This window comes from Aquarana catesbeiana, linkage group LG03 (genome assembly GCF_042186555.1).
Source record: "Aquarana catesbeiana isolate 2022-GZ linkage group LG03, ASM4218655v1, whole genome shotgun sequence".
Classification (NCBI taxonomy): Eukaryota; Metazoa; Chordata; class Amphibia; order Anura; family Ranidae; genus Aquarana; species Aquarana catesbeiana.
Window position 1 is genome coordinate 625525803 of NC_133326.1, and position 137650 is coordinate 625663452.

Here is a 137650-nt window from a genome sequence, read left to right on the forward strand (position 1 = left end):
ACATGCACTGTCGCTACTGGTTATCACTGTGTTTTATGCTATCTGATGTGGCTATATCTGCTCTGCCGGTCCTGGTCCAGCTGCGGTTCATCATATACACCCTTTTCCCGCCATGAGTTCTCTGAAGTTCCTCACATGGAATGTTAGAGGCTTGCGCAATAAGATTAAACGCACAGCCGCCCTGACATTCCTTAAGTCCCAACATGCCGACATCATCACGCTAGTTGAGACCCACGTCACGGGCCACCTACAATCCTCTCTCAAAAAACCTTGGATTGGTTGGGCATATCACGCCACCCACACCTCATACACCAGAGGTGTATCAGTCCTGAACGCCAAAAGGGTTCCGTTTGACCTAATACTGCTTCAGACGGACCGGCAGGGCAGATATGTGTTTATACAGGCCGCTATTAATGGATCCCCTATCCTGATACTAGCCTGCTATATACAACTCACTTGTAATTAAGGAGGGCCTTTCCTTTATGGCACAATACGCCTCTGTACCGGCGGTGTGGATGGGGGACTTTAATATGACCCTCATTCCCACTCTAGACCAAATGGGCGCACCAGACCTCCCCCTAGACCCGCCGGCGCATACCAGACTACACCGAATACTAACTGACTTTGCTGTTGTAGACACTTGGCGCCACAAGCACCCACACTCTAAAGTCTTTTCATGTTTCTCAGCCAGCCATAACACAATGTCACAAATCAATTTTATTATAATTTCACAGACCTTGACACCTAAACTGGGAGACGCGGGCTTTGCTCCGAGAATACTCTCGGATCACGACCCTTACTAGATTACGATTCAGCTCCTGAAGGCCTCCCCTGCTCCTCTTTGGCAGTTAAACCCATTTTGGCTGACTGCCCTTCAGGACCAGGATGACATCCCCACGGAATTGCAATACTATTTTACAGCCAACAGGGAGTCAGGCATGCATGACATAGTGTGGGAGATGTTTAAGCTCCACGCCTGCTCTCCACACGTATTAACAGACTTAAGCGATCATCGAAACTCATTGTCCAACAGGCTACAGAACACCTACAGGTGCTGGAAGAGGCGTTCCACCGGGACCCCTCGCCTAGCACTGCCAACAATCTCGATATTCAGACGCGACAGGTCTCCCAATTACATATTGAGAAGGCCAAGCAACGCATCTTTTTCTGTAGGCAAAGGGTATTTGAGTATGGAGAAAGATCGGGCAAACTCCTTGCATAACTTGTTCACTTAGATTCACGTCCCCCGGTGGTGTTGTTGACTGACCCCCAGGGGAACAACGTCACTGATCCGCAACATGTAGCGGAGGAATTTGCAAGATTCTATCGCGCACTTTACACCTCCCGGGTCACTCACACTCCCCAAGATACCAAAGACTACTTAGCGAGAATTAAATTCCCTAGATTGACTGATGCCCAACGTGAACTCCTAGAAGCTCCTATTACTAAGGAAGATATCTCTGAGGCTATCTCCTGTCTGGCTACATCTAAGGCTCCAGGGTCAGACGGCTTACCACTTGAATTTTACGCCACCTACTCTGAAATTTTAACCCCTAAACTCCATGATCTATAGAAATCCATATTTGATATGGGTATTCTACCCCCCTCTATGAGAGAAGCCCAAATTGTAGTAATCCCCAAGCCTGGTAAGGACCCCAAATACCCGGAATCATATAGACCCATCTCCTTACTACAGGTTGACATTAAAATACTCGCCAAGATTCTAGCCTCCCGCCTTAACCAGGTCATTCTTTCCCTGATCCATCCTTATCAGACAGGCTTTATGCCAGGGAAGAACACTGCTATAAATATTCGCTGTCTATTTATGAATATTCAGGGGTCCCTCGATGAAGTCGGCTCGAGGGTCGTGGTGGCTCTAGACGCCGCCAAGGCCTTTGATTCCGTAGAGTGGAACTACCTATGGGAGTGCCTCTCGAGATTTGGACTTGGCCCCAACTTTATTCGCTGGGTTCAGCTCCTGTATCAATCCCCCGAAGGCCAAGGTGTTTGTAAATGGCTGGCTCTCCGATCAATTCCCGCTGGAGAGAGGGACCCGACAAGGCTGCCCCCTTTCCCCCATGCTGTATGCATTGGCTGTGGAGCCGTTGGCCATCATGGTTCGTATGGACACCAATATTCGAGGCCTCAAGATAGGGAATCTGGAAGAAAAGATTGGGATGTACGCAGATGATAAGCTCCTCTACTTGGCCGACTCAGGTCCCTCCCTCGTTGCAGCCCTCCACTCCATAGAGCATATTGGTAGTCACTCGGGCCTAAGCATAAATTGGTCTAAATCCCAGATCCTTCCGCTTGACCATCCCCCCCCCCTCACACCCCCCCCCCGACGCTCCCCAGGGTCTCTGTAATTAAGTACCTCGGAGTGCAAGTTACTAGATCGCTTACAGACTACACACTCTTGAATATTGAACCCCTGTACACCCTGATCAAGACTAAGACACAAAATTGGGCTCGACTACCCCTGGGTGTCATGTGACGCATCAGTCTAGTCAAAATTATACTTCTCCCAAAAATACTCTATCTGGTGTGGCATGCTCCCCTGTATATACCACAAAAAAATTCAAAGCAATTGAGTCTATTCTTAATTCGTTTATATGGGGACACAGCAGGCACAAATTATCTTGGAGAATACTTAAGAACCCAGTGACATTGGGAGGAGTTGCTCTTCCAGATTTTCAGGATTATTATCTTGCCTCCCAGCTGTCCCACTTCTATCATTTTGACAAGAACGAGCTACCAAGATACCAGCTACTACTCTGTGAATACCCTGATAACCCAGCTCACACCCCACTTCAGTCAGTCCTAAGGGCCCCTTCGACAGGACATACCCCCCCAACACAAAGCAGACATGTTGACACATCATCGGAGGGTGTGGCGGTCGGCACTACAAAAACTCGGGACTCCACAGGTTCATTCCCACCCCCCCCCCCCCCCCTTTGGTTCAACACATGCCTGCCAGAGCTGTTGTCTATCCCAGACCCCACGGTTTGGATGCGTAACGGGATCTTGTATATACACCAGATCATGACCACTACGGGACTTAAAACATTCCAAATGTTAAAAGACGAATTCTCACTTCCCAATCACCTCCTTTTCAGGTACTTACAACTCTGCCATGTTATACAAACTTAGTTTGCTGGCTCTAACCCATCCCTTACTGTCCCCTCCAGAGTTGACATGATCACAGGTGCTGAGCCAGCCAAACTAATCTCCACTCTTTACTCCGCCATCCGTCTTCCCAACTCCATAGCCTTGGCCTATAGTGCGAAGACTAGATGGGAGGTGGACGCTGGAATGATTGAGGATGAGGATTGGGATGAGATCTTGGAAGACATGAAAAAAGTTTCCCCTAAACTATCGGACTGCCTAACACCGTTGTATATTATACATAGGACATATCTGACTCCTCAGAGGTTAGCGCGTTTCAAACCCATGTATAATCCAGGATGCCGACTATGCGACCACACCCTGGGCTCTTTCTATCACCTTATATGGTCCTGTCCAAGCATACTGGATACAAGTGATACGCTTCCAGCACGATCAGATGGGCTCTCCGGCTACCCTAGACCCTAAGATGTGTCTACTCGGTCTGCTACCTGACTTAGGCTGACAAACCCCTCCGTACCTTTTCACATGAAACACTATTCTTGGCGAGAAAAGCGATAATTGGATGCAGGCCCTACCCCCTACAAACCAGTGTTGGAAAAAATAAATCAATGACACTCTCCCATATAAGAAGCTGATTTATGTACATAGAGGATGCCCGCATAAATACAAGCAGTCTGGAACAGATGGTTGGAAGATGGTGAAACGTACTTGAAATGTTGTTATGTTCATCTCTTATTTTCTTCTCTCCTCTCCCCCCTTTTCCCCCTTCTTCTTTATTGTGTACTGGCTTCATGTCCAGAGGATATTTCACCCCATATCATGTAGATAACTTAATGTGCTCATGTATGTATTACTGTTCTGGCCATGTTGGCGTATATTATTTTACGTACCAAGCATATATTTTCTCAATAAAGTTGGTTTTCCAATTAAAAAAAAAAACAATCTCTTCAAAGCCTCCAGACTCTGATCTGGGAATTACTCTACTTTCTCCACTCAGAACACTATTCTGAAACCCCTCACATATGTGAGACCCCTATGTTATCTTGCATCCCACTATTACCATAGTAGGGCTAAAGATCAGTCCAAGTGGCAGGCAAAAAACAGGCAGAGGTCGGTGCAGGTGAGAGGCAGAAATGTGGTTTAGAAACAATCCAGACGGCAGGCAGAGGCATTGTCGGTAAACAGTCCAGGGTCAGTTTAGGTGGAATGCAGAAATGTAATTTAGAAACAATCCAGACAGCAGGCAGATACATCATCGGTAAACAGGCCAGGGTCAGTTAACGTAGAAGGTAGAGTTATGGTCAATCGAGGCAGCAGGCAACTGATCAGCACAGGTATTAGAAACAGGGAAATGGCAGGCTGTTAAAAATAAGGGGAGTTAATATTTTAGGGAGGTGTGATAATGTCTCTGATGCATAGGCCTGGCTGGGAGGGACATTGGGAACTCCCCCCTCTGCTGCATACCCAACATTTGTTTTGGTGTCTTCTTTCTGATTCTGTGGGTGGAATGTTTTCTGGAAAATGTTGCTTATGAAGTTGGCTCACACAATCAGCGAATGCTTTCTGGGGGGGGGGGGGGGGGTGGGATCCTTTCTGGTAGATCATGGCAGTGATGATTTCTTCTTCTTATTTGAGGACAGTGGTGGGTCTTTCTGTTGACTTTCGATAGATAACATACACATTATACATGGCCAAATGGAAAAGGTAAATTGCAACTTTTTCATACCAGTAGAGGAACTTTCTAGTTGTTAAATAGGGCTGTAGCATCTGATTGTTTAACTCTACCCCCTCCCATGAACTGATTACAATCTTGGACACTCTCTGGCTTTTGGATTGGACCGTAGATTTCCACTGAGGTGTCGTGGATGGTGGACAGGGGGTACACATCTCTCTTATCCCTCCACTTCACTCCACAGGCAACACTTCCTCCTTCCTCAGACTTGCTGATTACCCTCTTTGTAGCCTTGGGGTCACCAGGCTTTGTGGGAAGCCCTATTTTTTCGGGTGGTACCGCAGGCCAAGGTTTTTTCAGGGTACAGGTGTTGGAAAAGGGACAGACATGTACTGCAGATATTGTAACCTTTTTTGAACAGTGGGAATGCCAGGTCCCAGACAATTTTTACGCTTGTGCTGATGTAGGTTGGGCACTTGGGTCCTTTAAACACGCAGAAGGCATGCACATATGTCAATTGGACTGAAATCTGGAGAATTTGGAAGCCAAGTCAGTATCTCAAAGACACCTTCTTCCATTGCTCCGTGGTCCAGTTCTGATGCACACATGCCCATTGTAGGCTCTTTTGACTGTGGACATGGGTCCATTGAAACTTTTCATTGATATTTTTATTGCGTGCCCTTGTTAGCGCCATATTTTATGCTTTTTACTTACTTGAATAAACCTACGGAGTACACTTAGAGCGTTTTTTTCTTTTTTTGGGACCGTTGTGTCTCCATATTATTATTGCCGCTTTGGGAACCAATATTGCTGCATCTCACTGCTGGATCGGTGTTGCATGGTGTTAGATTGGGGATGCCCACAGCTGCATTGGAGTGTGCCTTCATCTCTCAGTGGATATATGCATTTCTGACCCCCCATAATAAGAGGTCCACCTGATCCGGTAAGCGCATCTGTTTGTCTGTGGTGGAGGATATTGTCACGACTTACCACTGGAGAATTTATTTCCTTTTCCATCACGAGGGAACTTGCCATTCTTCATTTTGGACACCTGAGTCCCTATATTTTGAAATTGACTTTTTTCCTCATATTGCGCTGCACTAACATTGTTTTATTGATTGTTTATAGGCTTTGTGATTACCTATAGTGTTCAGCTTGCATCCATTAATTTCACCTATTTATTTGCGCTGATTGCTTCCTGTTTATGCACATATCCTGTGGCTCTTTCACAAAGCTTGTTAAATTTCAATCCATACCTGGCCCTTTTACTGGGAATGTATTGCTTGAATAGTGGGAGGGAGTTTAAAAAGACACACGGTCATTCATTGCAACTGGAAGAGAAGCTGTTGAACCTTATACGGCGTAGAGGGTCATTTACTGTCAGCAGTAAAGATGTGGAATTCCCTTCCACAAGCAGTCGCACACACACACATACATACCTCCTGGAGCGCACTCTGAGTTGTTATTGAAATGCAGGAAGCGCATAATCATGTCATAGCACCGTGACCTGGACATTACAGCAGAATATATTGGCATGGGGTGGGTGGACCAGTAGGCATGTCTTTTTTTTTCCCTTGTGAGCCCCATGTAAGGCCTAAAAACAATTTACACTCCTCCACTGCGAGACGTCTCCAATGAAGCAGACCGGTATAGGACGAATTGGGGTTTGTATTGTAGTAAATCAGCAGAGAAAAAAGCAAAAAAAAAATTTTGCAAAAATTGTCAGTGTTGGCCTGCACACCTGGCTGTGCGGTGAAAGGGGGGATTGTAGCTGAGCCTGAGCTGGAAGACAGCCATAATGGGTTTGCCAGGACGTGTGGTGCACATTAGTGTAGATTCTCCTCACGCAGGATCAGTGCGTGAGGTGAAGAAGCTGGGAACAGCGAGTAAACACTGTCTGTTTACATTTGTGACCGGCTGTGATTGGACACAGCCGATCACCTGGTAAAAAGCCAATTTCATTGGTTCTTTACCCTAATCAGGGATGCACTGTGTCCAAGGGACACAGCTCTTTAACAACTGCCGTGCTGCGCGATGTGAAGGAGGTCCTATGACATCCAATCAGAATAGTAAAGCCACCGCCCAGCCATCAATTTGCTATAGGCTGGGCGGGAAGGTGTTAACCACTTGTCGACCAAGCCTTTTTTGGCACTTTTTTGTTTACAAGTTTAAATCAATATTTTTTGCTTGAAAATTACTCCCTCAAACAATATATATTTTTTAGCAGAGACCCCAGAGAATAAAATGGGGATCATTGCAATATTTTGAGCATGGTATTTATGCAATGTTTTTTCAAATGCAATTTTTTGGGAAACGATACAAACATAAACCCCAATTTTTTTAAAATATGAAGATGATGTTACACGAAGTAAATAGATAGCTAACATGCCACATTTTTAAATTTTGCATGCTCGTGGAATGGTGACAAGCTACGATACTTGATAAAAAAAAATCTCCATAAGCGACGCCTTAAACATTTTTTTAGGTTATGTGTTTAGAGCTACAGAAAAAAAAAATCCTAGGATTATGGATAATAGCTTCAGCCATAATGCCGGTATAACACCTGCAAACCGCAACGTAGTTATACGTATTGCGGTCGGCAAGTGGTTAATCTGGTCTGACTTATAGCGCTCCAATAGAAGAAGCCAACAACCTCCCAGCAAAGGCTGGACCATGTAGTACTATCCAATAGAATAGCTACTGTAATACAGATTGCTAGAAAAGTTAATGCTGGTTCTGATTGAAAGGTGCCAGAACACAAAGTGCATTGCAGTTAGTTGTGTATGGGGCTGTGTAGCTGCAGACCGGTCAGGGTGCCCATGCTGACCTGTTCACAGCCAAAAGCACCTACAATGGGCACGTGAGCTTCAGAACGGGACCACAGGGCAATGGCAGAAGGTTACCTCATCTGATGAATCATGTGGATGGCTGGATGTGTGTGCACCTCTTACCTGGGGAAGAGATGGCACCATGATGTACTATGGGAAGAAGGCAAGCTGGCGGGGGTAGTGATCTACTACTGATGGCCTGGTGCCAAGTACCACAGCATATCTTCAGAGGTCTGGGGGGGACAATGCCTCAATTTGGTGGCAAAAGGGGGACCTACTCAATACTTCCTGGGTGGTCATAATTTTCTGGTACAATGTTTTTATTGGGATATGAAAAAGGGAAAACCAGATAAATTCCCACGCAGGGGTTATGGACATAAAACATAAGAAAGAAGTTCATGTCAAAGTATATAATAAGACATATATTAGGAGGGTGTAGATTATAAACTGACACCGACCCGCCAGCAAGTGCTGGGGGTCAGCTCGCTGTGCCCGAGCCTTATGACCCAGGGGCTAAGGCAGACAAGGGGGAGCGGAGTTGTTCGCAGGACTGGGGACAAAAATAAATAAAAAAAAAAAAACACAAAAATGAAACAAAAACAAACACAAAGAAAAAAACAAAAACACACATAATAGTGTGGGGGGAGGGGGGTGGTAGGTGTAGAACAGAGCGGCGGGCAAGAGGCCCGGAAACAGAGAGGAAGTGGGAAAGAGAAAGGGGGTGTCCCCCAGGCTAGAGACAAGGTCAAATTGAATTTAGAGTCCTAGACTAGTCGGATGTAGATTAGGGAATAGGACCACCACGGGGCCCACACCTTAAGGAATTTTGCATGGGAGTCGTGGAGGACGCTGGACATTTTTCCGTGGATCATAAGGGTTGTCAAGGTATTCTTTACCTCTGTGAATGAGATAGAAGGTTTTTTCCAAACCCACTATTGTTTGTTTGGCACCAATAAATAGGTAAGTAGCTAGTTTCTGCTGGTGAGAGAAAAGGCCCGGGAGCGGGCAATGGAGTAATGCAAATTTGGGGTCTTTGTGGAAGGAGACATGAAATAGGGAGGATAGTAGGCCAAAGACCCTTGACCAGAGTCCTACAAGACGGGGGCAAGATCACCATGCGTGCAGTTCATCTCCTCGTTAACCACAACCCCGAAAGCATCTGTCATTGCATGATGAGTTTGACTTGGAGATACGGGCTGGGACCCAGTTCCAGCGCAGGAGGACCTTATAGGCCTCCTCCAATGTGGCAGTGTTAAAGGAGCATTTTGCTATGCTGGACCAGGCCTTACTCCAGTCTGCAATATCTATGGAGACAGGTCACGTTCCAATTTAAGCACATAGGAAAGGGTAGTGGAAGTGCTGCCGGCAGTAAGGAGTAGATTATAGAGATGGTGCCGCGAGCACCTGGACAATGCTGGCAGGTGTGCTCAAAGGCAGTCATTTGATATGGAAAGGAGTCAAGGCGCCGGAGGGAAGGTATCCAGTGTCGCAGCTGGATGTAACGGAAGAGTTCGGCATGTGAAGCTTGGGTGGTCATAATTTTATGGCTGATCAGTGTATAGCCAAAAAAAATCATGAAGATCAGCACTCACCAAATCAATGTTCATGTGATGCAGAGCAGAATATACCCAAACTTCCATATATAGTCAACAGACAAAATCAATCAACCTGCAGCACCTTGTAAACGTTTTAGAATTTCATGGTGGTTTAACCACTTGCCGACCGCGCTATAGCCGAGCATACTCATCCATACTCAGCATACTCATCCATCCATACTCAGCATACCCATCCATGCTCATCCATCCATCCTCAGCAATACTCATCCATCCATCCATGCTCAGCCATCCCATCCATAATTACCCATCCATACCCAGTTGTACTCAGCCGTACCCAGCCATCCCATCTATACCCAACCATACCCATCCATACTCAGCCGTACCCGGCCATACTCAGCCATACTCATTCATGCTCAGTTATCCCCATCCACGGCTCATCCATCCCCATTCATGCTCATCCATCCCCATTCATGCTCATCCATGCCACATCAGTTATCATCCATGCCACTACAGTGCCTCACAAAAGTGAAATAGGTAGTCAAATTAGATTTGAAACTTATGCCCCTAGAACACCTGATGGTGCTCCCTGCATGTTGGTCCTCTGTAGGTGGCCACGCTGTGGAAAAGTATCACACATGTGGTATCACCATACTCAGGAGGAGTAGGAAAATCTATTTTGGGGTGTAATTTTTGCTATGTGTTAGAAACATTGTGTAAATGGACAACGTTGTGTAAAAAAAAAAAATGCGTTTTCATTTTCTTTACACATTTTCCAAAAATTTGTAGAAAAAAATGACATGTTCAAAAGATTCATTATGCCTCATAGATTATACATTGGGTTGTTTTCTTTCCAAAATGGGGTCATTTTTGGGGCGTTTCCATTGTCCTGGTTCTCCAGGGCCTTGAAAAGTGTAAGAGGTAGTCAAGAAATGATATGTGTAATTTATGCTCCAAGAACACCTGACGGTGCTCCCTGTATGTTGGGCCTCTGTATGTGGCCACGGTGTTTTATAGTCTCACACATGTGGTATTGCCATACTCAGGAGGAATAGTAGAATGTGTTTTGGGGTGTAATTTGTGCTATTCATATGCTGTGTGTGAGAAATAACCTGCTAATATAACAATTTTGTGAAAAAAAAATCTTGATTTTGCAAAGAATTGTGGGAAAAAAATACAACTTCAAAAAACTCACCATGCCTCTTACTAAATACCTTGGAATGTCTACTTTCCAAAAAGGGGTCATTTGGGGGGTATTTGTACTTTCCTGGCTTGTTAGGGTCTCAAGAAATGAGATAGGCCCATCACTACTTCAGGTGTGATCAATTTTTAGAGATTGGCACCATAGATTGTGGACTCTATAACTTTCACAAAGACCAAATAAAATACACCAATTTGGGTTATTTTTACCAAAGATATGTAGCGGTATACATTTTGGCCAAAATATATGAAGAAAAATTACTAATTTGCAAAATTTTATAACAGAAACAAAGAAAAATGCATTTTTTACAGAATTTTTTCTTTTATATCGCAAAAAATAAAAAACCCAGTGGTGATTAAATTCCACCAAAAGAAAGCTCTATTTGTGTGAAAAAAAAATTTCATATAGGTACAGTGTTGCACGACTGAGTAATTGTCATTCAAAGAGTGAGAGCACCGAAAGCTGAAAATTGGTCTGGTTAGGAAGGGGGTTTAAGTGCCCAGTGGGTAACCACCCCAATACCTTCCTGCCCAGGCCAATTTTCAGCTTTCAGCCCTGTCACACTGTGAATGACAATAATTGCGCAGTCATGCAACATTGTACCCAAATGACATTTTTATCTTTTTTTTTTATTTATTTTTTTTCACACAAATAGAGCTTTCTTCTGGTGGTATTTAAAGTGGAAGTCCAGCCAAAAATGTTTTTTTTTTCCTATTAATAATGTTAAATATCTTTATTTTGATATTATTCATTTTCTGGCTAGCTGATTGACTTAGATGAGACTTTCTAATCTAAACAGACTGCCTGTTGTTCACAACGTTATCTCCCTTTATCTGAATTTGCTAAGCTCTTTCACTTCCTGAAAAGGTTGTCAGTCTTTCTTAGACAGGCATGCCTATTCCTGCCCAGCCCCACCCCACCCCCATCCCTATCCCTATCCCTATCCCTCCTATCCTTCACAGATCTCCTGTCTTCATAGCCTTGTTTTGGCTAGCAGCTTCTCCGACCTAGAGAGAGAGAGAGACACACACACACATTGTTAGAAACTGTAAGATAGATTAGTTGGATCAAAGTCACACTCTAAATCGCACTTTAGAGTCGCACTAGTGGAAATGTAGCCTAAGGCTAGAGTGCGATTTTGAGCCAGAGAGTGTAAAGTTGGGTCAAAGCTCCACTCAAAGTCACATCAAAGGATTTACCCACTTCCTGACCAGGCCATTTTTTGCAATACGGCACTGCGTTACTTTAACTGACAGTTATGCGGCCGTGCGACACTGTACCCAAACAAAATTGATGTCCTTTTTCCCCACAAATAGAGATTTCTTTTGGTGGTATTTGATCACCTATGCAATTTTTATTTTTTGTGCTAAGAACAAAAAAATACCGACAATTTTGGAAAAAAAAAAAAAATTACAATAATAACAATATATAAAAAAACTAATTTATTCAGCAGTTTAGGCCAATATGTATTCTGCTACATATTTTTGGTAAAAAAAAAAAAAAAAAAAAAAAAAGCAATAAGCGTATATTGATTGGTTTGCGCAAAAGCTATAGCATCTACAAAATAGGGGAAAGATTTAGTGACTTTTTAATTATTTTTTTACTAGTAATGGCGGCAATCTGCAATTTTTAGCCTTATTGCAGCGGACAAATCTGACCCTAAGTGACACTTTTTGGTGACCAGTAACACCAATACAGTGATCAGTGCTATAAAAATTCACTGATCAATGTATAAATGGCACTGGCAGGGAAGGGGTTAACACTAGGGGGTGATCAAAGGGTTAAGTGTTCCCTAGGAAGGTGCTTACTAACTGTCAGGGGGACTGACTTGATCACTAGGAACAGCTGATCTCTCTCTCTCCTCCCCTGTCAGAATGGGGATCCACCTTGTTTACAAAGGCAGATCTCCATTCTGCCTCGCTTTCCCACGATTGCGAGCAGCCAGACGGACATCGAGTCCGCCAGACTCAGGGGCGTGCGTCTGCAAAAGCCAGTGCACGAACCAGCGTACCGGTACTGCGATTCACGCAGCCGAGCCAACTTGCCGCAGTATAACTGCGGCAGCTGGTCAGCAACTGGTTAATGTATAGTGATTATTGTAGACTGTGAGCGGAGACCCCAGAGCATTTCCAGCTACACTGACAGTTCCCCCCGTCCGTGACCAGCTCCCTTCTCCTGTGCTAGTCTTCACTCAAAGCCCTGCACAGCTATACTGTCCTGTGTGGATGGGTCTTTTTTTATTTCTTCATTTTCCCATGAATTAAGATGTACAATGCATCCTAACTGATGAGAGAACATTGGGCAGGAACCTATGATCAGCTCCTCCCATCCTGTATACGCCCACTGGCTACACAGGAACATCATCCCTCCCTTGAAGTGACGTCACTAGCTTTCAGTAACCACGCCTACTTGCTTCTCTTGGACTCAGAAGGAAGAGGAATTGAAGTCGTGACAGCGTTACGTCAGATTTTGTAATGGCAGTGACATTCTGGCATGGCCATCTTGGAACACCCCGCACTCAGCCGCAGTAAGGATACAGTGGGAAGGCAGCAAGCAGACATCTTTTTACACCCACCAGAGTTTTGCATTTCACACCTATTTTTACCAGTACACTCAACTTATATAGTGAAATAGAGTATTTTGAAATCCATCCGACTGTTTTGATGTTGAATTTTAAAATGATGGTGGGTGTAAAAAGATGTCCGCTTGCCGCCTTCTCACTGTATCCTTACTGTGGCCAAGTGCAGGGTGTACCAAGATGGCCGTGCCAGAACATCACTTCTATTACAAAATCTGATGGGTCACCTAATCTGATGGAACACTGACACTGCAAAATAAAAGGTAGAAAAACTGGGATTTTTTAATTTTGAGACACAAGACTGAACTTAGCTCACATTAATGATTGAAGGGGAGAATTTAAGTATTAGGCTTTACTTCTACTTTAATCACCACTGGGGTTTTTATTTATTGCTAAACAAAAAAGACCAAAAAGAGCAGTACTATTTAAGTATCTCAAATTACACTCCCCCCACATGATACTGCTTCAGGAGATGCACCTTATGGGCAGCAAACTGTTGGCACTAAAGAAGCCGTGGATCCAGAGAGCCTTTCATGCCTCCTATTCCACTTATGCCAGGGGGGTCTTGGTGCTGGTCAGCAAATCCTTTCCATACGTAGTGGAACAGATTTACACCAACCCCCCAGGGCAAATACATGATAGTGGTTTTCACAGTTTGGGGCACAAGATATATTGTGGTAAATATATACATTCCTCCTCCGCTCTCAACATCCACCTTATACACTATCCTGGAACGGGTTACTCCATACTGCCCCACCAGGTTGTTACTTATGGGTGATTTTAACGCCATCCTAGCTCCGGACTTAGACAGAAGGCCTTCGCTAGGGGTCAATACATCTCCTCAATAGCTTTGATCCGTAGAGAACAAGCCGCTTCCACAACTGAGCTACAGAACAAGGTAGATACCCAGAATGAGGCCTACGCGGCCCGATCCCACCGACTCGGGCTTTGATGTAGTTAACGCAGCAAAACGGGAACTACACCTCCATCTAACAGAACTTACCAGACTAGATCTCTACCATAACAAGCATTTTCGAACAGGGGGACCAAAACGGTCGCCGCTTGGCAATCTTAGCACAACATGACCTGCCCCTGACGGTGATACCCAGCATAGTGTCTCCTTCGGGTGAATTGGTCTCTTCTCTCTCGGACATATTAGACGTATTTCGGCAATACTATAGCTCCCTTTACACCTCCGTGTTGCCCTCGGATTTCAAGCCACAGGACCTGGCGCCTTGGCTGGACCCCCTGGCACTCGGCTGGCTTTCGGATGCTGAGAGAGAGAACTTGGTGAAACCCATTACCCCGGAGGAGGTTTTGAAGGCCATCGGATCCTTTCCTGACGGAAAATCCCCAGGCCCAGATGGTCTCCCTATAGAGTTCTACAAAACCCACAGGGACCTGCTTGCCCCCAGCTCTATGAGTCATGCACATATAATACTAATCCACAAGCCCCCAAGGACCCCACATCCTGCGCCTCATATAAGCTTATCGCCCTACTTAACACAGACTTCAAAATTCTTACCAAATTGCTGACTATGAGACTACAACCCCATCTGCCGTCTGTGATAGAGACTGACCAAACTGGTTTTATGGCTAACAGAGCCACTGATGTCAACCTATGATGCTTATTATACCAACATACATGCACAACACCTTAATGAGGGTTCCTGGGTGGTGGCCTCCTTAGACATGGAAAAGGCCTTCGACACTGTGGAATGGGCTTTTCTGTGGGAGGTCCTCCATAGAATGAGGTTCTCCTTGTTATTTATTACGTGGTTACAGACACTCTACAAGTACCCCATGTCAGCTATCAAGTTGGGGGGGGGGGGTCTGTCACAGCCCTTCTCTCTGTCCAGAGGCATACGACAGGGCTGCCCTCTCTCTTCGGCCCTTTTCGCCATCGCGGTGGAAACGATGGCGGAGGCCCTGCACACCAAGGGCCTTCGCGTTGGCTGGTTGGAGGAGAGGGTCGCCCTGTATGTGGACAACCTCCTTCTTTTCCTCAAGGATGCAGACTCCTTGCTCAAAGGGGCACTGCAGATTCTGAACTCATTCTCCACTGTCACAGGCCTCAAGGTTAACTGGTCAAAGTCTCTTTTGTTCCCCTGCCCCTCCGATATACCCCTACAATGGGTGGAGAGCTTCAAGTACCTTGGGGTGGTAATCTCAAGGCAGGCTTCAGATTTCTTGCCCCTGAGTCTATCCCCAGTGGTTCAGGAGACACGGCTGAGACTGAAGGCATGGGAGTCACTACCCTTATCATTGCTAGGTCAGATAAATCTGATAAAAATGAAAAGCCTACCAAAATTTACCGACCTACTTCGTCAATCTCCGCCATGGATTCCCAAATACTTTTTCACCTGGCCACATAGCCTCTTCACCTCCTTTATGTGGGGAACCCAGTCCCCCAGATAAAGATGGTGAACACTTACACGCCCATCCTCCCAGGGAGGACTGGCGTGCCCTGACCTATATAAATATTTCCTGGCCACCCAGCTAGTTACAGCGGCTTGGTGGCTCACACCTGATACGACAAACCCCACCACCTTGGTTGAGGTGGCGGTGGTGAAATCGTTAGAAGCGCTGAAATTCTTACTTTTCCGTGGCCCAAAGGCCCCATACCCACTGACCCCCTCCATGCGCACCACGCTGCGTGCATGGGGGGTGGGACTTAAAATTGAAGGATACCCTAAAAATGCATTTCCTCCAGCTGCCCCCTTGTGGTTGAACCCCACCCTGGAGCATATTTACAAATTACCCGAACCCCATGCTTGGACTAAATTCAACATTAAAACAGTGAACCAAGTAATCTCCAATCCATCTCTGGCCCCACTCCCCAAATTGGTCTCTGATTTCAACATCCCACAAAGCTATTTTTTTTTAGATATCTACAACTCTCCAATTCTCCCCTCCAGATTGTCCAATCTACATTAGAGGACCTCCTCAGGTCCGGATGTGCAAATAAGCCCACCTCGCGAGTTTACTCTCATTTGAGAATGACCTCCCTCGCTACTCTGGAAAAACTCAGAAACAAATGGCTGCACGACATTCCCGACTTTGACAATGATGATTGGGATGACATATGGGACTTCCCTTTCAGATCCCTGGTCTTCCTTAGAGATCGATTAATACAGTTCAAGATGGTCCATCGCGCATACTTTACCCCACACAGATTACACAAAATTAACCCCGCCTCCTCCCAGGACGCTGGCGTTGTGGAACAATTTCTGGTGACTTTACTCATATTTTTTGGACCTACCCAGCCATTGTCGAATATTGGAAGGAGATATTAAAGGTTATAATACAGGTCACCACCATATCGCTCCAAACCTCTATAGCAACATGTATATTGGGCGTGATAGAACAAATAACTCCCACTGTGGCAAGCCGCTCCCTGGTCGGGCTACTTATCTTTTATGCCCGCAAAGCCATAGCCCTCAGCTGGCGTAAGCCTACTCCTCCTCCTATCTCCCTGTAGAAACAATTGGTCAACAACAGCCTGCCTCTTTACAAAGAATGTTATGTTAATAGGGGTTGCCCGCAAAAATATGACAAGGTTTGGTCCAAATGGCTGGCAGATTCCTACACAGCCTTAGACTTACACCCTACTTAACCTGTTATCTTCTGCTAATGAATAGGAATCTGCAATTGTGAATGTAACATTGAATGTATATTTCTGAGATGCACGTTTTAGCTCCACGCTGTCCTCCTAACCTTGGAGCCAGCCTGCTGCGACCACCGTGATGCCTTAAGTTCCCTACAGTGGTTCAGGTAACGTACCAAAATTAACACTCGTCATGACCAGTGTATGTTGTTTTTCTGTTAAATGTTTTAAAACTCAATAAACAGATTTGCAAAAAAAAAAAAAAAGACCAAACGTTCTGGGGGGAAAAAAACAAAAACCTTTTTGATTCGTTTCTGTTATAAAATTTTGCAAATAAGTAATTTTTCTTCTTCATTGATGTGCTGCACTGATGGGCATTGATGATCCATGTCATTGGCTCTTTCACCTGATGCTCTGTGCGCAGGGACACAGCTCACCACTGTCCATATTCCCATCACACACGTTCCTGGAATGAGCTCTTAAAAGGTACTGGGTGCTGTAGGGACCGTCAGCTGGATACTGGAACCTGTGCAATAAGTAGATATTCACCAGCACACCAAAGATCCTTGTCCAAGCGGTTTTTATTTGAGAAAGATCACATCACAGGAAAGTATAGTGCAACATTTCAGAACCACACAGGACCCTTTCATCAGGCATGTGATAAGTGTATATACTGTTGTGCAAGAGCATTCATGTGAACATCCACCAATCAGACCCAGAGAATGAATGGCCCCTCCTACCCCATAGCATCATATGACATGATCAGTCTCGCCAAAAAAGTCACACACATATTTTATTTATATATATATATATATATATATATATATATATATATATATATATATATATATATATATATATATATAAAAAACATTTTTTGGGCCCTGTATATGATGAGTATTGTCAGCTAAAGTTGGGAAACATTGCAATCAAGTACTGCTAAGACAGATAATGTGAATGTACATACACCTTTTGTATTGAACAGGAACGTCTGCCAAATTGGCAGATGCGCCTGATCGGGAGAGACATGTCGGCGTTGCTGGTTGCCAAGCAACCAGCCGGTTAAGCCGATCTGTAGCTAGATGCTCAGATGTGTCCTGTACTCGGCAATGGTCATCATGTGCGCAGCCCAACCAGTCAATCCACATCAGGGCTGGCTTTGCATGCTCTGCTGCAACACACTTGGAGAGAGGAAAGAGAAGCAAAGAACATACATCTTTTGTATTGATCAGGAACGTCTGCCAAATTGGCAGATGCGCCTGATCGGGAGAGACATGTCGGCGTTGCTGGTTGCCAAGCAACCAGCCGGTTAAGCCGATCTGTAGCTAGATGCTCAGATGTGTCCTGAACTCGGCAATGGTCATCATGTGCGCAGCCCAACCAGTCAATCCACATCAGGGCTGGCTTTGCATGCTCTGCTGCAACACACTTGGAGAGAGGAAAGAGAAGCAAAGAACATACACCTTTTGTATTGATCAGGAACGTCTGCCAAATTGGCAGATGCGCCTGATCGGGAGAGACATGTCGGCGTTGCTGGTTGCCAAGCAACCAGCCGGTTAAGCCGATCTGTAGCTAGATGCTCAGATGTGTCCTGAACTCGGCAATGGTCATCATGTGCGCAGCCCAACCAGTCAATCCACATCAGGGCTGGCTTTGCATGCTCTGCTGCAACACACTTGGAGAGAGGAAAGAGAAGCAAAGAAAGAAATGTGCAAATGTGTAGCAAGAAGTTAAAGCAGAGTTCCACCCAAAAGAGGAAATGCCAATCATTTGTGTCTCTCTCTCTCTCTTCTCCCCCCCCCCCCCCCCTCCGGTGCCACATTTGGCACCTTCTGGGGGGGAGCGGATACTTGTCTCTGACAAGTATCCCATACCCTCTTTCGGGAGTCCGGGCTGCTGTAAATTATGGCAGCAGCTCAGCTCCCCCCCCCCCCCCCCGCCGGGCCAGTACGAGAGCGCAGCAGAGCCTCACGCATGCACAGTAGGGACCCGGCGTGAAGCCATAATGCTACACTGCCGGGCTACCTTACCTGCAATGGCAGCGGCAGCACCCGACAGCTGATTTAAACATCAGTTGCGGTGCCGACATCACTGGACTCCAGGACAGGTAAGTGTCCTACTATTAAAAGTCAGCAGCTGCAGTACGTTTAGCTGCTGGCTTTTAATTTTTGCAGCGGTGGGTGGACATCTGCTTTATGGAGGGGAAATAAGGAGAGAAAAAAGATAAAAAGAAAAAGGGAGGAAAAAAAAATGGGAAAACCAGGAAAATAAAGCAGAAATAGAAATAAAGGGGAAGAATAAAAACAAATGAAAATGAAAAATAAACATAATGAAAATAAATATTGAATCAAATCTAGATGTAAAGATAAAAATTAGTTGAGGAGAGAAAAAAAAGAAAGACAGAAAAAAAGAAAAGAACCAAGAAAAAAGATAAAAGAAAAATATATAAAAAATAAATAGATTTTTTTCTACAGAAAAAATAGGATTTGTTTCGTCATACTTACCTGTAAAATCCTTTTCTTTGAGTACATCATGGGACACAGAGTCAGGCTAATATTTATTACCTACTGGGATGTCCCAGAATAATAGCCTTGAGGGGAGGGAGACACCCTGCCAAACAATAGCCATCAGAACTTATACGGTAGCCTGCAGTACACTGCGTCTGAAAGCCGAATCCTCGGCTGCTCGAACATCCACTTGATAACATTTTGTGAACGTATGCACTAAAGACCAGGTGGCAGCCTTACAAATCTGAGCCACAGATACCTGATGGCGAAAAGCCCAGAAGGTTCCTACACCCCTGGTAAAATGGGCTCTCACCTTAAAGGGAGAAGTATTATGTTTCAGACCGTAGGCCTGATTGATCAATTGACGGACCCAATTGGCAATGGAAGCCTTGGAAGCTGCCTGCCCCTTCTTGGGTCCCTTTGGAAAAACAAAGAAGGAGTCTGATCCTCGGATTACCGCAGATCTAGACAAATAAACCTTGACTGCCCAGACAACGTTCAAGGAATACAGTCGTCTCTCTTCCTCTGAACGAGGCTGAAAGAAAAAAGGCAGCAAAATAATGTCCTGATTTAAATGAAAGGCTGACACCACTTTTGGCAAAAAGAATGGAACAGGCCATAACATGACCCTGTCGTGGTGAAGGATCAAGTACGGTTCCCTGCATGAAAGGGCCACCAACTCCGACACCCTTCTAGCTAAGGTAATAGCCATCAGGAAGGCTAGCTTGCGTGACAGCAAGTCTAATGGAATTTCCTTGATAGGTTCAAATGGTTGTTTCTGTAACATAGACAGCACCAAGTTCAAGTCCTAAGGACACATAGGTGACCTAATGGGGGAAGAAAGCGAGTTGCCCCCTGTATAAAGGTTCGGACCAGTGAATGGGAGGCTAAAGGACTTTGGAAGAATACTGATAGGGCTGAAACTTAACCTCTGATTGTACTCAAAGCCAATTTGATTTCCACAGCTGACTGTAGAAAAGAGAGAATTCTCCCAATAACGTATTTCCGAGTGCATGTACAAAATGATTTTGCGCAAAACCATAAATAAGCAATCAGTGAGATGACCACTGTGTGATCATAAATAAACACATCAAAAAATTAAAAAATTAAAAGGTTAAGTCACAGTGCTGAATGACTAAATGTTGATCTTGACAGAATTGTCAGTATACAATCAAAAAAGAAATTATTAAAGTAATTTTATCTATTCTATGGTTAAAACATTTTTTATATATTTTTTACTTGACCGCCACGTAAGAACACATCTATTAGCCTTCGGTCTCCATCAAAATGGCTTCTCTATCACTTCCTGTTCAACTAGTATAAATGAACTGATTGCCCATCCAGATTCCTTGAAGAAGTCATGAGGGACGTGACGTAACGCGTAGGACTGACGTACTAGACGCAACCGGAAGCTATCATCTTTTGACCCGGTTGTTTTTGTTGCGGACCGGAAGTGATGTATTAGGTGACGGTGGTACGCCGTTTTGCTTGCTGTGCTTTTACACTGCCCTGTACAGCGTTTTATACAATAAACTTTGGTCCATGCTACTATACGGTTGGAAGCCCCCCTTTTTTTCCTTTCTTTCTGCATGCCCATCCGGACCTGGATGCAAGCCTGATCCGGCCCCACATCTGTCATCTACTTCCTGGATGAAACCGTCGGTCTCAAACTGCTACCCACCTATCATGAGCACTAAGGCATTTACCCATGCCTTTTAAGGTGGAGTTCCACCCACTTTTACAACTCTTCAGCATCCCTCACTAAACTGTGCACTGTAAACAAATTGGATATTTTAAATTTTTTTCTCAGCACCTACTGTATATCTGCTGTATTCATTTTTCACTTCCTCCTCCCTGGCCGCGGCCCATGGCATCATTTCCTGTTTGCAATGCCTTCTGGGAAGGGGCGGCAACTTCCTCTGAAACTGCCATTGGTATGGAAACCCTACCACTGTACACATGTTCTAATTTGTTGCATCTATTGAGAAGATCCATGAACTGTTCTTCACCATTTTTTGTGGACTTATATATATATAATCCTTTTCCCTACCACCTATCACCATCTATTCACGATTGTACACCAACATTTTCACTTTATTTATTTTTTATACACATTATTATCATTTCTTTTTTGATTGTATACTGACAATTCTGTCAAGAGTCAACATTTAGTTATTCAGCACTGTGACTTAATTTTTTAACCACTAGACATCCACGCTATGGCCGCAGGGTGCGCGCCCGGTGCGCTGTGATCACCGAGTCACTGAGACTCGGCTGATCACCGATCCGAGTAAGGGGCCGGTCCCGGCCCCTTACCATGTGATCAGCTGTCAGCCAATGACAGCTGATCACATGATGTAAACAAAAGATCGGTAATCCTTTTTTTTTTACTCACGCTGACAGCGGGAGTAGAAAAAAAAGCCGATCACCGGCTCGGTTGTGAGGGACATCGGTCCCCAAGTGGAAGAGGCACATCTGCCTCATCAGTGCCACCTTATAGTGCCACCTAACACTGCCCACAGTGCTACCTAACAGTGCCCACAGTGCCACCTAACAGTGCCACCTATCAATGCCAACAAGTGCCACCTATCAATGCCCGCCTGTAGTGCCAATCAGTGCCACCTGGCAGTGCTGCCCATCACTGCCACCCATCAGTGCCCATCACTGCCACCCATCAGTGCCCATCACTGCCGCCTATCAGTGCCCATCACTGCCACCTCATCAGCGTACATCAATGAAGGAGAAAAATTACCCGTTTTAAATTTTTTATAACAAAATATAAAAAAATTTTAAAAATTTCTTTTTTTAAATTCAATTTTTTACATTTTTTTTACAAAAAGTAAAAACTGCAGAGGTGATCAAATACCACCAAAAGAAAGCTCTATTTGTGGTGAAAAAATGATAAAAATTTCATTTGGGTACAGTGTTGTATGACCGCGCAATTGTCATTCAAAGTGCGTCAGCGCTGAAAGCTGGTCTGGATAGGAGGGGGGTTTAAGTGCCCTGTAAGCAAGTGGTAAATGTGTTTATTTATGATCACACAGTGGTCATCTCACTGATTGCTTATTTATGGTTTTGCGTGAAATCATTTTGTACATGCACTTTATTTACTGGTTGATTTGTGAACACCATTAGATTTTGCAGCACTCCCTTATTTTTGTCACTTTTTAGTAGCGCAGAGGTCCTTTTCACTGTATTATTTCTAGTTTATCATTATTTCACCTTTGCAGCTATTATGGAAGTATTCACTTTTATGGAACAAAGAAAGATTAATCTGGATGAAATTTTCTCCACCCAAACTAAAGCTAATAGTGATTTAGAAAGCTTGGTGCGGAAACTGGGACACACCATAGAGAAAAAAAATCAGCTTATGGTGGGACACCAATACTTTTGAACGTTACCTTAGAGAAAATATAGTACCCAGAAGGCTTAGATGGGAACTGCCACCCAACGATGGACTTATGGACAAAGAGTCCATCGATGAGTGGTATGAGTTTTTCATTAGTAAAAGTATAGAAGGGCTATAATTTCTCTTGAAAAGAAAACGGAGAAAAATGCAGTATATAGACCAGCAGATAGAAGACTTAAACTAGAACCTCATAAGTCCTCCACCGAGTTTAGCCAATCAAATGAGCAAAGACTTGATGGCCAAAGACCTAGAAGTTCAACAAAGAAAAATGAAAAAGTACCAAAGAGATACTTCAGACTACAAGGCGGATCAAGTTTTCAAATGGCAGAGTAAGTTAGAGGAACCAGTGGTAACCTCAGCCTACTCCACTCCTGAACGGGAAGTAAGAATTAAGGAACCGGTAGCTAGCACCTCTCAAGATTACTATACACCGAGAAGAAATCAAGAACACCAGGGACATCAAAATAATTGGTATCAGACCCCGAGGAATAATCGAAAGAAACCTTTCAAAAAACCATTTACGAAAACCTTATTCTAATGATGGTCATTATTCCATACCTCAACAAGACAGACCATACAATGATGATCATTACTATGAAAGACCTCAATTAGACCTCAGAAAGACAATAGAGAATTTACTTACTCTCACCCACAAACAAGATGGGAGAGAAGCCCGATTCATACCTATAATAGGTTTGAACCACTGAGATATCATACAGATTATAACCCCTACTATCGCCAACCCTATTACCAACAAGATAGACAGAAGGGGGATTTTTTTAGATCGAGGTCGGAGGGATCAATCCCTGAGAAGGAGGCAAGAGAAAACTCACCAGTCCCCAAGAAGACATCAACAGGAACCAAAATATTCACCAAAGAGACGCCAACAAGAAGACCACTGAAGAAGAATGCCAGAACCAAGAGAGGAAGCAGACCGGGAAAGAGAATCCAAAAGAAAGCGCGAATAGTTGGCGAAGGCATCTTCAACTTGAGTGGACAAGAGTTGAATATTGATGAGTTAGCTGTCCTAGACAAGGGCCTTAAATATGCCCCAATACAAAATTTAAATAAATTTGACACCTACATCGGAATACGGAAGTATATAAGGAAAATTAATATTAAGAAAGCCATCTTGAGCAATCCTCCAACTAGGGATACTATCATAGCATCAGATAAAAGGATGATACAACATAGTTCCCTACGTAACAAATCCTTGTTCAACCCTCAGGTTCACGACAATCAACATATCGAAGTCTTCAAGAATTTGGTTTTAAAAGACCTAGATGCACTGAAAATCAAGAAAATTAAGGACCCCATCCACATCAAAAAAGGTATATGATCATTAGTCGCTAGAAAAGATATAGTAATCAGATCGGCTGACAAAGGGGGAGGAGTGGTGCTTCAAACTAAATCAAACTATTTAAAGGAAATTGAACGACAACTCCAAGACTCCACTACATATACCAAACTATTAAGAAACCCTACAACACAAGTTAAACGAGGACTGGAGCAAATTGTTCACTTAGGAGTGAAGAAATCGATTTTGAACAGTAAAGAAGCTTGATATCTGTCTCTCTACCGGATTCATGTAGAATCCCAGTGATTTATAACATCCCAAAAATACATAAGAATAGAGAGAATCCACCAGGGAGACCCATTGTCAATGGCAACTCATTAACATCAAGGTTAGGTCAGTATATTGACAGCTTTATTCAACCTGCTGTCCAATGCACATCATCATATCTTAAAAGATACGAAACATGTCTTACAATCATTGGAATCGCCAACTGTCCTGGAAGGAAGAACTCTACTGGCAGCAGCTGATGTGTCCTCCCTGTACACAATCATTAAACATCATCAAGCATGCGAGGCCACTAAGTGGGTGTTGAGAAAATTCAGTAAATTAAAAATGCATGAAGAGGAAGTTCCTCATCAAATGCATAGAATTCTCTCTTAAAAATAATTATTTCTGGCACAACCAAGATTTTTATAAACAGACCACAGGAATCGCCATGGGATCTAAATTTGCCCCAAGTGTTGCCAATGCATTCATGGCCCAATGGCAACAAGAAGCAGTATATAAAAACACACCTTGTGAACTAGACGTTTTTAAAAGATTCATTGATATTTTAATTATATGGAATGGTAATAAAGACTCACTGGAAAAATTCTTGTCTAAATTGAATCAGAATGACAGAAATATAGTTTTGACCTGGAAAATTGAGCATAAACAAATACAATTTCTCGACCTAGAAATCAGCATTTGAAAATCAGCAATTGAAAATGACAAACTAATTACTAAAACACATTTTAAAGAGGTTGCGAGAAATAGTTATTTACCTATTACCTGTTGTCACCATAAGCCATGGTTGTTTAACATTCCAAAGGGCCAGTTAGTCAGAATAAGACGGAACTGCACCAAGGACTCCGACTTTAAAATGCAGGCTGATTTAATTGGCAAAAGATTTATTGTGAAAGGATACACCTCAGAATTTGTTAATAAACAAATTCAATTGGTACAATCTCTAGATAGGTGTCAAATGATCCATGGTGACAAGAAATTACAACTACTATCTGAAACACCAGCCCTGGTCCTTCATTTTAACGTCCAGCATAAAGACATAGAAAAAATACTCAAGAAACACTGGCAGATTTTGAAAGGTGATAAACACTTTCAAAGTGTCTTATCAGATAAACCAGTGATCATATACAAACGTGCCACCACACTACGGGATCTGATTGTGAAAAATGTAGTGGACCCTCCCTCAAGAACCCCCCTTTTTTCCTTTTTCAATGGAAAAGGCTTCTTTCCATGCAAATATTGTTTTGCATGTCAACATTCAAAAAAATTCCAAGGAAAAAAGAATGAATTTCTAGCAACAAGTACAGGACACACATACCCAATTGAAGACTTCATCAGCTGCCACACAGAAGGGGTGGTATACGTCCTACAATGTTCCTGTAAATTACAATATGTAGGAAGAACAAAAAGAGCATTGAAAGTCAGAATTAAAGAACATGTTCAAAACATTATGAAAGCATTTCCAAAGCATAATGCATCGAGGCATTTCGCCACAGTCCATAATAGTAATCCGGTTGAAATGACCTTTTGGGGTAAAGACAGATACCACAAATCTTGGAGGGGTGACCATAAAGTTAGGAGTATCAGTCAGAAAGAATCCCAATGGATCCATAAAATGAATACACTTGTACCTAACGGATTAAATATAGACTTCGATTTAAATTGTTTCATAAGTGATTATTAATAATTTTTTATTGGTATTGTGAACCTCTTATTGAACTTCTGGCGCGCTTGCCTTTTTTAACCTTAGTTCGTTTATAATCTTCCTTCCCCTTTTTGGCTTTTTAATTAATCTCTCTGTTAACCATACTTAGTCATTTTGACATGTATGGCCAACTATTTTTATAATCTACCACAAGAAGTCATCAGTGATTTTATCACTGGTTCCATCATGTAGACGCATTCACCTAAATTGCCACAAGATGTCAACAGTGAGACAGTCCCTTCATTCTGTCCCGATGCGATAACATTTGTATTGTATTGTAGACACATTTACCTAAATGGCCACAAGATGTCAACAGTGAGACAGTCTCTTCATTCTGTCCCGATGCGTTAACATTTCTATTGTTACTTGTTTAATGAGCCATCCCCCATTTTTATATTTTATTTTTATAAATATTTTTATTAAAGTAATTTTATCTATTCTATGGTTAAAACTTTTTTTATATATTTTTTTACTTGACCGCCACGTAAGAACACATCTATTAGCCTTTGGTCTCCATCAAAATGGCTTCTCTATCACTTGCTGTTCAACTAGTATAAATGAACTGATTGCCCATCCAATCAGATTCCCTGAAGAAGTCACAAGGGACGTGACGTAACGCGCAGGACTAACGTACTAGATGCAACCGGAAGCTATCATCTTTTGACCCCGTTGTTTTTGTTGCAGACCGGAAGTGATGTATTAGGTGATGGCGGTACGCCATTTTGCTTGCTGTGCTGTGCTTTTACACTGCCCTGTACAGCGTTTTATACAATAAACTTTGGTCTATGCTACTACACGATTGGAGGCCTCCCTTTTTTTCCCTTTCTTTCTGTATGCCCATCCAGACCTGGATGCGAGCCTGATCCGGCCCTACATCTGTCATCTACTTCCTGGATGAAACCGTCGGTCTCAAACTGCTACCCACCTATCATGAGCACTAAGGCATTTACCCATGCCTTTTAAGGTCAGGGCTCTGTGAGCACATTCTACAGATGTCATCCTACCACTGTACACATGTTCTAATTTGTTGCATCTATTGAGAAGATCCATGAACTGTTCTTCACCATTTTTGTGGACTTATTATATATATAATCCTTTTCCCTACCACCTATCACCATCTATTCACGATTGTACACCAACATTTTCACTTTATTTATTTTTTATACACATTATTATCATTTCTTTTTTGATTGTATACTGACAATTCTGTCAAGAGTCAACATTTAGTCATTCAGCACTGTGACTTAACTTTTTAATTTTTTAATGTGTTTATTTATGATCACATAGTGGTCATCTCACTGATTGCTTATTTATGGTTTTGCACGAAATCATTTTGTACATGCACTTTATTTACTGGTTGATTTGTGAACACCATTAGATTTTGCAGCACTCCCTTATTTTTGTCACTTTTTAGTAGTGCAGAGGTCCTTTTCACTGTAGAACGTATTTCCGAGGATGCCATTTTCTGGCTTCACACCAAGCAATAGAAGTCTTCCAGACCTTATGATAAATGTTCCTAGTGACAGCTTTTCTAGCATTCACTAGGGTAGGCATTACTGATCCTGAGATGCCACGGTCCTTTAACAGCCTGGCTTGAATAGCCATGCCATCAAATGTAGAGACTGTAAATTGGGGTGGAATATAGGACCTTGAGACAGTAGTTCGGGGCGACGTGGAAGCGTCCATGGCCCGTCTATTGTCAGTCTCACAATCTCTGGGAACCAGGGCCTTCTGGGCCAGGCTGGTGCCACCAGAATGACTGGAACCCCCTCTTTCCGAATCCTGCGCAACAAATGTGGATGGAGAGGGATCGGAGGGAAAGCATAAACCAGGAAGTACTGTCTCCATGGAACTATCAGAGCATCTGCTCCGATTGCCAGAGGATCCCTTGTTCGGGACACAAATTGCTGTAGCTTGTTGTTGAACCTGGATGCCAATAGGTCGACCCCTGGCCATCCCCAAGGCTGTAAAATTTCCTGGAACACCCCTGGGTGTAGGGACCATTCCCCTGGGCAGATCTGCTGGTGGCTGAGAATATGACTTGCAGTTCTCTACTCCCAGAATATGGACTGCCGATATAATCGGCACATGTCCCTCTGCCCAGGCTAGTATGTGGTTCACCTCCTTCAGAGTCGAACGACTTCTGGTACCACCTTGGTTTATATATGCCACTGCAGTAGCATTGTCGGTATGAACACTGATTGGGCATTCCTGAAGCTCCACCGTCCAGGAACATAGGGCCAGACATACTGCCCGTACTTCCAGGACATTGATGGGCAAGATCTGTTCTGTCCCTGACCATTTTCCCTGAGCTGTGAGCCCTTCTAGGGTCGCTCCCCAGTCTGAGACTGGCATCTGTAGTCAGTACTCCCCAAGTTACCGGGAGAAAGGATTTTCCCTTTCGCAGGTTCTGATCCTGCAACCACCAGTTTAGGCTTAAGAGTGCACGAGGAGATAAGCACATTGGATAATTCAGGGCTTGTCCTCTTCTGTTCCAGGCCAACAAGAAGTCTTGTTGTAAAGGCCTGGAATGGAACTGGGCATAGGGCACTGCCTTGAAGGAGGATACCATCCTCCCTAGAAGACGCATACAGAGCCGAATGGAGGGTTGTCTGGTGCCCCTTATCGGACACACCTGGACCTTCAGGGCACAGATCCTTACAGGTGGCAAGAATACTCTTGCTTGAACCGTATCCAGGATCAGATCTAAATACTTTAGACTTTGAGCTGGTTTTAAGGCTGACTTTTCGGTATTTATGATCCAGGCTAAGCTTTTCAAATACCGCACTGTGCATATTATGCTCTGTTCTAGAGCCTGTAATGAGTGATTTCTGAGTAGGAGGTTGTCCAGATACCCGAGCACTAGGATCCCTTGGGCTCTTAAAAGACCCAGTATGGTGCTAGGACCTTTGTAAACACCCGCGGAGCTGTAGCCAGCCCGAAGGTTAGAGCCACAAACTGAAAATGACGTTCCTCTACTGCAAAACGTAGGAACATCTGATGAGGCTGAAAGATAGGAATGTGTAAATACGCGTCTTTTATATCGACGGAGGCTAGAAAGTCTCCCCTCTGGTGTGAGACTACAACTAAGCGGACAGGCTCCATCCAAAAGGACTGTATCAGTAAATACTTGTTCAGGGATCTTAGGTCCAAAATAGGCCTTGTGTCTCCGTTTGGTTTCTGAACCATAAACAGGTTTGAGTAAAACCCTGTGCCCTTTTCGGATACCGGAACCTCTACAATCACTCCTTGATGCACTAGATGATGTAATGCCTGAAGCAATAAGTTTCTTTTTGGAGGATCCGAGGGAACACTGGATCTTAAAAACCTCTGAGGGAAAAACCCCCGCAACTCCAGCTTGTAACCGCGAGATATAACTGAGGTGACCCATTCGTCCTGAATTATTGTTCTCCAAATTTCCACAAAGGGCAGCAGCCTTCCTCCCACTCGATGGAGTGGGGGCGTCCCCTCAAAAAGAGGGCTTGGTGCTGGGTTTAGAAGAATCTTGGACCCAGGGCTTCTTCTGGCCCTGGCCCTGCGGCTTGCCCCTGGCCCTAGCGCCAGGGGCAGTCTAGTGCTTTTCTTCACAGGAATTAGAGAACTGTTCCCTCCGGAAATCTTTTGGATATATTTGTCCAAATGATCACCAAATAAACGTTCCCCATGAAAAGAGAAACCTGCCAATAACTTTTTACAAGGAAGCACGGCTGACCAGTTCTTAAGCCAGAAGAGTCTGCACATATGTACAGACGAGAGAGCCAAATGAGAAACCTGCTGTATTGAAGGCGTCAATAGCAAAACACATCGCTCGAGAAATATCTGTCTTACTTTCAGGCAGATCATCCTCCTGGTTAGGCCTATCAGGCCGTTTGACCCTATCCTTTACGGACTGGCAGATACCAATTGCTGCAACAGCTGGCTCAATAGCTGAACTGGCCAAAGAAAAAGAATAATAATGACTCCAATTTCTTGTCAACAGGGTCTTTCAAGCCCTGTGCGTTATCTATCGGACAAGTTAAGTTCTTGTTTAAGGAAGAGACTGCTGCATCTACTGCTGGCATGCTCCATTTTTTAACAAATTTTTCATCCATGGGATATAGAAGGGAAAACCTTTTAGGAGGAATAAAAATCCTGTCAGGATGTTCCCAATCAGCATACACTGCCTATTCCAACAGGGGGTGTAGGGGGAAAGCCGAAGAGGCCTCAGGTATCCCATAGAGGACCAGGGGGGCTCAGTCACCTCTGCAAGAAGCAACTTAAAGGCAGAACTAACCATTTCGGTCAGAGTATGGATCAAAAGCCTCTGCGGCTGAGAGGCAGACATCAACTGGATATCTTCTTGTCCAGATTGCTCGGAAGCAGACTCATCTGCCGGGCCCTCCACAGAGACCTGAGCTTTTAGCTCTTCCCCATCCTCAACCTATTCCTGCTCCAGATGAGGAGGCTCCGGGAAGGAGGGTCTGTCACGCTTCCTGCTACCCTGTGGGATGGAGGCAATCATGCCAACAATCCTGTGCCCTAACCCGGCTAGGGCCGAGGACAGTTCATCCTTAGTGATAAAGGGTGAAGCAGCAGCATTGACTGTAGGCACAATACTAGATAGGCGCAGTGGCTCAGATTGCCTGGAAGCCTCTGGTCTTTCAGGGGATACAACTAGGTTCATCAGGAACTGACGACATTGGTGTGCCCTTCCCTGTAGTGTTAGTCCCGCTCCTCTTTTTTTAAGGCATTTACTAGCCACAAAGAGAGTACTTGGGTGTAGTATTAAAACACCTCAGAAGGGACACCCTTTAATAGGGCTCATCAAGCCCCTATGCAACAATTCTGCTAAGCAGCTTTAGCCTGCCAAGCAACACTTGGTGACTCGTGTGACCCAGGTAAGGAATAAATGAACCTCTGCAAGTGTCTGTTCAGAGCCTGCTCTGTGTCCCACAATGCCTTCTGGAAGCACCGCATGCTTGGCCTACACAGCTTAAATAAACTAAGTGTGCACCGGAACGTTCTGTGCGTGCATGCATGCGCATGCACGTGCGTGGTCCCGGCCTGGCTGTATTCGTGTATGACGTGAGTCCTCGTGCGCCCAGATAAAAGGTTACTGCGCATGTGTGGCGAAGCTGCATGCACCATGGCCGCCAAACTGCTAACTGAGCATAGCGGCACTCTTGCAAATGCACGTGCGCCCTGGTGAACCAAACACCCACAGCTAGCCCAAAACTCCCCCGTATAGTCACCACACTCAGGTGTCCAGCTTCTAGCTACCTTGACTGATTATTGCAATCACCCCACAATAATAAGTAAAGTGGTTTCACTTGCCTGTCCAGGTGCAGGGCAGCTTAGAAACTAAGAGCCCAATCTTCACCCTTCACAGCGGGTTCCTGTCACTTGAGGACCTTCAAGGACTGGGTACCCTTTTCATGTTTAGGGTCCACTCCCTTGGACCTGCACAGCACCCTGCAGGATTGCCTTAGCACTGTAGTGTCCAGAATTCCACTTCGCAAGGTCCAGCGCCTGGAGGCCGCATTACAGACAAAACCTTGCAGGATCTTGAGTCTTCTTTGCGAGGCTCGGGTATCTAAGCATATAAAGCCTGTGTCAAATGGATCCGATCGGTCAATCCCTTGATTCATTTAAGAACTTGTGTTTGTGGGACTAGAGACCTGAAACTCAGAGCACTTTAACAAACCGTGCCATCCACCTTGCAGACACTGGTAAAAAAAACTGAAGTGCTTCCTGTGTGGGAGGGGTTATATAGGGTATCACCTCCTGTCTGAAGACCTTTGGTCTACCAGTGTCCACTCACCTGGAGATGGAGTATAACCCAGTAGGTAATGAATATTAGCCTGACTCTGTGTCCCCTGATATATAAAAAAGAAACAGAAAATGGTAGTATAGGATCAGAAAGATGAAGAAAATTGCATAGTGGAATGGGTGACGAGGACCGAGCCTCAATTCCAAAAAAAAGCCCTTATGTACCAAAGAATACATAAAGATATACATAAAGCAGTCACATGTCAAGCCCTCAGCATAAAGTCCCCAGTATGGGGGGGGGATGAAAGGGAAAGGAGGGGAGGGGAAGGGGGTGCAAAATGTCACAAGCTAAATATAAAGCACTTAATCATCCCTGTCAGTTAAGCAAAAAAATAAATAAAATAAAGAATCAGAAAGCGAGTCCTAATTATACTACCAATCTTATATCAGGTCTAAAGTTGCCAGTTCGTTCACCTCTCGTCAAGGAGACACGAAAAAGATTGGTATTTGGTCCCCCGGGGGTGTACCGTACCGAGGGTATGGATCCAGAAAGCCTCACATTGCAAGAGGAGGCAGTTACGATCTCTGGCTCTTTTTAGTTGTTGAACATGTTCAATAGCCATGCCTCTTAGTTCGTGTGTCTGATGTTTGCGGTCCACAAAGTGCACAGAGACTGGTTTATTCATACAATCTGTTGGCTTTTGTAAGTGCCACCCTGATGTCGCTTCTGTGTTTTTGAAATAGCCTTCTGAAGGGGCCCATGGTTTTGCCCACATAAGTGAGTGCACAGGGACATTTGAGAATATAAACACAATACTCAGTGTTGCAATTTAGATATTCTTGTATACAGTATTGTTTACCCTTGTGTGGGTGTGTGAAGTGTTCACCACAGATAAGTGAATTGCAAATGTTGCAGTTATGACATTTATGGCAACCTGTTCTTGAAGATATTCTGGGTGGAGTTTGTAAATACTTGTGTCTAGGATCAGCCTGGACCAGAGAATCATGTAGCATCTTATTACATTTATGCGCAAACAGGGGCGTCTTTTTGAGATTAGGTGTTAAGAGTGCTGTCAGCTTGTAGTACGGTATGTGCAGATTATGTGTCACGACCTTCTTTATTTGTTCAGACTTACGATTGAATGTGTGTATAAATATTGGTTGATCAGTGGCTCTAGTGTGACCGGCTATGGACTTAACACCTGATTGAGTATCTTGACATTTCCTCGTTCCAAAAATGTATTGTACATTCTATTCAACTGTTGTCTATCGTTCGAATCTGAACAGAACAGTGAAACTATCATGCATTGAGAAATGGGCAAGCTATTGAGAAGGTGCTTCGGATACACACTTTGGTAATGTAGTAGCATGTTCCTGTCAGTATGTTTAATGTATAGAGATGTAGTCAATAAACCTTGAGATTTGGTAACCATTACATCGAGAAATGGAAAACTGCAAGGTGAGATTTCTGGATTAAACACAACCCCATGAAAGATGCAATTCAAGACATAGTCCAAAAAAAGTCCAAAAAACTAGCCTCGTCACCAAACCAGAGCAAGAAAATGTCATCTATAAACCTATGCCATTTGATGTGGTCAGAAAAAAATAGAATAATAAATATGACATTCCTCAAGATAACAAAGAGATTGGAAAATGAGGGGGCCGCGGACCTCCCCATGACGGTGCCACAGATCTACGTGTATCTAGCCCCCTCAGATGCAAAATGATTGCTTGTTGAAACAAATTCCAAACATTCAACCAAGAATTCGCTTGGCATATTAGGTCATTCTGAAACTGCCAAAAAACGTCTAACCGCTTGTAGTACAGCTTAATTTGGCATACACGTGTATAAAGAAGCAATGTCCATTGTTGCAAGTTTCCAGCCGTCGTTAATCGGTCCTGTCCTTTATGTATGCTAGTTTCCATACCAGCGGCTGTAGGTAAAAGTCAATGAATTGGGCTAAAGGTTGGGTAATCGACCCTGTGCTCGATAGTATCAGTCTGAATTTTAGAGGAGACGTTCCTTTGTGGATCTAAGGAATGCCGTAAATCACAGGGAAGCGTGGATGTTCATTTTTTTTTTAGAAACATTGCGGTGTCATGGGTTAGCCAACCATTGGATTCCCCTACGTCTATCAGGGAGATCAGTCCTTTTTTAGTACTTTGAGAAGGGTCTTTTTTTTTTTAGCTTACTGTAGCTTGTTGTGTCAGACGATATAGTGAGCATACCTTCTCTATAATCTGTGTAGTTCATAATCACAATAGCCCCGCCTTTATCGGTGGGTTTGATAATATTTTTGTCATCTCTGAGTGACTTTAGTGCTGTAAATTCATCTGGGCTAAGGTTTATGTATGTATTCTTGGGGACACCACACATCATGTCTGATAGTCTTTATGAAGCTGTCAACAGAGAGGCAATGGCTAGGTGGAATAAATATACTCTTAAGCTTAAACGGGATCGCCTTCATTGTTGGCATGTTATTAGGTGTTGTGTGGAAATGTTGCTTGATTTTAAGTGTTCTCTTGAACTTAACCACTTCAATACAGGGCACTTAGACACCCTCCTGCCCAGACCAATTTTCAGCTTTCAGTGCTGTCACAGCTTGAATGACAATTCAGCGGTCATGCTACACTGTACCCAAACTAAATTTTTATCATTTTGTTCCCACAAATAGAGCTTTCTTTTGGTGGTATTTGATCACCTCTGCGATTTTTATTTTTTACTAAACAAATAAAAAAAGATCGAAAATTTTGAAAAAAATAAAAGTTTTGCTTTTGTTTCTGTTAAAAAAATTTGGAAATAAGTAAGTTTTCTCTTTCACTGAAGGGCACTGATACAGCAGCACCAATGAGTGGGCACTGACGATAGGCACTGATGGGCATTCATGGGTGGCACTGATAAATGGCACTGATGGGCATCCCTGGTGGCACTGGCAGGCATTGGAGTGGGCACTGATTGGCAGCTGCCTGGGCACAGATTGGCAGCTGCCTGGGCACATATTTGGTATTTTCCTGGGGGTCTAGGGGGCATACCTGGTGGTCCAGTGTGGTGGCCATCCTGGTGGTCCTGGGCGGCTTCCCTGGTGGTCCTAGGTAGGATTCCAGGGGGGGCTGTGCTGATAAACAATCAGCACAGACCCCCCCTGTCAGGAGAGCAGCCGATTGGCTCTCCTCTACTCGCGTCTGTCAGGCGCGAGTGAGGAAAATCCGATCCCCGGCTCTTCCTATTTACATCGTGATCAGCCATGATTGGACAGATGGAGACTCTTTACCTAGATCGGTGTTGCAGGGTGTCAGACTGACACCCCGCAACAACGATCGCCGCGATGCGCACCCCCAGGGGCACGCAGCGGCTCGATAGCCTAATCACGTCATATAACGTCCAGTCAGGAATATCAAACCATTTTGCCGCCATCATTTTGTAATAGGGCAGGCGGCAAGTGGTTAAACATCTCAATCTCAAAATTTAAGTTGTGAAATCTAGCAGTAGGGCAGAAGGACAGACCTTTAGATAAGAGTTTTGACTTCAAGACCGATGACGTCATATAATGCTATGGGGTGGGGGGGGCATTCACTCTCTGGGTCTGATTGGTGGATGTTCACTTAAATGCTCTTGCACAACAGTATGCACTTATCACATGCCTGACCAAGGGGTCCTGCATAGCTCTGAAACGTTGCACTATACTTTCTTGTGATGTGGTCTTTCTCGAATAAAAACAGTTTAGACAAGATTGACGATCCTTGGTGTGCTGGCGAATATCTACTTACAGCTCACCACTGATTGCACGCATGCATGGCAAGAATGGTAGGATGCCATAAGACGTCCTCCCAGAACAAAAGCAGGCCTGCGCAGCCGTCATTGTACAACCACAACACGGTGTGCAAAAGGCACGTTCTATTTGCGTTTCCTGTACCATGTTCAAAGCTCCTCTCCTTTGTATTGGCTGCAGATGCCAATACGTTGTTAACGGCACCCAAACTGCAAATTGTGAACGCAGTGCATTTGCCTGCATCAGATCACATTACTGCAATCCACACTGCAGTGGAGGGGAGAAGCCGCCCCTACAGTGTTGCCAACATGTGTACTCCAGGAGTGGCAGGAAAAAGGCAGGGCAGATGCTCAAATTCAAAATGTCAGCCACAGGACTGCTACACATCTACCTAAGGCCGCAGGAAGAAGATGCAGTTGTGTGGCCCAGTGTGCCTTTCAAGCAGTGCTCCCTCAGTACGCCCATGCTGCTTCAGCAGGACCAGCCACCCTCTGGCCCAGGACTAACCCTGGTAGGCAGGAAAAAAACAATGAAACAGTAAAATGGTTGCCACATTCACCCACACAGTAGTGAATGCTGAAGCTAGGGAGAGAAACTCGCAGCCTGCTCCTGAGCTTTCTCATACAGTGAAACAGTGCATAAAAACATAGCACACATATGTCCTCTTAGCTAAAAAAAAAAACCCTAAGGAGGTACATGAGTAATACATAAGGGTAAACATGCTCATGGTGCGGGGTAGTTACCTGGAACACAGGGATACAAATGGCATGTAACGTGGTGCCGCAGCAGAAGTGCCAGGTAGGATAGTTGTACGTGTCTGCAGAAGGTTTGAGCACCTGCAGCCCACTTCGTAAAAGCAGAGATGTCCGATCTCCCCCCCCCCATTGTGCGAAACAGCATGCACTCGATGGCAGTGTTTGGGATTACCCAAATCTATCATATCCAGCCTGTCACTCAGCACCGCAGCTGGATGGAGAACAAAAAAATACATCAAATGGAACAAAAAACTACATCTGTTAGAAAGAAAAATCCATTAAATAAAAGAAAAGATGAAAACAAAGAAAGGAAAAAAAAAAAAAAAGCATCTTGTGTCCTTACTCCTGAGTGCTAGGCAGATACTGATCTGTGTGTTGCAGATGGGGTATTTGGCAACCAGCAAGGGTCCGACCCTCAGGTATTTTTAATTTTAATTGCACCTAGCCTCCTGGACCCGTCCTAAGGCAAAAACTTACAGCTCATTCGTCAATTTTTTTTTTTAGAAATAAAAGTAAAATTGTTTCCCAAGAAAACGTCACCTTAGCAGCTACATTAACTAAATTGATAGTTTACACTTTGGTGAAATTTTGTTGTGGAATTAGTTTAGAAGATAACACTCAGTTCAGTGCTTTGCTCTAAAGGAAGGGGGTGTGCCCCCGAAACACATTAGCCTGCCAGCACGGGGGGGGGGGGGGGGGGGGTGTTTGTTGGAGCACACATATCTTGCATTGCAGGGCATCCTTTGGTTTACATGCTTTTACTTGTTGTACTTGTGTGAGTATTCATTTTTTATCAGTTTTACATCCTCCCACAAATTTTGGTAATGCACTAGGTGCTTGCACCTTCCGGTTTGTTCTTTTTGTAGTTTCACCTTGGATTTCCCCATATGAGGAGGGCTGCATCCACCTAGCATTTCAGGTGTTTATGGAATTGTTGTTAGATAATACTATCTCACAGTGGAGGACCTCTGAGTGCTGGGAGTGACTGCTTTTCTTCTGAAAATGTTACATACAGTGGGGCAAAAAAGTATTTAGTCAACCACCAATTGTGCAAGTTCTCCCACTTGAGATGAGAGAGGCCTGTAATTGTCATCATAGGTATACCTCAACTATGAGAGACAAAATGTGGAAACAAATCCAGACAATCACATTGTCTGATTTTTGAAAGAATTTATTTGCAAATTATGGTGGAAAATAAGTATTTGGTCAATATCAAAATTTCATCTCAATACTTTGTTATATATCCTTTGTTAGCAATGACAGAGGTCAAATGTTTTCTGTAAGTCTTCACAAGGTTGTCACACACTGTTGCTGGTATGTTGGCCCATTTCTCCATGCAGATCTCCTCTAGAGCAGTGATGTTTTGGGGCTGTTGTTGGGCAACACAGACTTTCAACTCTTCCAAAGGTTTTCTATGAGGTTGAGATCTGGAGACTGGCTAGGCCACTCCAGGACCTTGAAATGCTTCTTACGAAGCCACTCCTTTGTTGCCCGGGCGGTGTGTTTGGGATCATTGTCATGCTGAAAGACCCAGCCACGTTTCATCTTCAATGCCCTTGCTGATAGGAAAATCTCATGATACATGGCCCCATTTATTCTTTCATGTACACGGATCAGTCGTCCTGTTCCCTTTGCAGAGAAACGGCCCCAAAGCATGATGTTGCCACCCCCATGCTTCACAGTAGGTATGGTGTTCTTTGATTGCAACTCAGCATTCTCCTCCAAACACAACGAGTTGTGTTTCTACCAAACAGTTGTACTTTGGTTTCATCTGAACATATAACATTCTCCCAATTCTCTTCTGGATCATCCAAATGCTCTCTAGCAAACCTCAGACGGGCCCGGACATGTACTGGCTTAAGCAGGAGGACACATCTGGCACTGCAGGATCAGAGTCCCTGGCGGCGTAGTGTGTTACTGATGGTAGCCTTTGTTACGTTGGTCCCAGCTCTTTGTAGGTCATTCACTAGGTCCCCCCTTGTGATTCTGGGATTTTTGCTCACTGTTCTTGTAATCATTTTGACCCCACGGGGTGAGATCTTGCGTGGAGCCCCAGATCGAGGGAGATTATCATTGGTCTTGTATGTCTTCCATTTTCTAATTATTGCTTCCACAGTTGATTTCTTCACACCAAGCTGCTTGCCTATTGCAGATTCAGTCTTCCCAGCCTGGTGCAGGTCTACAATTTTGTTTCTGGTGTCCTTCGACAGCTTTTTTGGTCTTCACCGTAGTGGAGTTTGGAGTGTGACTGAGGTTGTGGACAAGTGTCTTTTATACTGATAACAAGTTCAAACAGGTGCCATTAATACAGGTAATAAGTGGAGGACAGAGGATCCTCTTAAAGAAGAAGATACAGGCCTGTGAGAGCCAGAAATCCTGCTGGTTTGTAGGCAACCAAATACTTATTTTCCACCATAATTTGCAAATAAATTCTTTAAAAAAATCAGACAATGTGATTGTCTGGATTTGTTTCCACATTTTGTCTCTCATAGTTGAGGTATACCTATGATGACAATTACAGGCCTCTCATCTTTTTAAGTGGGAGAACTTGCACAATTGGTGGCTGACTAAATATTTTTTTGCCCCACTGTACACATGTCTTGAGGCAAGATCTATTTCCAAAGCAACAAGATCCTGTTCCATCCGCGCTAACTTCTAATAATTATATACCTACATACATGTTTTTCTCCACTTCCATTCTTACCTGTTCAATTGCTGTGGATCCAAAGTCAGATATACATTTTCATGTTTAGTGTATTGGCGCAGTGCATTACTGGGATGCAAAGATCCAACTTACAGTGGATATAAAAAGTCTACACACCCCTGTTAAAATGTCAGGTTTCTGTGATGTAAAAAAATGAGACAAAGATAAATAAATAATTTCAGCACTTTTTCTACCTTTAACTAGTTCCGGACCGCCCACCGCATATATACCTGCTGCAGGGCGGCCCCGCTGCACAAAATCACATACAGGTACGCCGATTATGTGCATGCGGTTTTGGGCTCGCGCTGTGATTGGGCACAGCGGAAGCCAATCAGCAGGTCCGGCGGCCGCCACGACCCACTGAACGTTCACAGGAGAGACGAATCAGCCGGCTGCCTGTGTAAACAAGGCAAATGGCGGATCTGTCAGGAAGGGAAAGAGATCTTGTGATTCAGCTAAGCTGAATCATGGATCTCTTTTCCTTCAGTGTGACACTGCGCCACACAGTTAGTAAGCACCTCCCTAGGTTGTTAATCCCTTTCCTGCCAGTGTCATTTATACAGTAATCACTGCATTTTTATCCCCAAAAAGAGTCACTCAGTGTCAGATTTGTCCGCTGCAATGTCGCAGTCCCACTAAAAATCGCAGATCGCTGCCATTACTAATAAAAACAATAATAAAAAAAGTCCCTAAATCTATTTAGTAGAAGCTTTAACTTTTGCGCAAACCAATCAATATACGCTTATTGGGATTTTTTTTACAAAATATGTAGCAGAATACATATTGGCCTACATTTATGAAGAAATTAGATTTTTTTAATATTTTTTTTTATTAGGAATGTTTTATAGCAGAAAGTAAAAAAAATATTGTTTTTAATTTAAAATTGTCAGTCTTTTTTTGTTTATAGCGCAAAAAATAAAAAGCGCAGAGGCGATCAAATACCTCCAAAAGAAAGCTCCATTTGTGGGGAAAAAAGGACATCAATTTTATTTGGGTACAGCATCGCACGTCTGAGCAATTCTCAGTAAAGCGACGCAGTTCTATATCGCAAAAAATGGCCTTGTGAGGAAGTGGGTAAAACCTTCTGGAGCTGAAGTGGTTAATGTGACTTATAAACTGCACAACTCAATTGAAAAACAAACTGAAATCTTTTAGGGAAGGGGGAAGTAAAAATAAAAAACTAAAATAATGTGGTTGCATAAGTGTGCACACTCTCCTATAACTGGGGATGTAGCTGTGTTCAGAATTAAGCAATCACATTCAAACTGATGTTAAATAGGAGTCAGTATACACCTGCCATCATTTAACCTGCCTCTGATTAACCTTAAATAAAGTTCAGCTGTTCTAGTAGGTCTTTCCTGACATTTTCTTTGTTGCATCCTACAGCATAAGCCATGGTCCGCAGAGAGCTTCCAAAGCATCAGTATCAAGTATCAAGTCAGGAGAAGGGTACACAAAAATTTCCAAGGCATTAGATATACCATGGAACACAGTGAAGACAGTCATCATCAAATGGAAAATATGTCACAACAGTGACATTTACCAAGAACTGGACGTCCCTCCAAATTTGATGAAAAGACGAGAGAAGAAAACTGGTCAGGGAGGCTGCCAAGAGGCCTACAGCAACATAAAAGGAGCTGCAGGAATATCTGGCAGGCAAGTACTGGCTGTGTGGTACATGTGACAACAATCTCCCGTATTCTTCATATTTCTGGGCTATGGGGTAGAGTGGCAAGGTGGAAGCCTTTTCTTACAAAGAAAAACATCCAAGCCCGGTTACATTTTGGAAAAACACATCTGAAGTCTCCCAAAAGCATGTGGGAAAATGTGTTATGGTCTGATGAAACCGAGGGTGAACTTTTTTGCCATAATTGCAAAAGATATGTTTGGCACAAAAACGACACTGCACATCACCAAAAGAACACCATACCCACAGTAAAGCATGGTGGTGGCAGCATCATGATTTGAGGCCGTTTTTCTTAAGCTGGAACAGGGGCCTTAGTCAAGGTAGAGGGAATTATGAACAGTTCCAAATACCAGTCAATATTGGCACAAAACCTTCAGGCTTCTGCTAGAAAGCTGAACATGAAGAGGAAACTTCTATCTTTAGACATGACAACGACCCAAAGCATACATCCAAATCAACAAAGGAATGGCTTCACCAGAAGAAGATTAAAGTTTTGGAATGGCCCAGCCAGAGCCCAGATCTGAATCTGATTGAAAATCTGTGAGGTGATCTGAAGAGGGCTGTGCACAGGAGATGTCCTCGCTATCTGACAGATTTGGAGTGTTTTTGCAAAGAAGAGCGGGCAAATATTGTCAAGTTAAGATGTGCCATGCTGATAGACTCATACCCAAAAAGACTGTGCTGTAATAAAATCAAAAGGTGCTTCAACAAAGTATTAGTTTACAGGTGTGCACACTTATGCAACCAGATTATTTTAGTTTTTTATTTTTACTTCCCTCCACCTAAAAGATTTCAGTTTGTTGTTTAACTGAGTTGTTCAGTTTATAGGTCACATTAAAAAGGTGGAAAAAGTTCTGAAATTATTTTTCTTTGTCTCATTTTTTTTTTATATCGCAGAAACCTTACGTTTTAACAGGGGTGTGTAACTTTGTATATCCACTGTATGTTAACCCCTTCCCGACCAGCCTCCGCAGTTGTACTGCGGCAGGTTGGCTCCCCTGGGCGAACTGACGTAACTGTACGTCTGTTCGCCTTTTGACCACTAGGGGGTGTGCATGCACCCACAGCACCACGCCGGCGCGAGTGCCCGGCAGGCGCGATGACTGCCGAGCACCCCCGATTGCTCGTGACAGAGAGAGAACCGGGAGCTGTGTGTAAACACACAGCTCCCGGTTCTCTCAAGGGAGAGGAGAGAGATCATGTACTCATACCAAGTGTGAACACTGATCGGTCTCCTCCCCTAGTCAGTCCCAACCCTCCCCCAGTTAGAACACACACTAGGGAACACAGTTAACCCCTTGATCGCCCCCTAGTGTTAACCTCTTTCCTGCCAGTGACATTTATACAGTAATCAGTGCATTTTATAGCACTAATCACTGTATAATTGTCAATGGTCCAAAAAATGTGTCAAAAGTGTCCAATTTTGCAGTCCCCATAAAAATCGCAGATCACCGCCATTATTAGTAAAAAAAAAAAAAAAAATAATAATAAAAATGCCATAAATTATCCCCTATTTTGTAGATGCTATAACTTTTGCGCAATCCAATCAATATACGCTTATTGCGATTTTTTTTACCAAAAATATATAGAAGAATACGTATCGGCCTAAACTAAGGAAAAAAATGTGTTTTTTTTTAAATTTGGGATATTTATTATAGCAAAAAGTAAAAGATAGTGTTTTTTTCAAAGTTGTTGCTCTTCGTTTTTAGTGCAAAAAATAAAAACAGCAAAGGTGATCAAATACCACCAAAAGAAAGCTGTATTTGTGGGAAAAAAGGCCAATTTTGTTTGGGTACAGCATCGCACGACTGCGCAATTGACAGTTAAGGCGACGCAGTGCCGTATCGCAAAAAATGGCCTGGTCATTGAGCAGCCAAATCTTCTAGGGCTGAAGTGGTTCAACATGTTACCTTTGATGTGATGTTCTTCTATAGTCAGGTAAATCTTAACAAAATGTCTTAAATATGAAATATAAAGACCACATAATGCATGTTTATATGATTCCCTAGCTTTTTTTATACTTAAAAAAAAAAAAAAAAAGTGACGCATCAAAAAAATGTAAAAGGCTGCCAGGAAAGTTAAGAAAAAAGTCCATGTAAATGTTCTTTTCCACCAAAAACTGCAATCCTTTCAATGCGTGCCAATTCTTAAAAAATCTTCACACCCTGTGCAACCACAACCACTGGTCGTTCTTCTCGTATTTTGACATATGGACATATGGGTATGAAGTCTAAAAACGCTTGTCCCTCTTGGGAAAAATCTGGGTTGTATTTTCCTCTATCTTCTTCCCAGTCCGTATTCACCATTTGACACTTGCCAATTGTTTATCTTTCTTTGGATTGTTCATGAAATGGTTTGATTATACATTGAACTTATACACTGAATGGATTTGACGATTTAATTTGTAAATGTATGTTTTTATGCACAGGTGTAGAGCTGAATCACTATTGTTCGTGGGAGTGAATGGTACTCTCCTAGATTCTAGCAGCAGAACTTTATTGGTTTATTTTGTTATATTGGTGGGCACAGGGGAAATTTGTTTGTTTTGACAGGAAAGTTATTAGTTATGGAACTCACACAGGGTTAAAGCAGAAGTCCAGCCTGAGCTTGTTTGGATGGGCTTCTCCTATGGGTCACAGGAGTGCAATTTGTTTTGCACTCCTGTGACCCGTTTTCAGCAGAGAGTGGTTTGAAGTCCGCTCTCTGCTGACGTCACCAAGTTCAGTCCAGGCACCGCGTCATCCTGACTTCAGAAGTCTGGATCCGCCAGGTACCTGGACTGATGGCAGTCTCAGCCTCTCATCTCAGTGAGCCACTCCTCCCCCTCCACAGCTCAGCGCTCCATGGAGCGAGGAGGAGCAGAGAAGGAGAGCTGCTGATTGACAGTCAGCAGCTCTCTGCTCAGAGAGTTGAGAGACCCGAGCCAACGGCGGTGTTCGGTGGCTCGGTTCTCAGTGCAGAGATGCAGCATCGGTCCGATGCCACATCCACCTAGGTAAGCGTGATTAGGGAAAAAAAGGCAAACCCATACTTCTCCTTAAGAGCCCTTTCACACTGCCAGCGCGGGTGTGCAGTTTTTGTGCCACTTTTCGGGCGCTTTTAAGCCCCGCTAGCAGCCAAAAAGGGTTAAAAGCACCCACAAAGGGCCGTCACAGAGACGCATTGCAGGCGCTGCTCATTGATTTCAATGGGCAGGGGCGCTTTAGGAGCGGTGTATACACCGCTCCTAAAGCGCCTCAAAAAAGCTGCTTGCAGGATTTTTTTTTGACGTCCTGCCAGCGTGAAAGCTCTCTGGCTCTCACACTGGGATTGCAGATTAGGCTTTTTTCAGGCGCTATTTTTAGCGCTAAATCGCCTGAGAAACGCCTCCAGTGTGAAAGGGGTCTTAAGTAATCTGTCTCTGCCTCCAAGTGACAGTGCTGGGTGTCTAAGTGGCTAATCACTAGTGCTGTTCCATCGATAGAAGGGGAAAAATTCATGTTCTCCCATAACTGGAAGTACAGGGTAGTTTTCTTTGCCCCTTATAGCCAAAATGGTGGAGAGCAAAACAAAGGGGCGTATGTGCTGTTTGTTGGTCCTCTATTAGCAAATCACAGGTTCCCTTTGCCATATTTTAACCACCAGAGGGTTTTACCCCCTTCATAATCAGGGCAGTTTTTGCTATTCAGCACTGTGCTACCTTAACGGACTATTGCTCGGTCATGCAACACTGTACCCAATTTACATTTTTATTATTTTTTTTCATTTTGGTGGTATCACCACGTTTTTTTTTTGCTATATAAAACAAAAAAGACTAAAAATGTTGAAAAAAAAAAAAACAGGTTTTTCTTAGTTTCTTTTATAAAATAGTACAAACAAATCTTTCCTCATAAATGTAGGCCAAAATGTATTCTGCTACATTTCTTTGGTAAAAATAATCCAAATCAGTCTATATTATTTAATCTGTGTGAAAGTTATTACAATCTACAAAATGTGGTATACAGTTGTGTGAAAAAGTATTCGCCCCCTTTCTGATTTTTTTTGCATATTTCTCACACTTAAATGATTCAGATCATCAAACTAATTTTAATATTACACAAAGATAAGTAAGCAAATCCAAGATGCAGTTTTTAAAATTATTATTTCATTTATTGAGGGGAAAAAAGCTGTTCAAACCTGCCTGGCCATATTTGAAAAAGTAATTGCCCCCTCCCATGCTGAATCATGAATGAAAGGTGATTAACCACAATTTTTTGGAAAGCGGAGTTAAATTTCGCTTGCAATACCCAGGCCTGATTACTGCCAGACCTGTTGAATCAATATATCACATAAATAGAAGCTGTGTTAATTTCGTCAACTATAACATTTTAGTCAACTAAATGAATACTATTTTAGTCAACTAAAATACAACTAAAACAACTGAGATGACTGAAACTGAAATGGAATTTTAGTAAAAAAACTAAGAATAAAACTAAACTGATTTTTTTACTTCAAAATTAACAATGGTCTTTAGTGCATGTTCATATCTCAACACCATAAATAATTAATAACATATTAGATTTTACACTCCAGCAGTATATAATGAGATTGGAAACTGTAGAGAAATGTTAACTAATGCATTACAATTTAATTACACCCATTAGATTTTAGACGACTAAAATGAGTTTTAGTCAACTAAAATGTACTGGAGATTTTAGTCGACTAAAACGTAGGACATTTTAGTCGATTAAAATTACTGGTGATTTAGTCGACTAAATCTAAAACAATTGCAGAAAACTAAAATGGGACTAAAACTAAAATGGGACTAAAACTAAAATGCCATTTTAGTCCTAAGACTAAAACTAAAACGAAATAATTAACACTGCTGTCTGACAAAGTGAAGCACTCTAACAGATCACAAAAAGCCACACATCATGCCACAATCTAAAAAAAATTCAAAAACAGATTGGAAACAAAATAATGTACATGTATCAGTCTAGGAAGGGTTTCAAAGCCATTTCTAAGGCTTTGGAACTCCAGTGAACCATGGGGAGAGCCATTATCCACAAATGGAGATAACTTGGAACAGTGGTGAACCTTCCCAGGAGTGGCCGGCCTACAAAAATGACTCCAAGAGCATACCGATGGCTCATCCAGGAGGTCATAAAAGAGATCCAGATCAACATCTAAAGAACTGCAGGCCTCAGGTAAGATCAGTGTTCATGATTCAATAATAAGAGACTGGGCAAAAAATGGCATCCTTGGGAGAGTTCCAAGGCTAAAGCCACTGCTGACCAAAAAGAACACAAAGGCTTATCTCACATTTACCAAAAAACATCTTGATTATCCCCAAGACTTTTAGGCAAATATTCTGTGGACTGATGAGACAAAAATTTAACTTTTTGGAAGGTGTGCGTCCAGTTACATCTGGCATAAAACGAATACAGCATTTCATAACAAGATCATACCAACAGTCAGACATGGTGGTGGTAGCGTGATAGTCTGGGGCTGCTTTGCAGCTTCAGGACCTGGACAACTTACCATAATTGATGGAACCATGAATTCTAAACTCGACCAGAAAATCCTAAAAGGAGAATGTCCGGCCATCAGTTTGTGACCTCAAGCTCAAGTGCACTTGGGTTATGCAGCAGGACAATGATCCAAAACACAACAGCAAGTCCACATCCAAATGGTTCAAACAAAGCAAAATTTAGGTTTTGGAGTGGCCTAGTCAAAGCCCGGACTCAAATCCAATTGAGATGCTGTATCATGACCTTACACAGGCCGTTCATGCTGGAAAACCCTCCAATGTGGGTGAATTAAAACCATTCTGCAAAGAAGAGTAGGCCGAAATTGCTCCACAGCAATGTGAAAGACTCATTGCCAGTTATCGCAAACGCATGATTGCAGTTGTTGCCGCCAAGGGTGGCACAACCAGTTATTAGGTTTAGGGGGCAATTACTTTTTCACATAAAGCCAGGCAGGTTTGGACAGCTTTTTTGTCTTAATAAATGAAACCATCATTTAAAAACTGCATTTTTGTATCAGGCAGTGTCATTTAAACATTGATTAGGGCATTTTTTTTTTTAGCACTGATCACTGTAGTAATGTCACTGGTCCCCAAAAAGTGTCACTTGGGGTCAGATTTGTCCGCCGCAATGTTGCAGTCCTGCTAAAAATCACAGATTGCCATTACCAGTAAAAACATAAAAAAAAATAAAGTCCATAAATCAACCCACTATTTTGTAGACGCAAACCAATCAATATACGCTTATTGTGATTTTTTTTTTAATCAAAAATATGTAGCAGAATACATATTAGCCTAAATTGATGAATACATTTGTTTTTTTATAATTTTTTTTGGCTATTATAGCAGAAAGTTACAAAATATAGTTTTTTTTCAAAATTGTCTTTTTTTGTTTATAGCGCAAAAATCTAAAAACTGCATAGGTTAATAAAATACCCCAAAAGAAAGCTCTATTTGTGGGAGAAAAAGGACAGCAATTTTGTTTGGGTAGAACGCTGCACGACCGCGCAATTGTAAGGTAAAGCAACGCAGTGCCATATCGCAGAAAATAGCCTGGTCATTACGAGGGTAAATCCTTCCGGGGCTGAAGTGGTTAACATACTGTCACCAGTACAGTGTCATTATATGACTGGTCGTGATCAGGGATACTGGATGGTGAAAGTATATTAAAAAAAAAAAAAAGTATTAAATTTTTAACATCTCAGCAGCCGGTTACCAAATGGTGGTCACAACGGTCACTGGATTGCACCACAGTGTACAGTGCAGACATGCTGTATGTAAAACAAAGCAATGTTTACACAGACTTGGGCCAGGTAAATAAGGGCACAAGAGCAAGAGAATATATCTAGAAGTCTTCGTGTAACTGGATATGTTAAAAATGATCATGCCCTACATTTAGTTTTCTTGCTCTCTAGTGGCTCCTGTATAGTCAACGACATCAGAGAAGACAAAGTCCAAATCACTAAAGACCAAACATCATCCCTTACACATTTATTTACAAGGTAATTCAATTGAAAAAAAAAAAAAAAAAAAACACTAAAGAAAACATTTTAAAATGCTCAGCTGAAATGTTAGATGTTCTGGAACACAGGAAGGCTAGACATCACTGAAATACATTTTTTTTTTAAACGCCCTGTCACAGATCTCTTTGCTGAACAGATAATGAATGACCTTTAGTGATTATCAGGTTTACGCTGAAAAAAAAAAAAAAGGTTTTTGAATAATAGCAAAGATTTTTGTACTCTCCCTAAAATCCTTTCCTTGGAGTCCATTAAGGTTAAGACATCAAGTCTTAACCTTTTGGGTTATACTACCACCTACAGGAGGATTAGACAAAGGCAAAAAAAAAAATGTAGGCCTTCTACTACTCCTATTATCTTTCCCATCCATTGAGGGACACAGGAAATCTTAAGCCTTCAGGATGTCCAACAGCAGGCAAACTCAGGGGTGGACAACACAACAGCCAACATATGACCAAAAAACAACAGGAAACTGAGGACTGGCTGCTGCTCAAAGAGCCATCAGAAGGACCTTAAAGTGGTTGTAAACCCTTACATACACCCAGTGAAGGGACACACAGAGATGAAACAAATCCTCCTGCATAAGTTGTACCTGTTTATCTGCAGTCTTCTCTACTCCACATCTGTTCAAAGTCGACAACTTATAAAGTTTGTCTGAGCTGTCAGAAAAAAGGGGGCAGAGCGCTGAAGTTACACACTGAAGAGCTCAGGGAGGAGAGCTCTGACAGCTGGTTGGAGGGAAGGGACACACACCCCCTTCACACAGCACACAGGAACAAAGCTGACTGAGGCTGTGACCCAATGGCGGTGTGCTGGGGATCCCTCCCTTCACCTTTTTTTTTTCTTGGTGTCAGGAAAACTTTTTAGAAGAAGTGACTCATGCTGATAGCAGAGGAATGAAGCAGCAGACAGAAATGACACTTCGTGTTCTTGAGAAAAGTACACACTATAGAGGGATATGTTTGTTCATATTTCATGTCTGAAGTTTACTACCACTTTAACACCTGAAGTTGGCATCAGATGAGCCTGTAACATCTACCTTGAATTTGGAGAATGTGTGAATAAAAGACCAGATGGCAGCCTTGCAAATCTGTGTTAACAGTTACTTGATGTTGAAAAGCACAAGAATCACTAGTAGATCTAGTAGAGTAAACCTGGACAGGAAGTGGTGCAACCTGATCCTTGAAACCATAGGATATGGTATGTCTAAGCCACCTAAAGATGATGGATCAAGAAACCAGTGCACCCTTACGAGGACAAACAGAGAACCGGTCTTCTGAAAGAAGCAGCAGCTTTGAGATACTCCCACAGCTGGAACCACATCCAGACAATGGAGGAAAATTTTCTTTTCGGTGAACTGAACAGAAAGACAGAAGAATGAAATCCTGATTGAGGTGAAAGGCAGAAACTAATTGAGACAGATAGGAAGTTCTAAGCCACCCTCAACACCATCTTGTTTCCTTTGCAAAACCAGAATAGGTTCCTTACAGGATAAGCTGCCAGTTCAGACACTCGCCTCGCAGAATAACAAAGAGGGTGATTGTAGAGAGAGGAAGGTCTCAAAAATGGGTTCAAATACTGTTTTTTGAAGCACAGACAGAAGCAGATTCTGATCCCACTGACTCACGAGAAACAAACAGGGGAAGATGCATGAAAGACTTCCTTTTACAATAGTCTTAACTAAGGAGTGAGAGGCCAACAATCTCCGAAACATGATAGAAAGAGCAGAAACATTTTTAATAACACTGCTGAGAGCTAGCTGTAGGAAGCACAGGATTCATTCCCAAAGAGAAATTCACAGGGTTTGGCATAGATCACAGCCAAGATGGGGTAAAGAGCACGGGCTGTCAGAGAAAACAAGAGCTCTAGAGGGCAAGTTTAACAAGTTGAGTGCTTAAAGACAGGTGCATCCTCCACTGGTATGGTGATTGCTTTGTTAAAGCGGGACACCAATGATCCACGGTGGGGGCAGGCTACTTTATTTTGACAATGTCCTCTTCAAATTGGTGTAAGGATAATAAGCATTTTAGGGGAGAACACATCTTGTCAGGATGTCCAATTTCTATATAGGAAGACTTAGAACAAGTGATTTGGGCTAGAAAGTCTTGAATGACTGTAGGAAAAGCCTCAGTTGAGAAAGGAGCCAGCCACACCTGATAGAGTAATATCCTAGAGGTTGGACAGACCCCAGAAGCAGAGGGTTTAAGGTTGCAGAGATCAGCAGCATCAGTAGGCATTCTGCAGGCAGCACGAGAGTCATTAGTAGAGTGTGAACTGGGGGCACATGATATAGTGGGACTATATCATGAGGCAAGGACTCGGGGTATGAGACAAAGACTCAGATATTTAGGAAATCCAGAGAGCTGGTAGCAGGCGAGGGTTGGATATCTGGGAGGTGACTAAACTCACTGTAGGCAGGCAGGAGGAATAGATCAAAGCTCCTTGTGGTAAAACAGAAGCATCAATGATTCATATACTGGGTCTTAGTTAACTCACAAACTGCTTCTAGCCAACAGATAATCTGGGGGCTCCTCCACACACGCTGCGGAGTCTGAAATTGGGCATCAATACCGTAGTACCGTATGATCTACTTGGCCTTGCAGGGAACTGAATGAAGTTAACATTTGACCCCTTGACTTTTCTCTCTTACCTTGATGTATCTGAGTGCGAGTAGTTCTTGGAAACGTTGTACTAGTTACAAGTTTTCAAGTTTTCTTTTGTGGTTTGTATATTTCACCGGGCCTGGGTGTGCCCAAAATGCCCTGTTTTGTAACCTACCCCTTTCATATCTCAATAAAAAGAAGTTTAAGAGAAAAAAGAAGAAAAGGACCACCACCTAGCAGCAATGTGGGGAAAAGTCTTGAATGAAAAAAAAAAAAGATGCTAGTAAACATAGGTTATCCTTTTGCAAAGCAGAGCTGAGGAGAAGACATCCATCCTCCTAGGACACAAAAAAACAGGAATACTGGTAGTAGGAAAGGTCATCCTGGGCTGACCAACAGTTTTTGTTTTTTTTGTTCGTAAGGGTCCAATCCTCCTTTAAGTGGCAGTATATCCTGAAGGTAAAAGACTTCAAAAAATAGGAAAAAAATAACCATTGTCACAAACTCTGCTTCTTTTACAGTTAAAGTAATTGAAAAAAATATAATTCTCGACGGCAGATTATTTTCTGATCGTAATTTTATTTGACAAATGTTCTTTGCCTTACTTACTCCTTTCCCAAAGGATTAAAAAAAACATAAAAAATGAACAGCTCATTTGAAGCTGACATTGAAACACATACTGTGTCAGACCTTCAGGTCACGCATTATTTGCCAGTTAAAACACTTTGTGTTGTACAGTTTAACAAGCATCAGTGAACACAACAAACAAGGCCACTGTGATTACTACTTTCAGGTTCAGGTAAGCCTAATAAATTATGATTGAAATAATCACTTCTATATGACAATGGGGCAGATGTTTAAAAGCAAGAGACACTATGTGGTCAAAACGTTCTAGACACCAGACAATCATACATATAATGAGCTTGTTGGACACCCTGTTACAAAACCATGGGCAGTAAAGTGGAACTGAACTCTGAATGTTCTGTGCCAAAAGGCTGGCAAGGACAAGTCAATATTTGCTGTGGTCTCTCTGCAAAGTTTTTTTTTTTCTCAATTGCTGACATACTATGCCTTGTTCCACACAGTGGGGTTGATTTGCTAAAACTGGAGAGTGCAAAATCTGGTGAAGCTCTGCGTAGAAAGCTTCCAGGTTTTTTTTTGTAGAAGCTTAATTGAACAAGCTGACGTTAGAAACTGATGGGTTTCTGTCCACAGCTGCACCAGATTTTGCACTCTCCAGTTTTGGTAAATCAACCTGTGTGTCTGTGTGGAGGCGGCCATCCTGATAGAGGCAGGGTTTTCCTTTCCTTTCAGAGCCTCCAGCAACGAGAGCAGTGAACAGCATGTCAGTAAAATCATAAATTCTAATACCTAAAAAAGCCTTATAGATATACAGCTATGAGGCTATAGGGAGGAATTCAAAACAAAAAAGGTAAATCTTTCAGACTACTACTTCTGTACAATCAACATTTGTAAATGTTCCGTTTAATATAGAAAATCTTAACTTTTTGAGTTCAAGTCCACTTTAGTTGGCTATATAATAGCCTTCCACTCCTCTGGGGAGGCTTGCCAGAACAATTTGGAATGTGTCCGTGGGACATCGTACCCATTCAACCAGGTACTGATTTTAGAAAAAAAAAAAAAAAAAAAAAAAAAAAAAAGACCTGGCTTGCAATCAGCAATCCTGTTGATCCCAATGGTGCTCAATAGGGCTAGGGTCAGGTTGTTCCTCCACACCAAACTGCTGAAATCATATATTTACGGACCTGGGTCATGCTAGAGTAGAGAAGGGCCTTCCCCAAAGTGGTGGCACAAAGCTGCAAGCATACAGTTTTCCCATTATGGTGTAGCATTAACTGTACCCTTCACTAGAAACCACAGAACTCACTTATTTAGAGGAATGTTAATATACATACTTTAGCTCTATAGGGTGCATGTAATGGTCAGGTGTTCACAATTTTTGTCACATAGTGTACTTTATACATGTGCCCTAAATATAAGCTGTAGCGGGCCAGGTGTTTTGCGTTAAATCATAAGGGTTGTGCAATTTCCCACTGACACAGTTCTAAAAGACTGACTGGAGTGACTCCAGTGGGAGTTTTTAAAGTGGTTGTAAATCCATTACAACCACTTTAACCTACAGGTAAGCCTAGATTAAGGCTTACCTGTAGGTGCAAGAAATATCTCCCAAACCTAAAAGGTTTAGGAGATATTTGCAGAAATAGCAGCACCGATGTCTACGGCATTGGGTGCAGGCACGCTGAGCATGCCGTTTCTAACGGCGATCATGCCGTTAGTGGCGGCACCAGAGCGCATGCACGGGAGTGACGTCCTCGCGGATCCGGCCAGTCACAGTGCCGGAGCCGCGATACCCGGAAGTCACTCTGGTATAGATGGCGGCATCAGAGGAGGCGAACGAGGGCCGATGCGGGGGCTTCGATCTCAGGTAAGTAATTCATAATGAGCTAGTATGCTATGCATACTAGCTCATTATGCCTTTGTCTTGCAGGGTGTTTTTTTTTTTTTTTTTTTTTTCAGAGGCTTTACTTCCTCTTTAACTGCCAGGATTGAGATGTATAGTGACATTAACATATACGGTTATGCAATATGATATGTTGGAAGGGTGGTCAGTATTGAAAAGCAGGTCATCAGGTTCAACAGGTTGCTGTTGCTTTTGTTTTACCCAGAGTTGTAAGGAAAAAAAATATAGCCAGCTCAGTTCCGGGACAGTTCAACAACACCTCACTGTGTCTTTTCCTCCAGCACGTTTTTGTCACAAGTTTTGCGGTTTTCATTTAGAGCACATGTCATGCTCACTGTGACTTGTAACCAAAACACATGTTTACTAGTCATCTATTTCACATTCAAGGATAAGAAGGGATTATTCAAAGATGAATGTGATTTGGGGATAAGCTCAGGATCACGGAGCTTCAGCAGCCTCCTCATCGTTATCATCATCATCCGTTTCGTCATCATCAGGAGTTATGAAAACTTTCTCATTGTTTGAGTCGTTGCTTTCCATCACTTCTGACTGACTGAGAGGTAAAGAGTTCAAGGAAGAATCTTCCTTATTCCGAGTAAAGTCTATATTTTTATCGATGTCATCATCACCTACATCTTCAACAGGGGATACATAGTCGTCATCCTCCTCAGCAACTAGGACTTCATGATTGCTTGCTATGCGCTCTGTGGCTTGCCCGCTGTTCTCAAAGGGATTCCTTCCCTGGAGACCAATAAGAAAAAAAACACACATAGGAATGCTTTAAAGAGACAGTATAATTCAAGCTATAAAAATGTCTGAAATGTAAGGCCGCCCAAAAATTGAGTGATTTTCTTTCCTGCAACTGCAGGACAGTCAGTGTTGACAGAGGAATCCCTCTCGCAGAGCCATTGTGTTCTCCCGGCAGGGGGAGTCGTCCCCGCTGAGAGAACATAGCGATTACTGCTAGCGGTTAAAACAGCCGATAGCAATAATTGCATGTAAACTCTGTAAGGCTGGTTGTACCCAAATTTATGTAATTTAATTTGGTTTTCACCTGGTGACCTGGCTAGTAACACACCTCCTGTATTAGAGTGCCTTTACTATGGATGAAGGATCACAGGGGCACCTTTGAACAGTAGCATTGTTAATATAGAGGGATGGGAGTGTTAGATGTTCTAGCAGATTTAGATACACTAACAAACTAAGGCTGAATTCCAGCTAACATTTTATAAGCAGTTATAGCAAACAGTTTTTTCCTTTTGGGATAAAGGGTTTACATAAATAAAAGCTGATCATTTTAAAGACGCCTATCAGTGGTAAATGGTTTGTCTCAACCCTGTAACTACTACATCTGCAGAACAGCTTGTTCTGTTAAAAAACAACAAACTTTCTGGCCAGATCACCAGGCGAAATTAAAGGATGCAGCCATCACATCTAAATCTAAGAATTGGTAAGCTGCAATGTAATAAATGTTTGCTTTTGGGTTTAATGCCACTGTAACAACTCGTGCCACAGCCTGGAAAGACAAAGGTCCCGCCCCCAGCTTTCATTTGACAATAGGCTGGGTGAGACCTTTGGTGTTTTGGGCTGCGGCGTGACCTGTCAATGCACCGGCCCGCTTCCAGTACCATGTGATCACTGTGACCAATCACAGCAGATCACATGACATGTAAACAATGAATGGCTTTGATTCATGCATTCATTCATTCAATGTGTACAATTGTACTGCTAGCAGTGATTGGTTACAGTGATCACAGTCCATCTGTACCATGTGATTAGCTGTGGCTGACCACAATACACACTGAATTAATTTCATTCAGTAAAATGGTTGCTTATACCAGTGAAATTCATCTGTATAAGCAATCATAATGTGTAAAAAAAACAAAATCCTGATCACTTCCACAGAGTAGTACAAGGTTACGATGATAGCACTGTTTTGCCCATCGGTCTGTCATCAGTCAGTGTCCAGGGATGTTCCTTCATTGAAGCATATGATTATACCCAATGTTATGGACAACCTATCCCCCCCCCACCCCCACCCCGTTGAGACCTGTTTTTTCCAGGAAGAGCTTTTATCTGTGTAAGAATAATAAGTTAGGTAACAAGAAAGTTACGACTTTTCAGTCTAATGCTATCTAATGTCGTATTCGATTGAGCCCGGGTTCACACCACAACGGGCTGCAGATCGCACAGGAGCGCTGTGCGTCCCTGTTCACCGTTTCAGGGACGAATCAGGGCCGATTCTATGCCTGAATTCGGCCCTGAAACGCAGCCAAAGACGCACAGCGTTTTTGTGCAGTGCGCACCGCAGCCGCCCCGGAGATATGTGAACTGGCTCCATAGGGAGCCAGACACATTCTCCTGCTATGCGAATTAGAGGTGCGGAAACGCACCTCTAATTCGCATAGGTGTGAACCCGGGCTAAATCTTTTGTCACCTGATTCACACAAATAGTGGTCTTACTGCAGTGCCCCTATGGCCTGCAGTATGTGGGGCGTATAAATGAGAACCCTTCAAGGTGCACTTAGGGAAACGTGGGGAATATAAAGAGGAGCTTCAAGGACGATAGCTTATCCAAACATTACGTACGGGTACACAATAAGGACCCTTCTTGCACCCTCTTATTAGCTACTGATTAATTTGTCCCACATTGGAGTGGCCGTTCCAATAAAAGGGGGTATATATTCTTGTAAGGGAAGATTACAAGAATTATACACCTTTATGATATATGAAAACAATTTTTCTATATGATACACCTTTTTACAAATTTTTATTGTGTTTTTAGTTTTTTATTGGTTTATCCGGAAAGTGATCTTTTGGGCTTTACAAGCTTATTTAATTATGCATTTTTTGCACAATTTATAACACTTCCACTAGGTGGCACATGGTTGTGTTAATTCCCTCTATGTGTATAAGGGTTTTGGACTTTATGTAGTTTGTAACGTTACCTCTAGATGGCACTGTGATACGCATATGCCTAGTGCATTTTATTCCTGTGCTCCTCCTAGTGCCTGTGTCAAACACAAGGCCTGCGGGCCAAATTCGGCCTGCCAGGCCATTTAATGTGGCCCTCGCACCTCCCTCGTCTCCACCCCCACCTTGTCTCAGCAGTCGTAAGCAGAGAGGAGGACAGAACTCCTTGCCAGATCCTGCAGCTGACTCCAACCCTCCGCTGGTCCTCCTCCAGACCCTGCACTTTCTGTTTCACAGCTCCGAACCATCTTCTTCTTGGCAGAAGTGCAAAGTAATGGGGGTGCACTGTGATGTAAGGGAGGATGGGGGGGGCTCTTGACATCTAGCCTTACAGAAACAACTGGTCCTTTGAGGGCAAAAATAATTGTAATGTGGCCATCGCTGAAATAGATTTTGACATCCCTGTCCTGGTGTGACTGTATATAAGGGTCTGTGGTGACTCACGTTTCTTCCGTGCCCCGATATCAATTCTGATGAAACATGTAGGGTGTGACTAGGAGTCATGACTTCACCACCTATTTTTTAACTTGAATAAAGTGTTTGAGATTTTACACTATGGGAGCGTGGTGCTTTTTATTTTCTCTCTCATGAGAATATTGCTGCCTGTACAAGCTGGGACCTGTGAAAAGTTTGGAGAGATCCAATGTCCGATGTGCAGAGATCCCCTTATATACACAAATGCCTTCAATTTCTTTCTCATATTAAGAGTCACATGCTATCTGGTAAGCCTTCAGTGTTCTCATCTATGTGAAGCACAAGGGGTGTTTCTGACCATCTGATATTAGCACAAGATCTTTCCCTAAAGTGGAGAATTTTCTATTGCATTTGGACTGCTTTGATACGCTGGACTTTTTTTGATTTTGAGAAATTTCCTTGGGAAATTTTTGCTATTTGTACATTTATTATAATTGTGGTTCATTTAATTTATGGGTTTGGAATACTGATGTACAATTCTAATTTCACTGTACAAGTGTAGTATAATTTTGTAAAGCATAACATGTGCCTTATACCATATCACATTATTATTTTTTTTAGATTGGTGGCACTTTTCGGTATTATGTATGCTAATTTTGATTTATTGCTAGCGCAGCGTAGTTTTGTATAACCTCTGGTTTGTTTCAAGGTCAATGTCTCATGCTCCTCATTCTTTTTCCTGGCCATTGACAGCCCCAATCTGCCAATCGGACCGGATTTCTGTTTTATGCAGGTGGGGGCTAGAGGAAAGTTTGTGCATATTTGCTGATGACACATTGCTGTTTCTATTAGATACCTATCTCTCCTTAACCACTTCAATACCAGGCACTTTGCCCCCTTCCTGCCCAAGCAGATTTTCAGCTTTCAGTGCTGTCGCTGTTTAAATGACAATTGCGCGGTCATGCTGCACTGTACCCAAACAAAATTTTTATCATTTTGTTCCCACAAATAGAGCTTTCTTTTGGTGATTTGATCACCTCTGGGGTTTTTTTTTGTTTTTGTTAAACAAATAAAAAAAGACAGCAAATTTTGAAAAATAAAAGTTTTTCTTTGTTTCGGTTATAAAATGTAGTAAATAACTAAGTTTACTTCTTCACTGATGGGCACTGATGAGGCGGCACTGGTGAGGTGGCACCAATAGGCAGCACTGATGGGCACGCATAGGCAGCACAGATGGGCACTCACTGAAGGCTCCACTGCCGGTTTCCCTTAGTTACAATGGCAGTGCCTGCACCCGAGCCGATGGACAGGTAAGTGTCCCTATTAAAAGTCAGCAGCTACAGGGTTTGTAGCTGCTGACTTTTAAAAAATACTTTTTTGAGGGTGGAATTCCACTTTAAAGCTATGGTTTTGTTAAGAGCATTTTGCTTGGTGCCCTGGTCTTGTTATTAATTGGAAGAGACCCGCTCTTTTGCCAGCCAACCTCTGACCCATATTCCAGTAGTTTCAGTATTTAAGTACTCAGGTGTTCATTACTTGTAGTTTGTTAGTAAATACATTTCCTATAACTTTAATACACATACCGTATTTATTGGCGTATAACACGCACTTTTTTCGACTTAATATGAAGGGGAAACCGTGGGTGCGTGTTATACGCTGATCCCCGCTGATTGTAAGCGGAGCGGAGCGAGCGCCGCCGACATACACAAAGGCGTGTGTATTTGGCTAGTCTTGGCTCCGCTCACAGCCTCGCCCAGTCCCGCCATTGGACCTGTGTTATGTCCATCATAGGGGCAGGACGGTGAGAGGAGCTGAGACTAGCCGAGTACACTCGGCTTTGTGTATGTCGGCGCCGGCTCACGATCAGCTGTTGGTGTTTGGAGATTTTCGGAGTCTCCTCAGCGTCTGCGCACTACAGGGTGGACACTATCCGATGGGGGACTATTTTTGATAGGACACCGGCGGCGCTTGCTCCTCTCGCAATCAGCGGAGATCGGCGCCAATTTTAAATACCTGTAGCTGCAATGACACAAGGCTGCAAAGACACAAGGCTGCAAAGACACTGGGCAAGGCTGCAGATGGACACTGATAAGGCTGCATTGATGGGCATTTAAAATGCAAGTTTTTTTTCCGTAAACTTCCCCCCTAAAAGTTTTTTTCCTTAATTCCCTCCTAAACTTGGGGTGCGTGTTATACGCTGATAAAAACGGTATTTAAAAAAAAAAAAAAGGTTCAGTTTTGTTTAAGCTTCCTCCCTTAGTAATGGGCAGAACGAATTTACTTAAAGCAAGAAGAAAGAAACCCAAAAGCAAACATTTAGTATACTGCAGATTACCAATTCTTAGATGTGAGATGGCTGCATTAGTTATATGCTGGGTACACACATGGGAACTTTTTTTGTTCAACCCATTCGATGTTCACGCGGAGAGATCTCCCCAATGAGCTATTGGGTCCCCCCACCCCCCATAACACATTGGTCAGCGATCGCAGCCATTGGCTGACAGCGCTGATCAGATGCTGGTTTTCTCAGAATGTTTGTTTGACAGAAGCCGGTCTTCCCGAACCAACAGACAGATCATTGTGTGCCCCAATCTACTACATGTTTCTATCAGACATTGATCATTCAAAAGAGGTCCTCCTTACCATATTGTACACTTTGAGCAGTCTTAAGATATGTTCATCTTGTAGCATTGCCTTTGCCATCGCCAGGCAATTGTTTTTGATTTCTTTGAAAGATGTCTGTAAAAGTCATATAAAGATCACAAACTGTTATCTTAAAAACAGGAAGACTTAAAATTTAATTGACCAAAGAGGGATAACCGTGATATTAAAATAACCTGCATGTGCAGAATATGCATGTATTAATATTGTAGAACAGAAGATTCATTTTAATGAACAGTACTGTTCTCACCTTGCATTTTTGCTCATGACTCTCTGACTTTGTATGTTCGATTAGAAGTTCTGGGACATCAGGGATAAAGGTATCACATGCCAAACAGTGAGCTAGTTCAACTCGGTGGAAAAAATGTTCCTGCCCAATGCCTAGAAAAACAAATAGGCGCAATCCTCAGAATGTCTGAAAATCCTTTTCTATGTTTGGAGCTCATAAATGAAAATAAAAAAGACACAATTATTTAGTGAAATTTAGAGTGTATTTAAACCAAAAAACAAAAATAATTTATTGCAACTTACCAGTCTTTAGATGTGGTGACTATTTAATAACTTCCTGGTGATCCTGCCAGTAACTCAGTTCCCATCTTAGGGGGGCCCTACGTCCCCCTAAGGACACAGGATGTTTTTACAGCTGCTGTTAGGGGCGTCTGATGTTTGTTTTTTTACGATCTCTAAAGCCCCTCAATGTTAGCCCTTTGTGTCCATGCACACAAACTTTCAGAGGCATTTGGGAGGCATAAGCATTTAGGGGCAGTATAAAAATAATGACAGCCTGTGCATCCAGGAGCAGGGGCTTTTGAGCACCAAAAAACACGCTGCTAAACACTGTAACAAGCTTTTAACTGCGTTTAGCTTTTGGCATTTTTACATTATAGGGAGTGTTTTTGCTGTAAAAATGCCCAAAACCGATATTGCCAAAAAAGGAGCATAAACGCCCATAAAAGGCTAGTCAAAAACGCGACTAAAAACATTTTTTTACAGCTGCTTTTTCCTGGCAGCAGCGCTGGTGTTTTTAAAACATCCTTTGTGCATGAGCCTTAAGCTGCTCTCCTCCTGATTTTGACTGTAAAAGTCCCCTCCCAAACCCCAACTCCTCATCTCCATTACAAAGGGGGAGAGGTTCTGTTCACAGAAAAAAAAAGCTGTAAAAGCTAATAAAATTGTTTTGAGATTTTAGTTCATGGCGCACACAAAAAAAAAAAAAAAAAAAAAAAAAAAAAAAACACACTACAAAAAGGATACTGGCTATCAGGATTTTCTATCTAGGTTAACAGGTATTTTTCTTACCTGCAGGAAACATTTTTTAACATTTAAATTTAGCCCAAGTGTCATGCTGAAGTTCTAGCTCCAGTGTGTTCTGAGTCAATAAGCTGGAACAAGTATGCAAATGAGGAAAGTTGGATGGAAAGTCACACAATTTATGCAGCAGGAAGAAGATTCCTGGTCTGCTGTCACAGCAGTGCCACCTGTCAAACTCTGCAACCCAAGTCAAAATTCGGGGGGGTTCAAAATCGGGGCTCAGCTGCTGAGCAAACGGAAGCCAGTGGATAGATTGGCAAACAGGGATGGTGGATACTGAACGGATAGTAAGGTGGATGTGTCTGCCAGCAGCATTCATGATAGACTGAAGTTGGGATAGCCTGTGTAAAAAGGTAGCCGTGCTGCCATCTTGCTTTCAGAAGCCAGTTGTCAGTTACTGATTCACAACATTGTGGGCTATTGCCACATGTTATGCGTTAGGAGAGCACTTTAAAAATGAATGGGCTGTCAACAAAACCAAAAGACAAAATGACGTAACCAGCACAAAGGCTAACAGTGTAGTACGCTTAACCATTTGGCGCCCACGCTATAGCCTAGATGGCTACAGCGCGGGCTTAAGATGCCAGGAGGGCATCCACGGATGTCCTCCCATGCTCAGGCTGCCCTTGGGACTCGGCTGGTCACAGATCCGAGTAAAGGGCCGATTACGATGCATAATAGCACATTATGACATTTCCTTGCAGGTTGCAAAAAACAAACAAAAAATAATACTGCTTGAATAAAACACGGCACCAAAGCAACCATCAAAAAAGAAGTAAACATTAAAAGTGAGGAGAGTGCTTTTTGGAGGGAGGAGGATGTGAGAGCGTGAGGACTTTGCGAGTCAGAGCTCTAATCCCGTGAGAATTCCAGCGAGAGTTAGGGGAGCTTGCTGACTCTCTCCGCATGGTAATTAGGTGGCGGGGGTGAGAGCGAGTCTGACGGCGGACTATCGCAGGCTCTCTTCCCTACCCTACCACAGGCTTTCTTCCGGATGCGCTCTAGAGACTTTATATGGTTTGGACTGTCTATGATATGTTCCCCGGAGCTGATGCTCGTGCCCTCTGGGCGCGATGTTAGCGGGGCACCCGCGATTGCTCCTGACAGAATGAGAACCGGGATCTGTGTGTGTGTAAACATACAAATCCCTGTTCTGTCAGGAGAGTAGAGACAGATCGTGTGTTCCTACAAACAAAGGAGGAACAACGATATGTCTCCTCCCCCAGTCACTCCCATCCCCCCACAGTTAGAAACACACATAGGGAACACAGTTAACACCTTGATCGCCCCTAGTGTTAACCCCTTCCCTGTCAATGACATTTATATAGTAATCATTGGCTATTTTTAGCTCTGATCACTGTATATATGTCAATGGTCCCAAAAAAGTGTCAGATTTGTCGACCGCATTGTCACAGTTACAATAAAAATCACAGATCGCCGCCATTACTAGTAAAAAAAAAAAATAATAAAAATGACAAATCTTTACCCTGTTTTGTAGACGCTATAACTTTTGCGCAAACCAATCAATATACGCTTATTGCGTTTTTTACCAAAAATATGTAGAAGAATATACATCGGCCTAAACTGATGAAGAAATTAATTTTTATATTTTTGGGGGGATATTTATTATAGCAAAAAGTACAAAATAGTGTTTTTTTTTCAAAATTGTCGCCTTTTTTTTTGTTTTTATCGCAAAAAAAATGCCATTAACGATAGCTGAATATTGGGAAAATAATGTGGGATCATCTTCTCCAGATATAATATGGGATGCCTTTAAAGCATTTGTGCGGGGGCAATACATTTCAGCTATAACAGCGTTTCGGAAGGGACAGAAGACCAATACCCGGGGTCATTACAAATTCAGCTTGAATGTCATAAAGAAATTTATGGTTCTGATTCTAACACAAAAAAATGTTGATTTATTAATGATTGCTCAAAGAGATCTGTGCACTTACACATGACCGAAACAACTAGATTAGACCTATATAAAAATAGACAGAGTTTTCGAACAAGGAGACAGAAGTGGAAGATTTATGGCAATGCTGGCACAACATAACCATCCAGCTACACTTATACCTGAAGTCAGAACTTCTGAAGGGAAAACCGTTTCCAATCCAGAATACATTTTGGAGACCTTCAAGCAGTATTATAGTTCTCTGTATTCCTCTGGCTTCCATCCGGGGGAGCTGTCCGTCCTTCTGGATCGGATAGCTCTAAGGTGGTTGTCAGAAAGGGAGAGAGAGGCTTTAGCTGGTCCTATTACTAGTGAGGAGATCCAGATGGCAATAAGTACCTTTCCGAATTGAAAGGCTCCAGGTCCTGACGGACTCCCTATTGAATTTTATAAAATGTATGGAGATACTTTAACTCCAAAACTGGCAGTAGTATATACAAGGGGGTTATCAGAAGGGTTTCTCCTAGACTCAATGAGAAATGCTCATATAGTTCTTAGACATAAAGGAGGATAGTGATTCAAAACTATGTGCCTCTTATAGGCCAATAGCCTTATTAAATACCGATTTTAAAATATTGACAAAATTACCTACCTTAAGAATACAAATCTATCATTGCCTCTGATCAAACGCGATTTATGCCCCAAAGAATGACAGATATTAATTTACGTACACTACACACTAATTTACATGCTCCACACCAAAGGACTTCATGGTGCAGTATGTACTAAATTTATTAAAATCATAAACAAATCCCGCAATGGGTACTCACAGTAACAAGGCGCTTAAGGGCGCCACACTAAAACAGCAGAGACGAACGGGCAACAGCGGCCGATATGGGGTGGCGTGCTAATCTGTCCCAACAGGTTGTATGTATAACGTTCCGTCCAGTCCCCTTGCCCTACGCGTGTTCGATACAAGGGGTATTTCGTATCTTCATCAGGGGGTGTCCTGATGAAGATACGAAATACCCCTTGTATCGAACACGCGTAGGGGAAGGGGACAGGACGGAACGTTATACATACAACCTGTGGGGACAGATTAGCACGCCACCCCATATCGGCCGCTGTTGCCCGTTCGTCTCTGCTGTTTTAGTGTGGCGCCCTTAAGCGCCTTGTTACTGTGAGTACCCATTGCGGGATTTGTTTATGATTTTAATAAATTTAGTACATACTGCACCATGAAGTCCTTTTTATGTTGATATATTGAGGTACAAACGGGACTGCTGTGAGGAACAGAGGCACCAGTGCAAATCTATCTAGGACCCTGCATATATCATCGAACCCAGAGAGGTTCTAAGGCGCATTCTGACCAAGCTTAATTGCAAGGTCGCACGCCCTAAGGTGAGGGGCTATCACCTGGGGGGGAGCACTTGTATGAGCGCACAGCACTTTAGTTTGTGTTCACCATAACACATGAATGGATTGTGGAAGATCTGTGGACTGTTAATTTGATCATTGCACAGCAACACAGCACTGAATTGCATAGAATCACATGGATGCAACACCAAATCGCATGGATGCCTTTTTTGTATTTTTTAAACTTTTTATTGTTTGAACATTGCACTAACACCATATTGCATAGATTCAGCACTGAAATGCATGGATGCAACACTAAATCGGACTGTTAATTTAATCATTGCACAGCAACACAGCACTGAATTACATAGAATCACATGGAGGTAGCACCAAATCGCATGGATGCATTTTTTGTATTTTTTAATTTTGTATTGTTCTAACATTGCACTAACACCATATTGCACAGATGCAGTACTGATATGCTTGGATGCAACACTAAATCGCATGGATGTTTGTGTTGAATTATCTATTAATGTTTGAAAAATTGCACAAGCTTTGTGGAATATTTGCAATACACAGGCTTATTGGAGCACTTTTACCTATTTATTCATTCATTGAAATTTATTGCACATTAACGTATAGTATAGTATTAATAGATTTTGTATATGTTAAGCACAATATCACTTTATTAATATTTTAGTGGAGATTTCTTATTTTTTATTTTGATAAGCGCAGCGTGTGTACAATTTGGTTTAACTATTTTGCATGGTTATGAGACATGCGTAACGTTAGCAGCTGATCATTTGCAAAGATATACTATTTTGGAGACCAGATTTGGTCAATTACCTGGAAGCTCACAGGACTACAAATTAGCATTCTAAGCCTTATTATAGGCTTACCTGTAGGTAAAAATTACCAAGTGGGGTTTACAACTGCTTTAACGTTGTAATGCTTTACCTTCAAAGAAGTCTCTCCTAGCTTGTAGATTCTGCCTTTTCCTCTCTTGGGACACTCTGTTTTTCTCAAAATTAATATATCTCTAGAATTGAGGAAAAAAAAAAAAAGACTTTAATACCACACACTTTGACCATAGATATATAGCTGGGTTCCACTCAAATTTTTTACTTAAACCTATCCCCTTCAGTTAATTGCATAGATGTTCAAATGCCGCACAAAATTTTTTTTTATCGCTGTAATTACCTTTATATTGTACTTTATTGTGGCACTTCCTGTCTCTCCTCCCATGGGAGTAGGCGTGTTTATTGCCTTTACCTGGCGCCGCACTGTCTCCTGGGAGCTTAGTGTCAAGCTGTGAATGAACAGCATTCACCGCATCCAGGAAATCAATGCTTGTGGGCTTCACATGCCCACAAGCAAGATGGAAACAGCCAGCATCACATTTTTTAAGTTATTCTTCAGTACGAAAACAGACAGAGGCGGAAATATTACACCCAAACTGTGAGTATTATTTTGGGCTTAGCAAAGTGTCTCAATGACCTAAAAAAAAAAAAAAAAAAAAAAAGGATTGGTCGCCGGACTCCCGCTTTATTATCTGCTCTTCAGAAAAAAAATCAACCACATCCACTATTCTTCCAAGTGCTGACTCTAAAAAAGGGTTTATCTCCCAATTGTATGCTGTCCTACATGCCAAGTTTCAAGATAAAATGAAACTACCGGCCCGAGAACAGTGGTCCAAAGATTTGGGTCACTTTTCGGATGAACAATGGGAATTAGCATTGGCTGCAGGGCGTCACTGCCCTCAACCCATAGGCTTACACAACTGTTTCTCTTACATAGAACTTACCATACTATAGAAAAATTGTATGCTTGGTGACGATGAGACACCCTGCTCCACCCTAAGTGTGGCGGTGGCTCTGCTAATCTTATTCACAAGCTCTGGAGGTGTCCAAAACTACACTGATACTGGAAAGAAGTACTAGCAACTATAAACAACGTGTTTCAAGTATCCCTAATGGAAGATCCAAGTATTTGCCTGCTAACTGCTATATATGAATCTACCTGGCCAGATACTACCTACAAACATACAGTTAGGGTGCTTTTTCAAGCATGTAAGCTAATTGCCCAAAAGTGGCTATCCCCCACCCCCCTACCTGGGCAGAATGGAAAACTCAAATTAACACCACTATTTAGAGGGAAATTTATCTTTCAACATAGGAACTGCCCAACACAATTTCAAAAGATTTGGGACCTGTGGCTAGCCACCACAGGCCTAGCCCTGACCTCACTTATTTTGACTAGGCTATGGTCATGTAAATTTGCTTATGGGATGACATGTCTTGTACACCTTCTTTTATGGTCGGCCTTTTTCTCTTAAGTGTCTCTAGAATTGACTCTGGATCCACTGGCACTACACATAATAACCTCACAAGATATAAGGCATATATGATGTTTTATTGATATCAGCAGTTACAGAGGGGCGCTGTCTTATTAGTTTGTGTTATTGAAAGGTCTGTGAGGTCATGATAATGTATAATTTCTCTTGTTACTCCCATTAATGTGAAAGCTAACCCTATGACTGTACTGTCAATTTCTATGCTGTGAACATAGATCTTGTGCAGAAGAAGTTTGCTGTTACGAAAGGTTGTTTTGTTCCTGTAAAAACCTGAAAACTCAATAAAAGTTATCTGATTTTTAAAAAAAAAATACACAACTTCCATTAACACACTGTAACAGACAGTGATATCCCGGGGCAGAGCTAGTTGCTTACCTGTATAAAGTCCACTCTCTGTTTTGGCAGGAAGATGTAGAGGTGCTTAATGACCTCCAAATGCTGTTTGGAAGTAAAGTGTTTCTGAATTGCATTCTCATCTTGGGTTTCATATTTGCACAGCTTGCATGTAAAAGTTGTGCCTGGATTATGGCTCAGTGACTGCCCATCTGTAGGCTCTAACTTTCCTGGAGCGCTGGGAAAACAATAAAATGCCTTTATAATAGAACCGGACAGATCATAAGACACACTGCCATTCTAGTTATTGTCTTCTTCAGAAGCAAGTAAAAAGGAGTATAAAAAAAGGACAGAAATTTAAAGAAAAAACTTTGTATAGCACTGTAAAAATGTTTTTTTTTTTTTGTAAACATATATACATTTACAGGCCACTTTATTAGGTACACCTGTTCAATTGCTTGGTAACACAAATTGCTAATCAGCCAATCACATGGCAGAAACGCAATGCATTAGGCATCTAGATGTGGTGAAGACGACTTGCTTAAGTTCAAACCGGGCAACAGAATGGGGAAGAAAGGGGATGTAAGTGACTTTGAATGTGGCATATTTGTTGGTGTCAGATGGGCTGGTCTGAGTATTTCAAAAACTGCTGATCTACTGGGATTTCCACGCACACCCATCTCAAGGTTTTACAGAGAATGGTCCGAAAAAGAGAAAATATCCAGTAAGTGGTAGTTGTTGGGACAAAAATGCCTTGTTGATGTCAAAGGTCAGAGGAGAACGGGCAGACTGGTTTGAGATGAGAGAAAGGCAACAGTAACTCAAATAGAAAATATGAAACTAAATATAATCAGCGCAGTATTAAAAAAAACTTACTGCAAATTATATATACTCAGTGCAAAACAATACTATGCAAATTAGATGTCAACAGCCTTCAGCTGGGCTTATTGTGATTGCTGCCAACACCTCTCAGAGTGTATCCACATGTGACTCTCAAATAAATACAAATAAACAAAACTGGTGTAGCGCAACCAATGTAAAACACAATCAAAAAATAAAGTCCCCGAGTCCTTCTTTACTCTTATTCTTTTTGTTTGGTTTTAATGTTTCAGGTTGTCTTTATCTGTCTGCCCTCTGGGCTCTGTTTTTCTGCCCAAATCAGTGGTGTTTGCTCATTACTACCTCTAAGTTTGGTAGCAGGGCCAGAGACTAATGGTGATATGACTCATATGTTTTCATGACGACTAAGTAGATGCCTCCGTCTCTAACACCCTCTATGTTGGATGGCCTTACGTTATGTACTTTGAACAAATACCCACTCGGATTGCTTTGTTTTCTCTTTTTCATGTCTGTTACTTGATTGTTATCATCTTTTTGACTGTTTTGTCAGAATTGTGAACATAACTAAAGATTATATAAAAAAATAAAAATAAAGTCCTTCTACTGAACTGAAATTCTAAGTAGTGCTGACAGCCTGCCCAGGTCCCCTCTGTTAGATTACAGATTAACTCCTCAGTTCTATGAGATAATTTGGAGGTGTTAAGACAATATTAAAAAAGACGGTTAAATAAAAAAAATTACTCTTACACTTTTGTGTTAGGATTCTTGATTGGCTGCTTTGTCTTGTCATCTGGGAATTGATAATTTCATAGTCATTATTGAAGGTTCAAATCCAACAATGTGAATTATCAAATTATTTATCTATTACCTTTGGTCTCTTGCATAGACTCCAGTTTTGTGTTTTCCCCTTTTTTTGGATTTCCATTCTGTTGCTTTGTCTGCATACAAAAAAAAAAAAAAAAAAAAAAAAACACAAGATAAAAAAAAAAACGCACAAATACTTTGTTTTCTTCACCACCTTAAAGCGGGGGTCCACCTATCTATGTTTTTTTTTTTTTTTTTGAGTTCATTCACAAAGTTTTCTTCTCAGCATTACATACTCACATATTGTGTGTAATATGTCCGCCAGTGTCAGATTTCGTCGGAAAGAATAACTTATATTATTCACTGCAGTGCATTCATCTTCATTGTGGGCATTTGAAGCCCACAAGCATTTATTTCCTGGATGTGGTGAATGCTGTGCTCCCAGCATTCACCGCTCGTTCCCGCACATGCTCAGTGGCATCCTGGGAAGCCTGAGACTAGCTCTCAGGAGTCTGGGAGATGCTAGAAACACGCCTACTCCCACGGGAGGAGAACCAGGAAGTGCAAAGAAGAATAGAAAAATAAAAGGTAATTACGGCGATTTAAATTTTTTTAAACGGCATGTCAGCATCTAGGCAAGGAAGAGAATACATACAGATATTGTTCAAAATTTGGGTGGAACTCCGCTTTAATATCACTGTATTATTAAAAACAGCAAAGAGGTGTACTCAATATTTGGAACACAATTCATAAATTGCACTGCAAAAAAAACACACATGGGTGCACGTGCACCCTTTGAAAGCCTGTGATCAAGCTGTCATTAGCCTCTTCACATCAGCGCAACGAATATATGCGGTGGTGGGGCAGGCCTTATACATATGCATCCAAGGGGGCCTGAAGAGCACACCCACAGCACAATGACCAAGCTGTCACTGTTTGAGATCGGGAGTCAGTAGGACAGGCTTCCAATCGTGGGACCACTGTAATAGTCAACCACAGCAATCACTTAATCGTAAAGCCTCCAACACCATTACAACCACTTAAAGGGCCACTTGGAGATGGCAGTGGCAAGGAGTTTACAGCCCAGATAACAGGCAAAATGCACAGAGGAAATCAGAGTGGCTCTGTGCCTTGTGATAGCTGCAATGACCAATTCCAGCAATCCCCAATGTAAACCCTATCCATGTTTACATTAAAGTGCATTCTTTTTCTCCTCTCTTGGTGCTTCTAACGTAAGTAGTAAAGTTCCCACTGATCACAATTTTAGGTCCTTAAGAAATGTGGTAGGCAGTCAGAACATCAGTTTTCATTTCAACTTTTTGACTTTATAAAGTAAAAAATGGAGAGCCATCGAAAATTATTTGATTCATAATTTACAAAGATTTCATAATGAATTGATCAGAAAAAGGATATGTGCTCTCTAAAAGCTCTGGTTGTTGGTGTGTCACAATCTATCACTGAAAATGCCAAAATGATTAATAAAGCTGGCCATACATGGATCGAAATTTAGCTGGTTCAGCAGGTACTGGCCGAATTTATATCCATATATAGGCACAGAGGTAGTATAGAAGTTGATCCACAGATTGACCTCTGTACAGCTGACCTGTCTGATTTTCCCCAATGAGCGCTGCAGGCTAAAGACTGTGGTCAGCACACACAAGGCGGCACAGGAACAAGCGGGATCAACCAGGTATTTTACATCATACAATGGGACAAATTACACAGCACAACTCTGTGCTGAGTAACATGCTTTAAAAGGAACAGGATTTTTTTTTAGGCTTACAAATGCTTTAAAGTCCAGAGAGAGAGAGACAGCTGACTTTATTTGAATACCTTGACTTATCCTGTATAAGTTCAACTACCTCCTGCATCCTCCTGTTGCTTGGAAGCAGCCCATCACAAAAAAAAAAAAAAAAAAAAAAAAACAGCTTAAGCTCAAGTTATTTTTTTTTTCGTGAACAAAAAAAAAAACAAAAAACTGAGGCGCTCGCTGTACTATGTGATGTACAACGATCTACCCATTGAGCTATTGTGTTCTGACAGGGTGACTGCGAGCACTGATCGGATGCTGGTCGGCTGCTGGTTTTTCAGCATGCCCGTTTGACAGAAGCCGAACGTTAGGCTGGCATCTGTTGGACAGGCTGCTGTACACACTGTAATAATCTCAGTGTCTAAAAGGCCTAATTGCACCACTCAACGCTCAGGAAAAATGAAGTTCCCAAAAAAAAAAAAAAAAAAAAAAAAAAAACACACACACACATATATATGCACACACACACAGTTGTACTCATAAGTTTACATACACTAGCAGAATTTATGATTTCTTGGCCATTTTTCAGAGAATATGAATGATAACACAAAAACTTATCTTTCACCCATGGTTAGTGTTGGGCATTTATTATCAATCAACTGTGTTTACTCTTTTTGAATCATTATGGAAACTACCCAAATGACCCTGATCAAAAGTTCACATACCCCCCAGTTCTTAATACCATGTATTGCCCCCTTTAACATCAAGCTTGAAGTCTTTTGTGGTATTTGTGCATGAGGCTCTTTATCTTCTCAGATGGTAAAGCTGCCCATTCCTCTTGGCAAAAAGCCTCCAGTTCCTGTAAATTCTTGGGCTGTCTTGCATAAACTGCACATTTGAGATCTCCCCAGAGTGGCTCAATGATATTGAGGTCAGGAGACTGACATGGCCACTCCAGAACCTTCACTTTATTCTGCTGTAGCCAATGACAGGTCGACTTGGCCTTGTGTTTTGGATCATTGTCATGTTGGAATGTCCAAGTACGTCCCATGGCAGCTTCCTGGCTAATTAATGCAAATGTTCCTCCTATATTTTTTGATAATGTACTGCATTCATCTTGCCATCAATTTTGACAAAATTTCCTGTGCCTTTGTAGCTCACACATCCCCAAAACATCAGCGATCCACCTCTGTGTTTCACAGTAGGAATCGTATGACCTTTCATCATAGGCCTTGTTGACTCCTCTCCAAATGTAGCATTTAAAGTCGTGCCCAAAAAGCAAAATGTTGGTCTCATCACTCCAAATGACTTTGTGCCAGAAGGTTTGAGGCTTGTCTCTGTGCTATTTGGCGTACTGTAAGCGGGATGCTTTGTGGCATTTGCATAGTAATGGCTTTCTTCTGGCAACTCGACCATGCAGCCCATCTTTCTTCAAGTGCCTCCTTATTGTGCATCTTGAAACAGCCACACCACATGTTTTCAGAGAGTACTGTATTTCACCTGAAGTTATTTGTAGGTTTTTCTTTGCATCCCGAACAATTTTTCTGGCAGTTTTGGCTGAAATTTTAGTTGGTTTACCTGACCGTGGTTTGGTTTCAACAGAACCCCTCATTTTCCACTTCTTGATTAGAGTTTGAACACTGCTGATTGGTATTCTCAATTCCTTGGATTTTTTTTATATCCCTTTCCTGTTTTATACAGTTCAACTACCTTTTCCCACAGATTCTTTGAAAATTATTTTGCTTTCCCCATGACTCAGAATCTAGAAATGTCAGTGCAGCACTGGATGAAAGATACAAGGGTCTGTCAGGAGTCCAGAAACTCGTTGACCTTTTATACACACCAATTACAAGCAAACAGATCAGAGGTGAGGATAGTTACCTTTAATAGCCATTCAGAGCCCTTTGTTTCAACTTGTGCGCATGTTATCAGGCCAAAATCACCAGGGTATGTAAAATTTTGATAGGGTCATTTGGCTAGTTTCTGTTGCCATTATGGTTTAAAAAGGGTAAACACAGTTGATTGATAATAAATGGATTTAGCCAAACACTAACCATGAGTAAAAAGAAATGTTTTTGTGTTATCATTCATATTCTCTGAAAAATGGCCAAGAAATCATAAATTCTGGCAGGGTAAACCTTTGAGCACAACTGTATATATAATGTATATTATACAAGTCTATGTACATAAAAGCATCCGCTAAATTAAACAGAAATATACACCTAAGTAACAAAAGTCCTTAGTCCACATAGACAAAGTTCCAATACTCAAAGCAGTGCTCCAATCAAATAAAGGAAGTATGACCAGCATTCACATGTAAAAACATATGAGAAATCAGTAGTATGTTGATAGGTGAAGAGACAGTTCAATTGATAGTTGAAGGATTCTACTTAATGATAGGCATATACCATCCACCAATCAATCATTAAGTAGAATCCTTCACCTATCAATTGAACTGTCTCACCACCTATCAACATACTACTGATTTCTCATATGTTTTTACATGTGAATGCTGGTCATACTTAATTTATTTGATTGGAGAGCTGCTTTGAGCATTGGAACTTTGTCTATATGGACTTTTTTTGCTGTACACACTGGTCGAATGTTAGACTAATTCTGTTGAACCGCACAATATTCGGCCCGTGTGTACCAGCCTTTAAACTCAGAAGGGGTTGGGTCAAAACTTGAGCATATAAAACTTCAGCTGCCAATATCTTTGTATCTATTGACTGTTTTGACATGCATTTACATGCAGAAAGTAACCTCCCAATTGCATTTCGTAATTTTTATGCTACGTTTTAGTTTTTTCAGGTTTGTGCCAGGCTCAGTAGCTTGAAAAAAAAACAAAACACATATACAAAAGTCTCTTTTGGCAAAGTCAGTAAGCAATATACTCACGCCTTTAACCTGTCCTGCGGATTGTTGGCTCCCTTGTATGCGTTTTTGTTGTGTCTTTGAAGGTTCTGGAAGAAATATGTGAACAATCTATTGATCAGACATATGAAATATACATGAAAAGGGATCCGAGTTCTTATTTCAAATGAAAAGTTTAAAACGCAGGTTTATTCAAGTTAAGAAAACAGACCTCCTTGAAGAAATGTATTTTCAGGGAGTTTATGATGGACCCAAGATCAGGGTGACAAGCTGAGAGAGGAAGAGGTTTTCAAGAGCACAGGAGAATTTAAGACATGTAAAAACGTTTAATAGACTCTCAGAGCTACCGTACCATTACTTTTCTTGTCAAACTTTACTGGGGCCGGCTGGACTGGAGAAAAGATCCTCTTTCTTTTCTTTTTCTGAAAGCGATCATCCATCTGTGGAGTTCGCAAAGATGGTCATGCAAGTTAAAGAGGCATTTTGCATGTTTAGCAGAAAAAGTTTCATAGGTTGGTGGGAAAAAAATAGGATTTTTTCATCATACTTACATCTAAAATCCTTTTCTTGAAGTACATCACGGGACACAGAGCAACCATAATGACTATATGGGTTATAACGCCACCTACTGGTGGATGGACACTGGCAGATAGTCAAACAGGAAGTCCAACCCGATATAACCCCTCTGACATTGGGGGATGTCTAGCTCAGTGATAGATGCATTTTAAGGGAGTTCACAGCCAACAGGAACTAAGGTTTAAGGGCGTGGTAGCCCACTTTTATTGAAAGTAACAAGAACATGAAAGTTCACACACGCATTTGGTTTCCCACACAGGGGTTCTTCTCCCAAAACAACAACTGAAAAATGCCAAATCCACCTGGCTCTTAAGGCTCGCTCAGCCTTCAGCGCAGTTCCTTGCTGCACAGGCCCCTCCTGGCCTCTAGGAAGGGGCTCTCCTGACACTCCAGGCTTCCACACTCCTCCAAGACTCACGGTCCCCTCTGGTCCCCAAGACTCTCTCCAGTTGTCTCAGCTATGGTCTCCCCGACTCTCCCAGCTGGCCCAACTCTCTCAGTCCACTGACCTGGAACCTCTCCCACATGGAGTGCCCTCTCAAGGATGTTGCCTGGGTTCTTAAACGGTAGCACACCTCCTTCCTGTCTGCAGCAACTGCTCCAACACCAACTCCTTTCCCACACACACTGAGCTATGCTCAGCTCTGCCTTATAACGGGTGTGCGCACCTGGACACACACAACCTTAAGATCTTCTGGAAAACCTGGACACATGACTGGAGACTCCATTCCTCCCAATGCTCTTTGAAGTCTTCAAGTTTCCAGCCCCAATCCAGACTTACAAAATCCAGAGAAAACTGAAAGCATAGTTTTCTCTGCTCACCGATTTTTTACTGGAACTTCTCAAATTGCTTCTTTGAGAGTCCTGTGTCCATTTTACACACATTTTCACTAAGACAGGGGCTCTCACTCTCACATATCCCCCCCCCCTTTGTTTCGATCTGGAGGGAGGAACACCAGTACCCATCATCAGGGTTGGGACACCTCTGTGCCGGCTGTCAGCCGCGTAGGCCCAACCCTTTTTTCGGGTGCGCTTCCATGTAAGTCCTACTCTGATTCTCCATGAGATCACACACTTTTTCCCCACTTCTGGGGTTCCTGGGCTTAGTTGCTTTAATCGGGGGAACGCTGCCTTCCCTGTTCCTAATACTTTGCCTGATGGGGAACCACCTTTTCCCTCACTGACACCAGTTTTTCCCATTACAACAGGTTTTTTTGGTTTAACAACTTGTCTGAGGTTACTAGCAGTACCAACCAGTGACAGACCACAAATTCTGATGTCGCCACTTCCAATACCATCAATGCTTCCCCACACAGTGTCTCCGGGTACCTTAATTTGTACCTCTTTGCGAATGATAGGAAAAATCTCTGCTACTGCCACATCTATTTCGGGCCCTTCCTTCACATGAGGTCTAGTGGGTGAGGCAGTGTCCATGCCCTCTACTGACGACTGCTCAGCCGCAACTCGGACCGCACCAGCAGAAGTTTTCTTAGTCACCGCATCAGGCGAAGAGACCTCTGATGTTTTCAAACGTTCTCCTGAGCGCCTTCCATCCAAACTGGTATCTAGAAGCACCCTCTCAGAGAATCGAGACCATTTGCCACACTGCTAATAAATATGGTACCAACCAGTTCCTCTCATGATTAACATCATCAAGCATAGCTTGTACTACTTGGCCCCACCTACTGGTACTACGCAGTACCACCTTGTCTGGCCACGGTGGACACACCCAAGTGTACAGCAAATGTGCTTTTTGGACTTCAAGCATTTTCAACAATACATTAGTCATCTTAATGCGATCCACATCTACATACAAGACCTTTCTAGGGACTTTTCCATTATCATAATAATAAATAATGACGTGGAGGGGCTCATCCACTGAAGCTGGAAAGGTAGAGACATTTACAGCGACCTCTACTCACTGGCGGTATCGGTGTGTCACAGCCTGGTGCTCAACTGGAGTACTGTCCGATGTATGTCTCACATTTATCCCTTCTGCCACAGCATCAGGGACCCGCCCCAGGTCATAAGTCACATTGCCATTCTTGCACTCACTATTTTCCCGTGGTTGGGCTGCAGATTACACAACTGCCATGCATGCGCCCTTAACCGGTCCTTCTGACTGAAGGGGACCAATCTCTGCCGGGGCTAACACGCCCTTGGCCACTGGCCACCCTGCAATCCCTCTGTTAGGCATAGCAGGTGTTATGTCCACATCTGTGTCACCCATCATAGCTTTGTAACTCATGGTCACTTTGTTTAGTGTTGCGACGGTTTCCTTGCACCACGCTTCCCAGTCAGTGGTACTTCCCTGACAGGCATTCTACAGCGCTGCATCACCTGTTCCAAGAGGCACCAAAGGAACCTGGGACTCATTACCCAATATTGTACATTTATCATCCCTATACGCGTCACACTGTACAAGCACAATTTCACTTATGTCTCATTGGGACGATGCTTCATCACACAAGGCAGGGTGCAATACACTATTTTGACCAGTTTGTTCTGGTGGGGCTACCATCACACCCAGCTTTAACAGGCTGAATAAATTGTTCACCAATCTGGTCACATAACAGGCGGGTGGTCTGCATCCACACACTCACACTGTGTGGTGCAGTCCCTCCTTGCTCCCCCAAAGTACTGCCAGAGCGGTCCTGAACAACCTCCAGTTCCAACACAGGGAGATTCCTGGAGATTTCCACGGACAACCCTGCAGCTCTGTCTCTGGTGGTCACGGAAGACATCCTACTCGTATCCTTTTTGGTAAACATATTAACGACATTATTCTCATTATTCTCAAATATGACATTTCCAGAAATAAATTTCTCAACCTTTAGAGGATCATCATGACACTTAGACGTAGCTGTAGCTATTGTGGGTAGCCTCTTACCCACTTGAGTAGCTCCACAGCTGACCTGGTAAACCCTCCGCTCCAACACTGTGGGCTCCTGGGAGGTTTCCCTGGGCAACCCTGCAGCGCCTGTCTCTGTCACTAGGTAACATGGTATACGGATTTCTTTGGTCACCCCTAGTACAGCTCTTCCAGCACTCTGCTGGATTCCACCAGGTACATACAGAATTTCCATGTCCTTTTTAGTCTTTAGTCCTGCTGCCAGTTGGTCTTTACCTTGTGCCTCCCCACTACCCCGGGTAGCACACTGCAGCAAGTCCACCTGTATTGCGGATTTCCCCACTGGACACACTTCCACTTCATTGGGTTCTGTCCCATAAACTGCAACAGTCTTACCAATTCCTGTAGACTGTGTCATAGCCTTCATTTGTGTGCGTTGTCTCTCATCTGTGGTGTTTCCATAGGCTGACTCTTCCATGTGGTCATGGACCAACACTGCAGCCTTTCCGAACCCACCGACACCCCCTGCATGTAACACAGGATCCCTGTTTCTAGGGATAACAGCAGACCAGCACGCCAAAGATGGTTGGCTACACCTCATGGAGGTTTCCGACTGTTGTGCCCTTTCTGGGCTGACCACTTCAGACAAGAGGCCATAACAGAAAACCTTGCGTTTCTCTGGATTTCTAAAACCTAGGTCTTCCGGTGACACGTCTCCCATCCTGAAGCATTGCTGGCGGCCCATGATACGATGGAACTCTCCTCTAAGAAGGATTTCCTCTTTAAACTTGCGGTAGTCATCCTGGTCCCCGTCCATCAAATGGTAAACCGACCGGAACTCTATCCGTAATAAGGTTTGCAGCAATTTTGGCCACCAGTCCCTAGGCCATTTTCTCTTTACAGCAACTTTTTCAAATCTTACAAGGAAGTCCCCAACCTCCTCTGTAGGCAGCATGGGTTGCATATAGTCAGAGGCCAATATCTGAGCCCCTTGCACTGTGCCCCACTCTTTATTCTGGTTCTGCCTGAACCACACATTCACGGTCATACACCACTGGCCCCTTTTGACTGGCCCTCCTAGGTAGAGGCATCTTCTCAGGCCACGCTGAGCTCACTTCCCCTTTAACTTGATTTAACATGAACTTCTTGTGTTTTGACTGCCTCATCCTTGCAGTCACATGTACAGCAGCTTGTTAACACAGTTCACAGCAGTAATATAAAAAAAAAAAAAAAAAAAAAAAAAAAAGTGCTCATTGCCTGGCTGCACTTCCATACACAGCCACTGACAGTTCCTTGACAAACTCACTTCTGGTGCAGAGACCCGGATTTCACCGTCTGTATGCCCGCATTCTACAACACTTGTGACATTAGGGGATGTCTAGCTCAGTGATAGATGCATATTAAGTGAGTTCACAGCCAACAGGAACTAAAGTTTAAGGGCGTGGTAGCCCACTTTTATTGAAAGTAACAAAAAGATGAAAGTGCACACACGCATTTGGTTTCCCACACAGGGGTTTTTCTCCCAAAACAACTGAAAAATGCCAATCCACCTGGGTCTTAAGGCACGCTCAGCCTTGGGCGCAGTTCCTTGCTGCACAGGCCCACTCCTGGCCTCTAGGAAGGGGCTCTCCTGACACTCCAGGCTTCCACACTCCTCCAAGACTCACGGTTCCCTCTGGTCCCCAAGACTCTCTCTTCCAGTTGTCTCAGCTATGGTCTCCCCAACTCTCCCAGCTGGCCCAACTCTCTGTCCACTGACCTGGAACCTCTCCCACATGGAGTGCCCTCTCAAGGATGTTGCCTGGGTTCTTAAACGGTAGCACACCTCCTTCCTGTCTGCAGCAACTGCTCCAACACCAACCCCTTTCCCACACACACTGAGCTATGCTCAGCTCTGCCTAATAATGGGTGTGTGCACCTGGACACACACACACACACAACCTGAAGAGCTTCTGGAAAACCTGGACACATGACTGAAGACTCCATTCCTCCCAATGCTCTTTGAAGTCTTCAAGTTTCCAGCCCCAATCCAGACTTACAAAATCCAGAGAAAACTGAAAGCATAGTTTTCTCTGCTCACCGATTTTTTACTGGAACTTCTCAAATTGCTTCTTTGAGAGTCCCGTGTCCATTTTACACACATTTTCACTAAGACAGGGGCTCTCACTCTCACACCTCCTACACAGGAAGGACCTCAGTTTTGTAGCAAAGCAATAAATATCCCAAAAAAGATTGAAGGGACCTCTGTGTCCCGTGATGTACTCCAAGAAAAGGATTTTACAGGTAAGTATGATGAAAAAAAAAAATCTTATTTTCTTTATCGTACATCACGGGACACAGAACAACCATAATGACTATACAGGATGTCCTAAAGCAATGCACTTGAGGGGAGGGAGAATCACAGAAAATGCCACCTGAGAAGGACTCCTGCCACCCAAAACATACTGAGGCCAAAAGCAGTATGCTCTGTGGCTATATCTATCTGGTAAAATTCTGTGTATAAACAAAAGACAATGTAATGGCCTTAAATCCTGAGCCACTGACACCTGATGGCCCAAGATGCCCCACACAACTGGTAGCGAGCACTTTTACCAAAAAAAGGGGGTGGGGGCGCTTGCCTTTTCAAGCCATAGGCTCGAATAATTAACTGGCAGATCCAATGAAAACAGTTAACTTGGATGCCTCCTGCCCACCCTGGGCTCTACTGGCAGCACAAACCAGAATTCCTGACCTGTACAGACAAATCAAGTAATTCTGACCGCCAGAACTACCTCCGGAGTATGCAGTTATCTAACTCCTGCCAACTGAGGATCAAAAAAGAAGGCAAGACATTGTCTTGATTCAGGTGAAAACTAGACACCATTCTAGGCAAAAAATGGAAGAGGACGCAACATCAACTTATCATGATGCTAGACCAAGAACGGCTCCTTGCATGAAAGAGCTGCCAACTCTGACACTCCACTTGAAGTGATAGCCACCAAAGAAGCCACTTTCTGAGATAAAAGGACCAACAGAATCCCCTGATTGGTTCAAAAAGTGGCCTCTGCAAGGACAGTCAAGATCAAATTCAAGTTCCAAGGACACAAGAATGGCCTGACAGGCGGGAATGTCTACGTTACACGTCGTATGAAGTATGAATCAAGGAGTGGGAAACAACGGCCTCTGGAAAAAAAATGTATAGGGACGAACTCTGACCCTTAATGGTACTTAAGGCCAATCTCCTTTCCACTACCGATTGGAGAAAGAAAAATAAAATTTCCCACTCACATATTTCTGCGGGTGCCACTTCCTGGCTTCACCCCAGGCAAAAAATATTTCCAAGTCCTGTAATTGAAGTTCCCCAAAGCTGGCTTCCAGGGGCTCAACAGTGCTGAGATTCAGGACTCAAGACCATTAGGTCCCGCTGGATTGGGAGTGTCCATGGAGCGACCCCCTCAAGACTCACTATGTCACTGTACCAACCAAGCCCTCTTGGGCTAATTCGGCTAACATTATTATCAGTGTTAAAATCTTCCAGATTCTTCGCAAAAGATGCAGCAGAAGTCGAAACAGGGGGAAAGTGTCAAATAAGGGTGAACTGGTTCCTAAGGCGTTACCAGTGCATCTACCCCTATTGCCAGTGGGACCCTCGTCCCGGACACAACCTGTCCCAACTTGATGTAGAACTTGGAATCTAGTAGATTCACCTGCAGAGTTTCCCCTGCCACTATTCTATACCTGGAATATGCACTGACGACAGAGGCCGCACTTTTCCTGCCCCAGACAGAACGCGGTTCACCTTCCTGAGCCGCATGACTCTGGTGCCGCCCTGGTGGTTGATATATATGCTCCTGCAGAGGCTTTTCCGGATAGAACCTACAACTGGTTTGTACCATAATCTAGAGCAAGGCGTACTGGCCAAAAGCTCCAAGATATTTATGGGCAGTATTCTCTCCTGTGGAGACCAAGTCCACTGAACTGTAGCCACCCTCAAACCAAAATGGAGAAACTGGCATCAGTGGTTAACCATCAACCACCAATCTTTAGCTGTGCAACACCCCAGGAACAGAGCCCTCTGGCAATCCAATTCCTGGATCTTAAAGTTCCAGACAGAGAGAGAATGATCCTCTCCAAGACCTGGAGTAGGACTGTACATAAGGAATGTGCTTCGACCTAGATACAGCTTCCTACTGAAAAATGTATCGAAGGAAAATCTGGACCAACTGCTTCCTGAGCAAAGGTTAGTGAGGTATACTGAGATTGTCAGCCCCTGCGTCTTTAGCAAGTCCAACACCGGAGCTAAGAGCTTTGTGAACCTCAGAAGCTGTGGCCAGTCCGAAGGTTGGTCACAAAAAAGAAAATAGACAACTTTCCACTGCAATTACAGAAATCTTTGATGAGGCTGGAAACAACCGGCACATGAAGCTGTGTGTTTCCTGATGATTATGGGCCCCCACAATCTACCTCTTGCAGAGAAGTCATCACTGAACAGACCGAGCCTATCTGAAACAGAAGGATGTCCAGCGGATTGAGATCTAAAAAGATAGACCTCATGTCCCTATTCAGTTTTGAAGCTACCATTTAATTGTTTTACAATAATGAGCCCATAACTTTTTCTCCAAGACCCAAACGCAAGGCAAAGACTGACCCGACTAAGGAAGGAGCGAACCACCTCAGAGACTGCTCTAAAATCTTATGGTCTGAGATACTCTCAAACACAGCAACCTCAGATGCCTCCCTCCCTTAGGAGGGAAACCTGGGCAGTCTCCCATCCAAGTACTAACCAGGCTTGATCCGAGATCAGGCGTCACAGTCGCTCAGATCACCCTGATGCTATTGGTCCAACAGGAGACATGAACATTGCCAGACCAGTGAACCTGAGGGCAGTGCACCTGCCTCACCCTTCTAAGTCATTTAGCTAGTCTAAGAGATACATAATAAATTGACTGTATTAGACAAACCAATACGCAGTTCCCACAAGGATGCAGGCCTAGACAATGTTGGTCTACCACTATACAACCCCGTAGGTATGCAAGTATCCAGGGATGCAAACATGCAGGTATACAAGTATTCTTGCCATTCCTGCATCTATGTATGCAGCTCAAGGCAATAAGCACATATGTATGTAGTCCTAGGCAAATAAGCACATATTTGTTTACAGTTTAATGTAAATAAGCCCATATATATGCAGTTTAATGCAACCAAGCACATATGTATGCAGTTCATATGAATACTTGGCAGCCTGCGTTTAAGCAATATGCATTTATGGAGGCATGCGTTTATGGAAGAATGTAGGTATGTGCTTATGCAAATATGCGTTTAGGCAAAACACAAAAGCACGTGTCCATGCAAACACGCATTTACGCAATACGTGCCCTTGGAGACATGCATTTACGGAATAAGCAAGCATGCGTTTATGAAACGTCTTTATGCAACATATATTACGCAACACGTATCTATGCACCATGTGTTTATGCAAACATGTATATCTATGCAACATGCATACAATTATGCCACAGGTCTATACAAACACAGGCTTATAAAAACCAGCGTCTACGCAACACACGTCCATGCAAACGTGCCGTTGTGGCCAGCCCTGGGGGGCTGCATGCTGGGCGGATGGCTGCCGGCTTTTTGGGTGCTGGGGCCATGGGGCGGGCGGGCCCTTTGCAAGCTTGTGTTTATGCAAGCAAACACGTGTCTATTCAAACATGTGCCTATGTAAGTAAGCAAGCATTGTGAAACATGTATACTATGCTGCACCTGCTCAACAGCACCTGGTCCATACTAGTTATAGTCAGGATTAGCCAAGTACATAGGCATACAATGCAGCCTCTATGCTGCTTCAACAGCCTAAGGCGTCTTTCCACACCTGTGCGACCCGTCACATCTGTGCGTCTTCAAGACTCAGCGACTTCAAAGCAGCCCCTGCATTACCCTGGTCCGACCTTGGCAGGACTTGAGGTCCCAAGAACCATAAGACTACATAGGCACTGCTTCACATTTCTAAAATATCACAACAAAATCGCGGCAAAATTGTGTGACTTTAAAGTCACACAAGTGTGAAAAGGAGCCCAAAACTAAGTTCCTGCAGAACCAATTCCTTCAAGTGCACCGATGCCCATGTTCTTCCAAACATGTACTTATGCCACATGAATGTATGCAACATCTATGCAAAACGTGTTTATTAAAGCATGCGTTTAGGCAACAAGCTTGCAAGCATGTATACTATGCTGCACCTGCCCAACTGCACTTGGCCCCATACTAGTTTTTACTAGTTTAGCACATATGCATGTCATGCAGCCCTTTTCTGCTTCAGATCAGCCTAAAAGTAAGCTCCTGCAGACCAAATGCACATTATTCTGACGTTTGCACCTGTTCAACTGCACCAGACCTCATACTATTTTTGTGCCAAATGCACAGTATTCTGGAGACACAACACTTTAAAGTGCACTGCTAGGTTTGTATCGACTTACAGTTGTACAGGCCCCCCAGATTAAGCAGTAAGAATGCAGTATAAAATCATGACTTGTCTGGCCACATAGTTCTCCCATAGTAAGTAGTCACACTTCACTAGTATCCATGGGCTGCTGTTATGTCTGAAGAGGCAAGCTGAATCTGCCGAGCACATGGCCAATATGGCTGCCCCTCCACTTCCTGTCTATATAGAAATAGGCCCCTGCGCCCTCTAGTGGCTGGAGGAGAAACGGCAGCCCATACTCCTAAGAAGTACACAGAGCATGTTTTAAACAGCACACTGCCCATAGGGCTACTGAAAGAACACCAGTCAGATCTTTATAAAGAGAAACTGCAAACAAATGCAGACTTACCATTCCTGCTGCAGGACTCTGAACATAACAGGAGTCCAATATTTACCCATCACGGTGGGCTTTGTCATAAAAGACTTTCAGGGACTGGGTCCACTCCCCTGGACCTGTATAGCACCCTGCAGGAAAGCACCTTGGTCAGAACAAACACTGCACAGGGTTCCAATACGCAGGGTCCAGCGCTATAAGGCAGCATTACAGGTAAAACCTTGATGAATCTTCTCTCCTTCCAATGAGGCTTGGGTACCATCTACCATCTGAATGAAGATCATGATTCTAAATAGAACCATCCAGACTTCCAAGAGCACATGTATCACATCAGTGATCATTCCACCTTACAGACACTGGAGAAAAAACTGAGGGGTTATATAGGGGAGGACTTCCTGTGTGACTATCTGCCAGTGTCCATCCACCAATAGGTGGCGTATAACCCATATAGTCATTATTATGGTTGCTCTGTGTCCTGGGATGTACGATAAAGAAAAGGAGGTCATAAAATCCAATGTGCTAATAATAATATAAAAAATAAATTCTAATATCGTCAAAAACCCTAATTAGTGCAGCGGTAGGTGCAAAGAAATAAATTCTTACAAAAGGTATGGACCATAATGCCTTCAACCAAACACCAGGCAGAACACTACAGAACAAACAGAAATGGCACCAGCACTGTGTGATATACAGTGTTGGATGACACTTTATTGCAGATTAATATCTTATGCTCACAAAAGGTACTTTAAAAATAGAATATTTAATACAATTCATCCAAGGACCTGCTTTACCAACTTGATAAGGAAATTGTAAACTGTTGATCCCATTCGGCAGCATGCAGCCCCTGCCTTAGACCTATATCCTTCCTCATGAGCATTAAGTATGTACCCTCTTCCTTAGAGCTACCTGACCCACTGCTTTTTTTCCTTTAAAATAGTCCCCCCTTAAATAGAAATCACCATTAGATAACCTTCCCACTAGTAAAATCAACTTAGGCACATGTACACTAATATCCATTTCAAAACACAAAAAATTAGCAGACAATCCCCTTACGGGAATATATCTATGAATTACTATACACTATAATAAAATTCCACAATATGCCCATGTCTCCAACGTGCATCACGGTTTATAAATTACCTCTCTACATTATGCTCATTGAGAACCAGAAGTGTGACAATAAATAGCACCAATCACAGTATCAAATTGGTTACCAAATCTGGTGTCTGTCAAAGTGTATGCCATTCACAACATGACCGGAGGCATGGTAACCTGGACCAATAGGCTCAGCTCACACAAACTGGCAGACACATGGGTATATCTACAAGATAACCCACATTCAGTTGTCCACCTCTGGCAGATGCACTGGACCAAATAGGCTCTGCCCCAATTGCTGGCTGACTTTACAAAACTACAACCCCTGTCAAAAAGTATGGAATCACAACTCTTGGAAAATGTTCATTCAATTGTTTAACCACTTCAATACCAGGCACTTAGACACCTTCCTGCCCAAGCCAATTTTCAGCTTTCAGCGCTGTCGCAATTTGAATGACAATTGCGCGGTCATGCTACACTGTACCCAAACAAATTTTTTTAATCATTTTGTTCCCACAAATAGAGCTTTCTTTTGGTGGTATTTGATCACCTCTGCAATTTTTATTTTTTGAGCAACAAATAAAAAAAGACCGAAAATTTTGAAAAAAAAACACAACACAAGTTTTTCTTTGTTTTTTTGTAAATAAGTACGTTTTCTTCTTCAATGACGGGCACCGATATGGCTGCACTGACGGGCACTGATGAGGTGGCACCAATAAGGTGGCACTGATGGGCACTGATAGGCGGCACATCGGCACTGATAGGTGGCACTGGTATGCGACACTGATGGGTACTTATGGATGGGCACTGATAGGTGGGCACGGATGGACAATGATGGGTGGCATTGCTGGGCATCCCTGTTACGTAGAGTGCCACAGAGGTGCCAGTGCCCATTTGTGGGCACTGATTGGCATATTTTGGGCATTTTTTCTCACATGTGGATGGCCATGGGGGATGTACCTGGCCATCCACATGCTGGGGGCTTCCCTGGTGGTCTAGTGTAGGCATCTGAGGGTGGGCTGCGCTGATAAACAATCAGCACAGACCCCCGTCAGGAGAGCCGGTGATCGGCTCTCCTCTACTCGCGTCTTTCTCGGCTCGTCGTACGTCACCGCGTTCTTGACTATCGGAATTTCCAACCAACTTTGTGTGACTGTGTGTACGCAAGACAAGTTTGAGCCAACATCCGTCGGAAATAATCCATGGATTTTGTTGTCGGAATATCCGATCAATGTCCGATCGTGTGTACGGGCATTAGAGTTCGGTCAGAGACATTGACTCCAGTTTCTTACCATTTGTTCCTCAGTTGTTTTGTTGTGCATTTTCTGTTTTCAAGGCTTATTGCCTTAGTTTTTCAATCTTGGCACTTTGAGGTCTTCCTTGGTCTACCAGTACGCTCCTCTTTAACAACCTTCCCATTTAATTTGTACTTGGTCCAGATTTTAGACACAGTTGACTGGGAACAACCAACATCTTTTGCAACATTCCATGACGATTTACCTTCTTGAAGAAGTTTTATAATCCTCTCCTTTGTTTCAACTGACATCTCTCGTGTTGTAGGCAGGATTCAGGTCAATCAGGTTGGTGCAACAGCTCACTAAGGTGTGCAAACACTCTTTTTTAACTGCAGACTAAATTAGGAGATGTAATCTGATGCAGTTTGTTTTAGAACTGCAAAAGTACATGGGGATTCCATAATATTTTCCCCAGAATTGAGTGATTACATTTTTTTCCTCTGCTTGATCTGCAAAAACAGTTGCAATTGACTACAGTTTTATTTCTTTGTTTTAAGTTGTTTCTTAAAGCCAGAATTTTGCAATGTTAAACGAAAATAGTTTTTGAGGCATGTCAGGGATTAGTTTTTTTTCTACACAATTACATGAACATTTTCAATTGGTGATTCCATACTTTTTGCCAGGGTTGTATGTATCCACCAGGGAGAATATGCACTAGCAGATTTAGATAGCCAACACCTTTTAAGCAGTTACAGCAATAGTTTTTTTTTTCTTTTTAGCACAAAGGTTTTACATAAATAAATAAAAGGTGATCATTGTAAGCAACCCTGTTCATTTTGAAGTATAACTAAAGTCTATTTTTTAAAATTTTGGATAGAGTGGAGAGGGATTAGAACATTTGCAAGTTTTTTCTATTGCTGTCTGCGCCCTCATTGGGGATACTCGCCCTCTGTCATGTTTATCATCATCTTCAAAAAATGAAAGTAAAAGAAAATCACAAATGTCTAGAACAGAAATAGAGGGTAAATCTTCCAATGCTGACACTAGTTCTAGTGACAATCACAGATTCCCACACTTTGGAGGGATATCCATTCACTTCCTGCTTTGGCTATGGAAAAGAAAAGGGAAATCTCCTCAAATGACTCACATATGGCAAAAAAAAAAAAAAAAAAAAAAAAAACTTGACACAGGTTATAACCCTCCCTTAAGGCCCCTACACACGATACGAAAATCGAAAGTAAAATTTAGTCCGATGAACGATCTGCTGATTTTCGGATCGTTAGTATGGTGCTTTCGACAGCCGATTCTGGTTTTTCGTCCGACAAAAACTGGATGTGCAGACTAAATTTTTTGTCGGATGTTAACACAACGCTCCATTTTCGTATAATTAGTACGTTTTTCGGACGAAAACAATTGTAAGAGCAAGACTACGCATGCTCAGAAACGAAAGAATACATACAAAACTATTCAACACATTACGTCACTTCTGAAGTTGTATTCTGTCGTACGAGAATTTTCGTATCATGAGTAACCACTTCACTTTCGACATGAGACTAGCATGCAACAAAAAACGGACGAACGGTCATCTGAAAATTTGATTGTGTGTACGAGGCTTTACTCTATCTAAAGTGAAAAAAAGTTTTGCCTTTAGTTCTACTTTAAATAGTAAAAGAAAAAAAGTCTTGTAATAAAGAAAACTGATGCACCTACCACATCTGGGGTGGGAAGGTGCAATACATTTGGGTTTAATGGTGTATGCTGCATACACATACAAGATTTTTGGTTCTGTCTGTCATTCGCTACTTCCAACCAGTTCTCACTCAGCCTATAGACAAATGACGGGCGGGCGGGGGAATTTTGGCATTCCAGGTGGACGTCCTCCCAGAAAGCGCCGCACTGCTTCCGGATGACTGCCTATTGTAGTGGCCGCTGCTGGTACCACGTGACAAATCGCATGACAATTGTACACAATGGTTGGCTTTCATGCCATCCCTTGTGTACTATTTTGCTGATCTTTCTGGTTTATTTTTTTTTAACAATCTTCCACTGACACTAGTGGAGAAAAAAAAAAAAAAAAACTTGTTTCACTGATGTATGTATGTATGTATGTATGTAGGAATGAAGCAGGGCACTGTTTACTGTAAGTATTCAATTATGATTTGTATGTACGTGGGTTCATTTTAAACGGTTTTCATTGGCTAGGGTGTACCATTTGTTTTTTTAATACACTCACATTTTTTGTAATTGTAAACTTTTAATAAGTGCTGTGCAGCAGCTTGTTTTGGAAGTGATTTATCTCTTAAGTGGCTGTATATAATTGTTTGCACCCATTGCTGGCATGCCATAATGGCGCAACCCCAATGACATAATTGCATGCTACACTGGCATTCAGGCTGCAGATGCCAGTGTAGCCCAAAGCCTAGTACACACAGCCTGAATCCCCCTGTCAGAACACAAAAGCACAGCAGGAAAGATCGCTGTACTAACATTGGATTGTTAGTACAGCAGCTCTGACCGGAGCGTTGAGTTTTTTTTCCGGGTTGAACGAAAACAAAATTGTGGTGTGTACTAGGCTTTAAGATGTAACTCTCAAAAACATAAGACAAAAAACTAGAGGGAGAAAGGTTTTATCCACAAGTAATAAGGGTTAAGTAAGAATAGGTTACATTTTAATGTTTGCATAGAAATTCTGGTGATGTCCACATTATGTAATAGGACAACCCTTTGTCAGTAGTACAGATGCTGAACACTATGGAGATGACCCAATAAAACTGCCATGATAAAATACATACAGATAAACAGCCTGACAAGAAAAGACTGGAGGGTCAACACATTTTCCACCATTTTTTTTTTTAATTCCTGGACAATTCTCCCATAAAGTTATGCACATCCAAACATAATATCATACATTTGATTGTAATTGTTGTACCTGACTTACTCCTCTAGCATTGCTGCGGTCAAAAGGCCATGGAAAGCCTTCATAGGTCCCACCAGTTCTGTCCCAGGATGTATTTCCCATTTCATTGTGCCATCCCGCATTGTTGTCAAATCCGGAATTTCTACCATCAGAGTACTCAAACACAGGGTGGAAAGGGGGTCTAAAAACATCAAAAATGCAAGATTACCCTGATGGACATTGAAAGCAGTGTTCTACACATCAAATTAATGTAGCTTTGCACAGAGAGAAAACTAAAAACGCCAAAAGCAGATATATATCAGGTTTCTAGGATATGAAGGGAATGGTAATGGTGGATTACATGCAAAGGGGCTAAACAATCACCATACCATACTATGCCAGCCTGCTAGGAAATTATCTATTGAATTTAACCACTTTAGGACCAGGTCTTTGCTGAAACAAGTAAAATTCTGTATATTTTGCTAGAAAAACTACCTAGAACCCCCAAAACACACACATTATAATTTTTTTAATTTTCTTTTTGTAGAGACCCTAGAGAATAAAATGGCAATAATAAAACCGTTGCAACTTTTTTTTTTTTTTAGTCTTTATTTTGCAGTCTGGGAAATGAGCATAGGCAAGTGAATATATCACAACAGGAGTAAACCTTGTCAAAAATATAACAGTACATCATAGCTAAGCTAGTACAGAAACGGTTGCTAGGTCAGCTGTCTCATGGACCATCGGCAACCGCTTACATGAAAGCTTGGAGTAGGATGCTACTCCAAATCAACCCGCACATTTCCAAAACATTTTTATATTTTCACAATAGGAAGGTAGTAAGGAGTAGGACTGCGGTTTTTATGACCGCACCAGAAAAAATAAAATACAGAAGATGAATATAAAGGTCAGGTGAAAAGAAAAGAAAAGAAAAAAAAAAAAAAAAGGAGGGGGAGGGGCAGTGAGTGTGAGGCTAAAGGTGTCTGATCCCTAGAGTAGAAATAGGGAGTCCTGATCTTCCAGTACCTTTCCTCCTGTTCTTTCAAGGTCATGGTAAGATTTTCCATCATCTGAATATCTGCTATTCTAGTACACCAATGGGCAATTGTTGGAGCGCAGAGATTCTTCCACAGAGCTGGAATACATGCTTTGGCTGCTGTGAGTAAATGTCGGAGTAAGGAATTTTTAAATTTTTTGTTAGAGGAGTGTCGTTCAGCAGAAAAGCGGCCGGATTTTTATTGAGCGAGACCCCAGTCAGCGTTTTAATCATAGATTCTACCTCGGACCTGAAGCTGTTTAATTTTGGGCATTCCCAGATGATGTGCAAAAGGGTTCCCACAGATTCTCCACAGCGCCAACACATCTCAGAAACTTGGGGACAGATCCTATGTAACTTCACAGGGGATCTATACCAGCGTGTGAGACGCTTATAGCCTCCCTCCTGATATCTGCTTGCAAGAGAAGCTTTATGCGCAAATAGTAAAATTTTGTCGTTCTGGGTTTGATAGAAGGTCTGCCGGTCGCTTTCCCATTGTTGCAAAAAAGTCAAGTCGTCAATGTCACCTTGGTTTGTCAGGAGAGTGTGAAAAGTGAAAGAGAGTGATGAAGCTGGGACCCATCTAAAACAGATCTGTTCAAGTGGAGTAAGTTGCCGTAGGTTTTGATGTCCCTTGGGTAATGAACGTAGGTACGCACTCAATTGTGCTCTCCTGAAGAAGGCCAAGTCCATTTGAAAGCGTGCCCCCAGTTCTTGCTTGGACATAAGCTTATTAGCAACCGCAAAATGTAGACGGCTGAAAACTTTCTGCCGACGTAGCATAGTAAATTTCAGGTCAGTCAGGCCTGCCAGGAATATATGGGATCCCAACACCAGGGCGAGGGGACTCAGGGATGGAGATAGCGTAGGCAGCATTTGAAACAGCAGATTGGCTACCCATAAAGTTTCCCCAATTGTAGGGTGCGTAGTAATCGCCATAGGGCAAGTTTGCCTAGGTGACCAGGGTAAGCCAACTAATACAGAATCCACTGTCGCTTGTTCTAGGTCTACCCATAGTTTAGGGTCGGCCATTACACACCACTTCATTATTCTGTTAAGGTTGGAAGCCTCATAGTATCTTACAGGATCTGGAAAGCCCATTCCCCCCCTGCACTTTTGGAAGGGATAGTATAGCTCTCCGAAGCCTCGGAGGAGGTCTGCCTGCCCAAACGAATCGGGTGAACCTTGTCCGTAATTCTGCCAAAATGTTCAGAGGGAGCCTAACCGGCAGCGTTTAAAAGAGGTACAGGAGTCTTGGCATCACATTCATTTTTAAAATATTTGAGTGTTCAAACCAGGTAAAAGTGTCCTTATCCCAGCGCTGAAGATCCATTTTAAGCTTACTGAGCAAAGGTGCAAAGTTGCGTTCGAAAACCCTATTAGGTTTGCAGGGAATATTCGTTCACAGATGTTGAATATGGGAGTCCGTCCATTTAACATTGAACGCTTGACTTAATTGCAGTTGAGCGTGGGCCGGGAGCTCAATCCCCACGGCTTCTGACTTAGCATAATTGATTTTACAGTTAGAGAGCTGACTGTATTTACTAAGCTCTGCCGTGAGCGACGGAAGAGACACAGATGGATATGTAACGAAGAAGATTAAATCATCTGCATAAGCTGCCAGTTTATGTTCGTGGCCTCTAGTCTTGATACCCTTGATGTCTGGATGAGCCTTAACAGTTCTCAATAATGGTTCCAGAGTGAGTATGAATATTAAAGGGGAGAGAGGGCAGCCCTGACGCGTCCCATTGCGTATTTGGAAGGTATCTGAGAGGACCTCGTTGACTTTCACCTTAGCAGAGAGTGTCGAATACAGCGCATTTACCCACCTTTTGCATACTCGATCTAAGTCCAATATGTTCTAGCATGGCATAGAGAAATTTCCAATCCACCCTATTAAAAGCCTTCTCCGCGTCCCTGGAGAAGAGCACTAATGGTGAATGAGAAAATTGTGCGTAATGAATCGCATTCACAACCCTTTGAGTGTTATCTCGCCCTTCCCTACCTGGGACAAACCCTGACTGATCCATGTACACTAAGGAAGGAATACGGGGAAGCAACCTTATTCGCTATAATTTTGGTAAATATTTTTAGGTCTACATTTAAAAGCGAAATTGGCCTATAACTTGCACAATGTGCCGGATCTTTGCCCTCCTTTGGAATAACTGTCACATGGGCCAATAAGCTAGTATCAGAAATACTGCAGCCATCTCTCAGGGAGTTGTAGGCTGATACAAAACGTGGGGCTAATAGCACTGCAAATGTCAGTTAGAGAATTTAGATTCTTATTTTATAATCATTTATGTTTGTTTGCAAAAGATTGCTTAAAAGTAGTAGAATTTCATATTAACCAATATATGTTATTTCGTAGATATAGAAAACGTTAAACTTTAGATGACCTCTCTGCTTCTTTCTCATACTTCTATAGTTTACTGGGTGAAAATTCCTTAGAATAGATTCAAGTTATATAGAATTATCACAAGTCCTTGAAATGCACATAGATAAGATAAGAAAACAGGTGGTTAAAATAAGGGAAAGTTATGTGCAGAACATTAAGTTTCACAGGGTCAAACAAAGGTTTGTTTGTGCCCTCATTAAAACTGTTAAAATACATATAGTGAGACATAACACACATCTGGTGGGGTTATTGAAAGTTCATTCTCTAAAAGTCGTAAATCTGTTATTCTTGAAGATAGTTAAACCTTATCAAGATGAGAAGGGTTTGATCTAACACAGCTGGGTGCCAGACGGTCTCTACACAGGTGTTCTTAACCACTTCAGCCCCGGAAGGATTTACCCCCTTCCTGACCAGAGCACTTTTTACAATTTGGCACTGCGTCGCTTTAACTGCTAATTGCGCGGTCATGCAATGCTGTAACCAAACGAAATTTGCGTCCTTTTCTTCCCACAAATAGAGCTTTCTTTTGATGGTATTTGATCACCTCTGCTGTTTTTATTTTTTGCGCTATAAACGGAAAAAGACCGAAAATTTTGAAAAAAAATGATATTTTCTACTTTTTGTTATAAAAAAAATCCAATAAACTCAATTTTAGTCATACATTTAGGCCAAAATGTATTCGGCCACATGTCTTTGGTAAAAAAAATGTCAATAAGCGTATATTTATTGATTTGCGCAAAAGTTATACCGTCTACAAACTAGGGTACATTTTCTGGAATTTACACAGCTTTTAGTTTATGACTGCCTATGTCATTTCATGAGGTGCTAAAATGGCAGGGCAGTACAAAACCCCCCCAAATGACCCCATTTTGGAAAGTAGACACCCCAAGGAAATTGCTGAGAGGCATGTTGAACTCATTGAATATTTATTTTTTTTGTCCCAAGTGATTGAATAATGACAAAAAAATAAAAAATAAATAAAAAAAAAAAAAATTACAAAAAGTTGTCACTAAATGATATATTGCTCACACAAGCCATGGGCATATGTGGAATTGCACCCCAAAATACATTCAGCTGCTTCTCCTGAGTATGGGGATACCACATGTGTGGGACTTTTTGGGAGCCTAGCCGCGTACGGGGCCCCGAAAACCAAGCACCGCCTTCAGGATTTCAAAGGGCATAAATTTTTGATTTCACTCCTCACAACCTATCACAGTTTTGAAGGCCATAAAATGCCAAGATGGCACAAAACCCCCCCAAATGACCCCATTTTGGAAAGTAGACACCCCAAGCTATTTGCTGAGAGGCATGTTGAGTCCATGGAATAGTTTATTTTTTGACACAAGTTGCGGGAATGTGACAATTTTTTTTTTTTTTGCACAAAGTTGTCACTAAATGATATATTGCTCACACAGGCCATGGGCATATATGGAATTGCACCCCAAAATACATTTAGCTGCTTCTCCTGAGTATGGGGATACCACATGTGTGGGACTTTTTGGGAGCCTAGCCGCGTACGGGGCCCCGAAAACCAAGCACCGCCTTCAGGATTTCTAAGGGCATAAATTTTTGATTTCACTCCTCACTACCTATCACAGTTTTGAAGGCCATAAAATGCCAAGATGGCACAAAACCCCCCCAAATGACCCCATTTTGGAAAGTAGACACCCCAAGCTATTTGCTGAGAGGCATGTTGAGTCCATGGAATATTTTATTTTTTGACACAAGTTGCGGGAAAGTGACAATTTTTTTTTTTTTTTGCACAAAGTTGTCACTAAATGATATATTGCTCAAACATGCCATGGGCATATGTGGAATTACACCCCAAAATACATTCTGCTGCTTCTCCTGAGTACGGGGATACCACATGTGTGGGACTTTTTGGGAGCCTAGCCGCGTACGGGGCCCCGAAAACCAAGCACCGCCTTCAGGATTTCTAAGGGCATACATTTTTGATTTCACTCCTCACTACCTATCACAGTTTTGAAGGCCATAAAATGCCAAGATGGCACAAAACCCCCCCAAATGACCCCATTTTGGAAAGTAGACACCCCAAGCTATTTGCTGAGAGGCATGGTGAGTCCATGGAATATTTTATATTTTGACACAAGTTGCGGGAAAGTGACAATTTTTTTTTTTTTTTTTTTTGCACAAAGTTGTCACTAAATGATATATTGCTCAAACATGCCATGGGCATATGTGGAATTACACCCCAAAATACATTCTGCTGCTTCTCCTGAGTACGGGGATACCACATGTGTGGGACTTTTTGGGAGCCTAGCCGCGTACGGTGCCCCGAAAACCAAGCACCGCCTTCAGGATTTCTAAGGGCATAAATTTTTGATTTCACTCCTCACTACCTATCACAGTTTTGAAGGCCATAAAATGCCAAGATGGCACAAACCCCCCCCAAATGACCCCATTTTGGAAAGTAGACACCCCAAGCTATTTGCTGAGAGGCATGTTGAGTCCATGGAATATTTTATATTTTGACACAAGTTGCGGGAAAGTGACAATTTTTTTTTTTTTTTTTTTGCACAAAGTTGTCACTAAATGATATATTGCTCACACAGGCCATGGGCATATGTGGAATTACACCCCAAAATACATTCTGCTGCTTCTCCTGAGTATGGGGATACCACATGAGTAGCACTTTTTGGGAGCCTAGCTTCATACGGGGCCCCGAAATCCAATCACCGCCTTCAGGATTTCTAAGGGCGTTAATTTTTGATTTCACTCCTCACTACCCATCACAGTTTCGAAGGCCATAAAATGCCAAGATAGCACAAAACCCCCCAAAATGACCCCATTTTGGAAAGTAGACACCCCAAGCTATTTGCTGAGAGGCATGGCGAGTATTTTGCAGCTCTCGTTTGTTTTTGAAAATGAAGAAAGACAAGAAAAACGTATTTTTTTTTTCTTTTTTCAAAAGTTTGTGACAAAAAGTGAGGTCTGCAAAATACTCACTATACCTCTCAGCAAATAGCTTTGGGTGTCTATTTTCCAAAATGGGGTCATTTGGGGGGGGTTTATGCCATCTGGGCATTCCATGGCCTCCGAAACTGTGATAGGCAGTGAAGAGTGAAATCAAAAATTTACGCCCTTAGAAAGCCTGAAGGCGGTGCTTGGTTTTCGGGGTCCCGTACGCGGCTAGGCTCCCAAAAAGTCCCACACATGGGGTATCCCCGTATTCAGGAGAAGCAACAGAATGTATTTTGGGGTGTAATTTCACATATTCCCATGGCATGTTTGAGCAATATATCATTTAGTGACAACTTTGTGCAAAAAAAAAAAAAAAAAAATTTGTCTTTTTCCCGCAACTTGTGTCACAATATAAAATATTCCATGGACTCGACATGCCTCTCAGCAAATAGCTTGGGGTGTCTACTTTCCAAAATGGGGTCATTTGGGGGGGTTTTGAACTGTCCTGGCATTTTATGCACAACATTTAGAAGCTTATGTCACACATCACCCACTCTTCTAACCACTTGAAGACAAAGCCCTTTCTGACACTTTTTGTTTACATGAAAAAATTATTTTTTTTTGCAAGAAAATTACTTTGAACCCCCAAACATTATATATTTTTTTAAAGCAAATGCCCTACAGATTAAAATGGTGGGTGTTTCATTTTTTTTTTTCACACAGTATTTGCGCAGCGATTTTTCAAACGCATTTTTTGGGGAAAAAAACACACTTTTTAACATTTTAATGCACTAAAACACACTATATTGCCCAAATGTTTGATGAAATAAAAAAGATGATCTTAGGCCGAGTACATGGATACCAAACATGACATGCTTTAAAATTGCGCACAAACGTGCAGTGGCGACAAACTAAATACATTTTTAAAAGTCTTTAAAAGCCTTTACAGGTTACCACTTTAGATTTACAGAGGAGGTCTACTGCTAAAATTACTGCCCTCGATCTGACCTTCGCGGTGATACCTCACATGCATGGTGCAATTGCTGTTTACATTTGACGCCAGACTGACGCTTGCGTTCGCCTTTGTGCGAGAGCAGGGGGGGACAGGGGTGCTTTTTTTTTTTTTTTTTCCTTATTATTTTTTTGCTTTTTTATCTTATTTTTAAACTGTTCCTTTCATTTTTTTTTTTTTTAATCATTTTTATTGTTATCTCAGGGAATGTAAATATCCCCTATGATAGCAATAGGTAGTGACAGGTACTCTTATTTGAAAAAATTGGGGTCTATTAGACCCTAGATCTCTCCTCTGCCCTCAAAGCATCTGACCACACCAAGATCGGTGTGATAAAATGCTTTCCCAATTTCCCAATGGCGCTGTTTACATCCGGCGAAATCTAAGTCATGAAATGCTCGTAGCTTCCGGTTTCTTAGGCCATAGAGATGTTTGGAGCCATTCTGGTCTCTGATCAGCTCTATGGTCAGCTGGCTGAATCACCGGCTGCATTCTCAGGTTCCCTGTTGGGACAGGAGAGCCAGAGAAAAACATGGAAGACGGTGGGGGGGGGGGGCATTCCCTCCCACTGCTTGTAAAAGCAGTCTAGAGGCTAATTAGCCGCTAGGATTGCTTTTACATGAAAGCCGACCGCTGGCTGAAAAGAATGATACCAAGATGATACCTAAACCTGCAGGCATCATTCTGGTATAACCACTCAAAGTCCAGCAACATACCAGTACATTGCTGGTCCTTGTTGGGCATACATTGTAAACTTTTTTTTCAGGCAGCCTGTGGGTTGAACGAAAAAAAGATCTTGATCGGTGGGTATGCCCACCATTAGAATACCTCCCTTCATCCACCCACTTCTAATGATGGGCATACATGCACCGTTTTATATATGCCGAAGCATGGGGGCATCCTCCCGCAAAAGGCAGGAGCAAATCGCTCCTCCACCCACTGCTGCCCCCACGCTTCGGCATATATGCTGAAGTATGTAACTGTGGTGGTGAAATCACCTCCGACAGCGCTGGAGTCACGGCTTTATGTATCGTGGGAGCAAACGCTGTTGCTGTCAAGATAAATAAATCCGCGCTGCAACTGAATGGCGTACCTGCTAAGCAAATGATGGTTAACAAAAAACAAAGTAACATTACAGTATAACAGTAATACTTACCATACCTGCAAAGCAAATACAAAAAAAAAAAAAACATAGTAAAAAATAAAACATTTAACGCAACCTGTGCCTACCTAAAATATATATATGCCGAAGCATGGGGGCATCCTCCCACAAAAGGCAGGAGCAAATCGCTCCTCCACCCACTGCTGCCCCCACACTTCGGCATATATGCTGAAGTATGTAACTGTGGTGGTGAAATCACCTCCGACAGCGCTGGAGTCACGGCTTTATGTATCGTGGGAGCAAACACTGTTGCTGTCAAGATAAATAAATCCGCGCTGCAGCTGAATGGCGTACCTGAAAACAAAAAAATGGTTAAAACACATTAAACTATAAAAAAATTACATACCTGAAAAGCAAACATGATAAAACATAACAATAAAACATTGCAGAATAGAATACAGTAAAAAAGAGAAGAACAATAGAGAGAAAATAGAGAGAGAGAGAACAATAAAAACGACAACTATTTTTGGTTTTTTTATTTTATATTTTTTTTGTGTATTTTTTTTTTTTTTTTACATTTTTTTTTTTATAACTGTAACTTTTAAAACTGTAACGGTTCCAGGTTTGGGTCTCTCAAAATGCGATGGCATCTTGGGAGACCCTGTGAAAGTGTGTCCTAGTCTGTGCAGTGCTGTACCCTACGCTAAAACTCAACTAGTGTATGGTAGCGTTCAAAACATTCACCAATGCAAAGACCAGGATTGCCAGGACAGGAGGGACAATAATACCGGGTGTCACGCCTAAATCCGCGCTTGCTGCAGACACGACATTTTCTTTGGGGGGCTCGTTGGGTAGTGGTACTCTCGAGGACATAAGGAAAATGCCTCTCATGCAGCCGGCCTACTGCATTTGGTTGGGGAAGGTGAGGTGGAGCACCGTCTGGAAACAGAAGGGCTCTGACGATCTCTTCCTGGAATTTAAGGAAGGATCCAGTCCGTCCTGAAGCTCTGTATAGCACATGAGCGTTCAGCAAAGCCAATTGAAATAAGTATACAGACACTTTTTTGTACCAGCGTCTGGCCTTACGGGCAATTAGGTACGGCGCCAACAACTGGTCGTTGAGGTCCACCCCTCCCATATTTTGGTTATATTCGTGGACACAGAGGGGTTTCTCCACAACACCAGTCGCCGAAGTAATTTGGGTCGTCGTGTCTGCATGAAGGGAGGTAAGAACGAAAACATTCTTATTGTCCCTCCACTTCATAGCGAGCAAATTATTACACTGCAAGCAGGCTCTCTCCCCCAGCCTAAGACGGGAATCTACAAGCCGCTGAGGAAAGCCCCGGCGATTAGGTCGCACGGTGCCACATGCTCCAATTTGATGATCAAAAAGGTGACTAAAAAGTGGCACGCTCGTGTAATAATTGTCCACGTACAAGTGGTACCCCTTTCCGAATAAGGGTGACACCAAGTCCCACACTATCTTGCCAGCGCTTCCTATGTAGTCAGGGCAGTTGATCGGCTCTACGTGACTATCTTTGCCCTCGTAAACCATAAATCTACATGTATAGCCTGTGGCCCTGTCACAGAGCTTATACATCTTGACCCCGTATCTGGCACGCTTGCTGGGAAGGTACTGTTTGAATGACAAGCGGCCAGAAAATTTAATCAGGGACTCATCAACGCAGACAACTTGATGGGGGGTAAACAAGTCTGCAAAACGTTGGTTGAAGTGGTTTACGAGGGGCCGAATTTTGTAGAGCCGATCGTATCCAGGGTCTCCACGAGGACGACAGAGTTCATTGTCGTTGAAGTGCATGAACCGCAAAATCTGCTCGTATCGTGCCCTGGCCATGGAGGCAGAGAACACGGGCATATGGTGAATTGGGTCAGTGGACCAATATGACCGCAACTCACTCTTTTTGGTTATGCCCATGTTGAGGGAAAGGCCCAGAAAGACCTTAAATTCGGAGACCGTAATTGGTCTCCAATCTCTGGCAAGGGAGGACTGGGGAATAGTGGCGATGTGTTGACCAGCGTACAAATTGCTTTGGTCCACAATAGATCTATAGAGATCTTCGGTGAAAAACAGTGAATAAAAATCCAGTGGCGTAAAATCAACTGTTTCCACCTGAATTCCGGGTTGGCCAGTGAATGGGGGCAATACGGGTGCTGCAGAAGTGGTGGGTACCCAATTCGGATTGGCCAATGCAGCAGGAAGGGCACTATGGGCACGACGGGCCTGTCTTTGTCTTCTTGGTGGCAGCGGGACATTACTTGTGCTTGCCACCTCACCAGCTTGAACTGCACTTATGGTACTCGCCACGTCACCACGTGATACTGCAGTGCTGGATGTACGACCAGGGTGTACTAGGCCGCTGGTGCTTGCCAGTTCACCAGAAGGAGTAGCGGCACTAGTACTGCTCTGCTCCATACGAGGGACCTGCGGTTCTTGCACTTCAAGGACAGAAGAAGAAGTTCGGGGTCTGGTACGCCTGACCCTAGCAGGGACCACAACTCCGTCGTCAGAGCTATCTGTCATGGAGCCGCTGTCCTCTACAGGTTCGTATTCTGAGCCTGAACTTGACAGATGAGTGACTTCCTCTTCACTATCTGTCATACTCAGAAACGTGTAGGCCTCTTCACTAGTGTACCTTCGATTTGCCATTTTGGCCTCTAAATTTAGGGGTACACTAGTGAGACTCACAGGCAAAAAAGCTCCTGACTGTCAGCGACTGATTCAAAAAGCTACCAAAAAACTGTTAGCGATCGCAGGGATCAGGCCTGACTCTGCGAACGCTGCAGTTATGTGTGCTTAGTGTTTTGTGACAGTTATCGATTGATACTGCACTTGGGTGGGGTGGGCTGGGCTGGGCCGAGGAGCAAAACGCAGGTGCTAGCAGGTATCTGGGCTGATCCCGCTAACACTGCGTTTTTTTGGGGGACCCTAAACTGCTGGGGAGTATAGATCTGATCGGATCAGATATCGATCCGCTCAGATACTATAGCACTAAGGGAGGTGTATGCTGCGTGCGTGGGTGTTAGCGGTACTGGCGCTAACCTGACGCTGCCTGGGGCGACGCAGACCTAAGCTGACCCTAAAAACTTAAGTTATATCACCGCCGGGCAATTAGGGGGTTAAACCTTTATAAGGTAATAAACGGCGGGTGCCCTAAAACTATAATAAACTGTAATAAACTATAATAAACTACAAAAAACAAACCAACTAACCAGCGTCACCCGTAACAATTATATGGTGATCACTGGTGAAAGGGTTAACTAGGGGGCAATCAAGGGGTTAAAACCTTTAGAAGGTAGTATATGGGGGTCCCTGTCGCTATAAAACACTGACAGCGAACCTATATACTTACCTCCCTAACTAGCGTCACCTGTGTCACTAATACAGCGATCAGAAAAACGATCGCTTAGTGACACTGGCGACGGGGGGTGATCACGGGGTTAAAACTTTATTAGGGGGGGTTAGGGGGGTACCCTGGACCTAAGGGGAGTACCCTAGACCTAAAGGGGGCTAACCTAACTGCCCTAACACTTATAACTGACACAAACTGACACCAATGCAATAATCAGAAAAAAAAAAAAACCTGCTATTGGTGTCAGTATGTGTGGGGGTACAGGGGGGTGATCGGGGGGTGACAGGGGGGTGACAAGTGTGCCTGCGTGTTCTACTGAATGTGTAGTGTTGGTGCACTTACTTGGATGTCTTCTCTCCTCGGCGCCGGACGAAAAGACCGTCTTGAGGAGAGATGACATCACTTCCTCGGCTTCTGTTTACATTCACAGAAGCCGAGGAAGCACATCATTGGCCAGGAGCGATCGCGAGGGGGGAGCCACGAATGAGTGGCCTCCCCCTCACCTCCGATCGACCCTGACCTCGATCCGACCGCCGCTGGCACCGGGGGGGGGGGTCCGATCGGACCCCCCACCCGCGGGCAGGCAAGGACGTACCTGTAAGTCCTTTTGCCTGCCCGTGCCATTCTGCCGACGTATATAGTCGTGCGGCGGTCGGCAAGTGGTTAATTATTATGATTATTATTAATTGGACAAAACCAGTTATAAATCACTTTAATGAACATATAGGAATTATGGGAATAATTAAGTTTATCTGGTTGTAGAACAGGTGTCAGATTTATGGTTGGTTACATTGACGTAGATCTTAGCGACCAATCACATCTAGGACAGATAGCCGAGATAGGCTTGTAAAAGGGTATATTAATGCAAGCTCTACAATTGTTAGACAGACAAGTCAGATAGGAGCTCATAAGGCTGAACTATGTATGCTGCCCTATTGCATGGGTCATAGAGGTCAAAACCAATAGGCAAATATCTATCCTTTTGTTGTAACTTGTTTCCTCGTACAAGTCAAATAAAGAAGACTTTTTAACTTGTTCCAGAGTGTGGTCTCAGGTGAATTTCGCTCACAACGTCTTGTAATAAGAGAGAGTAAAACCATCCGGAACCGGTGCTTTGCCCGTTTTCATTTACTTTAGTGCCGCATGCAATTCTTTGGTCGAAATGGGTAAATCTAGGTCTGTTGCTATATTATTGGAAAGGGATAGCATACCAGAGGATTCTAAGTAACTTCAGATCCGCTTGTGGGTATTTTCACTCGTCGTAGGCGATGTCTGTGATGTCAAGTTATGCAAAACTGTCCCGAAATGTCTTAGCGATATCGGTTGAGGTGCTAACCATCTTGTCATCTTTGGTTTTGAGTTGCAATATATAGGTGCGCGCCCTAGTCGACCTTAGTGTATTTGCCAAGATCCTGCTGGGTTTATTATCATACTCATAAAACACCCACCTGCAGCGTACCAGCTGTGCCTTAGCTTTATCCATAAGCACTGAATTTAACTTGTCCCTCAAGTCCGAGAGTTTATCTTCCACCGGTTGTGCAGGTGAGGTTTTATGAATCCGCTCGAATCCATTGATTTCTCGGAGCAGGGTGTCGATCTGTTTGGACAGTTGTTTTTTACGGTGGGTCCCCAATTTAATGAAAGATCTCCACATCACACATTTGTGGGCATCCAAAAGTATGAGTGGAGATTTGTCCTCAGTATCGTTGACCGTGAAATATGAGGTTAAGTCTGTAAGTAATTGTGCTTTGTACGGTGGGTCAGACAGTCAGTGCATGGTCTGATATAGTGAATGAGCCTACTCCTGCTGAAGTGAGGAAGGGAAGAGCTTTCTGTGATAGAAAGATATAATCGAGTCTGGTATATGTATTGTGAAGTGCAGAAAAAAAAAAATAGTCCCTTTCTCGGGGATTGAGGTTTGGTCAGCTATCAATGAATGGTAGTCATGCAGCAGAGTTTTATTCTTTCTCAGGTTTCGGTTGTGACAGACAGGACGCCCCCCTCGACGCATCAAGAAGTGGGTCCAGAAATAAATTCAAGTCTCCCCCCATCAACAGAATACCATCCTTGGGTTGTCCCAGAAATTCTAAGCATGGGATCAGAGCAGAGATTTGTCTCTCATGCGGTAGTCACAGACACGCAAAGGTGATCTTATGTTCCCAGATGTGTCCCTTAACTATTAGGAAGCGACCTGATGCATCGGTAATGACCTGGGTCACCTTCCACAGAAGTTGGCTAGAAAGTAGAATCAAGACTCCTTTAGATTAATTTAAAGTCTGGAGAGGTACTGTGGTAGACTGTGGGGAACCTGCGATTACTCAATCTGGGAATTTTATCCTTTTTAAAAGGAGTTTCCTGTAGGAACACTATATGAGATCGGAATCTCCACAACTCTAAGAATTTAGTACGTTTTTTCTGGACTATTAAGTCCTTTCACATTGTAAGTCACATTTAAGCATCATATTCGCAGCTTTCCTAGGATCGAATCCCGGAGTGGCGTAGCACTGAAAAGGGGTGGGGGGAAAAGAAAAAGAAAAAAAAAAAAAAAACACAACGCACACTACTAGAACAGAAACAATAAAAAAAGAACAGGTAAAAATAAAAGACAAAGCAGACCTAAACTAAGGAAAGAAGGGACTCTAGAAGAGGCTAGAGAGAAAAAGTTCCTGACAGGATAAGATTCACGGATCCCGTCAGGGCGAATTAAAAAAAAAAAAAAAAAAAAAAGTACCACGCCTCTGGCTACCCTCTTGTAGAGGAGAAGCGTGTATGGTGGGGAAGTAGTCAACCACGGCAGTGCACTGAGATGTGCAAACTATGGAGATGGACTCTTCTAAAATATATACGTTTAGCTAACCAACCCCCGACCTAGCAAACCCGAACACCCCCAACCCTAAGTGTCTCCCAAAGTACATCCCCAAAAAGGCAGGCAACAGAACCCTGACAGACATCCAATGGTACACTGCCGCTCCAGATGGCATTCCGCTAGGTGCAGAAGGGAGGTGGTGAATATGCTCCTGCTACTCGTGCCCGTCCAGGTTCTGAGCTTCACCACCCCCATCTATGCCATCTGGAATGGCAGCCCCCCACCCAAATAGCCCACAAATGTGTATAAAAGAGGCTCACAACCCATCAGCCACCTTGCTTCCAGTTAACCCTGGCTGTTGAAGTGCCCCTCCTGGGGCCCCCCCAGGAGTAAATATACCAAAAGCATATCCCGAAACAGCAAAAAACATTCAGTACACAACAGAAAACAAAATCAAAACTTGTGTACCGTATCGCCCCCTAGACTACTTTACCAGAGCAAGTGGTCAGTCGGCTGCCAGCCAGAGGGCCCCAGTATATGGCTACACTCCGCCCCTGACGTACGAGCAAACATAGCCCGCTAGCCCCTGATGACCTCTCTGTCTGGCAAACAGTGTTTCTGGGAACCACTGACCATCATTCCCCAAGCCTTGATCACAGGACTCATCGCCCCTTAACCTCCATAGTTAAACTCTCCCACCTTGATGCAACAAAAAAAAAAAAAAAAAACAACAAGAAAGAAATGTAGGCGGTGGGCCAGAATAGAGTCAGTGTCCCTGATTGAAAGTATCCCAATAGGGGAGGGCTGGTGACAGTTTACAGTTCTAGCCACCCATTCTCAGCCAGAAATCACCAGCTGATATGGCCCAGGTTCCTAGCGATGTCTCCCTTCTGGAGGAAACACCAAAACTGACGGGCTAAAGGGAAGGGGCGACTTAAAAGTCTGGTGGAGGCGGTGTTTCCTAAGAGGGGAGGAGCCGAGGTCTCTCGAGTGTGCTGTCCTGAAAGACGAAAGAGGGAAGAGGGAAAAATTGAACCCGGCACAGCACATCTCGTGGGACTTCCTGGGAGACATCTCTCATTGCTGGGACCCTATGCACGCGATCTATTTCAATTGCAATCAACGGAGGGTTTCCCAGCGGTAAGTTAAAGATTGCTGTAACAGATGCCCAGAGATCTGTCCCCACCGCTGCCTCGAGAATACCTTTTAACCATACACCGTTTCTCCTACTGCAGTTCTCGGCATCCTCCATGTGTAGTTGCATTGTGACTAGGCGCTGCTGGTAGGAGCCGAGCTGGGTCTCCATTGCATCCATGCGGGAGGTGGAGGAGATGTGCTGTTCTTCCAGGGTCTGTACACGCAGGTAAACAGCTTGAGCTCCAGATCTAAGCTCGTCTATGCCCCCACGCAGGGTGTCCGTCCATTGCCCCAGCATTGCTTGAATATCAGCCTTTGTAGGCAGAGCTTGGAGCAGCTGCCTGATGTCCGCATCCTCAGAGGAGACAGAGCGTGCGGGGCTGTGCGAGTCCCAGGAGGTGACTGGGGGACTCATCTGCGGCAGCATCTGGGTGAGGATGGGGGATTGTGGAGGTGCAAACGTCTCCCCAGCCGCCGATAGCTCCCTTCTTGTGGATGGACCAGGAGTCTGACCGAGCCCACCGTCCTGTGGGTTCTGGCGAGTAGGTGCCATCTTAGCTCCAGCTGTCGGCACGGCCTTGGTCCTGACGGAGAGGTAGCGGGTTATGTACAGGTGGCCGGGTGTGCTCTGAGAACGGGGACCCTTACCCTTCCGTGACATGGGTCGATCAGGCCCGCAGGCGGGGTGGAATCAATTGTAATCCGCTCTATCTACACAAAGCTCAGCTAGCTTGCTGCTTCATACCGCTATGGTCAAGCCACGCCTCCAAATTTGTTGCAATTTTGTTTGTCACATGTATTCATGCAGCTGTTTTTCAAACGCAATTATTGAAAAAAGTACACATTAATTTTAACGCAAAATAACATAATATTTCACCCATTTTTTTGGTAAAATATAAAAAATTATGTTATGCCAAGTAAATAGATACCTAACATGTCATGCTTTAAAATTGTCTATGCTCATGGAATGGCGACGAACTATGATACTTAAACATTCCCATAGGCGACGCTTTAAATTTTTTTACAGGTTGCCAGTTTAGAGTTACAAAGGAGGTCTAGCGCTAGAATCTTATTATAACATTTGCGACGATACGTCGCATGTGGTGCGAACACCTTTAAACATAAGCATGCACGACCTATGTATGCGTTCGCTTCTGCGCGTGAACAAAAATGGTATTATTATTTTTTTTTGTTTTATAACTTTTATTTCCATCACAAGAAATGTAAACATCCCTTGTGATAGAAATAATGGATGACAATCCCATTCACTTTAATGGGAAGGCTGGTGATGTGGCAGTGACACAACAAGATGAAGGACGTGGCGGCAGCAGGTGAGTGGATGCCTGCTAACACGCACTGCCATGATGGATCTAAAATGACAGGTGCTCTTTAAATGTAAGGACGTATTCTTGCTGGCAGTTGGAATTTTTAATATTTGCAAACAAAATTAAGGTTTCCTAGTTAAAATAATAAGCTGTCAGGTTAGTAAAACAGCGATATCATAACCGATTCAATCATACAGTTTGTAGTGTACATAAATTTGCAAAACAATGGGATAAAGAAATATTCCTGAACTTTGTTTTATCTCATGGTTACTGTGAAATTGTGTGAATGCATCAATGCCCCCAGATGAAGACACGTGACGGTGTCGTAACGCATAGGGATTGGCTGGAGCGATACACACTATCTGAAGCATAAGTGAGAGGGCGCTGAGAACGCCAGACCGTTTTTTACATTTACCCTGCCTGTTTTAACTATAAGAGATGTAAGAGCATTACTTAAATAAATATCCCCCCCTTGATTTTAAAAGTTTAATGCACTAGTGGAGCCTCTTTTCTCCCCCCTCCCTCTTTATTTATTTTCCCCCCCAAAACTGAGTTTACCAGAGCGGAGCTACATAGAGGGAATGTTGGAGGAAAAAATAACAAAGAAAGAAAAGGCTGCCAGAGACCACTCCCACTCCTTAAAGACATACTACTGAATGCCTGATTACTACCAATTGAAGGTGAGGGTTCTGTGAGACCACACTAGGAAACACCACCAGCAAAAGGATACACATTTGTCACACCTTTATTTTCAAGATTAAATAGAAGAATTACTCACAGACTTTTACATATATTAACACCCACCTACCTCCTTTCAAAGCACTTCTTTATCTGAACACCTGCACTTTATTGTAGCACCAAATGGACTTTTTTCACTCATTTTAATGACCACTATTTTTATGTGTATTTTTTAGGATTACACTCATGTTTGATTGCACATTTTGATTATTGATTTTAGAAGATCTCATTTGTTTTTTATTCACTAGGTATTACCATTTTTTATGCACGTATCCATGTTTTATGCACGTATTCTTTTATGCTGATTACAGGGTGGCATTTATATTATTCTAGCATTTGATTATTGTTTCTAGAAGATTTCATTGGTTTTTATTCACCAGGAATTGCCATTGTTCATTCTTTCATGCTGATTACAGGGTGGCATTTTTATTATTCCAGCATTTTATTGCAACTATTTGAATACCATCACTATATTGGCAAATAGCAGCGATTATCATATTGCAAAACAGAGATCATTGATCCTAGCAATAATAACAATAAGTCACCAGTGTCCCACATCTGCATTATAATATGCACTTTGCATATTCACCTACACATTATATTTTGGTTTAATATTGCGCGAAATGTATCTAAATATTAATGCATCAATGCAGTGCATTTTATCTCAGCTTGCAGAGCTTGGATTAATTGAATGAGTTTACCAAAAATTTAAATATTGCAGAATATACAGCCTCATACTACATAACTAAGCTGCATTTCATGCTGAATAAACTAAATGATTAATGTATCTTAAATAGAAAACTCTTTAGATCATTGATTTTTATCCACCCTGAGCCCAAGGCATGATGAAAGCTGTACAATAAGATTACCTGTCAGGTAGAGGCGCTAAATCAGGTGGTAGTCCAAATCCTTGATTGAAGCTGGGACCAGGGCCACCCATATCCATCACTGGTTCATGAACTGCATACCCTGTGCAACAACAACAGCATTGGTGGGGGTTGAACAATGGCAATATGCACCATCCCAGACACCCATCTTGACTTTGGATGGCTCTTGCAAATTGTCAGTTGTGTAGGGAACATATGAGACCATACTCTGAAGGCCAATCTCACTGACCAAAATTTTAGTTTTCAGGGGGCACTGATGGTGGGGAGGGGGAGGGGTTTGCTGGAGTTCTACTTTATGTATGAATGAAGGCATAACATTTCTAAAAATGTAAATTGTAAGCCAGTCAAAAAAATAAAAAAGGCCAATTTATTATTTATACTATATATTAATGAAAGGATGTAACACTTACGTTGCCACTGACCTCCACGATCCACGAAAGGCCCTAATTAAGAAGTAGGAGAGAAATACTTCAAATACATACTGCATAAGAAATGTATTGTTCAGCAACTGATGTTTGTTTAGTGGTAGAGGAGTCTAGCACAATCAAAACAAAGACTACTGAAGAAACACACATTAGTCCTAAAGTATTTATATCACCAGGGCAAAGGCACCAATCAAGGTTTTGACAAAGATGTACTGCCCCAACTGAACTACTCTGCTCTGCGGGCATTGTATGTTCCTGTATCAGGTGAAATTTCATGCATATACAGCCTACTGCAGGGCTAACTAACAAAAATGTAAGCGTAGGATAGTTTTGCCTTAAAGCGGTTGTATACCCGCTGAAAATGTTTTTTTTTTTTTTTTTACCCCTGTAAAGCAAAAGCCATAATGAGCTAGTATGCACCGCATACTAGCTCATTATGAAATACTTACCTAAGAATGAGGCGTCAGTATCTTACCTTATCTTACCGCGATACCCGGAAGACACGCCGAGGCAACATGCCGGCTACCTCGGCGTGTCTTCTGGGTATCGCGGTTCCAGCGCTGTGAGTGGCTGGAGCCGCGATGTCATCACTCCCGCACATGCGCGCGGGAGATTTCTTTCCCGGCAAGGTCCGGCAGTTGCCGGGCCTTCAGCCGAGAATCCCCTGTGCGCATGCGCCGCTGCAGTCAGCGGCTCATAGCAAGGGGAATATCTCCTAAACCGTACAGGTTTAGGAGATATTTTTTTTACCTACAGGTAAGCCTTATTATAGGCTTACCTGTAGGTAAAAGTTAAAAAAAAGACTATACAACCGCTTTAACGAGATGTAATGTGATCTGTAGAAGTAGTTTAATTCTGGATTATTAAAAATGTAGTATTTAATATCAGTCATGCACATATGTTCTTTCATTAGGATTTGAAAGGGAAAGAGCCAGTTTCTAGGATCGAAGTGATACCAAGATGCCAATAAATGTTCCCATTAGAGTAAACAGATTGCCACCTTCCTGAGGCCTCAAAGAAAACTGCTAGTCATCTTGTCTACACGGATCCGCAGGGGGCATTCGCAAGGCCTCGGCCGGTCTGCAAACTGATTAATATCAACAGATCTAAGGAACCTATTTTATCTCTCATAAAAGCTAAAATAGTAGTGGCAGAGAGATGAAAATAATTCCTTTTGATCGTACACGTGATGGGTATTTTTAGCATGTGTGGAATCCTAGAGAACCAAACAAAATCGTTATATGGCGCCTGATTGCGGCAGGCAGGCAGTGATTGGTACTGTCGCGATCGGACTGATGCACTGGTATCGGAAATCCTATCCATGACTCAGCAACCAGCGCCGGTAATTTCAGAACACAAAACATCCTGTGGGCTGAGACAGGAACACCCCCCAGGGTTGATTGGCCAAGGGCTAAACTTCAGCCCACATCCATATTTCAATAAATCGGGTAGCCTGAGATATGGACATTGTTCTTCCACAAAGCCAGTTCAAAACTGGGGAGTTCCCACATGTTCCAGTATGCTTCTACAAAAGGATAGACTTTGGTAAAGTTTATTTCCATTTTTATCCCTTTTAATTTTCATAGCAAATTGCCAATTTGTGTGTCTTTCTGTATTTTTTGTATCTTTTTTTGGTAAATCCTTTTTCTTTGTATATCTTTTATGCACTTTTGGGATATTAAATGATAAAATTAATAAGTGACTTCTGTGTACTAAGCTAGGACTCATATCTCTGGAGAGGTTGTTGTATTTTAGTGCCTAAGTACTCGGTCCAAGTTACGTGCCAATCTGTATACAATTGCACTGCGTGTTGCCAGATTGCATGCAGATTGTACGCTTACAGATCTGCCGGAGATCTGTGTGTGTGGTGGCTCAGCAGACCAGTCTGTGGACAAACTTTTGGGTGGTGGCAGGCTATCGTTTATTGTGTGTCTGGTGTGTGGGTACAATGGGAAGAGTGATTAACACCGGGGTTCAAGCTTGCAGGATAGCTGGAGGAACCCTAGAAGTGTATGCTAATGGCTAGATAGCTCCCCAACTCCTAGAGTGCACCAGATTGTATGTAATATTCGTATCTGCCTGTGTGTGGTCAGCTAGCTGGATTGTAGTGGAGTCTCCCTCTAAGTGGTGGCCAAAGGTAGTGTGGGCTGTGAAAGTACCACAACTTACATACTCAGTATAAGTTTCCCCTTAGTTCCTCATATACCCCAGTCACGGAACGCGAACAAGGTTAGCTAGTCGCTGTGGCCATGCGTAATCGTGACACTAACTACCACCACCTCCATTCCCTATGCACTGAAAACATTTCTTACGTGCTGCAGTACAATGAATGATCCTCAGTGTTCTATTTACATGTGAAAACATATGAAGCCCATTAGGACAAGGTTGTTTTGCTGTAATTTTCACACAATTACTAGCAAAACTAAACGCTCACAAAATGGGATTTTTGTGCGTAATCCACTGAAGGACATAGGGTGTCCTAACCTCCAGGTTTGCTGCCACCTACAGGATTGGGCACTGACCCCTCCCATTACCAGCAAAATAGTACCAAGCACAAGATCATAAACAGGGAAGGGCTAGACCTGCAGCCCTCAATGAATGCCAATAAAAGGATTTTATGGGAGTACAAAAATCCCACTTTTTTTCCCCACCCATTCAGAGACACAGGAAGTCTTAACATTTGGGATGACCAAAGGCAGTTCAACTGAGCGGTGGGTAAGACAGCAACCTATACTAATAGGCCCAAGGAGAAAAAAACAAACAGAACTGAGGACTGCTTGCAGCTCAAAGATCCACCTGAAGAACCTTTTGCGTGAAACTGGCTTTAGATGAGGCTGGAACATCTAATTGGTAGAGCTTAAAATAGGGATGCACCAACATAGTGGCCGAGAATAGAGTTATCTGTGTTTGCCAATAGAAAAAAAAAAAAAAAAAAAAAAAAAAAAAAAAAAAGGTGCCAATAGTGGCCACCAGTAAACGCAGTCAGCTGCATCCAGGCTCAGATATCTGTCCCAGAACCGCAGCTTTTTGCTCTGTGTGCAGCTACATGCGATCAGCAGTGGCCGCTGTCCCCCCGCCATTAGTTTAAATGGGCTGAGCAGCTGAGGCTAATCGCATGACCCAGTCAATCTTGCAGCAAGAATCCACAGATTCTTGCCACAGGAATCCAGAAGCTGCAACAAACCGGCGTGTGAAAGGGGCCTTATAGTATGAATTACAATCAAAAGGTATAAATAGCATAAGATGGGGGCTCAACACAACCCTGCAGAGTTCCAATGTTTAACTTGCCCTTTATAACTACATGAGAACTGTTTGCCAAAACATCCTTAAAGGAGATGTTCACCTTTTGATAAATAATAAATGCACAATTTTATGCAGGTAAAATAAAAATGTGCATTTATTATTTTTTGTTACAAAAGCCTGTAAAGCATTGCACCAGCAATCAGCAGATCGCCGATTCCTTTCAGGACTCCTGCAGACCTGTCATTGTCTCTGCTTGCCCGTACCTCGTACGGGCAAGCCAATACACGCTGACAGGAACAATCAAACTAGCACACGCTCACAGCCGCTAAGGCCATGGGGACTTGTAGTTTGATTCATAGAACACTGAGAATGCGTGACACGTTCGCATTTTTTAAAATTGTGACAGCTTCTCAGGGGAGAAGATCCCCTGCTAGCTGTCAAAGCGGGGCCGGTCCTTTTAAAACATGTTACAGCCTGAACATGCCTGTAACATGTAACACATTATGAAAGGTAAACATATCCTTTATCCAGTCCACTTGCCAACCGGGCCAATTCTGACACCTCTCCTACATAATAAAACTCTAATTTTTTTTGCTAGAAAATTACCTAGAATACCCAAACATTGTATATTTAGCAGAGACCCTAGAGAATAAAATGGTGGGTTTGCAATTTTTTTTATGTATTTTCAAATGCAATTTTTTTGGAAAAAATACACGATGAATTTTATGCAAACAGAATATAAAAGCCAATTCCTGTCTCTCCGTTCTGTGCAGCCATCGCCATAAGTCACAGTGCTCCTGGGCTCCACGATCGGATGGCAGAGCCCGGGAGAGGTAGTGGCGACAAGAGGGGCAACCACATTCCACTGCCCGCAAAAGTGATTGAGTGGCTGTTTAGCCACTCAAATCACTTCTGCATTAAAGCCAACCGCCGGCTGCAAATTTTAATAATGGAATGATGCCTGTAGCTGCAGGCATTATCCTGGTATAACCACTGCCAACCGAGGACATGGTATGACTGCCTACGGTCGGCAAGTGGTTAATCCAAAGGCAGATGGCAAGTGGCAACCCAGCTTCAGCAATTTCTCACACAATAAGAGTGGACAAAATGGTGCTAGAAGCCAATCGATGGTCTATAAACAAACATTTTCACAAAATTTCCCGGGGCCTCCATTACTCAATACCATATGCAGTGGTAAGGCAATGGCATCTTCTGTACTTGCTCTAAAGGAAAATTTATGGGGGTAAAAACTACTTGGTAAACTTATCTTAACATACCTCAAGAATAATCTTACCAGGCAATTCATAAATCACTAAAGTGCTATAGGCCTATTATCATCCCATCTGTCTATAACCAACTTCTTGGGGATAGGGATACCTATAATAGCAGTAAATTAAAGATCTTAGTGAATACCCCTGCCAATTGCTCTGCACATGCCTTGACAACCTTCCCTGGGACTACGTCTGGACCCGCCAATTTTTTTGTATTTACAGTTTTGAATACCCATCTCACCTTGTGTTCCTGCACAGTAAGTTTAAAACTACCAGTATCTAATAAAAGCCCCACATTACACTGCCCTCATGTAATTTCAAAGTGTCTAAAGTGCTTATTCAATTCCTCAATTAATGTAGTGCTGAAATTTACTTCCGTTTGATTTTTCTCTCTAAATTTTAGTAATACGTGGTATTCCTTTCCTCCCTCCAGCCTGTTCTCATTGAAATACTCTTCAGTTTTCATCTTATAAGCAAATTTTGCCTCTCTTTAGATTAGCCCTTGCAGCATTATGAACATCCTTATGCCCACACAAGTTCCGACCTGCACCCTCCCTGCTTTCCCCCTGCTGTGATCGATTCAACAACAGCTTTGAAGGAGAAGGCCACACACACACACACAGGTTAAAACCTCTGTCAGGTTTTTTTATTGCCATTGGTGTTTCTATTGGAGGGAGATTTTCCCCTTACTTCCCATCAGGGAATAACACAAAATAAACTGCCAAAAAGAACACAAACAAAAATACTTTTGGTCGAATGAGGAAGGGTAACAACTTCTGACAATGCTGGCACCTTTATGTCCTGGTGACAACTAATCTTCCTCTATGTTTTCTGTTCTTTTTGTATACACAAATCCTAAAATGTTACAGATACAGTGGGTATAAAAAGTCTACATACCCCTGTTAAAATGTCAGGTTTCTGTGATGTAAAAAAAAAAAAAATGAGAAAAAGATAAATAATTTCAGAATTTTTTCCACCTTTAATGTGACCTATAAACTGTACAACTCAGTTGAACAACAAACTGAAATCTTTTAGGTGGAGGGGAGTAAAAATAAAAAAAATATGGTTGCATAAGTGTGCACACCCTTAATCTAATACTTTGTTGAAGCACCTTTTGATTTTATTACAGCACTCAGTCTTTTGGGTATCAGCATGGCACATCTCGACCTCGCAATATTTGTTCACTCTTTTTTGCAAAAACACTCCAAATCTGTCAGATTGCGAGGGCATCTCCTGTGCACAGCCCTCCTCAGATCACCCCACAGATTTTCAATCAGACTCAGGTCTGGGCTCTGTCTGGGCCATTCCTAAACTTTAATCTTCTTCTAGCGAAGCCATTCCTTTGTTGATTTGGATGTATGCTTTGAGTAGTTGTCATGCTGAAAGATGATGTTCCTCTTCATGTTCAGCTTTCTAGCAGAAACCTGAAGGTTTTGTGTCAATATTGACTGGTATTTGGAACTGTTCATAAGTCCCTCTACCTTGACTAGAGCCCCTGTTCCAGCTGAAGAAAAACAGCCCCAAAGCATGATGCTGCCACCACCATGCTTCACTATGGGTATGGTGTTCTTTTGGTGATGTGCGGTGTTGTTTTTCCATCAAACATATCTTTTGGAATCATGGTCAAAAAAAATTCAACCTTGGTTTCATCAGATCATAGCACATTTTCCCACATTTTTGGGAGACTTCAGATGCGTTTGTGCAAAATTTAGCCAAGCTTGGACATTTTTCTTCTTAAGAAAAGGCCACTCTACCCCATAGCCCAGACATATGAAGAATATGGGAGATTGTTGTCACATGTACCACACAGCCAGTGCTTGGCAGATATTCCTGCAGATCCTATAATGTTGCTGTAGGCCTCCCTGACCTCTTCTTTGTCTTTTCATCAATTTTGAAGGGACGTCCAGTTCTTGGTAATGTCACTGTTGTGCCATATTTTCTTCACTTAATGATGACTGTCTTCACTGTGCTCCATGGTATATCTAATGCCTTGGAAATTCTTTTGTACCCTTCTCCTGACTGATACCTTTTTACAATGAGATCCCTCTGATGCTTTGGAAGCTCTCTGCGGACCATGGCTTTTGCTGTAGGATGCGACTAAGGCCCCTTTCACACTGGGGCGGTGGGGGCGTCAGCGGTACAACAGCGATATTTTTAGCGCTGCTGTACCGTCGCTCTTGCAGCTGTATTCGGCCGCTAGCGGTGCGGTTTTAACCCCCGCTGGCGGCCGAAAAAGGGTTAAAATCACTCGTACAGCGCGGATATAGCCGAGGTATAGCCGCGCTGTCCCATTGATTTCAATGGGCAGGAGCGGTTTAGGAGCAGTGAATACACCGCTCCTTCACTGCTCCAAAGAAGCGGTTTGCAGGACTTTTTTCACCGTCCTGCCAGCGCACCGCTTCAGTGTGAAAGCCCTCGGGCTTTCACACTGAACAAACAGCGGAGGCTGTTTAGGGGCAGTTTGCAGGCGGTATTTTTAGCGCAATACCGCCTGCAAACCGCCCCAGTGTGAAAGGGGTCTAAGAAAATGTAATTAAAGACCTACTAGAACAGCTGAACTTTATTTGGGGTTAATCAGAGGCACTTTATGATGGCAGGTGTGTACTGACTGCTATTTAACATGAGTTTGAATGTGATTGCTTAATTCTGAACACAGCTACATCCCACGTTATAAAAGAGGGTGTGCACACTTATGCAACCACATTATTTTCATTTTTCAGTTTTACTTCCCTCCACTTAAAAAATGTCATGTTGTTGCTCAACTGAGTTGTAAAGTTTATAGGTCACATTAAAAGGTGGAAAAAGTTCTGAAATGATTTATCTTTGTCTCATTTTTTAAAATCACAGAAACCTGACATTTTAACAGGAATGTGTAGAGTTTTTGTATCCACTGTATAAGGCCTCATGCACACAGGACATTAAAAATGCTGCTTTTAAAAGGCAGTTTTTTTTCTTCCTCTAAACTCCCATCAATATTAGCCTATGGGGGAGATTTACTAAAACTGGTGTAGCTGTACATAGTAACCAATCAGCTTCTAGGTTTTGTCAAAGCTTAATTGAACAAGCTGAAGTTAGTAACTGATTGGTTACTATGCACGGCTGCACCAGTTTTAGTAAATCTCCTGTGATGTGTGTCCATGTGTTTACAGGTTTCTAGAAGCAGAACAAAAAACACACTAGGGAAAGCGCATTCAGGAGAGAAGTGGTGTGTCAAAAAATTGGTTGACACGCCTAAATGCATGTAAACATGTCTAAACGCGATTAGCAATAGACGTGTTAAGTGCTTGGGCGTTCATTTATTCCAATAGCCAAAATAAATTAATATTCTGGCCAATGGAATGAATGAGTGCCTAAGTGCCTTTGCAAAACGCAGCTTCGGGCACGTTTTAAACACTGCTTTTTCCTCCCCTTGAGCATAGGCTTCCAGGAGAGGTAAAAATCGTCCCATGGGCATGAGGCCTTATGCCCCGTACACACGGTCGGATTTTCCGACGGAAAATGTGTGATAGGACCTTGTTGTCGGAAATTCCGACCGTGTATAGGCTCCATCACACATTTTCCATCGGATTTTCTGACACACAAAGTTTGAGAGCAGGATATAAAATTTTCCGACAACAAAATCCGTTGTCGGAAATTCCGATCGTGTGTACACAAATCCGACGGACAAAGCGCCATGCATGCTCAGAATAAATAAAGAGATGAAAGCTATTGGCCACTGCCCCGTTTATAGTCCCGACGTACGTGTTTTACGTCACCGCGTTTAGAACGATCAGATTTTCCGACAACTTTGTGTGACCGTGTGTATGCAAGACAAGTTTGAGCCAACATCCGTCGGAAAAAATCCATGGATTTTGTTGTCGGAATGTCCGAACAAAGTCCGACCGTGTGTACGGGGCATTTGAATTAGCAGAAAATTAGAATCACAAAGAGGTCTATGGTCCTTACCTCCTTGACGATTTCCTCCCTGACTCCAAGGTCCAAATCCTGTTATTGGAAATAAGAATAAAATACATAAAAAAAAAATTATATTTTCAATCACCTGATTTACCATTAATTGACAATCTGTAAAACCCGACCTTATTTCTTCTATTTGTGACTTTTTGTATAAAAATGGCAGAATGGAATCTAAACACTCATAAGTTTAATTATTATTATACAGGATTTATATAGCGGCAACAGTTTACGCAGCACTTTACAATATAAAAGGGAGACAATACAGTTACAATACAATAAAATACAAGAGGATTAAGAGGGCCCTGCTCAGAAGAGCTTACAATCTAATAGGGTGGGGCAGGTGGTACAAAAGGTTGTAACTATAGGGAATGAGCTGAAGGAAGTGGTAAAAAAATTAGTTGGAGGTGTGATAGGCTTCCCTGAAGAGAAGAGTTTTCAGGGATTGCCTGAAGGCAGCAAGAGTAGGAGATAGCCAGACAGGTTGAGGTAGAGAGTTCCAGAGGATGGGAGAGGGGAGAGACTCTGGAGAAATCCTGGAGACGAGCATGGGAGGAGGAGACAAGGGAGCTTGAGAGTAGGAGGTCTTGAGAGGAGCGGAGCGGACGGTTTGGGTGATATTTGGAGACAAGATTAGTGATGTAGAGCGGGGCAGTGTTGTGATTAGCATTTTGAATTTAATTCACTGGGTGATCGGGAGCCAGTGTAGGGATTGGTGAAGAGGGGTGGCAGATGTGGAGCGGTTAGCAAGGTGGATATGTCTGGCAGCAACATTCCTGATAGACTGAAGAGGGGATAGCCTATGGAGAGGCAGGCCAATGAGGAGGGAGTTGCAATAGTCAAGGCGAGAGATAACAAGGGAGTGAATAAGTAGCTTGGTAGTTTCGTTTGTTAAAAAGGGGCGAATTTTAGAGATGTTACAGACGTGAAGTTTACAAGCTTGACAACAATTGGATTTGGGGCTGAAGGGACAGGTCAGAGTCTAGGATTAAGCCTAGCACCCTGGCATGAGGAGAGGGATTGAGGGTTGCATAATTGATTTTGATGGAAAAGTCATAAAGGGGGGCACAGGTGGGGGGGAATATTACCAGCTCAGTTTTAGAAAGGTTTCGCTTAAGGAATTGATGCGACATCCATGCTGATATGTCGGTTAGTAACGCAAGAGGAGACTGAAGGAGTGAGGTGAGGAGTAGACAAATAGATTTGGGTGTCATCAGCGTATAGATGTATTGGAAGTCGTGGCCGGTTATCAAGTGACCAAGGGAAGAGGTGTAGATAGAGAAGAGAAGGGGTCCAAGAACAGAGCCTTGGGGGACCCCCACAGAAAGGGGCAATGGAGAGGAGGAGACAGAGTTGTAGGTAACACTGAAGGAGCGCTGTGATAGGTAGGAGGAGAACCAGGATAGAGCAGATTCTTGGAGGCCAAGGGAACGGAGTTTGAGAAGGAGCGGGTGGTCAACAGTATCAAAGGCCGCACAGAGGTCTATTAGTGCCAGTATGGAGTAGTGGCCATTGGTTTTAGCAGTTAGTAAATCGTTAGTGAGTTTTAGTAATCAGTCCAACATGTGCCCCCTTATTTAATTTTAAGGTAATGACACAATGGTGACAACAAAAGCAATGGAAAAATAACACATAATTTAGAGGTATGGCTGCAAAATTCATTATATCCAAAGAATATAAAGATTCTAGCAAAAGTCCAACTGTATCTGTTTACAATTCAGCACCTTCCCTTTCCTTTCCATATGCAGTCAATGGGCCATGCCAGAATAGTGATTTTGCAGCAGCAATTCTTTGTAGTTACACTAACCTAAAGCAACCCATAGATAACTTGATTTGCTTTCCTTCCACCATGGGTGGAAGAAAAGAAAAATCGCTCGATTCCCACATCAACACTGACTGTTGATTGCCTCCCGCAGCGCTATTTTAGTCTGCCAGCAAGGGGGGGGGGGGGGGCAGGAAGCCAGGAAGCCTTCCTGGCCGGCAGAACACGGTGATTACTGCTAGCAGCTACAGCTGCTCGTAGTAGTCGAATGTAAAAAAATCTGAAGGGCAGGCTGTACCCATGTCGAACAGCTTTTAGTGCTGTTGCACTTTAAATGATAATTGCGGTGATGCAACACTGGTGGTTCTTAAATCACCACTGTTTTTTATTTTTATTTTTTTACTAAACAAACAAAAACAAACAAAAAAAAAAGACCAAAAATTTTGATAAAAACCCCACTTTTTCTTAATTTCTGTTATAAAATTTGGCAAATTAGTAATTTTTCTTCTTCACTGATATACTGATATACTAAACTGATTGAGATGGATCAGTGCCCCGATTATCAGTATAAAATGTCCCCTGTCACAGGATAGCCGGTTATCAATTTTCCTTTCCTCACACCGTGACATCACTGAGGAAGGGAAATGTCGATAACCGGTATTTGTGTAGATGTGATGAGCTGTGATTGGACACAGCTGATCACGTGGTAAATGGCCGCTGTGATTGGCCCTTTACCTCAAACTGTGGTCAGCTGTGTCCCACGGACACAGTGATTACGGGGCATGCAGGGGGTAGGGGCTCTGGGAACACGTCAATAGACGCCCTCCCAGAACTGGAGAGAACGTGGCACGCAAAACAACGTACTCGTATGTCGCTGCATCATCTGCGGCTAGCGGGCGCGTCGCCGGAGCGTGCCCGCCGGTTCCCCGCTATCATGGCACGGAGAGGCAGAACGGGGAGATGCCTATGTAAATAAGGCATTTCCCTGTTCTGCCTAGCAACATGACAGGGATCTACTGCTCCCAGTGATCTGTCATGTTCTAGTGAGCCCATCCCCCCCTACAGTTAGAACATGCTGAGGGAACACAGTAAACCCTTTGATCGCCCCCTAGTGTTTAACCCCCTTACCTACCAGTGACATTTACACAGCAATCAGTGCATTTTGATAGCACTGATCACTGTATAAATGCCAATGGTCCCAAAATAGTGTGAAAAGTGTCCAATCTGTCCGCTGCAATGTTGCAGTTATGATAAAAATCGCAGATCACCACCATTAATAATAAAAAAAAAAAAACTAATAATAAAAATGCCATAAATCTATCCCCTATTTTGTAGACGTTATAACTTTTGTGCAAACCAATCAATATACGCTTATTGCGATGTTTTTTTACCAAAAATATGTAAAAGAATACATATTGGCCTAAACTGTGGAAGAAATTTGTTTTTTTATATATTTTTTGGCGATATTTATTATAGCAAAAATGATAAAATATTGCTTTTTTTCCCAAAATTGTTGCACTTTTCTTGTTTATAGCGTAAAAAAGAAAAATCGCAGAGGTGATCAAATACCACCAAAAGAAAGCTCTATTTGTGGAAAAAAAAAGGACGTCAATTTTGTTTGGGCACAACTTCGCACGACCGTGCAATTGTCAGTTAAAGCGACGCAGTGCCGTATCTCAAAAAAAGGGCTTGGTCAGGAAGGTAAATCCTTCCGGGGGTGAAGTGTTAAAGGTCCACCTCCTCCATTCATATAAAAATGGCGGGGGGGTGGGGGGTGGGGGTGGACATAGTCGGCACTCTCAATGAGTGCCTGTGACAGGTCCCTGAGCTCTATGAAGCCCCTCCCCCTTCTGCAGTACCAAAAGTAAAGCTCCAGGGAGGCAGAGGACTTCAACTCTGACAGCTGGCACCAGCGCAAGGGGCACTTAGGTTTAAATTTAGTCCCTTGTGCTGGCTCTCTCTAATATTCTTAGAGTAAAAAAATAATTACTAACGCAGAACTACTGTGTGCTGCTCAAGCATTCAGCTATCTGATTTTCATGGATCAAAAGCGTTGGGATATCCTCCTAAGCTCTGTGCCTGCACCCTGTAGACTTATAGGCCTGTAACTGATTTCTGTCTGTCCAGTCTATGTGTAAGTTGACAGGATTCAATTAGGGCTCGTTCACACGAGTGGTTGGGGTGTGGATAGAGTAGGTTCACATATGTGTGGGTCATGTGTGCACATTTGCACAGGCACGTCATAGGTACAGCAGCCCATTTGGATGGGCTGCTAAACCTGTAAGAAATGTGGGTAAACACATCTCAGGAGCTTTTCTAAAAACACATCGCAAGGAACCACATGTGCACGCCTTCCCAACCCGCACATACACTATAATAAGTATTGGGATACTTTCGAACCTTAATGACATCCCAGTCTAAGTCCGTAGGGTTGAATATTGAGTTGGCCCACAGCTTCAACTCTTCTGGGAAGACTGTCCACATGGTTTAGGAGTGTGTCTATAGGAAGCGCATTTGTGAGGTCAGGCACTGATGTTGGATGAGAAGGCCTGGCTCACAGTCTCCGCTCTAATTCATCCCAAAGGTGTTCTATCGGGTTGAGGTCAGGACAGTCAAGTTCCTCTACCCCAAACTCACTCATCCATGTATTTATGGACCTTGCTTTGTGTACCCCACAAAGTTGGGAGCATGAAATTGTCCAAAATGCCTTGGTTTGTTGATGCCTTAGGAGTTCCCTTCACTGGAACTAAGGGGCCAAACCCAACCCCTGAAACAGAACCCCCCCCCCCCCCCCGCCCTCCACCAAATGATTTGGGCCAATGCACAAAGCAAAGTTCATAAAGACATGGATGAGTGAGTTTGAGGAACTTGACTGCCCTACATAGTGGAGTGGAGACTGCGAGCCAGGCCTTCTCGTCCACATCAGTGCCCAACTTCACAAATGCGCTTCTGGAAGAATGGTCAAACATTCCCATAGACACACTCCTAAACCTTGTGGACAGCCTTTGAAAAAGAGTTGAAGCTCTTATATCTGCAAAGGGTAAGACAACTCAATATTAAACCCTACGGACTAAGACTGGGATGCCATTAAAGTTCATGTGCGTGTAAAGGCAGGCGCCCCAATACTTTTGGCAATATAGTGTATGTGAACCTAGGCTAAGACCCTGCCGTTGAGCCGTGGTTTTACTACCCCCAACCACTCCCCTTCTAGCTGCCGAGGCAGGGGTGTACACATGCAGTGATGCAGTAATTATACCTCCCTGTTCGAGTCAATGGGGCTGCTCTACAACCGCTAGTGTGGAATCCAAGGGGTAAAAGCATAGGAGGCAAGCAGGCATTACAGTGCCTCCTCACTGCCTGTCAAATGCCCTTTGGAGATCACTCTACAGACAGCGAGACTAGTGTGAATGAGTCCTTAAAGGGGTTGTAAATCTTTGAGGTTTTTCACTTCAATGCATTTTATGCATTGAGGTGAAAAACCTCCTGTAATGCTGCAGCCCCCCCCCCGGCGAGCCCCCCTTTTACTTACCTGTACCCCCTCTATCCCGTCCCGGGGCAAACACACCAGCAAAAGCCGGTGTCTCGGGTCCTGATTGGATGGACTAATAGCAGCGCAGCCATTGGCTTCCGTTGCTGTCAATCAAATCCAATGACACAGGCGCCGGGCCCGAGTTTGGCATTCGTGTCTATGGATGCAAATACTGGACTCGCAAGGTAACCCCCGTCCCCGGGACAGCGCTTCTCCTAGGGGATTATCTGATGCGGGGAGAAAACGTGAGAGCCCCCCGAGGGACCCCAGAAGACGAGGTTCGGGGTCACTGTGCAAAATGAGCTGCACAGAGGAGGCAAGTATGATGTTTGTTATTTGTATACGAACCTTTAGTATCACTTTAAGCTAGGTTGACATTTGTGCGGGTTGGGAATGTGTGCATTATCACACGTGTTCCCGACCTGCACAGGCATGCACTGCTCTTTAGCAGACGGCCAGGGCTGCCATCATTCTTAATGGCGACCCCCCACCACCACATGCATTGGAACCCACGCACACAAAACAGCATGGTGCCGCGGTTTTAAAAAAGGGTCAGAAAAAAAAAAGAAAAGGGTCTTTCCCCGCGTTTCTCTGGGTCACATGCATGGGCTGCTATACCTGCGACATGCACATGTGAGCCTAGCCAATGGGACTGCAGTTTGCAGGCACCAAGCTGAAGAGGATACCCCAGCGCATACATTTCTATGGAAACCGGACCACTGACTGCTGGGTTCAGCACACACAAGATTCTACATGGAAAGCTGGGTATTTTTTTTTTTTTTACTATAAAACAATTAGAGGACTAGAGGGGAGCAGATTTTTATGGCTGACCATACACTTCTCCTGATACTGAACCCCCTCCTCCTCCTGCACTGAGGATGCAGGCAGCCTGTCCTCTCCAATACCAGTTCCTGCATTTGCACTCCCACTCCAGTCACAGCTCCACGTGTCCCCTTGCCAGTCACCACCCCCCGAGCTTCCATCCCCATCTTTTCCGCCATTACCGTAATCCATGTCCACAACCAAGAGGGGAACTTCCAAAGCAGTCACAGCGCCTGCGCGCGGCACACCACACGCTCATTGGTAGGCTCGGCACCAGTAGCAGGCGTAAACTGAAAGCGCGAACGCTATTGGCTGTCGGGGGGGAGGATGCGACGTCCTAGAAGCTCCTTCAGCCATGCTTAGTGTGGGTTGAGGGGAGCTAGTTATGGTGCGTGGCCGTGCTGATAATGTATTATTCTAGGACAGGTGCTCCAGAGTTAAAAGAATTCAGTCATATGGTGTGTGGTATAATCAGAAAGCGGCTTTACTCTGATATAAACCTCTGCTGATAGGTGTGCTGTTGCCATGGCTGTCCACTTTCGCCTGGCAAGGCTAGCTGCTTCATACAGGTGTGAACAATAAAGTTTTATATTTTCTTGAATGATCTGTGCCAGAGTTCAGACAACCTCACCAGGCTTCACACCAGAAGGATTGCGTCTTCCCTCCTGCTAGTGACGCCTTGGGGCCCATTCATACCAGAAACTGCATGTGCGTTTTTGACTGCATGTTTACATGCATTGGACGCACGCTTGTCATGCACTTGCATGCGTTTTGTACAGCGTTTGCAGTGCATTTTTCAATACGTTTTTGGGCTTGGCTTTCTTGGCTTAACCACTTCCCGTCCGCGCCATAGCCAAAAGACGGCTACATGATGTCCTCCCGTGCATGAGCTGCCTGCGCACCCCGTGAACACAGAGTAAATGAGACTCCCGGCCCCTTACCACGTGATCAGCTGTCAGCCAATGACAGCTGATCACGTGATGTAAACAGAAGATCGGTAATCTGCTTTTTTTTTCTCCTCACGCTGATAGCACATCGGGACATCGGTCCCGAACAGGGAGAGCCACCGCCACCTCATCTGTGCCCACCAGTGCTGCCTGCCAGTACCCACCAGTGCCACCTGCCAGTGCATATCAGTGCCGCTAATCAGTCCCTACCAGTGCTGCCAATCAGTGTCACCTACCAGTGCCAGCTATCAATGCCCTTCAGTGCCACCTATATCAGTGTCCACCAGTGCCACCTCATCAGTGTCCACCAGTGCCACCTATCAGTGTCCATCAGAGCCACCTTATCAGTGCCCATCAGTGTAGCCTCACATCAATGAAGGAGAAAAATTACCTGTTTGCAAAATTTTATAACAAACTATAAGACTGTTTGTTTTTTGTTTTTTTTAATTTTCGGTCTTTTTTCGTTTTTGTAGCAAAAAATAAAAAACCCAGCAGTGATTAAATACCACCAAAAGAAAGCTCTATTTGTGGAGAAAAAATAAACATTTCATTTGGGTAGAGTTGTGCATGACCGCGCAATTGTCATTCAAAGAGTGACAGCGCTGAAAGCTGAAAATTGGCCTGGGCAAAGTTCACATGAGTGCAGTTCAGCGCAATTCAAAAAGTAGTGCATGTTGCATTTTCTGAACTGTAAATGCAGGTAACACGCTACAGATGCACTTCAAATGCACCATGCCCCTTTAAGCCAAGAAAGCCAAGCCCAAAAATTTATAGAAAAATGCAGTGCTAAACGCAGCACAAAACACATGCAAAAGGCACACATCAAGCACGCTTCAAATGCATGTAAACATGCAGTCAAAAACACAAAGTTATGTGCAGTTTCTGGTATGAATGGACCCTTAACTGCACTGCAATGATGTGACCTATGACTATAGAATTACCATGATTTGGGCTATCTATGCAGTTGGAGTGCAGTTCAAAATGCAGCCAAATGCGTTCAGTGTGAAAGGGCCCTTACATGAACAATTCCCTTTGCTTATTGTAGCACCACCCCCGAAGGACTTGCTTGTTAATATTGGGTCCCCTGTTCTAAGCATCGAGTCCCAGAACAACCTCAGCCCCACTGACACACCTGGTTGAGAGTAAATCACTGTAGGTACATATAAAGACACCACTAGAAAATATATTTTTTCTGGATATATTTAAAATCAAAGAATGAACACACACCTGCTTACAAATAAATGTACATCTTATATTGGCAAAAAGGAATCTGACAGAGAAACCTAAATAAGGGTGTGCCACATCCCGTAACTGCTAGAAACAAAGAAGAATACCCCTAGGTATGGGACTTTTGGAAGCACTACCACAATACAAAAAAAAATTAGGTATAAATCGTTTTATTAAACAGTAACATCAAAAATAGAAAAATATAAAAGTATATGGATGCATTTGAACATGGATACAAAGTGAAAACCAGTCAGATACATATCTCCTTGAACCAACGCGTTTCAGAGAAAACAATTCCTTCGTCGGGGTTCTTTATGGAGAAATTGATATCTGGGGTTTCATAAAGTATCAGTAATTAATAATCAATATAAATACAGGCAATTTCTATTCCAGATCAATTACATCAAGAAGAGTCACTTACATTGTACATATTGGCAAGAGCTTAGTATACACAGCAGTAGAACATAAATGCATGCAGCAAATGAGTTTGGACATAGAGGGAGATTTACGAAAACTGGAGCACTCAGAATCTGGTGCAGCCGTGCATGGTAGCCAATCATCTTCTAATTTCTGCTTGCTCAATTAAGCTTTGACAATGAGCCGACATTCACATTGGGCCGATTTGGCATGCGATTTGACATGTGAGATCGCATGTCAAATTGGCTGCTTTTACCTGCAATGCATAGTTGCCAACATTGTAATAAATTTATAGGGACACTTTTTTGACTGTAGGCAGTGTCTTATTATAATTAGGGGGCGGGGCATTCATTTATAGGCGGGCCGTAGTGGGGGAAGAAAAATGGGCGTGGTTTAAACAGAATATTGTGCATGGCTCGATGGGGTGTGGTTTGAGTCTAAGATGAATGACGGATGGAGGGAGAAAGAAAGAAAGAACTAGGGAGGAAAGGAAAGAGAAGGAAGAAAAGAAAGAGGGATGGAGGGACAGCAGGCCTAGATCCTACACCACAATAGAAATATGTGTATTCAATAAATTTAACAATCAGCAGATAAAGATGCTCCAAACACCTGGTGTTAGCGCTTCAATCATCACGATGCATCACGATTACTGCGCTCGGTTTTCATCCAAAAAATTCAAGCAGTCAGAAGAACTCAATTTTTTTATTTCATCTATTCTTAAAAAAAAAAGACAACAATCCCTGCATGTAGCAAAGTGTAAATTACAGCAGACAACTTAAAGAGGAGCTCCAGACTGCCCCCAAAATACTACAAGAGAGGGTCAGAGACTGCAGGCATGATACAAGAGAGGGTCAGAGACTGCAGACATGATACAAGAGAGGGTCAGAGAATGCAGACATGATACAGGAGATGGTCAGAGACTGCAGACATGATACAAGAGCGGATCAGAGACTGTGGACATGATACAAGAGAGGGTCAGAGACTGCGGACAATGTCCTCATAACGTCCCCCCAAACGACAATGTATGCCATTTCATTAATTATGGTTTATGTATGTCTTATTGTCTTAGTAATTGATTCACATCACAACTTCATTGATACCTATTTTTTTTTGTATGATTTATGGGTTCGCTCATCACAGATCCCACACATGTAATGCTGCATGTGTGGGGTCAGTGATGAGTGAAACCATAAATCATAGAAAAAAAAAGATATTAATGAAGTTGTGATGTGAATCAATCACTAAGACAATAAGACCTACATAAACCATAATTAATGAAATGGCATTGTCACTTGTTAGGTCCACCATCAAGTTTATTAATTTTAAAGTAACTTACTTGTGCATACAGTAACTAACGATCGCTGCAGGAGCACACAGGAGCCAGAGGGGAAACTACCTCCCTCCAATGGGGGAAAAACAATGCCATTGAAGTGGCAGAACCTGGGGGTGCTCAGGAAAGTAGCACTGGATCTAAAGTGTCAGGAGCGGGGGGGACTGTGGTGTCCACCAGCCCCCAGCCTCACAGCACAGAACGCCAGAGGATGCAACAAGGGGGGCCAACCATGTAGCCTTGATGCTATCTGGGGAGAGCAGCAGCACCGGCACAGCTGCAGTTGGTCAGGGAGATCAGCTCCGTTCAGAGTGGTGGGGCAGGGCATAGTGCGGCGCGCAGATAGATGAGGTCATCCCAAAATCATTTTTTAGCGGTCGCAGCATCGATGCCGAATCGCAGAAGGCCGAATCGCGATGCATCGATGCTGCGATTAAATTCAACAACCCTAATTCCCAGCAGAGTCCCTCCTTACATCAGACATTCTCAGCAGAGTCCCTCCTTACATCAGGTGCCTCCAGTAGAGTCGCTCCTTACTTCAGGTGTCCCCAGCAGAGTCACTCCTTACATCAGGTGTCCCCATCAGAGTCCCTCCTTAAATCAGGTGTCCCCAGTAGAGTCCCTCCTTACATCAGGCATTCCCAGCAGAGTCCCTCCTTACATCAGTGTCCCCAGTGGAGTCCCTCCTTACATCAGTTGTCCTCAGTGGAGTTCTTTCTTACATGAGGTGAAAAAAACACAAAAGAGGGTTGCCCCTGGGATTGTATGGGCTGAGGGGAAAGACCAGATATAAGAGTAACAAACGTATGTAAAATTTATTAAATACAAAAAATGTATGAGTGTAAATTTTTTTCACAACATTAGGGTATCCTAAAAACAAATTGGATAATCACACTATATAGATACATTACAGCTAGGTTCTGAAACACATGATTGATCTCATGGTGAGAGGCCAAACGAAGTGCATGTACACAGAAGTCCCAACATGTTTCGGAATATATGTTTAGATATTTAGTTCCTTCTTCAGGGACTGATTTAGAACAAGCTGTAATTTCTGGTGGTACAACAGCAAAAGGATCAGGTAAGTACAATATGTATAAGTGTACAAATGTTTAAAACACACTAGGAAACAGCAAGATCTGACAATGGGGCAGGCATTTTGAATCTGATAATACTCACAGAGTGCCTATCTTTAATAAATCACAGTACACGTCAGGGTTTACGGGTTGGCAGGATTTGCATCTTAAGTATGTCCCATCACACATTAGAGTACTTTAAAGCATAAACGGGGGTGTATGTACACAGCCCCAAAGTACCGGTAATCATGAGGACACCGTGTTAAATGGAATATAAAGTCTCATGTGAAGTGATTAGAGCATAAGGCGTTTCTGCCGCAGTTGCAACAGAGCCCACGAGGATCAGCGTGTGTGGGGATGGACCTGGCAAAAAAAAAAAAAAAATATATATATATATATATATATGGAAGAGGTTGCAGTTATGGAGTTTAAAGTTGTAAGCCTTATACCCTTAGTCAGTCAGTTACCTGCACAGCAAGACATTCTAAAGCCCCATACACACGATAGGACTTTGTACAAACTTTCCCATGGATTTTTGTACAAAGGGCCTTGCCCAAAAGTTTGTCTTGCATACAGACGACAGGACTTTTCCAGCCAACTTTCACCATATCACGTGGTTTTTCAGCTCTTTACCACCACCCTTTGGTCAACTTGTGTATTGTTGTCTGATATTGTGTCAATCTCGCCTCTTTTATCGGCGAGATTAACACCTTGCGAGCCGGGTTGACACTGGTGCGGGGATCCGACTTGGATCCCCGCCAATGCCAGGCACTTTGTTTGGTATGAATCTTAAGGGGGAACTCCACGCCAAATTTTAAATAAAAAAAACGGCATGGGTTCCCCTCCAGGGGCATACCAGGCCCTTAGGTCCGGTATGGATATTAAGAGGAACCCCCTACGCCGAAAAAACGGCGTGGGGGGTCCCCCCCAAGTCCATACCAGACTGTCATCATATGTCATATGTCATCATATGACCACGCCCCCTTATGACCTCACAGTCCCAGCATGCCCCGGGACTGTGATGTCATAGGGGGCGGGGTCACCGCCTATATAAGTCCGTTGCGGAGCGCACAGAGACCATTCCGGCTGGAGAGAGTGTCGTGTCAACATCTCTGGAAGAGAAGAGGGAAGAAGACGATCCAGAAGTCCGGACCACGGCTGCCAAAAGAGCGCCAGAAGATAGCGGTGGAGCCGGCAGAAGATGCGGACACCGGGAGAAGACGCCGGAGAGACCCCCGAAGTCGGAAGAAGACCCCCGAAGTCGGAAGAAGACCCCGGAGCTGCCTAATAAATTACTTTAAAAACCTGTGTACTGTGTTTTTTGTTGACACTTTTCCCTAGGTGAATGGGTAGGGGTACGATGTACCCCATACTCATTCACATAGGGTGGGGGGCCAGGATCTGGGGGCCCCCTTATTAAAGGGGGCTCCCGGATTCCGATAAGCCCCCCGCCCGCAGACCCCGACAAGCAAGGCCAGGGTTGTCGGGAAGAGGCCCTTGTCCTCATCAACATGGGGACAAGGTGCTTTGGGGTGGGGGGCCCGCAGGGCGCCCCCTTCCCCCAAAGCACCCATCCCCCATGTTGAGGGCATGCGGCCTGGTGCGGCTCAGGAGGGGGGGGCGCTCGCTCGTCCCCACCCCCTTTCCTGACCGGCCAGGGTGCGTGCTCAGATAAGGGTCTGGTATGGATTTTGGGGGGACCCCCACGCCGTTTTTTCGGCGTAGGGGGTTCCCCTTAAAATCCATACCAGACCGAAGGGCTTGGTATTCCCCAGAGGGGAATTCCCTCTCGCGCCCGCCGCAGTAGGAAAATGTGTTTTTCCTATTGCAGCCAGTGCGAGATGTACAGTACCCTGCCGCCGGGAAACATTCTCGCGGCTGCGTACTGTAGTTTGTACAAAAGTCCGATGGCTTTGTGTACACACGATCGGACTTTGCTCCATCGGACTTTTGTTGCCGGAAAGTTTGTCCGTTCGCACAGCCAACAAAAGTCCGATGGAAACTGAAAAAGTTTGTCCGATGGAGCGTACACACGGGCGGATGTTGCTCCAAAACAGCTAATTTGCATGTTTGTTGTCAAAAAGTCCGATCGTGTGTACGGCCCTTAACAGTGACCTGAGCAATAAAGCGCAGGTCTGAGGAATATGGGTGGGGTATAACTTTTCCAATGGAGTTGTGTACTCCTGGCTGTGCAGCAGCTAAATAAAGGTTTTACCTGTTTAAATGGACAGGAGGGTGGGATAGTGCCCGCCCCAGGCACGGATCAAGTCCAATGCTCAGGGCCAGTGGACGTCAGGTGACTCGAGGGCCGGCCATAATGTTGACGAGCCTCTCCGATCACCTGTGTCACAAAGATGTCCAGGTGCTCGTCCACCTGACAATCCCCTGGCACAGGCAGCATCCGGTGTCACCGCGCACGCGTCACAATGACGTCAGACGTCGTGAGGCCGCTGACACGCTAGGTGGGCAGTACATCCAGGTCGAGATGGAAAAGACCAAACTGTGCATGCGTGGATCGACGTCAAAAAGAAAAAAAAACTGGAAAACTCAGATTTCCTGGGACATTTCCCCGGAAACGGTAAGACCGGGACAAAGCTCTAAATACCGGGAATGTCCTGGGAAAGTCGGGACAGTTGGCAACTATGGGCAATGGCACTGTCCGATTCTCAAAGTAGTTCCTGTACTACTTTTGACGACTTTGGTGGCGATTTGAATTGCATGGACTTGCAGAGATGTCTCGCAAATTTTTATATACACCGTTTTGCTAGGTTTCCTCACCTGACACATTGCTTAGCGCTACACTTTTTATCCATATATCTATTTACAATCAGTCTTGTTGTGTTGGCAGCTTTTTTGCCTTGGGTTGGCGCAGTATTTTACCACATTCCTGTCTGTCAAATTGGTCAGAGTGCATTGCCGGTTTGAACTGAACTCGATTGAGCACAATTTCTTACCCGCAGCAGTGTGAACCTGGGCTAAAAGCTGGAAGCTGATTGATTTCTATGCAGAGCTGCACCAGATTTTGCACGCTCCAGTTTTAGTGAATCTCCCACATAGTCTGCTAACCAGAGTAGTGACTATGCCACAACTACGAGAGGCCAAACGGAGGGAAACCGGGACTTTTGAGTTTATATAATAATAGAAACAAATTTCATTTATACACTTATCCCAGCGTGTAACTAATGCCTGGAAAGCTTCGGCGCGCCTGAACCAGCTTTGTCAGCACGCCTGAACCATCCTAGGACAGCCTGCTTCATTTCGTTATCAGTGCTGAAATACTGACCTCCGAAGAACTCTTTTAGGGGTCCAAACAGGTGGAAACCACTCATAGTGAGATCCGGGCTGTAAGGGGGCAATACTTCCCAGCCGAATTGCTGTAATGTGCACGTAGTGCGATGGGCAGTATGTGTTTGTGCGTTGTCCTGGAGAAACAGCCAACGCACTATTTTCAACACACAAGTTCCTGGAGAAATGGCTGTCCATATAAGTGGGTGCTGAAGCGTGGAACCGTGTCAAGTGAATGTCACCAGCACACTGGATGCAGGTTCCCCGCCTCCAATTCGCAATAGCAGGAGATTTTGACCGGCTCTCTATGGAGTCAGTTCACATATCTCTGCTGCGGCTCTGGCGCGAATTTGCACAGGAGCCCTGTGTGTCTTTTGGTCCGTTTCAGGTCCAAATTCAGCCAAAAATTCAGGCTGAAATCAGACCTGAAACGGTGAATGGGGACGCACAGGACCCCTGCTGGGAGCCACATTTGTATTAGGTGTGAACCCAGCCTAAAGCTTTGGACCCACTCTGGAGATCCTTGGTGTGCTGGTGACATTCTCTTGCTCTCTCCTCTGTTCCATGCATGCACTAACACTATTGTCTGGTATCTTAAATAATGGTCTCTGGACTGGCTGGCGACATGTGCCCAGCCTATCAGTAATAGGACACACTTGCCACTTACTACTGCTTGTAGTACCACCATGCTAGCATCCAGTGGCAGCTGGTGCAAAAAATGTTTTGGGGGGCGCAAACAAACTGAAAAATTCTGAAAAAAAAAAACATCAATTGCAGCCTTACTGTGCCCATCAAATGCAGCCACTGTGCCATCAAACGCAGCCACTGTGTCATCAAATGCTCCTATGCCATCAAATGCTGCCACTGTGCCCATCAAATGCTGCCACTGTGCCATAAAATGCTGCCACTGTGCCCATCAAATGCTGCCACTGTGCCATCAAATGCTCCCACTATGCCCATCAAATGCTCCCATTGTGCCATCAAATGCTGCCTCTGTGCCCATCAAATGCCCCCACTGTGGTATCAAATGCTGCCACTGTGCCCATCAAAAGCCCCACTCTGCCCATCGAATGCTACCCCCCCCCCCCCCGCATCTGCCCGCCACTTACCCTGTCTTGGTGAGGCAGTGGGTGACGGCGGCGGGTGGAGTCCTCCATTCTCCTCCATGTCCTCAATGTCTTCTCCCGTTCTCTACTATAATTGGATGCCTGATAGGTACCTGTCGTTTCAGCCAATCAGGTGACGGGTAACAGACCTGAGCACCTGATTGGCGGAGAGGCAGTTCAGTGTTAGGAAAGCGATATAAGCTTCATCTGTGACAGTGGTGCACATAACATTAGCTGTTGCACTTGCCATGCAAATGACTATTCCCATTTCTCCTTATCTCTACATACAGGTTCCCTAAGAAGGGTGGATTTTCTCTGCTCGGTAGCAACTACATTGTTACATGTGTGACCTTTCTCCCGCCTCCCAAGGAACAAGCCTCGGCGAACAGCTTCCTCTCCCCTATATACCTGACAGGAAGTGGCACAACCTCAGGCTGACACATTTCTGTCCACAATTGACCCATTAATAAACAAGGCTGTAGGCTGTGCCTGCATACTGATCCAGATGCTTCACCATGTTATAAAAAATGTGCATGTTATCTGTTTGCTTTCACTTGTTGCATGCCATGCAGGGTTACTGACAGCTTCCTTGGCTGTAAAGGACAGGCGTGTTTAGTTCTGATTTAAAGGGTAAGTTTATCTATAAAAAATGTTGAAGGTGAAGACCATTACGACCATCTACCAAGCAGCTTGATGTTGCTGTTAGAACAGTTGCAGTACATGTAATACATTTATTATGGTCCATGAGAGTGCAGCCACTTGGTGTTCCCTTGACAATAGTTGCAACATTTATTAAGTTTAATAAGGTCCCTAGGAGTGTATCTAAGGTGGTCACAGGAGCAAAATCAACCCCAGTTTGGACAAAAGAATAGGCTATTTGGACAGATTCAAATAGATTGATGTTGCTGCGACAGCAATTGCAAAACTTATTAGTAAGTTTAGTAAGGTACACTGGAGTAAACCCAACCTCTGGATGTGGTCCAATGTGAAAGTCAATGCCAAACTGGATAAAAAGAGAGTACAAATATAAGACAAAGCAGGAATTACAAACCTAAAAATAAAAATAAAAGCTATATAATGGGGGTTATTTAAGAAAGGCAAATCCACTTTGCACTGCAAGTGCACTAAAAGTGCACTTGGAAGTCGCTTTAAATCTAAGGGGTAGATCTGAAATGATTGGAAGCTCTGCTGATTTTATCATCCAATCATGTGCAAGCTAAAATGCTGTTTTTTATTTTTCTTGCATGTCCCCCTCGGATCTACAGCGACTTTACTTCCAAGTGCACTTTCAGTGCCCTTTCAAGTGCACTTACAGTGCAAAGTGGATTTTCCTTTAGTAAATAACCCCCACTGTGTATGTTTATGGGTGCTGTTAATGTGGTCATGGTGGAGCGTGGGTGTATGCAGAATGCTGTGATTATGGTTGCATTGTGTATGATGTTGTAGTGTATTGGTATGTGGGATGACTGGAGGGTGCAGGTAACATGGCACCACCTGCATGATATCAAATTTGAGGAAAGACAACCAATGTGCAGGTATCAGTATCAAGTCATAGTCCAAGGAGTGTAGGCTGCCCGTGATATTGCCTACTTATACTTCCTATCTCTGGCAAGACTCTCAAAGTTGGTCCTTAATCACGATTGTGAGACATAACATGTCTTTGTCTCTTTCTTTCCGGAGCAATCTTTTGCACCTGAGTTCGATAAAACAGGTGAGGACTAAACCGATGTTGTATTCTCGGCAGCTTCCTCTTTCACTTGTACAACCTACTCTGCAGTTTAGTCACAAGTACTGTCCCTGCTGTCTTTTTTGTTTACCAGATGTACTAAACCACAGGCCCTCCAGGCCATTTCATGTGGCCCTCGCATCTCTCCTGCAGCTGCAGGAGAGCTCCAGCCCTCCTCTGGTCCTCCTCCAGACCCCTACTTTCTGCTGTCAAGGAATGCATCCAGCTTCTTCCCAGCAGCAGCATAAGGAAAGGGGGTGCACTGTGATGTTAGGGAGAGTAGGGGACTCAGCTTCTGATGGTGGGGTGGCTCTTGACATCTAATGTAAGGGGAGGGGATGCGCTGGATATCTAATCTTACATATACAACCGGCCCTTTTGAGGACAATCATAATGCTGACACGGCCCACGATTAAATTGAGTTTGACACCCTTGTAAACAAATAAAAAAACACAATTTTTTATGTGCCTTTTGGGTACATTTTTGATTGTATTCTGTCCTGTTAGAACTTGAAAAACAATTTCCACAATATCAAGTCAGATATCAATGAACCCAAATTAATGCTAACATTAAATGGGAAAACCATCAGGTTCTCTGTTCCATAATGGTCCTTAGAAAATGCAATTCTTCAGATGTGAGTTTTCACGTATTGTGCCCCTGAACCATTAGGCTGGTTAGCAATAGTGGTGAGATCTTTCTTGATATGTTACCTCAGGGACTTCCACCATGTTTTTAGACTTTTTACTGAAAAAGTCTGCTCCCTGTGTTAAACAAATGCTCTCATTGTTGGTGTCAATGGGAGGAGAAATAGTGTCCAATTGTTGGTGTCAGTGGGCGGAATAGTGTCCCATCCTTCACATCAGTTGGAGGAATAGTGTCCCATCATTGGTGTCAGTTGGAGGAGGAATTGGGCGCCTTTTATGTTGTGACTGGTAGGAGGAATGGGGTCCCATTGTTGGTGTCAGGGGGGAGGAATAATGCCCCATTGTTGGTGCCAGTGGGAAGAGGAATAATGCCCTATTATTGGTGCGAAGAATAGTGCTCCATTGTTGACATCAGTTTAAAGAATTCTTCCCCATTGCTGATGGCAGTAGAAGGAATAGTACCCCAAAATTGTTGTCAGTGGGAGGAATAGTGCTCCAATTGTTTGTGCCAGTGGGAAGAGGAATAATGCCCTGTTGTTGGTGTCAGTGCAAGGTGGAATAGCGTGGGTGTCAGTGGAAGAAGAAATAGTTCCACATTGATTGTGTTAGATAGGAGAAGGAATTGTGCAATTGTTGAGGTCAATGATTTCTTGTCAATTTGGGGGCACATTCACATTTGGGACATCCAAAAGCACTTCAACTGAGGGGTGGGCAACACAGCAAAGAACTACTAACAGGCTCAATGAGAGAAAAAAATCAGGGGACTGCCTGCAGCTCAAGAGCTGCCTGAAGAACCATATGCATGGCATCAAATGAGGCTGCAACCACCAGCTGGGAACCAGAACACGAGAGCAGAAAAAACGGTTGGTAGTTTCAATGCTTGATGCCAAAAGAGAAGAGAAACGCACAACAATAAAAGTATATTGTGGTGGGAAAGGGGAAAATATGATCCATAAGCTTGGAAGCTTATCTACCTGATCGAACAAGAATGGTGGATGAAAAAACAGAAACTCACATCCTGAATCATGGTGTCAGGAAAGACGTCTGCATGTGTGTGTCCATTTCCAGACACACACATGTGCACAGGTGCCAACAAAGAACGAGCAGAACAGCCACGGGCACATATGCGAACGCGCATGGCGCCAAACGGCCTATTTAAATAGAGTGTAATCGCTGTCTAATTGCTGCTTGGTCTACAGTGTTTATGTGAATCCTGGTTCCTGTGTTTGACTTCTGATACTGATCCGGCTTGCTCCCGACTACCCCTGTCTGCTTCCTGCCTCCGACCCCTGGCTTAACTATGGACTCTGTCTCTGCCTGCTGCTCCTGTTTACCCTGCATCTGTTGCCAACTCTGCCTGTGACCCGACTACGCTTCTGCCTGCCGTTTATGTCTGATCTACCTGTCTGTTACCGACCCAGCTTGCCTGACCCTGCTTCCAGCTCCTCCAGCCTGCTACAGCTCCTTCAGCCCAGCTCAGCACCTCTAGGCTCCTGCTTCCTGTTGGGCATCCACAGTCTGTCATCAGCTAAGTCTGCCAGCCTGTCTGCTACCAGCTAAGTCCGGCTTCCTGCCTGCGAGTTCCTGGCTACTACCTGCACAGACTTCTGGACTGATCCTAGGCACTCTTAAGCCTCGTACACACGATCAGATCTTCGGCAGACAAGCGCCAGACTTCTGTCCGAAGGGCGTGTGCCGTGAACTTGCCTTGCATATAAGCGGTACACAATTATTGCCCAACAAACATGAATGTAGGGACGTACTACGTGGAATTTCAGCTCTTGAGTGCCACCCTTTGGGCACCTTCTGGTAAGGTCGCGTTTGGTGAGCATTGATTCCGAGCATGCGTGTTTGTACTTTGGACTTTTGTGTGACGGACTTGTGTACACACGATAGGAAAATCCGACAACAGACCATTGTCCGCGGAAAATCTATAATCCTGCCATCCAACAATCCAATCGGCGGAAAGTCTGACAATCGTCTGATGGAGCGTACAAACGGTCGGATTTTCAGCCAACAATCTGTCATCACACAATTCCCGGTGGAAAATCCGATCGTGTGTACGAGGCTTTACCCCGCCATGCTCCAGTGGCTGCTGTCTCACTATCAGTAGTCCTCGAGCTAGAGCTGTAGGAGAGGCCTTCCTTTACACGTCAGGCTCACCAACCAGGTACGTGACACATGGTCCTTCACCTCCATCTAAAAACTGTACCTTGGCCATCTCCATTAACCCATTTCCCCACGGCTATTACCATTTGTACCACTTCCCCCTCCTTTTTAGATTGTAAGCTCCAGGAGCAGGGCCTTCCTAGTCCTTGTGTTGACAAAGGGAGACACACTGAGTTTCTCTTCATTAACATACAATGCAGAAGCCCAGCTTGTAGATCTTTAACCCTTTGTTAGGGCAGACAATGTTTAAATCTAGTTTAGAACTGATAAACAGATCTACTAGCACAGTGCAGACAGGGTTAATTATGATACACATTACCTCCCCAGCCCTCCTGCATAGCGGAGAAAAAACTGTGTTTCCATCTCAGGAGGTTCAAATAAGATGGTAAAAGGGGAATGCGCTGGGAGAATTTACTGGACCATACAGTATATCTGGGCTTACCCAGATGTATCCAATAAAATTCAATGGTTCCGCGCTATGGACTAATGGAAATCCTAATAGCTGCTGCCTCCACATATACCAACCACCAAAAGGTAGATGGCCAAAATGAAGTACACTGATGGGTAGAAGGAATTTGTGTTCCTAATATAAAAATGTGTTCTCATGTAACAAAATAAAGTAATACAGTAAAACCTCGGATTGCGAGTAACGTGGGTTTACGAGCATTTCGCAATATGAGCTGTTTTAAAAAAAAATCCTGACTCGATTTGCGAGCGTTGTCTGGAAAGACGAGCAGGATTCAAGCCTCTGGGGTGTGCAGTACCGCATGTGACCAGAGGGGGGCGGCGGTGATGCTCAGATACACTCGGAGACGCTCAGGAACACTCTGTTCCCGAGTGTCTCTGAGTGTCCCTGAGTGTCTCCGAGTGGTCTCCAAGCGTCTCAGAGTGGTCTCTGAGCTTCTCTGGCACCCCCCACCTCTGGCCTCATGCGGTACTGCATACACTAGCAGTGACACTGAAAGAAATGATCTGAGTTTCCATTGATTCCTATGGGGAAACTCGCTTTAATATATGAGTGCTTTGGATTACAAGCATTCTTCTGGAACAGATTATGCTCGTAATCCAAGGTACTACTGTATGTGCAAAAAACACAGAAAAAAATATAAGCAACCTTAAAAAGCTATAACACCTTGTTACAAAAGTGCTAAGTGCAAATAATAGGTAACTATACCATAAAACAAAGTGCAGATGTGCAATAATAAATTAAAGTATTACAGTGATAACTGTGTGAACATGATCACCTTAAAGTCCATAAATACAAATAAAAGTCCATAAGTTCATATAAGGAAAAAATTCCAATAATAAATTTGCAGTGAAATAGGCACTGTCAAAAACGTGCATGCGATCAGGCAATATCTTTGTGTCACACTCATGCCCCCCTTTTTTGCTGCACTCACCAGATGACACTACCCATCAAAGAGTGACTAGCCTCCACAGTAACAAATGACTGTAAATGGGGTCCTCATGGCAGCCTCCTTGATCTCCTCCACCCCAGTGAGTTAATGGAAAGACAAGAACGATGCCCACAGATTAACTCCGTAAAACTCTTATTTATTGTGCAAGATAATGGGTAAACTTACAAGAATCCAAACAAATACAGGTGTTGTGTACAAAAAACAGGAAGTCTGGGTCGCAATGCGTTCCACGGGCCAAACCGGATGTGACGTAACGTAAATAGCTCCACCTTGTTACTGTGGAGGTTAGTTACCCCTTGATGGGTAGTGTCATCTGGTGAGTGCAGCAAAAAAGAGGGGGGCACGAGTCTGACACAAAGATATTGCCTGTTCGCATGCATGTTTTTGACAGTACCTATTTCACTTCAAATTTATTATTGGAATTTTTTCCTGATATGAACTTATAGACTTTTATTTGGATTTATGCACTTTAATTAAGGTTATTATGTTCACACAGTTATACTTTAATTTATTATTGCACATTGGCACTTTGTTTTACGGTATAGTTACCTATTATTTGCACTTAGTACTTTTGTAACAAGGTGTTGTAGCTTTTTAAGGTTGCGCATGCTTTTTTCTGTGATTTTTATACATATTACTTTATTTTGTTACATGAGAACACATTTCACATTAGCAGCGCCAATTCCATCTGCCCATCAGTGTACTTCAGATGTATCCAATGCCAGATGTCCTTGTCATCCATCTAGAGGCAATGACATATGATGCATAAAAATGTTTAAATTATGAGATGGAATGACGTGTGCTCCCACCATAATCAGTAGGCAGTCTCCCTCTATCACTCTCATTTTCAAGGTGCTGATACCTCACTTGTTATGGGGGGGGGGGGGGGGGGGCTCTGCAAACTGGAAAAGAGTTAATTATTATATAAGGGAATGTATGCCTCAGATTGGTGGGTTTTTATATCACCACTGTGGTCTGGAAGGCTTTATCCCAAACGTGTTTCATTGAGATCTGGTACATATAACTGACATAGGTA

At 43.3% G+C, this 137650-nt stretch overlaps 1 protein-coding gene across 2 annotated transcripts; it reads right to left on the reverse strand.

The window, feature by feature from the left end:
- Positions 1–50599: 50599 nt before the first annotated feature.
- On the reverse strand, positions 50600–121537 carry LOC141133187 (uncharacterized). 2 transcript variants are annotated; one of them, XM_073622389.1, is made up of 14 exons: positions 121452–121537; positions 115151–115189; positions 106677–106709; positions 106249–106348; positions 87575–87734; positions 72438–72525; positions 72110–72174; positions 67526–67595; positions 67405–67447; positions 65860–66055; positions 64089–64170; positions 58821–58951; positions 58553–58648; positions 50600–53263 (listed from the first exon to the last, which is right to left on the reverse strand). In XM_073622389.1, exons 1-14 carry the CDS (start codon positions 121459–121461, stop codon positions 52961–52963), a joined length of 1416 nt encoding a protein of 471 aa, XP_073478490.1. In that variant the 5' UTR covers positions 121462–121537; the 3' UTR covers positions 50600–52960. The 2 variants fall into 2 exon arrangements, with proteins under 2 accessions (XP_073478490.1, XP_073478489.1); XM_073622388.1 differs by having other exon boundaries at positions 87566–87734.
- Between the last annotated feature and the right edge of the window lie 16113 nt (positions 121538–137650).

Excerpts from the sequence above, each read along its gene's own strand:
- LOC141133187 (XM_073622388.1), bottom strand. Across the intron at positions 66,056-67,404 it reads AAGAATCCTAACACAAAAGT|CGCTCCAGGAAAGTTAGAGC; the intron begins GTAAGAGTAATT and ends TTGTTTTCCCAG. Across the intron at positions 58,649-58,820 it reads GTCATGAGCAAAAATGCAAG|ACATCTTTCAAAGAAATCAA; the intron begins GTGAGAACAGTA and ends TGACTTTTACAG.